Source organism: Platalea leucorodia, assembly GCF_965183815.1.
Source record: "Platalea leucorodia genome assembly, chromosome: 5".
Classification (NCBI taxonomy): Eukaryota; Metazoa; Chordata; class Aves; order Pelecaniformes; family Threskiornithidae; genus Platalea; species Platalea leucorodia.
This window is the reverse complement of record NC_138827.1, coordinates 62,123,998-62,247,534: the sequence shown is the minus strand read 5'-3', so window position 1 is coordinate 62,247,534 and position 123,537 is coordinate 62,123,998. Positions and strand designations below refer to the sequence as shown.

Below are 123,537 nucleotides of genomic sequence, written 5' to 3'. Positions count from 1 at the left end.
CCAGAGCATTACAAGAAAAACTCAGGTTGAAATCTGCAATATTTATTCTATTACAAGGAAATTGTTTCTTTGGCAGGAAAAGCATCAGACGGTGATACCAAAGGCTTGGGAAAACCGACCACTTATGTTGGTGCTTGAACAGGGGACGCAACCTTCAAACCCCAGGTCAAATTGTACACACAAAGCTCTTTGGTGTCTCTGAACCTTAGCTAACAGGCTAGTCATCATCTCTGCAGCTACATGGGACCCTGATCACAGATTTACAAGGACAGCTGACAGACAGCAGGCCAGCCCCACGTATGTGATTTAAATGGGACCTCCAAGGAACACAGTAAAGCAAAAGCTGCTCCAAGCTGATAAGGGTTGAAAAAGAAACTCAAAATGTGCCAGAGCTCTTGAGTCTCTCAGTTACTGTGGAGTACTCCCAGCTAGCCTGTTCATCAGCTCAGCTGCTGGAGCTACCCCAGAGACTTGGTAAGTGATGGCGAGTGGCACGAGCAGTATGGCGCAGCTTTTGAACAAGGTTCAACAGAGCAATACTTAACAGCTCTTTTTCTCCTGGAATACACCAAAAAGACTTCACCCTGCAGTTCTCATGAACCCTTACAGCAAAAGGCAGATAAAACAAAAGACTGGATATAGCACTATCCATTGAGAAATAGCCTGTATTAAATTCCACTCCCTTCTCTACTGTTGTGTAACATTTGAGACAGGGCATTTTGAAGCCTGCTTGAGCATGCACCTTCACAAGTACTCAACTTCGTGGCAAGTAATCCCGTAATACTGAGCGTAGGGGTATATACAAGTGCTTGCAAAACTGTGATCTCTCTGTGAGACTGGAGAAATTGAGGCCCAGTGTCTGGCAAACAGCATCGTGAAGGAAGATACCAGATACCAGAACAGCGCAGATGATAGCAGCGTCCCTTGTGAACGTAACATCTTCCTCACTTATACGTCCTCGCTTCCCATTTAAATAACTGTCCATGAAGAAAACAGGAGTTTGGGTAGGACAGAGGTGTATTTATCTTACATCATGCTAAATACCACCATGCTGAGACATCGCAACCTTTGCTTGAAGGCAGCTCAGAAAGAGCATAAAAAAGGCAAGGGATTGTTTGCACGTGAATATGGCGTGGGGAGGTATATAAATGAAAGCAGGGCCTGGTTAAGGAAAATAAACTTGCTATGATGAAGAATTTCAAAGTTGAAGATTGTTTTTATACAAGCAGAGATGCCCACAATATCATGCTTTTCCAAAGCAGCCTCATGGCAACGAGACACATTTACTGGGGCAGAGCAGATCCAGACCAGACCACTGCTGTAACACTCACCACCACCGACACTTCATTTCTTAAGCCAGGGTTGCCTCAAAACAGACCAACCAGGGACTTGCACTTTGGTCTCCTACATTTTGGCTGGGTCTTCCTTGGTCCACTGCCCAGCCCAGCCCACCCCTCGGTTAGCCCCCAGGCAGCTGCAGTATTAGCTGGAAAATCCTAGCTTGTTTGCTTCCTACCCTAACAAATTACTACACAGCCAAATTAACCTGTTTTCTCTACACTCCTCTTGGTGTGCTACATGGAAAAAAAACCAACAGAGAACAGACTTACAATAGGGACTCAGAGCCAAGCTAAAAAGCATTGCTATTACCCCCTACAGTCTCAAGAGAAGGGAATCTAGGGTATTGTCCTGACAACAGCAAAACCAGGAATGCCATCCCTTTTGTATGTCTCTATTCAGCTTCATCCTCTTTTCACTTCTCTTTATTTAGTACATTGCTAATTAAGCCAAATTTTTCTTTCTTGGATGTACGCCCTGGTATGATTTAAAAATAACCTTAATCTGGTATTTGAAATTCTAGTATTTACCTCTTCCCATAATTTCCAATATGATGTTACTGCATTCTTGGCTCAAGACGAGCTTCTGCAATGGTTTAAAACACCAGGAAAAAACTCCAGTGAGACCTCGTTCCTATTGAATTAATGATGGGACATGAGCAGAGCATGGGATATCCTCTAAACATCACAAAAAGCAGTTAATTAGTTAAGCTCTATAAAGCAAAACTAAACCTTTGGGCAGGCAGACTGTTTGTTTACCCTGTGGGGCCATCCCAAAACCAGGACATTATCTGTCATATCCAAATCCATACACCCCTCTAGCACACAGCCAGAACGCCCCTTCTCGGACTTCAATCCAAGAGAGAACGCGGGGTAAACACAAACTGCCCTCCTGCCACACAAGCCCACGCAAGCAAACAGAAACCTCCTCTCATGCACCAAGGGGCAACAAACTGCTGGAGAAGCTAAAAAAGCAAATGCTTCTATTTACGCTGATAACGTCCCTCTGACTGTTTGTCTGAAAGCAGTAGCGGCCCTGTCCTCTTGTGCATAGGCTGATGTGGCCACCCCCTTGCACACAGCTTCTGTAATATCACAAAACACCCTGCTTCAGAAACAGTATGCACTTAGTTCCTTAGCTTCTCAGGCGCTGCACCAGAATATGCAATTGCTCTCCAACATTGGATAAATATGCAGAGCTGTGTCAAATTTTTCATTTTCACATACATTAATCATCCCCAATGCCCACCTCAGCTGTACAGATCTGTACTCTTTGTACAACTTTTATTCTCTCAAAGGTGTGTATTTTCATAATGATAGTGCTCATGTACCACTTAACAGTATATTTTCATTTGGCCCTAGCCACACTTCTGAACAGTAATTTATTACTGCTTGTCGCTAGCAGCTACTGAGAGTAATACATATACTGGGTTTATTTAGTATGTTTAGTATTTCTTGCTTGACTTTTTCTTACACAGACAATACCACCGAAGCCCAGAGATTCACAAATCAAAACAGCCAAGTTTCTGGGCCTTCCAGTTGCGCTTGTTTTGCACTTCCCAGCTTTTTGTCTGCAAGATCTAGAAACTTTCATTTATTTGTTCCTTTTTAATGGAAGTGGAAAGCCTAGTGCAGTCTGCCTCCTCCGGGAGCTGCAAGTGTACAGTGAACACCTACATGGACGATGAAAACACAAGAAAAGCATGTGGGGACATCTCAGGGGCCTGCCCATGCTGGCTTTATTGCTTAACGACCTGATTCAAAACCCGTATACCAGGCTCCCACCACCCCAGAGGTAACGTGTCAGGGATGTGCATGTTATATGAGGGCAACCAGGTCCCAGCTTGCTGGACCCGATACCTGCACAATGTTTGCCATTTTGCTGGGCAATGCCACCCGCTGGGAATGGCAGCACTGACTGTGTGCTGCTGAAGTGACAGGACAGCCATCGAGAGGCCTCGTGCAAACACCGGCAGGGTGACAGCCAGGGGTTGTGCTGCAAATTAACTGCAGAGCTCTCTACCTGCGAAGTAGCATGGGTTGCTGCTGTCCCACTGCTGCACTTTAACCCTGCTGGGCGTGCAGGGAGGCACAGCGGAGATTTTAACCAGCGATGTTAAAACCAACATGTTCTGCCAGTGCTACCTGTCAACCACAAGCTAGAACAAAAACAAGAGAAACTCTTTTGCAAGGAGTTCCAGGAAATCTGGAGGCCTGTAGGGGACAAAAGCTCCCCCCGTTAATTCCCATTACAAAGAAAAATAGAAAATAAACAAAGGGAAGAAAAGCATCATTTTATTATTTGCAAGCTTAATTTTTTTACCTCAGACTTGGTAAACAAGTGTTTTGTCTTTGCCCCTGCTCGTCAGTAGATTGTAAGCTCTATGAGAGGATTTTCCAAGATGGAACTCCAGTGAGTATTTCTGCGAAAAATTAATTGTCCTTATTGCACCACCTTTCACTGCGATGAGGCATTGCCTCACCTACACCTCATTTTTCACGCGTGTAGTTAAGCTGGGTTTCCCGTCACTGAAGAGGTGCAAGGAGAACCTGTAACGCGGCCCGCGGGTGCCGGGCGGGCCTGCGCCACACGCGGGGCCGCCCACCGCGTCCCCGCTGGGGCCCGGCGAGCGGGGCCGCCACCCGCCGCCGCCCGCAGCGGGCACAGGGCGGGCTGCCCCCCTGCATCTCCCCCCGCGGCGGGCACCCCCTCCCCTCCCCACCCGGCGCCGCTGCCTGTTTGCGTGCCTTCCCCCCGTGCCGGCACCCCGCCGCCTCCCCTCCGTTCCCCGCCCCGTCCGGGCCGGCCCCTCCGGCTCCCGCCCCCCGTGCGGCGGGCGCCCAAATCCCGCCGGGCCGCCGCCGCTCGCCCCTTTCCTCCCCGCCGCCGCCAGCGCGCACCCACCGACGGCGCCATGGCCGCCCGGCAGCAGCTCGGTAACGCGGGGGCGGCGAGGCCCCGGCAGCCCGGCGTGCGCTGCCACCGCCCGCCCGCTGTGGCGGCGGCAGTGACGACCGGCCGCGGCCGTTGGAGCCGCTGGGGGAGGACGGGGGGGTGGAGAGGGGGCTGCCCTCCCGCCGGGCCCCGAAGCGGCCGTAGGGCGGGTGGGCCGGAGCCGCCGGGCCGAGGCGTATTTCCCGGCTGCCGGGCTCAGCGAAACGGGGCGGCCCCGGAAGGCGAGGGGTGGCCGGTGCCGCTCGTCTCGGAGCGGGGCCGCCGCTTCCAAGCCGGCCGTTCCCCTGCCCTGAGGCGGGGCGTGGGGGGGCGTGTGCGCTGCTTTCCCTCCCGGCTGGGTATGCCTCGGCCTCGGTCCGAGTGGTCGGCAGCCGCCGCTGTGCGGGAGAGGGGCTGGAACTCCCGGGGGTCGGGAAGGGAGGCGGGAAGGAGGGTGAGGGGGCGCCCGCCCTTGGGCCCTGAGGCAGGGGCGCGGCAGCGCCCTGCCGCCGAGGCCGGCGAGCGGGGGAAGCTTCTCCGCTGGGGGGGAGGTGGGGAAGCGTGAGGCCCTGGTGGTCAGCTCCTCCCTCCCCTCCCCAGTCACCTCGCATCAGAGAAGATTCATCAAGTCATAGACTTTATAAAGGCTTCCGTCTCTTAATCCTGTTGTTTTCTTTCTCTGTTCCACTTTTAAAACTAAAATATATGTGCTCTTCCCACCTGTTAGCTTTACTCAGTGTCTCTGACAAGACCAGCCTGGTGGAATTTGCAAGGAGTCTGAATGCTCTGGGCCTGGGTTTAATTGCCTCTGGAGGAACAGCCAAATCCCTGAGAGATGCTGGCTTGCCTGTCAGGTACAGACGCTTTCCTACACACCTCCCCCAAAAATGTTCATTTGGGTCCTGAGGTTGCTTAAATTGTTTTGTCCATCTGTGAGCAAAAATGATTGAAAACTGGTCTGAAAGCAAGTCTTCCCTTCCAAAAAAACCCCACCCCAAAAGCCCCAGAGCAAACTTCAGAACCTTGTTGGCTGACTGAGGCCAAAGAACGTTACTCTGCAGGTCAGCACACACAGAGATGTCAGGAGCGTTGTGTTGGAGATGATGACTTGTCTGCCTTCAGCCAGCTTTTTTCCCCGTGAGACAATCAATTGTCTTGAAATTCATAATCTGACCCTGGTGCTGCTCTTCACAGCCAGGCAAAAGCTGATCTTTGCCCAGTCCTGGGACAGGAAGAGTGACGTGTGTCAAGAATATGTTGAAGTTCACTGGAGATCATTTGTCACAAATAATTCTCCCAGCACAGTGGTCAGTTTTTTTCAGACAGAGCCTGTAAATGTTGTGCATCCGCTGTTTGAGAAGGGGCATGTACAGTCACCAGCTATTTTGGCCCAGGATTCTGGGGAAATTTGTTCTAGTTTCTTCCATGCCGTGATTAAAAGAACAGCTCTGGCCAAATAAAGATTGTTTCCAGTACAGTGATGAAAAATCTGTCAATTATTTGGCAGGACAGGTGACTGTCACTCCTTTTTTGCTTCCAGTGAATGCAGTGATAGGCCCCTGGGACACATCAGCATGAATACACACTGCCTCCAGAGCTCCCTGTCCTCACTGTTAGCCAGCACTTGGTCATGTCTCTCCAAGTTCTTTGCTTGGCTGTGCTGTCAGTGAAGCCTGAAGCGAAGGATGGTCACACTTCTCCTTCCCTCTCCAATTTATTTTTTGTTTACCATCATAAACAGTCACAGGGAGTGGTGAAATTTTAATTAAGGTTTTGGCTAAGCTGGGAAGAAGAGTACTGAGGTATTGCTTCTTTTGAGGATGGTCTTCCATTATCTATAAACCATGTTGACTTGGGATTTGCTTATCTTGGTTATTTCAGTGTATTTGAGAAATAACCATACTGCTTAGTTGAGTGTGACCCATGAACTTTGTTTCTTTTCATGGGAAAAGCAGTTGTTGCCTCTTTGGCATAGAGGGGGTTTGTAGTGAAATTCGTACAATTTTTTTTGTTTGGGTCACTTACTAGAAAGCAGTGTCCTTTCTGTCTTCTGTCAGATGTAGCTTTTGCATAAGATATAGAACAACATCTTGTGAAGAGTGAGAGAGCATTAAACCAGCATTTTGGCTGTTTCTACTAATCCTTCTGTACCTAGCAGCGTTTTGCTAATTAGTTGACAGATGCCAACCATAATAAAAACAGTCAGATCTATCTTAATGTAGAATGCCTCATCTCAGAACTGCTTCTCAGCCCTCTGTAAGAAGGATGCATCCTACTCTGTCACTCAGCATAGGTTTTTCCTAGCAGTTTAGTAATACACCTTCCACATGTTATGTTCTTACTGAGATACAAGATATTGAAGTTTAGAGGAATCATGGATGTGTTTTCTCTCTAAACTCCTCCTGTCATTGATGGAAATGTGGGTTTTTTTTTTTTAACAGATGGACCAAAAGAAAGCTAAGTTTATTTCCCCTCCTTTCTGCCTTCAAAACTCCTAGGTTTTAAATCTCCTTCCAGTAAAAACAACATTGCCAGCAGATCTAAATTACTGCCCTGATGTGGATAATAAACATTCAACCTATGGATTAAGTCAGTATGGCACATCTGTTATCATGCTGTGTTTTCTTGTTGAGCAGAGATGTTTCAGACCTGACAGGGTTCCCTGAGATGTTAGGTGGACGTGTGAAAACCCTTCATCCTGCAGTTCATGCTGGTATGTTTCTGCTAATATATTTTCAGTCTAAAAGAGAAATCCATGGGCAGTGAGGGTGGGAAGAAGGGGTCGACAGATGTCTTTTTTAAGCATTGTGTGGATGAACTAGGTGATGAAAATAGATTCGCTATAGCAGCGGAAGAAGTGCAAAGCATGGGGTGGAGAAGTGCATGGTGGCTGAATTACTTCCTCTGTTGCTGTGCTGGCATCTATGCAGTTAGCAGAGCTTTTCTTCCCCAGGGCTACAAGTAACAGGGCTTCTCTGTAAATGCCTTTGCAATTCTTTGCAGAGTCAATTTCAGACCTGTTCAGGCAGAGAGCTCCACTGAATTTAACCTGTGGGTGAATCTGGTGTGCAGCGTAAGGAACGTGACAGCATAGTCTTTAGCGGGTGATTTCTGCATGTCTAATCTTCCCTGTCTTCCCTTCAGCAAGGAAGATGTCTGATAATTGGTTAATCTGCACATTAACCCATCTGCTTTTTCATGTCCTGTTACAGTGCTTGAGGTCCCTCAAATTGAACCTATTGCCCATCATACTTGAGGGCTGGAGACAATCTCCTCTGACAGCCTTGGACCCAGGATTGTGCTGTTGCTTACTCTGTGCCAGCCAGTCACCTGCCTATTTCTCAGAGTTCCTAGCCCCAAGCCAGCCAGCTATGCTGCTCAGCTGGAGGCACAGCTTCTTTTGCTTCGGGTGCTTCGTAGGTTTTGAGTGTTGCTGGCTGATGAGTGGCAGGTACCCTTTTCCTCTCCATGAACTCCTTAATGACAGTTATACTGCTTTAAGGGTAGCAACTGAATGCTTATAAAGTACGTTTTTGAGGTTGCTGTTCAGCACATGGAATGGTCTAGGGTTTAGCATTGGGGAAAAAAAACTTGTTACTATGGAATTTGAACAGCCAAAGAGTCAGTAAACTGGAATAGGGTAGAGGTGTAGGGGCTGAGGACTGTTGTCTGAACTAGAATCAGAAAGTTTATGGCAGAAGCGCAGTCTGAAGAAAGAAGTTGAATTAAAAAAGTGTTTGTTGGCGATTTAGTTCTTTTTTTAATAAAGATGTACTGTTGTTTGTAACTAGGCATCTTGGCTCGCAATATTCCAGAAGATAATGCTGATATGAACAAACAGGATTTCAGCCTTGTAAGGTAAGTGTTGGGGGACATGACGCAACTCATCAGTAATCAAAAATGAACATTGGAGACCAGTCAGTACCAGTGAATGGGAGCAGTAGGGATTGTAACATCTGCACACCAGAAGATCTGCAATCTCCTTCCTTTTCCCTGTCAGGAGATACTGTGTTTTTAAAAATACAGTTCTCTACAGATGCATCTTCATCACTTGTAGTAAGAGAAAACTAAAACAAGAAAGTTACATGGTGGTTTCCACAGGGAAGAGAGGTTTTAATGTCTTCTGGTTATCTGGGAAATTTAGATACTTTACATTGAGTCAATGTTGGACGACATTACACTTCTTGCAAAGTTGAATTCAGTACTTCTGAAGCTGGCGCATTTCCCCTCAACTTGGCTCTGACTGTCTGTTAGATGACGATTCCCAATTTTGAAATACTTGCTTAGTAAATATACCCTTTGATATTTGCATAATGTTTACTGAGTTTCAACACATAAATAAAGAGTAGACATGAAAAGCGGGTCAGGAACACACAGCATTTGTACAGACAGAAAACGTACTTTCTGAGAGCCATCATGGGAGCAAGTGAGCTGCAGACAGAAGTTGAAGTAAAACAGTTTGCGCACTAACATACCAAAGTTTTTTTTCTGTTTTTGTTAGAATGTATTTACTCAGTACATTCAGTTTGGGACTATGTTTAACTAATTGGTTGTAACATCTAACTAGTAATTGTGAGTAACCAATTCTATGTCAGTGGGTAGCTCCCGGTTTAGAAATGAATGGCTGAATTGAACGTACTAAATTGCAGGTATAGCCAGGATAGGAGGTATAGTTTGACTGTGGTGATTGGGCTAGAATGCATCTTAGCTTTTAAAATTGTGTTTAAAAACTGATGTGCCTAGGATGGATGGATTTCCAGGCTGAATTTGAAAACCTGAAATTTAAAACCACAGGAATCCTCATAGACGGCTCAGCAGTGGTGGCTCTTCAGAGTACGCCGCATATTAAAGCAGGCTCTGCTGAATTGCAGGGGCAGTAGCATGCCTTTACATCGGTGACTTATAGTGCACTTGCATCTGGAGTAATAATTTGGATTTGGGTTGTCTTACAAAAAGCAGAAGAAGCTGGCCCTCAGCAGGAGGGTCTTTGCGTAGTTGCGTAAAATTTACATACCCGAGTCAAGGTAGGAAACCTTGATACTGATTATCTTGATTTCCACAGATAAAAGCATTAGCAGTGTTAAAGTCCACAGGCTCCTGATGGTTTGTGACAGGTCAGGAGCATGAATGGATTGGAGGAAAGAGGGGGTATTAGAAACAGAACAGACAATAAAAGTTATCATAGGAAAATTAGAGACATAGAGGGTTCTGAAAACCGTACTGAAAGCTGGTCGTCCCTTCCACTTGAATTTATCACACAGCATGGAAACAAAGGAATATTAAAAGTTGGACGCAAGTGTATGCATCACAGCAATTCACTGCCCATACTGGGCATGCATTGAGGTTTGATACCTTCATACATTCAGTTCAAGAGAATGAATTAATTCTCTTGGATTAAAAACATTGTTTGTGAAGGTCAAAACAGATACCTCCCTTGACTACAGTTCATGTGGCACTGGTAGGATGGGACAGGGCAAGTTATTACTTCATGCTTTCTGGAAGACAGACTGCAGCTTCTTCCAGATCAGATCAAGAAACTAATTCCGGTAAGGTTCAGTCTTACTTTGAGAGGGTAAGTCTATTCTCCTACCTGCTTTCATGTGCCACAGAGGCTTTGTGGGATCCAGGCTGTGCACTCGGGTTTCATATGCTGTTGGTGTTTTAAAAGTCCAGAAGGTGATGTGTAGGTTGTTTTCTGCTCTTGGAAAAGTTGTGGAAAATTAGTGTTTGTTTTGTTTGCAATGGACCTTGCTCTGGGTGTTTACTCTCTTACGAAAGTTGGTAGATGCCTATTTTCAGTACTGCTGAGAGCCCACTTTGAAGTCCTTTGGAATGGCTCAAGTTGTGCACCAAAAATCACTAAGCGTTTAAACACAGGCCCGCTTATTTAAAGAAACTCTTCCTTTTAAGTAGCTTCTGTAAATTGTGGTTCTATCCACTGTAACATTGTTTAATGCACAGAGTTCAGTTAAATTGTATAATGCATGTACTGTTTCACCATTGTAACATCACTTGGCCTTTGGCTGAACACCACTAACAAGTGTTTTGGAGAAAGAAGCCTTGGCTACAGGATTTTATGTTGATCCCTGATCTGAGAGACAAGACCATAAAAACACTGGTAGTACCTTGTGCATTCCAAGCCCAATTTGGCCTTTTTATTTCTCATTGAGTAACCCTGCTTTTCCCCTCAATTCTCAGAGTCGTAGTGTGTAACCTCTACCCCTTTGTGAAGACCGTATCTTCTCCGGATGTAACTGTACAAGAGGCAGTGGAAAAAATTGATATTGGTAAGTTAAAGGGAGAGCAAATCTCTTCTCCAGGCAGACCTGATGGTTCTGGCCTCTAAGTGGTCTCAGGTCTTTTCTTTTTGTTTGGTGGCCTTGCACACCTATAAAGGAAGTCCGCTAAAGAGCGCAAGAGTTCCAAGGAGTAGACTGAAAGCACAGCTGGGTAAACCTCATTGCTTTTAAGCAGACCTACAATTAAAATGGCAAGTGGCTGTTGTAACAGGCTGGCAAGCCATGCTGCATAGGTGGGCAAGCCATGCCCTGCCCAAAGGAAGAAACCTGATGTACTGTAGAAGGCTGTGCTAGGAAAGGGGAGGTGGAGCATGTTTCCTACTGAATCACGGAGAGCAGATTAAACCTCTTTTGCAGCCTCTGGCAGGGTTATAAAAATAAAAAACATGAGCTTTGGAGAGAAAAAGCTGAACCACTGAAGGTGCTCTGGGGATTGCTGAAGACTTCACTGCAGGAAGCTGTTACAAGGAAAGGGGTTGGTCTGCATATGCGGGAGAGTGGTTAGTACCTGAGTTTGGAAGCATGGATGCCTGTATAAGCAGCAATTTTGCCCTTCCTGCTAGTTATTAACCCCAAAAGGCTTGTTGTTCCTTCACTGCAGCATCTCTGCTTGGCAGCTTGTGAACAGCACAGGCACAGTTTTGTGCCATGAGGTTGGATTGGGATTGAATTTTCTTGCAGTAGTTTAGTCCAAATGATGCCCAGCAGAGCTCTCTATTAAATGTTTTATGGAGTAGTACTCACTCTGCATGTAGCAGTGCCAGCCTCTACTTCTCCTTTGCAACAGCCTAGTATCTTGTATGATTTAAAGTGTTGTAATAGCTGTGCAGGGTCAGATTTAAGGGAGAAGCATGGCATTTTACCTTACACAGAGGACCTGGGCAGGATTCATTAATATTTGCAGAGAGATTTGGGAACCTCAGTTGCTTGGCAGTGTAGAAGTAAACCTTCCTGTAGACCCCTCCCCAGCTCAGTGTCGCAGAAGATGGTGCTTAAGCGCTATGTGGAAACAGCCATCCTCTTCAGGATGTGGCTGTGCTGCTTGAAGGCATTCTTGCCCCAGTTGCTCATCGCAGCCTATGCATGACCTATTTTCTTGCCCCTGCAGCTCTGCCTGGATCTGCAAAGGCCTATCAGTGTGCACCCTCATCAGTGGATTGAGTCAAACTCACCAGCCTTGTGTGTTTTGAAGAGCACTCTTACAGTCCCTTCTCCTTGCTGGAGAGAGGGGGGCACATTCATCTGGCACAAATGATTGATTGGTGCATGTCCCCATCTTGGCCTTGGATGTGACTCTCAATTATGCCGTGTCCAGAAGGGAAGTGCTTCCTGCCTCCATCCTTCTCTTGCAGGAGGCGTTGCCTTGCTGCGGGCGGCTGCCAAGAACCATGCTCGCGTGACAGTTGTGTGCGACCCTGCAGACTACTCTGCAGTAGCTAAAGAGATGACAACATCAAGAGACAAAGACACCTCCGTGGAAACCAGGCGTCACCTTGCACTGAAGGTTGGTCGTGTTTCCTTGCAGTGAAGGGCTAGGCCAGACTCGTTTGCCTTTTGTTCTGTTCATTCACTTTAAACACCAAATCCTTTTGTAAGTTGATGTTTGTAAGTTGACAGGTGTCCCCCATTCTGTCCCCAGGCTTTCACCCACACTGCTCAGTACGATGCAGCCATCTCCGATTACTTTAGGAAAGAGTACAGCAAGGGGGTGTCCCAGCTGCCCCTGAGGTACGGCATGAATCCTCACCAGAGTCCTGCGCAGCTCTACACAATGAGATCCAAACTTCCCCTGACAGGTGAGGCCTAGGCTGTGCTGGCCAAAAAGGAGCTCTGGGAAAGGAGGTGGTTGGGTATGTCTGCCAGTTGTCCTTAAAACTGAACTACCATCCTGTATCTTAGTCCAAGGGATGGCCAGCAGTGCCTTAACAACTACTTTATTACTGAGTGGCACTAGCTTTTCAATGAAAAGGTTGAGGTGTGTGAGACAGGAAAGCTTGACTTACTGTAGCTCCATGTTCTCTGTTGGTGTAAGATGGTGTGTCCACACCAAAGACCCTTTGGGCAGATTTAAGTGGTGCACCTTCTGTTTGACATCAGATCCAGATTTTGCAAAGGAAAACCTTGTTATCCTTTTAAGATGCTTTGCTTCTTTCCATTTTCCTTATTTAGTATCTTCCCAATCTTTTTGTGTCACCATTTACTCTGTCTAGAAACCAAGCTGTTTTCTATGTTTGAATGGGTTTTGTTCTTTTTTCTTCCTTTGATGTTTTTGAGCAGAGGTTTATTACCTTAGTTTTCTAGAATGTTGCTTCTGCTAATGGTGGCAGAGGGAAGGGGTTCTAGTCTCACTCACAAGAGTTTGGGGCAGGTCTGGTGTCTCTGCCATTTTACAGGGTGTGCCACTCATCGCAGCATTGCTGCAGTGAAGGAGACCCCTGTTTTGGAGAGAAAGAAAATCTATCTACTCTTGTTCTTGAGATTGCTTTTAATGTTGGTGAAAAACAGCTCTGCCTTGTGTGCAGGCATTGTCCTGTTGAACAGACAATGAAGTTTTGTGTTGCAGAATTTCCTTATTTCAATTCTGGGATCTCACAGAAGCTTTTGCACACCTGCACTGGAAGTTGATTTGCTTGCAAGTCTGCCTCCCAATATGGCAGCAGAACACCACAGTGTTCACTTGTTCTGGCCATGGACTATTGCTAAAATCATCTTTTCCTCCTCTCTCCTGAAAGGCTCACAGTCCTGCCACGTCAGTACGAGCAGTTCTTGCAGGGCCAGGGCAAAAGGTTTGGAGAGCAGACTTTTGAGTGACCTTTACTCTTGGCATGGATTTCTGATGAAAGGACCAGATGAAGCATTTTGCTAAAAGCTTGCCCCAAATTTCATGGCTGTTAGTGGTTCTGTTGACATCAGTTAAGAGACAGCATGTGCTTGAAGTTTGGCTAGTGCCGGAGTACTTAGTTGGATCAGAGCCATAGTCGCTAGGGAGTGGGGGGTGTGCTCGTTGTGTTCTTCCCTGACAGCACTGCCTATACACCTTGGTGAAAGTCAGGCTCTGGTAGGCTCCCTGAGAAAGAGATGGCTGTTGCTCCAAATGGCTGCCAGTTGAAGAACTCAAAGAACGTAAGGGGGAATGTTCTTTTTTTGTTCCCCTTTCACAAGAGGGGAGGTGCACGGGGCCAGTGTGTGTCTTGCTCCAAGGTCATATCAGCAGCTTCTTGTAGGGAGGAGAATTGTATTGGCATCTCCTGAGCCTCAAGCCTGTGCATTCCTCACAAGTCACTGAAGCTTTTCAGGGCACTTAACCTTGCTGAGGAGCCAGGGTCATTTGACAAGAACAATTTGCAGTGATTTCAGTTCTTGGTGGGAGAAATCTGTTCTGCTTGCTGTCCAGACTCTGGGGAGTGGACTGTGCTTGCTTTAATGCATCTATTTGTGTGCTATGTTTGCAGTGGTGAATGGCTCTCCAGGGTTTATCAACCTGTGTGATGCTCTCAACGCGTGGCAGCTGGTGAAGGAACTCAAGCAGGCATTAGGCATTCCTGCTGCGGCCTCCTTCAAACATGTCAGTCCTGCAGGTGGGTGGCTCCTTGTTGCCATGCTTTTCTCTTTGAACAGACTGACTTTTGGCAGGCCCTGCCAGTGGTGTATCTCTGTCCCTTACCCTGGCCGTCTGGGGAGGTCCCAGGGGCAGGGACCAGTGAGAGGTTCTGGTTTGAGTGCCCTGGCTTGTGTTTCCCGCTAGGTGCTGCTGTTGGAATACCTCTCAGCGAAGAAGAGGCACAAGTCTGCATGGTGCATGACTTCCACAAGACCTTGACGCCCTTAGCGTCTGCCTACGCACGAAGCAGAGGTGAGAAGCCCAGGAATAAACTAGCATGTCCAAAGAGATGAGCTTAATTCTCAGGACCTGAGCAGCATGCTTAGCACTTTGCAGGCTCCTTCCCTTTGCAGTGTACTCATCTGTAGGGTTTTTCTCCATAAGGATCTGACTGACTGAGTAAATGAACTGACTGCGTGACTCTCCACGTGAGCAGACCTTGTATATTGTTTCAAAGAGGCTAAAAACATGTTGGATTCTATTTCTTGATGTATATAAAAGGCCTGTAGAGATTTTTTTAATTTAGATCTGTGTGTATATATATACAGACACATATAAATCTATGGGGTTTTGGCTAAAGGATGGATAAACAAATAGCTGTGCTGGTAGCACACTAAGCCTCCCACTGCATATGGGATGCTCAGGAATACTTAACTTGAGTAGAAATGTTTCTGCCTGGTATTTGGTGGGTGGTTTTTTTAATGCTTTTGTACTTCAGAGCTCACAAAAACGATAAAAATAAGTAAATAAAAAGTTTCCTCTGCTTAGCTGAGATACTTTGCTAATTCTCTTATTTTCCATGGCATTCTTAGAAAATCTGCACAGATTATAGAAAACAAAGCAAACTTGATAAGGGTCACATTTGCTTGTGTTCATTTTTCACCACTTCAGGGACCACCTTTGAACATTGCCCTCGGAAAACCATTGCATGATTGGTAGCAAAACAAACCTTTAGAATGGCAGGGACAGAAGCACTGACCTTGCTGAGTACTAGAGCATCTGTGATAGGAGCTGAGTGCCGTTAGTTGTTCACCTTAGCTATGCCATTAAATATAGAGAATATTTATTAAAGAAAAATTGCTCTTGGCTACATTTCTGGGTCTGGTTTCTTGCAGGAAAAGCCAGATGGGAGCATAGGCATCTAAAAGCTTTCCTTTTTTTCCAACTGTCTTCCATCTAAAATCTTTCTGTATGATCCTTGCCTCTCCTTGTCCTCTTGCCACCATGGCTACAGCAGAGCTGCTTGCAGTAATGGAGGTAGTCATTACAGAGTTAGAGTTTTGACAAATGCAGTGAAGAAGGAAGAATATCTGAACTATGGGAATATTTAAAGGTGCATGTGTTTGAGGTAGGATTTTTCATCCTTGTTGCCCTTATATGGCCTTTTTTTTTTTTTTTTGCTGTGGGATTAAATTATTAGATCTCATTGAAATTGACTGGATTGTAGGAGCAAAGACTTTTCTTTGTATTGTGCTATAGTTTAATAAGTTACTAAAAATATGATTTTGCAGGTGCTGATCGGATGTCATCTTTTGGTGACTTCATTGCCCTATCTGATATCTGCGATGCGGCTACTGCCAAGATTATTTCTAGAGAGGTTAGTTAAACAGCAGCAAATCATTTGAGTGCAAAAAGGAGAATCATGCTAGATGGAGTTATTGGTTTGTAACAGCTGTTCTGTTTGAATTTGACCCTTTTTACTGAAGACTATTTATTGGTCCGTTTGTGTAATTCGGTATCTGGAGTGCAGAATTTACACCTATCTTTTGATGCATTTTTCTTCCTACCAGTTAAAACCTGGCTGTGTAGGAGAGCCTGTGAAATAGCAGTGCTTGAAATGCTGCTTTCCAAGAGATGATTGCAAGCCTCTGCCTCTGAGTAGGCCTCCGGAAATGAACCCTGATTACACTGTCGCAAGTACCTGGTTGAATGGCTGTAATCGGAACAATAGCGGACCTCAGAGCTGATGGCCAGCCTCTTGCCCAAGGCAGGAGTGTGGATGTAGATTGCTACTTGCCAGTTGATACAAGCTATGCGTAGGCTCAGCCACTTTCCAGGCTGCACTTTTTACTTTGCTGGATTAAACGTTAACTCCATAGCTGACTGCATTGCACAAGTCACTAGTTTAAATACAGAGTTAAACAGCTGGGAGTTAATGCTTCACCAAACACGTTCTTCCCATTATACGTTGCTTACAATTTTTCTGAGAGGGGGAAGGCACAATGCAAGGGGCTGTCTTGTACATTTGAGACTTCTTTTCAAACAAGTGAAACAGCAGGTTTGACTGATTATGAGGATAACATTTGGTACACTATTACTTAAAAACAAAAAACCACCACCCACATTGTAGGATAAGAATGTGAAAGGTGTATAACGCTTCATGGCGCTGATGAATGTAAACTCTTCTCAGTTTCAATGCTCTTAACAGCTCTTTTGCCAATATTTTTGTCTTATCAGGAGCGTCACTGTTGAAATAAGGGTTTTGTTTTGTTTTGTTTTTCAAGCCATGTTTACCGTTAGGACTGAGAAGTGGGGATGTTGTGCATGAGCTGTTTCCCCCTGGAGGGGGATATTAGTTATTAGTTCCACTCTGCTTAAAGTGATGGTGGGGTATTTTTTACTAACTCCTGCCAAGAGCTTATAGTGCTCTGTTGTTTTCTGTTTCCAGGACTGAAACTGGTATTGTAGTAGTGCCTTTGGTATTGTATGGCACATATAGACCCTGAGAGGTGTGCCTTCAGTGCCTTTCTGGAAATGGCAGGTGGCGCTTTCAGTATTAGCCCCTCTTTTTTTTTTTTTTTTTTTTTCCACGTGGACGCTGAAATTGTGTGTGTTGCAGGTATCTGATGGTGTGGTAGCTCCTGGCTATGAGGAAGAAGCTCTCAAAATCCTTGCCAAAAAGAAGAATGGTGGTTACTGTGTCCTCCAGGTTTGTATTCCTGCTCCAGTGTAACCCTCTACTGCTTTTCCTGTACCTGCTTTTCACAGACATTAGTGTCCAAATAGCTTGGGGGCTGATCCAGGTGCCCCTGCAGCGCATGGAAGCGTTTCCTCTGGGTCTTTGGGGATTCCTGTATGAGCTAGAATTCCACCAGCAGTGTTGTGGTCACGTTTTAGCGTATAGTCCTAGAGCAGAGTATTTTCATAATGCCTGCCTTGGCTTTCAAAGTGATGGGGATTTAAAGTAATTAAATCTATGAACCAGCAAGAGTACTTCAAAGAAAGAGAATTTCTGGGGTCTCTTTCCACTCTCTGCCAGCTTTCCTCTCACTTTTGCTGAATTTGTTTCCTCCCTGAATTCTTTTTATCTAAGATACAGTGCCTCAATGATGATGTGAGTCTTGGCAGTGAGAAGCATGTCTAGTATATCACTGGGGGAAGCATCGTCTGGGCATGTGGTATTTGTAGAGCAGTCTTTAGGACAGTCAGTGATGAAGGTAGCAGCACAGCAGGGTTTCGACCTGGGATGATGCATCTTTACATACTGCAACCAGGATGCTTGTCAAGGAACATTAATATAGTGTGGTCAAGTCAGTGTCAGGTTGCCTTCCTAGTTCCTGCAGTGATTGTTGGGGCTTCAAAATCATCCGGTTTTGGTGAACGTGACTAACGGATTACACAATGCTGTCAGAGCAGCCAAACAGGTCCTATTTCTGCCTGACTCTGAGAGACAAATGAGCAGAGAACTTTACTATAACATTACAAAAAGAAAATCCAAGGCTTAGCTGAAGCTGCAATTGTGGTGTTACTACCAGGGGAGCTGTAGAAGATGGCTCAGGAGCTTCAGGCAAGAAGGAATGAAATTGCAGACAATCTTGGCAGATGATTACCTCCTGAATTCAATTAGCTTTGCAAGGATGAGGTCGTATTGGTTAAGCCTGTATCTTCAGGGTCTGTCTGCAGAGGGATGCTAAGGAAAGTTGCTCTGAACAAATTTAAATGGATTAGGGAAACCACATAAAGCATGCGCACGCTCCTATTTAGAGCTGATAGCCTTAATCCCGTTTACTTCATGTCTCGATAACCTGAACTGGGACTACCAAATTTCTAAATAAGCCCATGCGTGGGGAGACCTGAATGCAGTTTAACAGTTCCGTTTAACTTTACCCCTTACGCTGGTGTAAATTAACTGTGCTGCGTGCTTGTTTGGAGATGTGCCCCAAGAGAGTGCATCTCTGGAAATAATCGTGTTTGATGTTTTCTTTAATGTCAAAGAGGGCTGGGAGTTATACCTTGAGGCATGTATGAAGCAACTCAAAATATTTCTACCTTCCTGTGGAAGACGGGAAGACTCTTTTTGTGCAGATGTTTTTCCCTTTCTGTGAAAGACTAGAAGCAGATTTTTGTGGCTCGGGACTTGGACATTTGTATATAAGCATCTATACTGCATTACCTCTCTTTGCCCTGTAAATGTCACTTCCTGCTGTTGAGACCTTGCTACTCCAGTTAATTCTCATTACTTCTGATGATTAGACATTGTTTTCTATAAGCAGTTAACTTCTTCTAGATTCTATCAGATAATGTGTTTTAACCTATGCTATTACTGGACGTTGGCTTTGAATTGCTCTAAGTGTTTTATTGGCCTATCCTTTGCCTTTTAGATGGATCCCCATTATGAGCCAGATGACAATGAGATTCGAACCCTCTATGGCTTGCATCTCATGCAGAAGAGGAACAATGCAGTCATCGACCGGTCATTGTTCAAGAACATTGTTACAAAGAATAAAAACGTAAGTGTCAGAAGATAAATGGGCTGAAAGACTGGTGGAATGAACTGGTGTGCTTTCATCAAGGAAGTCATCACTGTTCTATTTTAAGAGCTCTTAAAATATTTTAATGAGATATTTTAACTGGCTTTCAACAGAACAATGCAGCAAACTTTCTGGACCAAATGTACTTGGGTAAATCAGGGTAGTTTGCCTTTGTTTTGATTCCTTGCATAAATAAGAGGAGCTAGACCTTGCCCTTTATCTCCCACTACCAAAATATTTGTATTTGTTATAAATAAGAAGCTACCATGTGTAATTTCTTATGGTGAGACAGCAATGTGCTAAGGATCCATCGTGAGCTCATTCTGACTCACTGTTTACTTCTCCCTTTTGTGTACAGCGTGTTGTATAAACTCTGGCCCTGCTGATATTGCTCATCATTTAAAGTTCACATCATCAGAAAGTTATCAGTTATTTCTTTGTCTTGTTCTCATTATAAAACAGATGTTAATGAGCACAAGATTAGTCATGGGCTCAGAAGCAAGTTCAGACATTGAGGTAATAAAAATAATTTTAATAAATTAGTAATGGAACAGACTTAAAAATAATACTTAATGCAGAAATTGGGAGCTATTATTATCATTGTGGTCCTGTGTGTACTTAAGCATGTGCTTAGCTTTTTGCCTATGAGCACATCTGATGACAGTGAGCAAATACAGAAGACACTGCAGGCTTAGGGCCAGTGGTAGGGCCCTCTTGACCTGGTAAGGTTGAGTCTTATCCATATGAGCTATGAGAATAGCTGCCACACCAATCATTTACAGTTTTTAATCTGAACAAAATTTGCTGGTAATTGAACAAAACAGGATATTTTAGTTATCTTGTTTTCCCTCTTTGTGATACAGTACTTGTGATGGCTTTGGGGGTTTGCAGATCCCTAGCTAGTTGGCTAGTCATGGTTGTTAGGATGGGCCATTGACAACCGCGTTTTGTTTCAGCTGCCTGAGTCTGCTGTCCGAGACCTGATTGTTGCCAGCATCGCTGTCAAATACACCCAGTCCAATTCGGTTTGCTACGCCAAGGATGGGCAGGTAACCAAATCAGACAGCTCTGTGGAGCGTGCTTTCACAACCAAGATGGTCAGAGAGTGCTTTTGTCAGGCTTGAGTTTTAAAATCATTTAGCATACAGGAAGCTATTAAACAGGTACAGATGAACTGCACTGAGACAGTGCCATGCAGAACAGTAGTTAAACCGGTTTCTCAAGAGGCTGCTTCAAAACCTCGGTGTAGTTTTGTCATGATAATGACAGGGCTGGCTCTTTCAATGATGGGGTTGGAAAAGCTCTTATGTGCTTCTGCAAGTTTGACCTTGAGTCATTTCTTTCTAACTACTCTGTCCTTTTATATCATTTTTGAGGGCATGTACACATATGTTGTACTCTGTATAGAGCCTTAGGACATGACTAGTTTTCACAGCTGGATTCTGACTGTCCAAATGCTTCTTAGTTTTATTTTCATTTTTTATATATATGCGAGATGGGATGTGCTTTCTTTTTTCCCTTTGGGGCATTCTCCCTGATTTTTTTTAAAAGCTTATGATGGATGTTGGGATTTACAGGGGTGTTATCAAATGTGTAGTTGAGATATGAATCTTGAATTTAAAAAAAAAAAAATCCTTTCTTTCCACACTATCTCTAGGTATTTAGCTTAAATTAGTTATCCAAAAGTTGTTATAAATGTATTAAAAATTGTATTTTTGCCCAGCGGCTCATTCTCATAATGCTGTTGTTTAGCTGGTTCTCTGCGCTCCATAGTAACTTTTCCATAGGCCTGGATTATTTAAAAAAAATACAGAAAAAAAAGACAAAGAATGTTTTTTATCTTGACCTTTGGTACATCATAAATCAGCAAAATGGACCAAACAGTCTACCCTACAGGTACAGACTGTGAACGAACTGCAGTGCTGTCCTTTTTGCATTGGTACTCATCTGCATTTGTTAGATTGTTGTTACAGCCTGAAAACATTGCAGCGTGCTCTCTCAGTACTTTCTGAGGTCATGTGCTGTATGGTTCTTGAAAACATGTCTCTGGAGATGTGGTATTTTTCTTTTATTCAGCTTTGGGGTTTTTTTTTCTTGCTTTTAAATGGTCCTCCGTACTCAAGAGTGTTAGTTCTTGTAGCCCCAGAACAAAGGTGTCACTATCTTTGCTCCTTTTCCCTTATTACCGCAACAATTTCCCCAGTGCTTTTGCAAGTCTGGACTTAATGTGGTGCTGCAGATGTTTCTGAAATGTGTGTGGTAATGCATGTACCATATGGAAGGGAGAAGGCATGAGGGAGGACTGAAAAGCACTGTGGGCAGGCAGGGATTGAACTAGCCTGGCTTCAGTGATGTCTTGCATATTTGCAGGCATATATTTTAATCAAATATAAATGTGCTTTGTCTTGGTTTGTTGTATATGTGACAGGGAAGGCCAAGATCAGAGGTCTGTATACTGCACTAAGAAATAAGTGACTTTTTTAACAGTAAAGATCAGCAGCCATTACAATCACTTACTCAGGGAGGTGGTGAATCTATGTTGGGTTCTTCAAATCAAAGCTTAATGTCTTCCTTAAGAGACTCATCACAGTCCAAATGCAGAAACAGCAGTGCGGCATGCTGTAGGTAGTGATGGAGGAGATCAGATAGGAGCTCCCTTCTGGTTTTAAAATCTCTAAAGGCTTCCTGAGACTGTTAAGTATTGAGACCATTGTTCTTAAGGTACAGATGGGGAAGGAAATAAGGCGCGCTGAAACCCAGCCTTACCAAGATAGTAATCAGCTCAGATACTTCTTGGTGATGCTGTGCAGAACTAACTCTGGTCATATCACCTACCAAGACGTAACATCAGATGTGTACAGGAATATTTGGGTGCAAACCAAAAAATAGCACAAATCAAGAACCAGGGACGGAAGGTAACTTCCAGATTGTTACACTGAAAATGCTTTTCCAGGATCTGACTTGGTTTGGGTTACGTGAGCCAAGCCTGGGAAGCCCAGCTTGCTTTTGGTTCCATTGCTTTTGGTTTTCCCAGGGTTACTTCAGCCTTACAGCATCCCTGATGCCTACAAAGACTCTTGTGTATCAGACATCCAGAACTTTTTGGACAGCTTGGCTTCGTTGGGTTTGTGAGTGGATTGGCCACTCCAGCAAGGGCTGGTGCTTGTGTTAATAAGTTCTAGGAAAGCAGGGAGTGGGAGGAAGCATTTATGGACTTGAGTGTCACTTAATTTGCAGGAAGCCAGCTGCCACTAATTGCAGTAAACACTTTCACTTGTTTTGTCTGACTTTCAGCACCATGGAAGCCAGTCTGTAACATGTTGATTTACACTTTCTTTAATGATACCATCATGTTTTAAATTAGCATTTTAAAATTATTCTCTTTCTTTATTCTCTGCACAGTGGGATAAAACAAACCTGTTGATTTACCTTACTGTTTTCCACTGATGGCGCAGACATTTGTCAGTAACTTCGTTGTTTGCTTGTCTTCCCAATTGTGAAGTCCTTTATTTGATTTTTCTAATTCCAAATATATTTAGGGTTTCTGTTTTCACTCATTATTCAGGGTAAACCTGAGTAAATCCAGGCCAATCTGGATCATTTTGCAAGGATCCTTTGGGCATTACCCATCTCATCTACTCCATGCTTTTGCGCAGTATTCCAGCCATGGGGCATGTTTGGCTCTCCTGCGAGCCAAAGCGTTTTGGTCAAGTAGCTCTCAATTTTCACCCAAGCTTTTTTTTTATTAAGTGATTTTTCTGCTCACCCTGTATTACTGTCTCCTTTCGCTCCTTACACTTAATAGGCTCTGCTTAAGCACTTTTTGATTCCCAGGAGATTAAACTCTGAAAGAAGCGTAATTAATTTTTGTGTAGAAAATAGGCAGAAAATAGAGGGGGAAGGATTCCTTTGTGGAGGATTTTGAGGTTTCAGCTGTGTTTTCGTCTGGGAGAAAGCCAACATTTGAGGAAGGGAGAGATGAAGTGTAGGAAGAAGGATTTTCACTTCACATGAAGTGAAAAAGGCAGAGAATAAGTACATTCAGACAGGCCAGTGTGAAGAGAGATTCAGGAACAAGTCTATAGTTTGCATTAAGCAGAAGCTCAACCTTCTGATTTCTCCTCTTTAGACCAGAAATTCCAGGCTAGACTGAAGAAATCTTCCCCAGCAGTGTTGCATCAAAGCACATTTTTCTACAGAAAAGAATTTCGCTTTCTCTGTTCTGTTCTGTTGCAGAGAATATCTCTGTAGATTTCAGCGTGCCTACAGAGAGTTTACAGGACACATCACTTTGTTTAACTGAAGTACAAGGTTCTTGCCATTTTGAAGTCGTTGAATACAAGCCAAAGTTCAGTTATGCATTTTCTGACGAAATTTAGGTCACAAAAAATGTAAAATACATTGAGTAGCTCATACAGAAAAGGAAAACACTCTTTTTGAGAAGGGTGATTGGGTGCTGCCAGGTAGAGCTTGATTTCTAATGTGTGCCCATGAAGGAGCCGTGTGTGTTTGGGGCTGCATTGGCCTGGAAGCACTTTCTCCGGTACCATTGCCCTTGCCAGCTGAAGGCCGGGGCTTGCAGCAGACTAGCCAGTTCCATCACAGGAGTGCAAGGCTACAGCCCACACGTACGTGATGAAGATGAGGCACCATTCTGGCTGGGAAAGGGTGGAGAGGTCATGGCACTTCTCGCACATGACATCACTTTTTTTTTTTTTTTTTTTTAGAAACTTGGGAATGTTCCATGGTATTTTGGCCCCTGCTACCAACAGTCTGTCCAGTACTCTCTACCATCTGCATCCCCAGCTAAAATTTCTGCCTTAGCCTAGCCTGGCTTGCTAGGGCCGCTCTTAAGGGCTGGGTGACAGTTAATGGCATGCAGCATATGACAGTGTTAAGCCCTCTCCTTTGTCCAGGGAGAGAGGATAAACCTCTGTGGAAGAGATGATATATCTACACGCAGCTGGCATTGAGCTCCCTTAAGATGCAGGGTCCCCTGCAAGTTTGAAGGTTAAACAGGGTGGACGTGAGAGCAGAGGTTGGACATGAGGAGTGTTTGGGGGGGAGGGCGGGTGTCACTAAGCCATGAGAAACTTTGCCTCTATTTAGTATTTATGATAGTATTAATATCCTTGCGGGTTTATTAAGCACTGATGACTTCAGTTATAGCTGAGCAGATGATATTAGATAGCAGCCCAAGTCTTTCATTTGCTCCTTGGGGGAATAGTATCCAGCAGGATGTTTTATGGTTCTGGTAAGAGGTGAAGTCACTGTGTCTTGATGAATGAGAAGACAAATGATTCATTCCTTTGAGGGCAGCCTTTGACTTATAGCTTTACCATCTGTTTCAGTCTGAGCCGGAAACTCTGAGGCATTGGCCAGAACCGCTAGCCTCAAGACAGTGTCCCTGGAGCAGTCCCCCATGCGAACAGTCTGGTGAACAGTTCAGCTGTGGCTTCATAGGAGGAGGAAATTATGGGAGGGAGACTTGTTTTCCATCAGTTCTCTGGTTTGAAATGGCAGGAGCTCTCTTTGGAAAGGAGGACACAGCTCTGAAAGCCATGGAGGAAAGTTACCAGCCCGAGTTTGACAGCCATGGTGGCTAGGTCTGGCCTTTGTGTGCCTGGCATACTGTCATGGCAGAGGCAAAGCTGAGGGACAGCAGACAGTCTGGAGCCCAGGAGACCTCAGCTCAGTCCCTTGCGCTTGCCAGTTGTGACAGCAGGCAGACCATATCCGCAGGGTTTTTTCTGCCAGTGTCCAGTAACCAAGATGTCTCCAGCCACATTCAATTTTCAGTGGTGTCAGCACCTAAGAGTTGCCTTTGTCTCCAGTGCAACTTTGCACCAGCCCAGATGGGATGCAAGAGCTTGTTTGCGTCGTGCATTGAACTGTGACAAATAGCTTCTAGAGTTACCTGACCACCAGACTCCAGAGTCTCTACCTATTTTAATCTATAGTGTACCTGAAAAAATTGACAGAGGTTGAAGGTGTCTGATGAGAACTCCAAAGAAAGTGGTCTGAAAAAAGCAAATGGAAACCATATTTTCATAGAAGCTTCCTTGAGGAAAAAAATCACCTTTTGGACTTTGCTTCCAGAAGCACTAGGTCTGTTTGATATCAAGCACAACTGCTGCTGCCCATATTTAATAGCACTTTTTAAAATCCTGGACTCTCTGGCAGATGGCAGAGAAGGAAATGTGTTGGTAGCTCCAGGGCCTTGATAATTCATGCAATGTAGTGGTCCCACTGGCCAGCCTTCCTGATTGAGCAGTATATTTACTTTCTTATCAGCCTTGACAGACAAACTGCCCTGTAATCCACCACATATCACAGTTGATCTGTTTGAGCTGTGTATGCCTGGCCCACCAGGAAAGATTATGGTGTTTGGATGACCCAGGCTCAGGCTTTAATCCTCTAACCAAAGTGCCCTTTCCAAGAACAGGTAGGCAGCCTACCACCTCTTAGCAGTCACATTTGTTTCTATAACCAACAGGACTTTGGTTTGCCTTAAACAAAAATCATAATTGTATCACTCTCCTGAGGTTAATGGTTTGACTCAGATGACTGGGGTTATTTAGAAAGATGAAAGAATGTAGTGTCCTCAGAGTGACTGACAGCTCAGTGGAGCCACGGAAGTTAGCAGTGCAGAGAACTGTCCCTGTAACCAATTTACAGGATTGGGGATGCAGGTATTTTCAAAGTTTTCCTTGCTAATTACCTAAACTCTTTTTCTGCTTCAGTGAGGAGCAGGTAATTTCTTTCCTAATGGCTTGGCTGGAATGCAGCTCTGATTGTGATCTCTGTGCAGCAAGGCGTGATTGTGCTTTGTATATGTATGCTTCAGGTCATAGGTATTGGAGCCGGCCAGCAGTCCCGGATCCACTGCACGCGTCTGGCTGGTGACAAGGCAAACAACTGGTGGCTCCGGCACCACCCACGCGTGCTCTCCATGAAGTTCAAAGCGGGTGTGAAGAGAGCAGAGATCTCTAACGCCATTGATCAGTATGTCACTGGGACAATTGGTGAGGTAAGGGCTGGCTGAAAGGTTTCCCTGGAGAGTCCAGCTTCTGTGAAAGAAAGCTGGAACTACTGCTTGAAATACCAGCTGTGGGTGCTAGGATCTAGCAAGGCTTCCTGATACCTAGGCCTTTTCTCCTCCACCTCAGTTTTTCTTCCAGTCCCAGAAAAAACAAGTCCTTTCATAGGTCACTTCTGAGTTGGTCAGACGGTTTCCTCTGGCATAAAATGATGCCCTTACCATTTCCACCTTCTGCCTATACTGAGCTCTTCCTGTGCTGGCTCCATGCTGAGGAGACATTTGTAAGGATTCAGGCAAGTCCTTACACAGGACAAAGTCTTAAATTTGTAAGGACTTCAGGCAAGAGAGGGCTTGGTTGGTTACCACTTTTGGAACTGGTCAGCCTTTATAAAGGTAGTGATCTCTGTAAGGACAACGGATGCCAGCCACCTTTGACTCTGTGAGAGTCACTGAGTTCCCTTGGTGCCTCTGAAGGTCCGTAGCCAGCCAACAGGAAGCTATAGATACTAGGCTTTGGGTGTTTTGACTATGGCTTGAAACGTCCACAGATACGCTCTACAAGAAGCCTCCATGCTGGCTGTTGAACTGTCAGAGCCAGAGGTGATGGGTGCACTTGCAGGATTTGGTCTTTACGTAGTACTTAAGCCCGGCTTGAGCTTTGTGCCTGGGTGTCAGTAATAGATGATCCCAAAGAGCTGGGGGATCAAGAGGCCAGGGCCCAGTATGGTGACTTCCCCAAGGTCATTTAACGGCCCAGTGGCAAAGTGTCCCGATTCGCCCCTCTGGTACTGCACCTGCTGCCCCAGGTGCTGGAACCTGCCCTGCGCTTTGGTGTGCAGCTTGGTTTCATCTGATAGTTCCCCCCAGCAGTAAGGAAGGATTAAAGCTACAGTTAATGTTTCAACTCTCACTGCCCTGTCAGGGCAGCTATCCTTCCCTTCTCACATGGTGCTGTTTGCTTGTGTGGCATTTTGGATTCTCAGAATCCCTCTGCCCTCCCTGTTGCAAGCAATGGTGAGACAAGAAAATAGTATGTCCTTTTTAAGCGTCGAAAGCCAAGAGCTGGACTGGGGACCTCATGAATCATCTCTGTGAGCGGTTGCTTGTTTAAGGGGGTAAGAACTGGAGCAGTTGCTCTTTCAGAACGTGAATCATAAACCAAGCTGCTGTTTGTCATGTGTTAGGTCATCTACCAGATCCTGTTTGCGTGTGCTGGCATTTACACAGAGCAGCATACCGCAGGCAGGCCAGGCAGAGCATCTTGGAATTAAAGGGGGGGAGAAGGAATCCCTCAAGCCCTGGGGTGAGGAGGAAGAAGGAAAAGAGTTAAAAGGATGCAAAAAGAGCCGATGGCGGTAATGTGTTCTCGCCATCGCTTGGGATTTAAAAATCCCTGGTGTGAAGCTCCCAGCAGCAGAGCTGTGGGAGCAGAAAGCACGGCTGAGCTGGGTGTCAGAGGGATGCCGTCATCACTCATCCTTATGTGCTCCTGGCGGGGCGCTGCCAAGAGCCCGTGCTTTGGGGCTGAGCTGGCGCTTTTTGTTTTCGCAGGATGAAGACCTGGTGAAATGGCAGGCGATGTTTGAAGAGGTGCCTGCGCAGTTAACGGAAGCGGAGAAGAAGCAGTGGATTGCCAAGCTGACTGCTGTCTCTCTTAGCTCCGATGCGTTCTTCCCTTTTAGGGATAACGTTGACAGAGCTAAACGGGTAAGCTCATGGCAGGGCCAGGATGTCAGGGTGACTCCAAGGAAACGTTTGCTCGCCTGGGCTTTTTGTTTGAATTTTGTGCAGACTGCTGAGGAATATCTCTGCTCTGCACTGTTGGCTAGAAGAGCGCATCCTGGGAAGGATGTTTCTCGTGGTTACTGGTCTCACGTGGATAGTAACTATCCAGCCATTGCTCAGTTTGTTGATTTGGGCTGAATAGAGGATTAAAGTTTATTAAACTGTTTAAGAATATCAAGACAAGGCCTATTGCTTCCAGAGGGACCATTTTACACTTATTTCTGACCTGTGGAGGGAACTGACTGCTCACAGGAGGAATTCCCCTGTGAATGGCTTTGGGTGATGGAAGCCTTTGTTTGTTCAACACAGTATCGTGGGATGTGGATGAAGGACTGGGGCTGCCAGCTCCTTTTCAGGGGGATTTTGGTTTTCCGTCCTCTAATCCTTCCACTTACCTCTGTCTTTGTTCAGAGCGGAGTACAGTTCATCGCTGCCCCATCTGGTTCGGCTGCCGACGAGGTTGTGATCGAAGCTTGCAATGAGCTGGGGATAACTCTCATTCACACCAATCTTCGGCTGTTTCATCACTGAGTTTGCCGTGGGCTGTTGTGGTCCCTCTTTGGTCACAGTCTCACCAGCAGCAGTGTCTGGAATATCACCAGCTTAATTGGGAGGCACCTGCAGTCTGTGCTTAGTAATGTTTGTAACATCTGTAAATGCGATCTTTCCCTGTGTTAACCGAGATTGAAGGTGCAAGAAGTTGGCCTCCAATGTAGAAAATACGTCTCTCTTGCAAATAAACATATGATTCTTAGCTATATGGAGTCTGTAGTCTTGTGTCATTCAAATATGGTGTCCTCAGGAAAAAGGTTTATTTTTGAGGTAAATTTTATGGTCCAGAATTTACTAATTCATTACAAGGCCTATGGAATGGTCTGAAAGCCTGGCTTGTGCCCAGCTTCTCAATGAACTGGTAAAAATCTGTGTTGTAAACTGAACTGAGCTGCTTTGGGTTTTGTTGGGGTTTTTGGTGTGTGGGTTTTTTGGTTTGGTGGGTGTTTTGGTGTGGTGGGGTTTTTTTTGTTTTGTTTTTGTTTTTTTGTTTGAATCAGCGGGTAGTTTTCTCCGGGCACTTCTAATTCATTATCCCCTTCCCCTGTGAGGAGAGGGGAGCGGGTCCTTTGTGCAAGGCAATCTCGGGTTCCCTGCTCTGAATCCTGCCCTAGACAGCAGTGTCGGATTGCTTTCTCCAAGGTAAAAGACTCATTCCTGCGAGTTTGACGTGCTTCTTCTCACACCGGGGAGTTCAATTCAGAGTTCATAGGCAGGCATCTGGGAAGCATCTTGCCTGAAGCCACTTCCCTTCTCCATTGTGCACAATTTGCATTAAGCACATTTGGACTCTGATTAGAAAAACAAAGTGAAAATCTGGAGCACAGTGAGATGAATAAAGCAACAGCCCAGACACGTTTTTGCTGGCAATCACTATGACCATTTCAAAGGACTTTTGTTTTTGTTGTTGTTGTTGTTCTATTTTATAAAATCTGTTCAGTTTTGGCAAGGAACAGTCCACAGTTTTGCAATAAACACTTCTGTCGCGGCTCTGATCTCAGCTGGTACAGAGCAGAAAGCCTGCATGTGTTCCCCTTGCTCCAGCGACAGCAGGGGCTCATAGGTAGGAAATGGACCTGGAAGAGGGGAAATTCAGCAGCACAACCTGACTTGCCGTGACTGGGCATGTATTTTATTTTACCTGGCTGCCCGCTTGATGCAGGCTGGTTTGAACTGAGGAAGGCGCAGACACTTCCTGGGGGATGTGAGTTGTTTCAGAGATGAGAATCCACACCCTGGTTTTACCGTAATGCATTCATTCCATCCGCTCTGCCTACGTGTGCTGCCCGTCCCCTCCTTGCGTCTTCGGCCCGGGGCGCTGCCCAGGAGTTCTGTGTGCCCAGCGCTACCCTTGCTCTGGCCTGAAAGGGAGCAATCTATCTCCTCTCTTTTCTGATCTCTACAGTGGATTATTTTTTCTTTTCTGGTCTCTACAGTGGATTATTTCCAAGCAGCTGGATTAAGCATTGACAGGGTAGAGAGAATTGTACCTTTTGGGCCCAGATTAAGACAGTAGTCCAAAATAAAAATGGTGCATTGCTTAATGGCTTGCCTGTTGGCTCTGCTGGCCCCAGCCCTGGTCCATCTGACTGCTTTCTGTGCCGTTGCTTCCTATGGAGCGTTACTGCTTGGAGTCTTTCCTGTTTTTACAAGCTTATACTTTAAAAGTTTGGTTTTGGACTCTCTTTCTTCCACTGTTCTTCTGTTCCTTACATGTCTTTCCTGTCATGCTGTTCTGACCATAGCTGGTACCTACCATGCTGTGATGTTCTCTCAGGAATCTGTTAGCCTGTTCTTTACCGGCATCTTCTAAAGTGCTGGCTGAAATAGAGGCTGGTAGTAAGCACCTGGCACCTCCTGTTCTCATCTATTCCCGCTTATCATTTACCCTTTGTTTGCCATCCTTGGGGCACTGTTTCATCTACTGATGGGAGTTAATAGGTACTGATCTTCCAGGTGGGATTTCTGCATGAGATGCTAGGAAGTGTGTAACAACTAAGGTGATATCTTGTGCTTTGTAAGTTGCAATTGTTTATGCAATTTTCTCACAGCATCCGTAGAGGGATGGCTTGTCACCTGGGCTGCAGTGACAATTTCCACTAGCCTGAAGCCTTCCCCTTGAAGGAAATTGGCAGTTCGTGAAGCCTGGCACTTGACTGGCTCCTGCCTCAGGCACAGAGCCACGGATGCCCTTCTGGAAGAAGTGTGCAGGTCTGGAAGCAACAGCTCCAACCGCCGCTCTGCGAGGTCAGGTCGGGAGCTGCTGTTCTTAAGCTGCGGAGAGATGCCCTAAAGGGGGGATCCAGTCCTTGCTGGTGGCAAGTCCCTGCTGACAACTGGGCTTAAGAGCTGCGAGCCTTCCCCCGGCGCAGCCGGCCAGATGAATGGATCTTTGTAAGAAAGGGCTGTGTTGGCCCGTAACGGTTCCTTATGAGGTACGCTGATCTCCTGCTAGTTGAATGAATTACTTCTCCCTTTGATATTTACAATGATTAAAAGCGAACCGTGTGGCTTTGCTTAGTATCTGTTTCCCATAGGAAAGGGCATGTCTCTTCTCATGGGGGGATAGGTCTGCTCCCCTCGGTTGATGCTTTTTGAAGAGCGGGCTGCTGACAGGCTGTTTTGCACCATCACCATCTGGTGCCTTGCCCCTGGCAGGTCCTGTGCTGGCAGAACGAGAACAGCTCCCAAAAGCGTGGAAGTAAACAGAGGGCAGGGAGGAATCGTTCTCGGCCTTCGCTCTCAGTAGCAGCAGATTTTTTTTCTTTTTTTTTTTTTCTTTTTTTTTCCTTCAGCCTCTCTGTTCCTTGCTGGAATGGAGTCCTGACTCTGGTTGTTCCTGTGCTCTAACTGAAGCTCTGCGTTAGCTGAGAAGACAAACCGTGGGGAGATGCGGCTCCGCTTCTGGAAAAGAACAGCCAAGGGCTTAAATGCCACTGGGCTCGGCGTAGCTGTGAGCACCCTGTTCGGGAGCCCGGGGCATCTGAAAGCTCCCTGCTAAACAGGGGCAGCTGCCCCTGCTGCGAAGGTAACTTGGGTTGGACAACATATTAGCTGATCTTAGCGCTCAAGGGGACCATGGATATATATCGAGCCCGTGTTTTAAGGTTCGGCAGCTGTCCTGTTGTCACTTTATGTGCTACGGCCTGGGTAAAGCATGGGAACCTTCAAAAACCTTGGTTCCTTTTGTTGCTGATTGATTGATTGTTTCTAGAAGGAAAGACTTGTGATTGATACTTTAGATGTCACAAGTTTCTACTGCTTCTGTGCTGCGCTCTGCTAGTGGTTTTCAAATGTAACCGAAAAGAAAAGCTCTAGCTGAATGAAAAATACCCAGCATTACACTGGGAAATAATAAACAGAAATTGCCAGCAATGATGTGAACACTTATGTTTTAAGGCATGGACAAGCCTCGACAGAGAGCTTAGGCGAATGCATTGTTTAAATCATTTTATCCCGTAACGCTTACTGCGGGGAGGGGGAGGTGTTGGACACGGAGATGAGGTGAACTGCAATTGCCCGGTCAGCTGGGCAATTCCTGTGTCTGTGAAGTGAATTGCTTAGCGGCAAAGTGACTAAGGAGGGATCTTTGCAATTGGTCTCTGGTCCAAAATATATAACCCTCACTTGGGAAGGACAAATCAATAGAAATCATCTAGTCTAAAAGGAAAGTATTTTTCTGTGTGTCTGTCTATGCCATTTTTAGTTCTCATGTATTTTACTCACTTGGCTTTTGAACGTTGGTGGGATAGAAGCGATTTCTGCTGCAATCATTTTACTATTTGCAAATGTTTTGGTTGCTCTATAGACAGCAATCTGTGAAAACAACTGCCATGTGTGTTTCTCATGTCAAGAAGCCAAATTCTGTTTTCATGCTATACTTTATTCAATCCAGAGAAATCCATTGACTTCAGTAATACAGTGCTTTTGTAGCCAAGAGGGGAATGCAGCCTGAGGAATCATGACAGAACCTTTCATGTTCTGTATTTGCAAATGCTGTACAGGTTTTTGCAGCGTTAGCAGCGCAAGCTAAAGGGACTTATTGCTAACTTTCTTCATTGTAATCAAGACTGGCTTTGTTTCAAAAAAGGTTTTGAGGAGAATTTAATTTACCTCCCTCCGCACCCCACAAGGCAGAAGCACAGTAGACTTGAAAGCGGCCTTGGCCTGTAACACACAGGCATAGACCCAGGTGCTGTCTGTCCCGCTCTGTTTTTTGAGGCTTTCTGCAGAGGTAACGGAAGGATTTCTATGACGTTGTTGCAGCAGTGCCTGAGGGCATGCTCACTAGTACCTAAACAACCTCAGTTCTGGATTTTGTAATTTGAATTTGCCACATTGCAAATGGAGATGGAATAGCCAAAAGAAGGATGTGATAGCCCCTCTAGAAACCCTTTAGATGGCCACAGGTGAGTTATGCCCCATTGCAGAGAGGGGTGAACTGTGGTCTTCCCCAGGGGCAAGGCATGGAGCAGGGTCTCAGAGACCCAGCATCCATCTGGACCTGTGGGGGAGTCCCTGGGTCCAAGTACAGTTAAGCTTTGAACACATCCAACTTCAAGGGTGTGGATGGCCTCACTAATTTTGGCAACTCAAACACTGAGAGCATATTTGATTCTAGGTTGGACTGAGGACCACCTCTACCTCAGTTCATGTCCAAAGCAGGGAATATTTTCCTTTCCCTCCCCTTTCTCGCCGTTTCCCACAAAGCAAGCCTCTGCCTCCTGCAGCATGGCATACATACTCAGAGTGTCTCTGTGCTCTACGGGGGCAGGGGGTGCAGCTGGAAGTCTTAATTAACAAACTGCTCTACAAAGGTTCTCTTGAGGTGTACTTCAGGCGTCATTGAGATGTTTGTTCCATCTTGTTTCAAGGGAATGTTACTCCAGCTCAGAATAACAATCATCTTCATCCTAGATTCCATGGTAGCAAAGAGAGTCACTTAACCTACATGTCTGGTTTGTAAATCTTTTTATTAAAAGAGTTGTTTTTTCTTTTCCACAGTAGTAAAGCTTTGGCACTTACAGTATAAAAATAATCACTGATCATAATTACACCAAATTCCTCTTTGTCAACTGCATACTAAGTGTCTTCAATACATTTTATTCCCATATAAAAACACTTGAAGGTCAGGGGAACAAAACTGATAAATAACAGTATGAGATATAAAGATACAGCTAGAAAAATACTAGGATCATTGAGAAAGAATTAGGACTGTGCATATTTTAAATATCACAGTGATTGGATTTGCTGTTCCTATCTTATTGCTGGCTGCACGCTTATGTGAAAGCAGAAGTGTTTGGTGGACTTTCCTATCGCTAAACTTCAGTAATGTTGTACTCAAATGTTCTTTGCATAGTATGGGAACCTTGAATTTCTACACCCCCCCTCCCCCTTAACATTTTGATCCCCCACCAATTTTTGATTTAGCATCTCCCCCCTTTTTTCTTTAATTTTGAAAATACTGACTGGTATTCAACACTTTGAGCAAAAACAAGACAATCGCTATCAATCATGAGAAAAGTCTGAAACACTCCAAGAGTGGCGCTTGGAGAAGCTGTGAGTTGAGCTTAAGCTGGGAAAATGGCTCCAGAGCAGAGGGCCATTCTCAAAAGATGCGGTTTTGCTAGCATCACTCCAGTTTGGATGGTAATCGTGGCAGATGGGGATTTATACTTTGGTTTGTCTGTTGCCATTGCCGCAAGAAGTCTTGCTGGATGTTACTTTCCCCGCGGATGTTGTGTGTCTGCCTGTACATCTAGGGGCATGAAACACTCAATTGGGCAGTTGACGTTCTGTTAGGAGGGAAGGAAATCAGTTAGCGCTCTGTCCTGTAAGGACGGACAGTTCTGTGCTGTGGTTTGGGCTGAGAATTGTTGCCAGCCTGTGTAGCCGTTCAGTTTTCTCAGCACAAAGCACACAGCTGGTTTACAGCAGCAAGTGAAGACGAGGTACATGCACTACCGCCAGAGCATGCAGGCGCATCCCAGCGCTAGCAAACGAGAAGCCCCGCTGATGTGAGTGTGGCACTGAACGCTGTGTGTGGAAGTGTGAGCCTGTGCTGTGCAGAGTGATGGTTTGCTGGATCAGCAGCTACCATGCACTTCTGACCGAGCAGAAAGCTGCACGCTGCTTTTATCCCTCGAACCCTGTACAGACCCCACGCATCTGTGCTATACACCAGACTCACAGTAAGGGAGGGCAGAGAAGGAAAGTGTACTCACGGTGTTTGTGGCCTGGTGGTATCTCTGTGTAAACTGTGTGTACGTATGGCCAGCAGAGCCTTCAGGAGCCACCTCCACGCTGGGTCTGCGGCAGTTGTCACAACGCCAGCCCTAGAGAAACAGAACGTGCGTGCGCTGGTCAGACCACACTGATGTGGATGGCCAAGGAGCTGCCAGTATTCACGCGTGTGGGTACAGCTCCACCAACACCAGGGAGGTTGCTCGCATTTTATACCACGCAGGCCCTGACTCCAAGTCCCTGCAAGTACTTATGCTCTCCTACTAATTATTTTTCTTCTTATATGGGCCTGTTTTGGCCAGGCATTAGACACCATCTGACCTGAAACCCAGCAGTCTTAGGACTGCACTCCAGCAGCGCCTCCTTTCCTCATTCCCTGTGTTCAGCATGCCAAGTCCCTCCTGCTTACCTGCTGTCCTCCATAACAAGTGCAGGAGCAGATGGCCCCAAAGTACTCCTTCTGCCACTGCTCTCCGACTTGGTACATTTTCCCATCATCGTAGCACGTAGTCTCATCTGGGGAGGGACAGGCAGAGCTCAGTTGCATGGCCTGTGCTTGGCTTTAAGCATTCTCAGAGCAGCTTGGTGATCAGAACAGGAGCCTCTGGCCACCGCACTCTCCCTGTTTGACTGGAGGCTCACTGACTCGCAGGGGGAACATCAGTCATTTTTATAGCTCTCCAGACACTTTAAACTGGAACATGAGGGTATTTGCCTGACAAGAGCAATGCAGTTTAATTCCTAGTGTGAAGTCTAGAGGATCTTCAGGGGACAGACCCTGCAGAAAAGTCCTGTGTTACTGATCAGGGTAATCTACACCACTTAGTGCAGTGACGTGTCCCTCTTGTGTGGCTCCAGGGCCAAGCGCAGACAGATGCTGAGTGTGCTGCGATCTTAGCTAACAAAAGAGGGTTTTCTTCTTTTCAAACTTGGGAATGTGAGTTTTATGCCTTTAGCTCTTGTGAGAACAGATTCAATCTGTCACTGAATCAGACATACTGATACTCTACCTGCCCCCATGGCAGGACCTTAATGGGAACAGCCCTGAGATGCTGAAACTTCCTGAATGGGACCTCAATTAAATTAACATCAGAAGGAGACTTACGAGGTTCACACTTGAATTCTCCTTTTCCATTTCCAAGGCAGGTGCAGCTCATCATCTGGCCATTCTCCCCCTGCCGGTCCCACTTCTCCCCGATCTTGTAGTTTACACCATTATCATGGCACCACTCTGGAGAAGGCAGAGGAACGAGAGAAGCAGGAGTTATCCCCCACACTGCAGTGACGTAGTGGGAGGAGAACAGCTTGATGTTGTCTCAGGAACCAACAGAGGGGCAGGAGAAAGAATCTTTTCAGCTCATGTAAGTCCCAAGGAAGAAATGGGTTCCTGCTGGAAATGGGTTCAGCTCCTGCAGCTTTTAACTGGCGAGGACCGTTACAGCTCTGGAAGTGGCTAGAGGCTCTTAGGAAAAGAGCAAGTAGGCTGTGACAAAGATTGGGGAGGTGGAGGAGGGTTGGCTAATAGGAGGAGAGGTGAAATGAAAGGGAATTTAATAGACATGGGGCAGACACGGGGAGAAAAATATTTTAAATGCTCTTTTTGAGCAAATACCCAGTAAAACTGTATCACAGAGACTACAAAACACAACAGGTAAGCCATGCATATGAAATGATGAAATACAAATATTAATGCTTTAAAATAAGTGTCTTCCCTGCAGTCACTCCTCTGAATCTATGCAAATTGCAGAAATACCCTCTTTGCTTAGCTTACTTCGCAATTTAAAAGCATAATTTAAATTAGTTGGATATGTGTTGTGTTAAACCCCTCAATCACAGACTTTTGTTCCATTCCCTTACAGGAAGTTTGATACTCTTCCATGTAAACCACAGTCCTGCAAAGAATAAAACTTAGTGCCCCGGCAGAGGTGTTGCCTGCTTGACAGAGCTTCAAAGAACAGCTGAGAAAATGAGAAAACTCATTCTGCAAGATGCTTTGCAAAGGCTGGCTGTAATGCAAAACAGACTCAGTACTTGCTGTAATACCACTGAAATCCACGTAAGTTCTGTCTGGCCCACTGCAATGATGTATATAATTAGGAGATGAAGATTCAACCATAATTTAATACTCAAAGCTGTCTTCTTAAATAGCTACTCAGATAGTATCATTTAGGCATCTTGCCTGTCTCACTTTTACACATTACCTAGACGTGCCTGGCAAGGGTACGGAAAATAAAACAAACAGTTAACTTTGGTGAAAAAGTCATTACGTATCAATACAATATCGATTGTTGCTGATGCAGTGAATGGCAATACTAGATAAGCTGCACAGCTCAGAAGTAACCAAAGTTTTCCATCAGTTCTCATGATGCAAAACACCAATTTGGTTTAAAAACTTGAGAGCCTGCATTCATTTGCATCGTGTTTGGATCAGTTTGGTTCTGTCAAACATGCCATTAGTGCTCAGGGAGCTGAGAGACAGGGATGGTCAAAAGCAAGCTACTCACTAGAAGAATCGCATCTGAAATGACCACTGCCAAAGCCTAAACACTGGCACCAGAGTTTAAAGCCAGTTTCAGATAATCGCTCCCATTCCTCGCCAATGGAATAGAAGGAGCCAGTGTAAGTATCAAAGCAGGTATCGTCAGCTGGCTGGTTTAGTCCTTCAGACACTGCAACGAAAAAAAAAAAAAAGAAACAGGCATCACACACAGCAATAGGAACTACTGAAAGACAGAATGATTTTCACTGAATACATGCTTTTTTTTTTTTTTTTCTTCCCACAATATCCTGGCAGTAATGGAGCTACCCCATGGGCATATACTTGATGGCTCTGTCAGCAGTCCAGGCTCCCTGTGATTTATTTTCCATTTGCATGTGTCAGAGCAGTGGAATGATAAAAAAAACCTGACATGAAGGCTATTTTCATTTTGATTTGCCAAGTTTCAAGCAAGTGTGAGTTTCTGCATTTGCTGCTGGAGAGCAACAACCTGACTTAGCCTGTTTTTAAGAGAAACATGCTGTGAGATGCTGGAGAACAGCAGGAGGTTGGTAGCTGCATGTGTACTTTTTTGGGGGCACTTCAGACTAGCTCATGGCAGGGGGATTGAAGGAGACGACCAGACCTTATAGCCATGCTGTTGTATACAGATGTCAACCTGAGGTGCATGCCTTGATTGAAAAGTCGGTGTTTTACAACCACCAGTTCAGTGTGTGATGATCAGGGTCAAGAGTTAATGCTCTCAGTTCAGTCTGTGACAGACATAAGGCAAATGGGATGCTGGAAGGGGAGAAACAGCTTTATTTCCCAGGGAGGTGCGGGCAGTAGGGGCCTGCATGGAAAAGCTCAATGGGTGGACAACATAAATCCCTAACTCTTCATCTCCTCTTCTCCCATCCTGTCCTCCTCTTCTTTTTCACCTCCAAATACACGCAGGAGGAGATGGAAAGAGAGAAAATGAGTTGTTGACCAGCCCCCTGTGCTGGTAAAAGCAAAGCCCAGGTCCCACAGGGTGTGTGTGGGCTCTGGGCTTTCCAGCTGTGGCAAGTGCTGTCTCTGACCACAAGTACTTGTGGTTGGTCACATGGCTTCTAAGTGCTGCCTGTTTGCGCTTAATTAGCATCTCTGCAGGCAGCCTGCCCTGCTGCCAGACCTTCGGGATGGTCTAGGACCTTCGGGATGGTCTAGCGGTGCTGCTAGATAAGCAACACAGAAGCAGTGGCAAATGACTGACAGAGCAGTTAAGCTGGCCACTGGCACCTTCCCATAAGCATGATCTGTTATTGTGACAGCAGATCTTTGCTGCTGGGCAGGAATCTGTCACACCAGCGTGACCCCCGACTTCTTTTGAGAGTGGCAAATACTGCATCTCTTGCTCTGTCCTGGGCACTGACCCTAGAAGAGTGTATGGAGCCTCAAACCACATTCTTCATGATTAGACATCAGATCAGAATAGCTCTAGTCACACCGTCAGTGTGTCAGTTATCCAAAACCAGTAGACTTCACAAATCACTTGTCCCAGCGCCCTGCTACGAACTCTCCATGTCTGCAGAAGTTTCCTTTCTGAACTATTCTCAAGCCCGGGCACCAGGTAGGTTGCCTCGAGTACGGGAAATGAGGCAGGAACAGCACAGGTTCACTTAGACTCCATAAAGCTGTGACTTACCAGTATTGCCAACTGTGACCACCTCCTCCAGCACCTTTTGTCTCCGGTGATCTTTCAGGGCTTCCACTATGATGTTGTAGGTGGCCCCTCTTGTAAGGCCAGTGAGCGTAGCACTGGAGGAAGTTCCGGGAACCCTGAACTGCAACAGGAGGCAATGCCACGTCACCGGAAAGGGAAGAGCGATTACTCTTTAGGTGTCACCCCACTCATAGGAAAGACAGGGTCTTTAGGTTGCCTTCTGTGCTCTATACCTTAATGGAGCCAGCCCGTTCCCCTTAGACGTTCTGAGAATTTCAAACAATACCAAGTTAAACTTGACTACTCTGGACTATGATTCATGAGGGATATGTTATTACTGCCACTTCAGGGAAACAGAAACCAAGGGAGACAAAGGAGAAGGGCTAAGGGAGTCTTTGGCTTGGAGAAGCAGCACCTCAGTCTTTGAAACTCCCAATTGTCTCCCTGACTGCCCCCTTCCCTGGTGAAATGTTGATACTGACAGCATTTCAAGGGCTTTCTGTTTTAGCAGTTTTATCCTCTCCTTCATGGAGAAGGCTACAGAAGGGAGGCATTTATCTTGCTCTCAGCTACACGTTAGTAAGACTCTTGAAGCCAACTCTGACTGCCACCCCCTTAATACAGTAAAGGGCCGGACTCCCACGAGACATCTGCTGCCACAGGTGAGGCTAACACCGTTCCTATAGCTAAGACAGTTCAGTTACCTGCAGAGTATCTTCATCCTGGCTAACTGGCTGACATGAGATGATGTATTCAGAGCTCTCCAGCAATGGCCTCCAAGAGATGGTTGTCTGAGAAAGAGCTTCTTGTCCTGTGGTGTCGTTGCGCCTGGGCCCACGGGAGTGCGGGTATGAAGGTTCAACTATGATAGGCACTTGGTACCCAGGGATTTCAATCGCTTCATCTACATTTGGTGGTGGCCGTCTTGACCCCGGCCTAAGGGGAGTTGCTGTAGTGGGTACAGGCCGTCTGTAGCCGTGCTCTTCAAAGAAGACTTGTTGACCCTGGTGTCCTATTGTCTGTGGGTGCCCAGAGGTGCCTGGAAGTTGGATACCGTTTCCATTGTCATACCTATTGTTTGTGAGGTAAGGGGTCCCCTCGTCAATGGAAGGTACGTCGAGAATGTCGGGTTGGTTGGGGTGCGGTCTGGTAATCAACGTGGGAAGCTCATCTAGCCAAAGAAAGGTTAGAAGCCGTAAAGCAAAGTGTGGCAAATTAACAATGGTAAATTCAGCAGCTAGAGTAGATGCTGTGCACTGCTCCAAGCATCAAAGATTAGCAATCATCTCAAGATGCAACACACTTTTTATGACGTCATTGTGATTGTGAAGGTAATTTCTATCTCTCTATATATTTATATAGTATATAAATATATCTTTCATACATAGGCATAAGAAGTGTGTTGGTATGAAATTTTCATACAGCTGAGCAACAGTTTTGAACACTGCAACCCAAAGAAGTCACCACTGCTCAAATTGAGAAGAAGAAATGATTACAAGAACTTATCAGTTTAAGAAAAAAATCACCGGTGTGCAGTACGAAACCAGCTCCTTTATCACATTCGGATATACAGCTGGTATTTTGCTTGCTACAGGTACCTCAATCTCACACTGCCAAGGGTGTAAAGTAAGAGAAATGCAATGGGCAAGAAATGAACAGATACTGCCTTTGATGCCATCATGTGCTAGGTGGAGATGTGAGTGTCAACCCTAATTTAATTATGAATTAGGTACACAGGCAATAATCAAGCACCAAGCATGTTGTTCTGTTCTTAGTGTTCAAATGCAGCTAAATGTGATTCGTATAACTTCAGAATCTTACCTCCTGCATCCCAGAAAGGAAAACCTCCTTACAAAGCCTATTTGACTCATAAACAGGTGTGGCTGAACAGGGTATTTTAAATAACATTATTATTTCAGTCCTGAGATTGTATTCCCCAAGTGGAAGACATCATCTCCTGTTGGCACACAACAATCCACAGCTTTGTTTTACCTGTCCTTTTTCTGCCAACCAGTGGTTCGCTCTTTTGATTGTTCTTCACAGCAATGATGTAGATGATGTATTCAGTTCCTGGTTCCAAACCTAGGGCAGGAGGAAGGACATAAGCAATCTTAAGAGTTGCTTTTCTTTTATGATTATGTGTGGGATCTAAGGCAGAATGAGAGGTGGGTATGGCTATAGTATGGGTATGTGCATTTTGGATCTGAGCTTTTCAGGACGGTACATAGAGTCCAGCCTCCTGCTGCTCAGAGCAAGTTTGAAATCTGACCATGTCAGCTGGGATCATGGATGCTGCAGACACAAAACATAATGAATCTTCAGAACATGTGACTGATGACGGGGTGCCAGAGTCATGGGCTTTTTTCCTTGAACAGATGACAGTTGTGGTGGCAGTGGAAACAAACATCTGTGGATTGTTCAAATCTGATGGTTGATCTGATTAGAGAAGTGTATTGTGTTTGTAGGACAGGTGTGCTTGTAAAACCGCTGTCTGTCATTAGAAACCACAATAAAGGAACAAAACTTGGTCTTTCTCTTAGCTGAACATCAACACATTTTATAATTAGGCCCTCCCCGCTCTCTTCAAATATAAGTGTTTCAGGCAAAATGCTCCCGAACAAAACAGAGACAGGTACCAGTAATAGTAGCCTCGGTGGTCCCGGGCCGAGGGCGAGGCAGAACCTCCTTGGCTGGTGAGCCAGGTTTCTCATATCTGATGATGTAGCCTGTGATCTTGGCTCGTGGAGGCTGCCAGGTAGCCAGGAGGGAGTTGCTTGTGGTTGTAAGGAAGCGCAGGTTAGAAGGAGCATCAATAGCTAGGTGAAAACAAAAGGAAACAAGTCAAATGCTGTAAAGGCAAGCATATTCTTCATCTGAACTGTATCTTCTGACACCCTTCTCAAACTCAGGAGTAAAACCTATTGCTGTAAATCACAGTAAATATTATACGTGATCAGATATAGACAACTTCTGCCTGACCATATGTGATTACTATGTGTTAGCACGATCAGAAAAGTCAGACAAGATCATTACCAGTGGAGGCATCAATCACTACTGGGGAACTGCGTGCATTCTCGTTCAGAGTGTAAAGGTAGATCTTGTAGTCATTGCCAGGTTGCAAGCCTAAAATGAAGTTGAAACACAAATGTTAGCTAATCTGAGGAAGCCATCTAAAAGGGACATCAGAATGTCTTTCAACAACTTCTTCTTGGAGACTAGTCTTTATGACTCAGATATTTTTTCTTTCTTTTTGTTCCTATATTATTCCTCATCAAGGAAATTCACCTACTAAACAAGAACCCAGTGTACCTTCCAATATGACCCTGGAAGCTCCTGTACCTGCAGACGCCCCTCACTTACCAGTGATAGTGTAAGTCCTAACATCAGGGCTGATGGTCCTTTGAATGGGGTTCTGGCCACTTGCTGGGACAGCATCAACTTGGAAGCCAGTGATGGTCTCAGTCTTGGTTCTCCAGGTAATGGTGATGGTTGTCTCAGTGGCATCTGTCACACGGGCCCTGCGAGGGGGACTAACATCTGCACCAGAAGGAAAAGGTCTCCTGTCAGTACTGTGGGGACTGTCAATTTTACCAGCTAAGTGTTTGCGAAGGCCTTTGCTGGAGCTTTGCATAGAGCCCTGCTTTTGACACAGAGTAGGATCTCGGCCTCTGCACCCAGCACAGTACTAACTGGTCATTTGTGGAGGATCACTACTTACTTTCAAGGGTGGTGACCACCCCCTGGGCTGGTCGGCTGGTCAGAGAGTCCTTCAGGGCATATACGCTCACTTCATACTTGGTTGCTACCTAGAATGGACAAAGTTATAGCATGTTATGAGAAGGACCTGGCACAGTGGGAAATACTCCTGCCCTCATTCAGTGTTTGGTGGAGCCATGTTTCTTAGTCACCAGTTACTGAAGTATGAAACCTTAAAATAAATCAGTGAAGGACTGACACGATAATTCTAATTATTTCCAGCTGTAATAAAAGAGTAGACATAGACCCTGATAAAAGTGCTGTTGATAATACTAGTAGTGCACATGTGCACACCCAGGAGCAGAGGAAATCCTGGAAAAAGCTTATTTATCATCCCTCATTTTGGAATCTGTGCTTCAAAGCTGATTCTTCAGAAAAACCTAATTTACATCCTGTTTTTCCTGGGGTTAATGGATGCCATTTGCTATGATAAGGTGCTCTTGCTGTGAAGAGAAAAGAATGGTGGAAGTTACAGCATGGTCTTTCATCCTTGACTGCATCAGACCAGGAGTCCACTTAGACTAGAATGTTTTTTTAAGGCTCATTTTTGAAAATGATTCATAAAACTCCTTAAAAACAGATCAGTAGCTTTTTAAGATAGCAGGAACCATAAAAGCAGTGATTTTCAGCCTCTTCCAGTTCAGGCACTCCTGAAATGTTTCCAGTGGAGAAAATGGCAATATAGCAAATTTAAGCCTACTCACAGAAGACTTGCATTTTTTACTTACATTTTGTAGATGTCTTAAAAATAGGCAATAGACTGCCAGAGCTCCCACATCACAGCTTGAAAACCTTCGCATTAGGTCATTTTATCTGACCTCTTTTTGCGAGAGATGAGTAAAAGCATTTTACTGGGTTACTGCTGATTGTGAACCTGACAATTCGTATTTGATTAAGGCACCCAGTCTCTCCATGCTAAATGAGGAAGAGGAAAGACTGCAGATTCAGCAGGCCAGTTCCTTGCCTTTTAAAAACTTCAGTAACGAGTAGTTACAGCTGATGGCTAGTCAGACTTCAAACAGAGTCAGGCCCTTAGGAGCTGTAATGATCTACTCCAGCTGAGGTTCCTGACCCAGGAATTTGAAGTTGCTTCAAGTTCTCCTAACATCTCCTTCCCACAACACAGTCTGAATTACCCAAAGAAAAGAGTTACCATTAATCCAGACACGACAGCGGAGGTACTGTCCGGAGAAAGGTTGATTTCTTTCATAGGACCAGTCTTTTCTTTGGGGTTCACTCTGACTCTGTAGCCAGTGAGGCGAACGTTTGGTGCATTCCAGTTGATGGTAAGACTGGTGGGAGTTACCTGAGTAAACCTCAGGTTTGTTGGAGGTGGAATTGCTGCAAAAATCCGGATTGGCACATGGTTAGTTTAAAGAAGACAATCTTGGATAAAACAATATTCTCTCCTGAACATGAAACAGGTTTAGGCCTGAAATACATGGGCAGGAAAGTGGTGTGCCTTCTGCAAATACAGGCATAAAGCACTCTGGAAGAGGACAAGGTATTCAGGAGGAGATTCTCAAATCTACAGTAACGCTTTTCAACAGAAATAAGGAGATTTCAATGCTTTAACCCTGAAGTTAGGTGAGTTACAACACTTGGCTGTGATAAAAGGTGAAGGCTTTGGGAGGTGCTTAAATCTGTAGTAGGCCAGTCTGTTTTAATTCTTCTGCCTGTCTCTGCTTTTCATCACACAGCTAATAGTTTAGTCCTGCTTCACTTGCCTATCTCTGTTCATTTCTAAAATATGATGGATGATTTACAAAAGTAAGTAGGAAGCAGGCTCAGGAATTGCAAAGAGGATATAAAAATACTGCAAATGCAGAGGGGAAGCATTTTACAGCCACTTACACAAGTGTAAATTACTACACAGAGAGCAAGGCAACGGAAAAGCAGAGCTGTGGTGGCCATAAGGCTCATCACGCAGGAGTCTGTTCATGAGCTAACACATCTGATACCTTTAAAAACAAATGTTTGCATAAAAAAAAAAAAGAGCATCCATTGAAAAATTTTCTTGCCTTACTGTTGGTAAGCCTTGGGCGGTATACAGGGGAACAATATACCTTACCATAGTGCCCGCTATTAGCATGTTGCTGTGAAGTTTTCTAATTTTATAGAGTGGAAATAGAAGATAATTCTCCCTTGTTGCTTTGCTCAGAGCTCAATCTAAAGCCCATGAAAACCAATGGAAAGTCTTGAATGACTTGAAATACGCTTTTGAACAGCCTACAAAGGGTAAACCCCAGAAAGTGAGTTTCAAAAATTACTATATTTGCATTTCTGGCAAGTAGTCAGCCAGCTGTTTCAATCATTACAGCACTTTGCTTCAGTTTAGTACAGCAATCTACACTAGGAACCAGTGTCTTCATTACACCCCTGGAATTATAGTGCCAACTTTTCATCCACAAATGAATGGCAGACCTTTATTGCAAAGGTGTTACCTTTGTAATAAAGACACGTCTGGTAATGCTGGAAGCTTTTTGCTGGAGTAATTTTATCTCAAGCAATAGGTTCCTTTTCCTTTTTCACAAAGGAATTTTAAATGTATTCTACATGAAGTTGGATCAGACTGGCACATAAGGGACTCTCCTGAATGGAGCACGTCCTCTTCTTGTGGAGGTGATGTGAGCGCAGGGTGTGGGTGTGCACATGGGCTGTGGTCCTTAGGGCAGTGCCAGTGAAGGATCCAGAGGCTCTGTGAGACCTGAGGGTTAAGCAACCTCCTAGCCCTTCATGCTGATCTTTTGCTCCATCCAACGGTGAAGACCCTGGGGGATGAAAGCTGCCCTAATCTCTCTGTTGTTGGTAACTGCCTCTGCTTGGAGGTGCCCCATATCCTAAAGACAAGACCAGAACATTGTGAGAGGTTGGTTCACCATGAATGAGGCTCCATGACTAGGGACCGGACATTACTGATCCACTTGAGAACTGAGAGAAGGCTGTAAGGTAACATCCCTCTTTTCCCTAGAATCTGCTCTTCAATGCTGCTGATCTTTCCTGCATTCCCTGCCCTCCCTAATGTGTATGTAGGCTGACTCCGCTGGCAGCCAGCTCTCCAGCACCAACTAAGCCATCTCTCCAGAGCAGTCACATCCCCTTGGCTGCCCCTGGGGCTTCCCCAGCACGGAGCACCAGTTGCGCATGGAAGCACAGTTTACCCAACAGGGCAGAAGCCACTGCTGCCATGGCCTGCTGGGTGGTGTAGTTAAAGGTGTACCTGTGGACTGGGTCCCAGTGAGGGGCAGGCTCTCCATGTCATCGTATATGGCAACGATATTGATAGTGTACTCAGAACCTGGCCTGAGGCCATGCAGCTCAGCAGTGTCTTCTTCGCCACCTGGGGCCGGCAATAGCTCATGGATTCCATCCTCAGGGCTTGAGTAGGTCACCCTGTACCTGGTGACTTGCCCCTGCGGGCTTTCCCAAGCAATTTTGATGGAATCAACATCCACCTCAGTGAATGTTAGTCCTTTAGGGCGGTCAATGTCTGTTAGGCAAATTAACGGTAAGAGGTTATGTGATAAAAAGCAAGTTGTGGGTGAGGAAAACAAAAAGCATTTCTACTACATGCAAAGCAGTTTTCGGTTTTGTGCGGGAGACGGGGTACTCGATTCTCCTCTGTGCTGTACCTTGCACTCATGCTTACAGCTGTGCAGAGTAAGGCTGCGAGTTTGCAGGTGCCAGACAGCACAAAGGCAATCTTGGCTTTCTTGAAACCAAAAAGGACTGGCATTACCACCTTCAAAGCAGCCAGGACACCAACTCTTAGCTATATTTGAGTCCCCTTGGCACTGAAACCCCTTTTACACAACTCTAGCAGCATTAAGCTACCTAGCAGTGGTCAAGAGGAAAAAAGAAACGACAATTTTAAGACCCACTTCTACCACCAGAGCCAGTAACTGGTTCCTAGTGCTAAAGGCAGCCAGACAGCCCACCTGACTCGGTAAGTTTGGATTCGTGCTGCATTTGGTTTTTGCTATTGTAAGCTTCTGTGCAAAGCGCCAGTCCAAGGAGAATCAGTCCCGCTATTTTCTTTCATAAATTAATATCCAATTAACACATTTATCAAGAAAGCAAATTACTCAGTATATTATATTTTAAAATCGGTTAGAAACAAACTTTTCAGCTTTGTATCGAGTGCACAGGGAATGTCCACAGGTGCAACTGGGTGATACGCACGCTTCCTAATGACACCAATTCACTGGATTTTCCTAGCAAGGTGGGAGCTCAGTGCTAGACAGCAAGGTAAGTGAGCTTTGCTCCACAGAAGTCTAATGTGGCTACCACAGAGCTATATTTGTTTGTTACACAAAATGGGAGGATCCGGCATATCACCTTCGTATTGGATCCAAATTATGCTTTTCTAAAAGATTTCAACTTCTTTTATTTGCCATGTTATATTAGTCCTGAATTTTCTACATTTTCTAGTTGGCAAAGGTGATTTTTGTCCAGGAATTTGTTGGCTTGAAACTGAGATGCACTCTTTCCCCACCTCTGCAAAGCTTCAGAGGAGCTCCTGTTGACTTTAGGACAATTCTGTAAGTATTTGGGGCTAAGTTGTGGTTTTGAATACAAGCCTGAGCAAGGCAATAATATGCATAAAAATCCCTACCCCAGAGGTGTCCCCGAAAAAGGCACTTTACATCACAGATATTCCCTCCTCTTTGTTTCCAGAGCAGTACTGCTGTTTTGTACAGGCAGATAGAGCAATTTGAGGGCTGAGTTGTCCTTTCTTTTGCAGTGCTTCATCCCAAGTTCTGATAACTCATGTGGTTTCCTTTACTCCCTTGCACAGGGCAAGTGCTCCCAAGCCAAGTCCAGTCCCTTAACAGTAATCACTTTTGCCACCTAGCTCCAGAAAGGAGATCTTTGCACATTTTTTCCACTGATTGGCTGAAGGCAAACAAAACCCAAAAAGATTTTGCAGCTTTAGTGAAAGAAAATCAGAAGCGCAGCATTTTGATGGGGTGGGGAATTGCATTTTGCCAGTGTTTGAGGGAGAGGGACTGCATTTTTGCCAGCATCTGCAATTTAGGTGCACGGTACTTATCACAGGGCAGACCACCTTGCATTCTCCTGGAGACTAGGCACCTGCCACTTGCTTTCCCTGGGGATGTGATACTGCATGGTAGATTCAGACATCAATAGATAACATCTGTTTTGTTACCGTGAGGTGAAATACATACTGGTGACAGCTGTCTCAACCAAGGGGAGGCTCTCTCCATTCTGATTCTGAGCGTAGACACTGACCATGTACTCAACTGTGGGCTGCAGACCTTCAATAGTGACTTGTGTTTGATCTGGCAGGAAAGAACAACATTAGTCCATCTGCAGCTGCACAAAGCTGCCGAGCATTGGCCTCTAAGCAGCCTTGAATGAAGGACCTATATTAGCCATATGTCATTAAAACGAGATAGGATTGACACATCAGGTTTACCTTTTGCTCGCACTATGCCTCTCTGGCAGTGCAGGACAAGGCATCTGCTATGTGTACCTGCTCAAAGGCCCCACAGCTAAAAGGGCAGGTTAGCACAGCAAAAAAAGTGAAGCAAGAGCAGACCAGCTTTTACCATCTTCTGGGATAGGATTGACCACTAACCCAACTGCATCACAAGCATCCCTGAGTGCTAATCTCTGCAGATCCCACAAAACCCACTGTGTTCCTGAGAGCTAACTTGGCAGATTCTGTGGTAACAAGGTCAAACCTGTAGCATGTGACTGAGTCCATGCTATGACCAAGGGTTATGTGACTTTCAGAAGGATTTCAGAGGAAGTTTTGCTGGATGCTAGAAAATCCAGTGGCATTTCTTTGAAATCCAGGTGCCTTTCAGAAACACTGAGGTTGCCAAGAACAAACCTTTGCGGCACAGTGGTGTCAAAAGAAATGCGAAGCTTTCAGGGCAAAAATCTGCCCTAGCTTCTCCTGGATGAGACCCAACTGAAGTCAGCAGGATGGCAAAAAAGGTACAAGCAGGAGAAAGTTTGGCTTCGAGCATATGCCTAGTGCCTGATAGTGTTGATTCTAGTGGTCACGTCTTGCATTCTTTACAGGTCTGGTGAAGGATGTCATGTACTCTTACCTGCAGGGACATTTTTAGTTTTTGTGGGCCCATGTCCTTTCTTGGGGACAGCTGTCACCCGATACCCTGTGACTGGGGATGTTGAAGGGAGCCATCTGATGCTGATACTGTTGTCCTGGACATCGGTAACTTGCATCTGGGATGGTGTGTCTATTTCTGGACAACAAAAATAGTTTTTTCTGAGTATGTTGGTACAGGAAACCCTCCCTCCATTGTTACCTCCTAGATGATGAGTTTTATTCTGCTCTTTCTTTTCTAGGCTGTGCTTCTTAGAACAGAGAACACATGTTGCTATTTATTTGTCCCTCATGCTAGCCCAGAGCAAAAAAGCCTTAACCTTGATGTGCAGGTGACTGACCTCATATCAATGTTAGTTGAGGATTTTTGTTGTTTTAAAGGCTACTAAATGCCTTTATCTGCAGCTACAGTAGGAGTAGGATTAGGCTATATCCAGATCAGGAGAGAGACAACAGTCCTGGAGTTAGAAAGTCAGGTCTCATCAGGATCACATAACATGACAGAGCACCAGAAGCACCAGAGTTAAGCTAACAGTGACCCCATGATATGAGAGCCCAACAGGATTTCCACTCTGCAATAAACAGCCAACTATTGCTTCTATCCCCATCTGGACTCCACAGGGTCTCCCTCCTTCAAAAGTTCAAGTCCACGATCCCCTTCTGTGTCATGTCATTATCATGCTGGGCCACCACGATATGCAGCTCCACTGAAAATGATGGGCTTAGAACATAGCCCATGACTTCTAAAAGAAACCAGGGATCAGTGATACAAATTTATGAGGATAAGCCAACACAAAGCTGTAGGGTTTTTCTGTGGGTTTTTTGTTTTGTTTAAACAGGTCTCACCTGTTTTGTAGGTGACAGTGACTGGCTTGCTACTGGCAGGGCTGTCTCCACGGCCAGTTACAGCATACACGGTGATGGTGTAGTCTACACCAGGTTTGAGGCCAGTGATAGTAGCAGTAGACATGGTGCCAGGCACTGTAAACTCCTGCACAGGACTGCTTCCACCTAAGGAGGGTAGGGTGGAAAAAGAAATGTAATGGATCTCTAAATTATACATTTTAAATCATGACAAAAAACAGGACAATCGTATGTGCATCAAGTTGAAGACAGGACCCTGTTGTTTTCAATGGTTCTTGGGTCAAAGTCTTTTTCAGACCAACCCAAGGAAAAGAATGAAATATGTACACAGAACCACCTCTAAAATGACTGGAGTGCTCCAGATGCTCTTTCCTCTTGGTAGACAAAAAATTATTTGCTCTCCTTTTAAAAAAAAAAAAAATTTTTTTTACTATCATCTTCTCTAAATATGCTGCAAGAACCTCAGAGATAACAAGAGTTTTCCGTCTGCTACAGTCCAACTTGCCTTTGCTATTTGCTGTGGCTTTCTAATGGCCTCAGAATAGAGCTTCTGGTCTGTGACTGGCCATGGCAGCCTGCCCTCACCTGTTTCACCGTAAGTGATCCGGTAGTATCTGACTGTCACTGCAGGAGCATCCCAGGAAATCACAAGGCTGGTCGGGCTGGTGGGGGTGACTTCTAGGTCCCTTGGAACATCAGACACTAGAAAAACAGAGAATTGAGAGACACTTTAAATGCAGTTAATGTACATCAGCTACATATTCCACCTGTCATACCATGCTCCTCTGCTACTCATCTGCCTTTTAGCCCAATGCACACACCTCTACAGGTGAGGTATCTGGTTAAAAACAATCCGGCATTGGACTAGGTTTAATGAAAAAAAGTTCTGCTGGCCCTAAAGACATCTGACTTGACCTGAAAGTAGCATAGGTGGTCCCACCTTTTTCTAAATCAGGCCCCACCTCAGTATCACAGGCACCTCCTCAGGAGCAGAGTTTCACCAGCTGGTAGGGAAGATCTGGTTTAACAGCAACTACTTTGCAAGAGGACACCCAAAATCCTTGCGGTAACTTTTAGCCAGTGTTCTCTCCAGGCTTACCCGTTGTTTGTTGGCCGACCAAGGGCACACTCTCCTCCCTGCCATTGACGGCGATGATGCTGACCACGTACTCAGTCCCTGGAAGCAGGTTGGTAAGGGTGATGGAGTTCCGTGAGGGGGGCACGCGATCCTCCTTGGGCCTGCTAGCAGCGTGCTCTCGGTGATGCCGGATTTTGTAACCCGTAATGGTGGCACGAGGAGCAATCCAGTGGACAGTGAAAGAGTTAGCAGTTATATCCGAGAAGTCAAGGCCAGTGGGGGAATCAAGACCTGGGTATTTCAAAGAGACAAGAGAGTGAGCTCAACTGAACTACTGGTCATGGTTCATTAAGCTCAGTACCACGATGCTGCCAGATCCTAAGCCAAATCCTGTTCAGCACTGGAACTTAACACGTGCGTTCAGGATCAAAGCAAGATAAACAAGCACTGGAATGCAACTGTAGATAAAGAGCGTATGGCACACACAGATAACACAATATAAAACAACATACATGACTGGCAAGCTCTGTTACACAGTTACGAAAGAAGGAAGACTCAGTGATAGATATGATTGATTGATAGTCTCTGCCTAGGCTTGTTCTCAGGCAGACACTGTCAGTATATGCACACCAGGGTCTACAATGCTCTATTTAAAACCAACAGAAGTTCTGGCTCTCAGATGTAATGAGATGTGAGATTTCCTAGCATTTCCCAAGATGTGCATCTGCATTGCTCTTTGGTATCTAGCTGATGACCCATCAACGAGGTGACAATACACAAGAAAGAGCAATGAAGTCCCATTAATGAATCTTAATGGATGGCATTAATCACACACGTGTCTTAGGCTGTACCTGTTTTCTGGATTCCAGACAAAGGTGCACTCTCATGTTGCTCAGAAACACTGTAGACTCTCACCAGATATTCAGTACCAGGGAGCAGATCTGTGGAGTTTAAGTACAGCAATTTAAACGTATTTCTTTATTAATAGCTAGAAGTCACTCAACCTACACAATTTGAACTGTGTTTCTTAAGGGAGGTAATTAGATTTTGCTTGATGGAAGATCTGAGCCTCCAGGACAGTCAAAAATTTACATCACTTCTTTTTGTGGCATTATGGTTGCTTGCAATGTTTTAGCCTGAAGGAGCATGGTATCCTGTATCATTGCTTCATTAGTTTGTCGAGACTCGCTAGAAGCAATTAGTTTTCTACAAGGTCCCTTCTAGTTACCTAGTAGTTTCATTATGCACTGTGTCAAGGCTTTAGCTCTTATAAACTGGAATAGGGCCAAGGATTTCCAACACAGCTATTCTAACTCAGATGAGCTCCAGATCTGGTCTCTTATTCTGAAAGTGGATATTGTCTCTCACTCAACCAACCTGATTCTAGGACAGAGAAAAAAAACCTTTAAATATAACACAGCTCTTGCCCCAGCAAAAATTAACGTCAGCTTTTTGAAAACACCCACGTTTTGTTGCCACGTCCTGTAAGCTACAGTATTTATTTTCAGGTCCTGAGCATACAAAGCCAAAGGAGTAATGACCTTTTGCACATTCTGATCCCCTCCCTGAACCTCTGCACTGCAAGTGCTTGACATTTTTGGCAAACCAGGTGAGTAATACGTATTTACTCTTAATACCTAACCAAGGTGCAAATCAAAGCAGTTGCTCCATAGTCTGATTCATCACTGTTCTTGGATTGATAGGAAAAAAACTTTCCTGTGGTTTGGCTTCAACTTGGGTAAAGCAAGTGGCCAAACCCCATTTAATGCGAGTTTGTACGTGGCTACTTCGACACCAGCTTAGATCAGCTGAGAATTTGGCCAGTTACACTTACAGTAAGCACTTTTTCTTTTGCCTCATCTTATGTCATATATAAGGGGCCTCATATTTGTTTGACTTACGTAGGTAACCCACTTACTTGTTAAGATCACCATGTTGTCTGAGGGTGAAATTGTCAGCTCTGCAACATCTTCCTCCTTCTTCACAGGTGAGTAGCGCACCAAGAAACTGCTCAGCACAATGGAAGTTGGTGCAGTCCAAGTCACTCTCATAGTATCAGGCCCCACATTAGTGAAGCGGAGATCAGTGGGAGGAGGCACAGCTACACAGCAAAGAGCAAATATATCTTATTTCTCCAATTCATTAAAAAGTTGATCAAGAAGTATGTTCAGGGAATCACCAGAGAAAGTTATCTCATGCATAACGGACTACTGTGTCAGACCCATGCAAACAGACTTCTAAACTACATTCGGTTCTACTATAGTTAAGAGAAAAATATGTCTGTACTACTGTCAGGCTCCTTTAACCTCTTGGCAATTCCCAATGCTTTAAATATACCCTGTGGGGCTAATTTGAAAACAAGGTAGCAAGTTTCAATAACGTGCTTCTTGCAGCTGGATTTCATATTACAGATGTGGAGCCAAGAGAGGTTTAAAGTTGCCATACAGCAGCTTACAGATGGAAAAGTAATCTCATCTAGAGTTCATACATGCACACACAGGAGAGGAGAGGGTATATCACTAATTTCCTATGACTCTACTTCTACTCGTGTCGAAGGATTTACAGCCTCAGGATTTTCAAACACAATAGGATTTCATGCAAGAACCAGTTTTCAGCTCGCCTCCTGCTCATGCACTATATAGAGACCCTTGACGGTGTGGCATGGCTGTCAATGGCATGTAGTTAGGGAGTGGCGTTTCATCTGCATCCTTTGGGGCATTGTGGAAAGAGTGGGGCCACCACTGAAACAGACTGCTGGAAGCTCAAAGTGTTATCAAGGCTGGAGGGTGTCTGCTGAACTGCTCTGCCCTTTGGCACTCTTATTTTGGGGAATCACAGTGTAAAAGTCCAGTGAATATACAGCTCATGTTTCAGGCTCTTGATTCCAGCTGGATCCTGGAAATCTGAATAGCAGAAGGTGAATGAGCCTGGCAAGTCTGCAGCCATTCACAGTATTAAAATGCCTCAAATTAGAAAACTGAGCAGCGCATATCCATCCCCAGCTGCCGTTTAGAAAAATGAGCAAGCTGGGTCTGTCTGGCTTCCCCGCAGGGAGCGGCTCAATTCCTCTTTGGACAAAGCCCCATCATCCCGACAGCCAGTGACAGCATGAAACACCGTTCATGTCACAAAACACAGAAGTTTTCAAAATTCACCCGTTTGCTGTGTCAGAGTGGTAGGGGCGCTCTCTCCGCCATTAATGAGTGTGATTACACTGATGTCGTAATCAATGCCCGGCTCCAAGCCTGTGACTGTGTAGTATCCTACTGAGGAGTCCACAAAATCTTCAAAAATAGGGACACTTTCTCCTGCCGCAACTACTGTGATGCGGTAACCAATAATGGTGGAGGCATTTAACGGGGTCCACCTCAGGCCGATGCTTGAGTCAGTTATGTCAACAAAGCTTAGGTCAGTGAGTTGGGGCACCTCTAATGAGTTAAAGAGCAAACGGGAAAGGCAAGGACATACAGAGGCAAAAGAAAGACAAGGGAGAAAAAAGCAGTGTTCATCACTCTTAACATTGACAGAACTTTAGAAGCAATTGCGGTGATATGCAGAATTTCTCTTGAGGTTTGGGGGAAAAGGAGGTTTTTCAGTGGTTTGTCTGTTTTTGTTTTTTTTTTACATTGTACCCTTCAATGCAGTCTCCAGCTGCCTCCCTGGGCAGACAGAAGCTGAAACCCCGATCCCTTGAGACAATGCACTTCCACTTTAGACATACAATTTTCAAGAAGGCCTACAAGAGGCACTTAACTTGCAAAAAATTTACTTTGAGCAATGATGAGCCATGAAGACCCATCATTTCCTGATGAAAACAGAAACAGAACAAACATACCACTTTTTTTTTTTATTTTTTTTCAGGTAGAAAAGAGGAGATCAAAGTCTATTAACAAATAATTAAAACTACTCTTCTGAAATATTAGTTGATTGACCCTCTAGAATTTTTGTCTTGTTCAAATGGTAAGTCTAACTTTTATCATTGGGATCATAAAAATATCAACCTCTTTAAAGGGGCTAAATCAGCCTACACCCTCAGCTGGTGAGAACCATCACAAAGCTTCAGGGTAGATCATCCACTACCTGAACTATTTACACTGGACTTGGCCAAGTCTCAAATCCCTATAATGGCTTGAGGATCTGGCTCAGAATTCCTCAAGTTCTACTTACCACTAACTGCTGCAATGTATGTGCTAAAAACAGACGATACGGAACAGTGAGTAATAAAACACTTTCACGGAAAGATGGCAAATGGTTAAAAATGACCTTTAGATGGTTCTGTAAGAGCAACAATGTCCCCATATTCAGAGGTTAGGCCCAGCACATGATGTGGCTAAGAGGCTGACTTGATTTGTTGGCTAAATTGTTCAAAAATCTCAGAACTGAGCCACCAAATAAAGATGATCTTCTAGATATTGCCTAAGTTTCTGTACGGCAAACAAGCACAGCTGCAATGGATATTATTCCTATAGCAAAGTTGTTCTTTTCCTGTATGTTAGGACCAACAGAATTGGGCAAGGGGTGGGGAATGTTAGATGCATCTTTAATTGACAATGGCCAAACCCTCAGCTGCTCAAGTCAATAGATTGGTATTGATTTAAGCCACAAGATTTGGCTATGTAACTTTAGCAGGGTGATCCTGAAAACAGTGGGAGCTAACGGATGCTCTTCCTCCCTCAGGATCAGACACCAGTAGGTAAGTCAAAGATGCAGGACTCTGTATCCATTCTGTTGGATCATTACAAGTTAGCTTCAAAAGGAATTATGAGACAGTAATACTGCAAAAGACTGGCTTTAATAACAGTGGTTATGTTCTATTTTAATGTCTTTCTAGGAAAAGACTTATTTTACAGAATAGATGCAAAAAATGCCAGTTTTCTGCAAAATCATTGTTTACCCACATGGAATGCATGTACCATATCACCTTTAAAGAGTGCTAAAAGCCAGAGACATACATTCTTAGCTTTCCCTCACCAGAAGATGGTAAAAGGCTAAAGCTATTACTGCTTTAATTATGCAGTATCACAGTATTAGTTCACCCCCAGGGAGCATACAGCACTTCAGTGAAGCACGGAAATTTTAAAGCAGCGTTATAAGAGCAAGCAAACACAGTAGCTGGCATCATTTCAGGGCTGAGCAGAAACAAAAACAAACAAAGCAAGCCCTCACAAAGGAAAATGAAATGAAACCATTTGGGGAGATGCATATTAATTTTGCTACTGTGGCTACAAAGGTAGTTTCTGCAGTCATCTCAGCATGTAATGTGAGGTGGCACACACCATTTCGTGTCCCAGAAGTGTTACAGTGATGGACCTTTCAGTCTTGGCTTTCCTCTCCATTGTGCTGAAGCGATCTTCTGCCACTATTGCTGCCAAAATTTCTCGTGTTCGCTTCCCACTCATACCTCTCTTCACCTACTTCCCATTCCCACCAGCTGTGCTCCAGATGCCGGGGCACTGCAGGGCTAAGTTAAATCTCTCTTGCTCTTCCGCTTCGTGTACTGATACAACAGTTCCATCTCTTTACCACCACCCTGTTGACAGACAATGTAGGCTGCCCATGCAGATTAGTACACGGGTATAAAAACTGCTGTCACATGGCTCTTCTGCTTCTAAGTCTGAGCCCTCTGCCATCAGACTAATAGGAGTTCTGCAATGTAGAGCTCTTAGGCTCAGCAATTTGACTTTAAGTAGCTAAAACTGCTGCTCATCTTTTCATTACCTTGTGTGATGGTTTCAGAGATGGGGATACTCTCCTGGTCGTCCTTGACCGAGTAAACGCTGACGTTGTACTCCACACCAGGGTTTAGGTTTTCAAAGGTGCAAGTGGTCTGATCTGCACCTACTACTTCCTCCAAGGTAGAGCCCTGCTGCCCATTGGTAGGAGCAGTGGTCACTCGGTACCCACTGATGCCTGAAATACAGATATACCAGTATGCAGTAATCTCATGCTGTATTGATTTACATCAGGACTCAGTATAAACAACTGAAGCAAACACGTTCCATTTTACAAGTGATTTTGCCACCCTGAGCCCAGCAGGCAAGAGGTTGCTCTGTCAAGTGCCCCAAAACGAGCTTCCCAGGAGGCAGCCTCTCACAGCATAGTTTCAGTTCCCTTTGAGACCTTACCAAACTGAAAATCTCATAACACATCAAGAAAAGATCCATCTACTGACTGAGAGTGGGGTTTTCAAAAGCTTTCAATCCTTGTTTTACAGAAGTCAATTATATAGCTCCCATCAGCTGTTGTTGGAGAAGAGTTCATCTTGAACACTTTCAGATCTTCCCCCTTACTCTCAATGACATGAACGTTTTAGTCCATTTTGCTTTCCTTCCCTTGGACTTTTTTTAAACCACTGGGGATATCTGAAGAAATCCTTCAAATACCTAAACTAGCTGAAATATTTAAACACATTCATACTCCAAAATAGCATATTACATGGAATGTAAATCATAGAGAGTCCTATGGCAACCTATACTTAGCTGTGAATTATATCCTTGAATATATCTAGAAACATGTTCATTTTTCCTTAAATGACTCAACAGCAAGCTTCCTGTCAAGCTCCTAATGAACTGCAAGGCACCACAGAACAAACATTAGCATTCTGATACAGCAGGAGGTTCGAGCATAAGAGTGAGCTCCTATAGTTACCTGGAGTTGTGCTTCTATCCCAAGAGACTACCAGGATTCCAGTATCGGGATTGGGCTCCAGGCGCAGGTTGGTTGGTGGAGACAATGCTGCAAGCATTCAGACAGATGGGTCATTTACAGCACTGAGAATCACGCTAGCTCCCTCAGCATCCCTTCTCCCCACATTATATCCTCACCCTTCAGAATCAGCTAAAAGTATTCTCCTGAAGTTGTGACCCTGCATTGCATGAGCTAGTGCTACTGTCACCTATGCATCAAAAAGAAAAACCCCTTCCAGACCACAACAGGAGGAAAAGACTAGAACCAACTCCCAGAAGACAGTGATTGATCTGGGGAGCACAGGGGAAGCAAGTGGAAGAAAGAATGATTGTGGAAAAGCAAATGTGTCGTACGTGTAATCACTCTCCTGATGATTGGAGTCTCTCTCTCCTGGCCGTCCATCAGGACTGTGAGGCTGTAGGTGTACTCCACTCCAGGGGTCAGGCCAGATATCACGATGCTGCCAGAATCAGAGATGACCTCCCGAGGAGCCTCTCCACCTTGGCTTGGGCGCACGCCCAACTGCAGAGAAGCAGCAAAGTTTGCTTTATCATCTCAAATACTCCTATCTCAGCTACCAGCATCCTGACTTATCATCCAACATGAGTATCATGGGCCCTTATGCTGAATGCCAACCGTTAATCCTGTAACTTGCGTTTTAGATGTCGCACTGATGAACTTGACCTGAAGCCTAGAGGACATGCTTGCATTGACCTCTGTGACCTAGACCTGCACCCTGTAAGCAGCATGTCTTTTGCACCTCTTTCCTTTGTGCTACTATCTTCACTGCAGTCCACAGTAAACAGCTTTAATCTGTCCTCCCTATCACAATGATACAAGAGGAAAAAGAAATATGGGACTTCAGTTTCCCCTACCTTGAAACCAATCCTTGGGGCAGGTGTCCAGGTGATGACAATAGAAGTCTCAGTCACTTCTGTGTTAAAAGGAGGAACAGAGCCAACAGGCTGATCTGTGAAGTGAATTGACAGAGTTGAAGTCTAGCTGCTGTGATGGCATCAAGCAGTTCGAAAACCAGACCTACAGCAGTCCAAATAGCAAGAGGTATGTAATAAGATGCTGAACTATATTACTTTTGAAAATCCAGTGATTTGGGAGTGATCCGACAGATTACTTCTGTCTGCTGCTGGGCTTGATAGACACAATATGCAAGTGGTCTAATCATAGCCAGCGTTTTTGTTGTTCCCGAGGAAAATGAAAATATTGAACTGGGCCTCCTAAGTTGTCTATGCATTCAACCCCAAGAATTTGGGGAATATTGTTTTCGGCATGATATCTAAGGTGTTCCTCAAAAAGCAGCTTTTTTTCCTTCACCCACCAAACGCCATTCAATCAGCAGAACACTACACCCTTGTCTGTCATCCAGCTGTCCCAGCTAGGACTATCTCATCCCTCACCAACATCTTCAACTCTTTTGAAATCAGCAGAGTTAAAGGGAGCTCAAAGTCAATCTGAGGAATCTGTGGTCTCATTGATATCTGTCAGGAGCATCACACAGAAGCCAAAGCCTTTGTGTACCCTAAGAATCAGTACAAATAACTCCACTGCGTTTAACCTGAATTGGCATCGTTATTAATGAAGAGACTTGGTTTATTAACCTATAGTCTTAAAATGAACTGGTTTCATTCAGATAAGCCAGAATTTGAAGGCAATATTCATCTAAGATATCCAGTCATATTCTAATTGAGAAATATTCGTAGATAAGGCTGTCTGTCAGCAAAAAGCACCTTGCCAAGGTCAACAGTGTTACTCTGATTAGAAGTTTAAACTCTTATTTTAATTTCACATTGTTCTAAAAGAAACCACATTCTCTTTTGAAAAGAGGATGTGGTTCTGGGCTCGGACAACTTCGAGTTTTGCTAGTTTATGTGACTGCTTCATCATTATTTAAACAGTGAATCTATTTGTTCTTTCTAGAAGTATGTGTGGGTTCTTACAGAACTCTCCTCCCAAAATCTGCTTAGTATTTCTTCCAAGCCAGCAGCACAAGTACAGATGACTGAAATTTAAAAAAAAAAAAAAAAAAAGAAAAAAAAAGGATAGAATGCAATGCAATGTTTGTGTCAGTTTCTGTAACTGCAGTTCAGCTGCCTTAGATGGTATGGTTGGGCTTGAGAAATGACTGCCTTCAGCTTTATACAAATAACGGACTAATTATTTGTTGCCCATTTTAAGGAAGCTGTTTGCTTTCCTTGATTTGACATGCCAAAACCAAACAATTGGAAAGATCAAGTAAAATTAAATGTCTTTTTCATGCAGTTAAACAAAAACTGAGGTACCAGTAGTAAGTTTTCCCTTTTGTTTTGAATCACCAAAAAGCTGAAATGTATTTTACTAAAAGCTTTTTGATGCAAATAGCTCTCTTTCTCCTGCCAAATAGTTCAGAAAGAAGAACAAGGAATATTTCCCAAGCAGTTCTGCTGGAATGCTACTTCAAAAGGCTTTTTCTGTAAACCAATTCACAATAGCCACTTTCAGCACAAGTTTTGAAGAAAGGCCAGGGCATTAGGGAAGAGGAATATGTGCCTATTATACTTACAAGTCGTGAAGACTCCAGTCTCTCTGGTGCTTTGCAAGTCGTCTTTAACTGCCACAAGATACACGGTGTACTCAGTGCCAGGCTGCAAGTTCCTGAGAAGGTACTTGGTGGCAGAAGGTCCCACATTGTAGGTCCTTGGTTGACCTCCTCTTGTAGGACCTGCAGTCAGCCGGTATCCTGTGATCACAGCACGGGGCCGTGTCCACAACACTAACACTGAATGCTCCGTGGTATTGAGAAATCTCAGGTTGGTGGGGGCATCGAGCTCTGGGGAAGAAAAAGCATAACATGTATCAATTTTCCAGCTGAATCTCTACTTCACCCCTACTTCCAAAGCACATCCATTACCATGCAAAACACATGGACGTACAATGAGGTTGTTGAGCCTGTATTTTTCACTTAAGGCACAAGTGTAACAGTACGGAAGAGAGAAGGTGGGGACTAAGAGAGAGTTGGAAATAGAAGTGAAATAACTATATCCATGCCTCAGTGCCATCCGATAATATGCTGGGCCAGGCAGACCTGCGCATTCTGGGCTGCGCCGATTTGGGTCACTGCCACACGTGCCATCCCATGGGGAAGTCAGACTAACGGCTGAGGCGAGACAGATGAACCCAACCGCACTCAGGAATTTCAACAGTTTCTCATGAATGCTGAGCATTTTTTAAAAATCAGATCAGTTTAGACTTGTCAGCATAAGCACGGAGACCTAACTTTATCCCTTTTTCGTTAAAAAGATTTATTCTTTTAAACTTTTGCCCAGTCCTACTCCCTGCCCTCTCAAAATCCCTTCCCAAAACAAAACACCCCCAACTTCGTCATTTTAATGTAAAAATAAACAACAGTCAGCAACTTTCTGCAGAAAACCAGTTCCTAGATCTACTTAAAAATAATCACACCATGGAACTGACTATACAACAATTCTAAGCATGCTCATCTCTCCCATGGGACTCACACAATGGCTTTTATCAGGCTTCCTCCCCTTTTTATCACTACCTCTGGGAAGCTGCTGAAACTGATAACCCAGAAAACTACATAAACAAGAGGCTGAAGCAACACAGCTTCTTCAGCACTGCACTGGAGTCCAGTGAATAGCAGAGATGTCACTACCTTTGGCTGAGACAAGATGAGGCTCAGAGGGGGAAAGACACTTAAGTAATTTGCCCACACAGCAGGCAGGGTAGCATTGGCTACAGCAAAGAGTTTATAGTGTCTGCATGGCAAGTTTCCCCACCTTTTCTAGGCCCCAATTATATGTTGAAATTAAGAGCAGTTCCATCAATGCTCTTTTTTGATGGCGAATGCTTTTTTCTCCCCTTGAGTAAATAACATTTTTGTGATCAAAGTAAATGTTTTCATCGCTCTCTCAGTGATTCAGTGGGAAGTGCTTTTTGTCCTTTTTTGTTTTCTCCCCAATTGAGGAGGGAGGGAAAAGGAAGTCAAGACTTCCATCTTCCACCATCTCCAAAGACGGGGGAGACCTAAAAGACAAAGAATGAGTGTGACCCTTCTTAGGCCCATCTCCAACCCATGGGCTGAGAGTCAGCTTTATCTCTTCTTGGTACTTAGATCTGTGCTAAGTCTCATCTGACAAGGATTGTCTCTTCCTCCGATTTGTAGCCTACAGTCAGTTCCTTTCTGCACAATTTAATTTGCCAGCTCTGTTAGGCTTTTATCACTTCCTCTCCCCATACTAAAGGAAAAAGGGGAAGATTAAAAAGCCACACACACACTCAGAGGTTATTTGTAGACTGCTTTTTAACGGAAGGCCAAAAAGAGAATCACATTTACACCGTGGGAAGAGACTTTTGCTGCAGGGTTTTCCTTGGGAACGCTGAATGATTTCTGTTTCCCAGGACTTTCGATTACAGTATGCAATTTACGTGAATACTTTCTGAAATGTGGCTTAGGCAAACCAGTTAAGCGGATGATCATAGCCTATGGAAAATGATTCCAGACATTTGTAACTAGCCCTGTGCTGTCTGAATCACATGCCTATGCTCCAATATACACACCTTTGTGTGTGGACTTTCAGACAGGCTCTACGCCTAGCCAAAGCTTCTGAAAACAACCACAAAAAATTACAGATCTAACTGGGAACTGAGCCCTTGATCTAAATGCTTCTAAGGGAGTTCAGACTCCTAAGTCGCATCCTTGCTTTTGAAAGCCTCACTTGAAAGAGGAGGGAGGGTGTTCACATCATGTATGTTACACTCAAATCCTATGACACCTATGTCAAAGGACAAACATAAGGATTCAATCCTCCCTGCATAAAGGGAGACAGTAGGAGGGAGAGGCACTATTCACGACTCCTAACTTCATGGATGTAAGTAAATACTATTTTCTCAAACAGCATGGCTATATTCACAGATTATCCCATTTTCTTTCCTTTCCTCTCATCTTTATAAGAGTTGGGCTGGATTCTCAAAAGTTGCTCTCATTTATTGAAAAGTGTCAGAACAGCAGCAGATGCGCATAGCTGAATTTTGGTCCCTTGAATAATGTGACCCAGTCAAAGAACACCACAAACACCGAGTCACCCTTCTATGTCCCAATAAACAGGATCTGTTCAAATGAACCACATCGCAGGTTCTGTCTGATCTGCTTCTCTCGGATCAAAAATGGAGTTAACCACTTGAACCCATGCTAAACTCCTCCTCTTCCATCTGAAAGCCTACAACTTGCCCAGCCACTGCTCCTCTCTTCTCCGCACTTCTGCAAAGCAAAAAGCAATGCCTGGCAGACTGTGTACTTTGCTTGTCATCTTGCCTCATAGTGGTGATGTGTTGCACTGCTTCTAGATCATTAGCAATCAGGTTCTGAGAGATCCTGCATGACCCTTTCTGAAAAATATATGCTCCCCATGGCTCTTGTCAACAACCCATTGAGGTCGCTGCAAACCAGTTCCCCAGGTTTCACTGGGATGACAGTGAAATTTCTGGGGTGGTGAGACAGCCTGTGGAAAGCCAGGCCTGACCTGGCAAAGCTGAAATGCAGTCCTTTTAATGACAAGGCCTGTCCTTACATGTGCATGCAGAACTCCTGCTGCTGACAGTGGAGCCAAATAGGTATGTAGCTGTCAGAAAGGAGATAGGGATTTTCAGAACAATCTCAGCAACGCTCCTAAGTCATGCTGAAATCTGTCCTATGGTATCCTCAAAAAAAAAAAAAAAAAAAAAAAAAAAATCACAGGCTGCAATCTGTGCTGTAAAAGAACTGCAGGGCCCATCAATTCTCAGTCAGTAATAAAAAAGTTGAATTCCAGCCATACGAAATTGTTTTAAAGTGCCATGAGAGTTAAACTCCCACTGGAAAGCCCTAGAGGAGGATAAATCTGCTGAAGAGATCATTGTCTGAGTGAATGAATTCCCAGCCCTGTCATCCTAGTTATGGGATACCTCCTGGGCTATAACTGTTGCACTTTAAGTGCTCCGTTCATATATTTCTCTAAGCGACAGAGAAATATGCACTTCAAAAGGCTGAAAAAAGCATAAAGGAAAGACACTTACTGGTGGTTTGCTCTCCAGTCAAAGGTTTGCTCTCCCTGCCGTGGCTCACAGCAAAGATCTTAAAGAGATAGGTTGTTCCTGGGAGCAGGTCAACAACTTCAGCAAAAGAGCTCCTGGTGATAGGCAGTCTCTGACCATGTTGGCCAGGGCGATTAACAGGGATCACTTCCACTCGATAGCCAGAAACTTGGCTCTGTGGTGGGGTCCACATGATGGTGATCTTGATATCAGAAACCTCCACAAACTGCAGATCTTTGGGTGAAGGAACTTCATCTGAAAGCAGAGCAACGAAACAGTGTTAGAGGGAGTCCTTAGCAATCAGCAGGAGAAGCTACAGGTTTACATGGAAGAAAAAAGTGAATTTTGATTGAACAGTGGATAGCCCAAGAATATTTACCAAATTAAAAATGTCATGGTAACCTTACCTTACACACACATTCCCAGACAATATTCAAGCAGACTACAATTCAAAGTGTAACAACATAGTTTTAAATATTTTATGCCTTCAGTCATAGAAGGTATCTTGCTGTCACAGAAAGCAAACTGAAAGACCAGATGTAATATGCTACAGAATTTCAAGTATATGCAGAACCAAAAGCTTGGGGGACAAAGAAATACTCCAGGGGTTGGAAAAAGGAACCTCCTTTTAAAATTAAAAGAGAGGGTTTTAAAAACCCATGGCATGTTCTGAATGTCTATAATTAACTTAAAATCCATCTTTTATAATTAAACAAGTACAGGGGCTGATCTGGCCTTACTGTAGTCAAAGACAAAATCCAGTTCCCTCTGTGTTGGTCCACAGTACTGCAGCCTTGAATTACTACGTTCAAATTAAGTTTCTTCAGATTAGGACTGATACTGCCCTAAGGTTAACCAATGCACATTTTTGGAAGATACAGATGCCAAACCATAAAATCATTGAGCTGAGTTCATTCCTGGTAAATTCCCATATGCAAACACGTGCTTCCAACTTGCAGCACCATCAAATTCCACTGCTACCACATCAGATCACAATTCTTTCACTATCCTTTCTTTTGGTTTGGCTATTCAGCCCAGTTAGATACTCAAAGAACCCTGAAACCAGTAGGGTTTTTTTTTAAATTGTGGGTGCCTCAAGTTTAGATCGTATGGTGTTATTCTGGCACATCAGTTAATGCTGAGCAATCTCCCATCCCCACCAACCACAATGGAAAATAATGGTTAGGACTGGAAGGGGGAGGGAGAAGTCAGGTGAACAGTTTGGATTTGTGTTCTGGTGTCTGAGTACACAACCTTAAACATCTGCAGGTCAACTACTGAGGTAAAATGATTTACCAGGCTCTTAAGAAGATCTCTTAGCAGAATCCCCTTAAGACAACTTAGGAAACTCTGATCTCTCTTTTCCATAGACACAATGCAAGACCAACATTTTGACCTGCCTGCAGTCTGATCCATAGGAATTACAACCCTATTTATGCAGAGTGGTGGCTCGACTCTGTCAATTCATAAGTGAGTATGACTTTACTATGGAACTTCAATACCAATGACATTTACATTTAAAAAACACAACAACGATGACAAAAACCAGAATGGAGTCCATGTAAGGATTCATTTAGTTAAGAGTGACATAAGCCTGCATTGTCATTTGGCTCTATGTACCAACAGAAAACTCAGTGACTGATATCCAGAACATGCTGACCATTACCTCTGTGTGGGACGCCTGTGGTTTCCTGTTGGATGAAGACAGGAGTACTCTCCTGATTTTCTTCCACTGCGTAAATGCTGATGTTGTACTGAACACCCGGCATCAAGTCACTGAGTGTTACAGATGTTGCAGTGTCAGGCAGGTTAAGCTCTGTGCTGCTGCCTTCCACAGAGGGTGTGTAGATAATTCTGTAGCCTAAAGCAAGACAGAGAGGTATATAGTCCTTAGCCATGATCAGTAAGCCAGCACAAGGAATGCTATAAATGAGAACTTAACTGATCTCCCTACTGAGGTTTCATAAAAACAGTCCTGAACTTCAGTAGGACCCATGGCTTGCCTTTGCTCATATCCCATCTACAGATTTCACGCTCATAATGCCTTACAAAGCATAATCTGGCTCGGATTAGGGTATTTCTGAGCTTTGACATGTGGATTTAGGGTCTATACCGTTCTTATGCTTGTTATCGGATGGTCTGGATGACAGATACAAAGAGAAAGTCACACGGCCTGTTTTTATTTAACCAAATTCAGAAGGAATTGTTTTGCATCCAGCCTCCTGAATTGCTTGGTTCAGACAGTGAAACAAAGCAAATGCTAAACTGCCCATGTGCTTTCCAGCTGGTCTCTCAGACTGGGCAGAATTATGCACTAGCCCCCTCTGTCCCAGAGTTATACTTCATTTTCTTTTTTACCTAGATTTCAGATTCTACCAATAGGGCAAAATAGGTGCACTCCAATTAGACAAACCTGTGATTGGAGCCTGTGGCCTGCTCCAGCTAATAACAATTGATGTGTCATCTACACTTTCCACGGTGTGATCAGGAGGTGCATCAGGAGCTGTTTGAGGGAATAAACAGAGGAGGACAGCAAGTGTGAGGCTAGAAGGTAACAAAAATTTATTGACCAAACAATAAAAACAGGTTTCGAAGTGCAGCAACACCCACCCACACATACCTGTAGTCTGTGAAGTAGACAGGATCAGATTCTGCTCTCCTTCTTCAGAGATCTGATAGACATTAACAATATACTTGCGACCAGGAAGCAAGTCAGGGATGTTGACAGAAGTGGCTGTGCTTGGAAGATCTAAGGAAGGCAGGAAAGAAAAAATTGCCTTAGCAATTCTATCTTCTTGCTTTCTCTTCAAATGAAATAATTGAGACCTCTGTTCTAATCTGGGCTGAATCATGGTCTTCCTGCAATAAAACAGCAATTGCTCTGCACTGCGTCTTTAGTGCACATCAGAAAAGTTGTGTGGAGAGTTGGGACAGGTCTCCACACTCAGGAAGCAGACGACAACACCTAGGACAGCAAGGCTTGATGTGTGATATGGTGGGGCAATCTGAGCAGCAGACCCCTGCGCACTGCTGGCATTCAGCCACTGCAGCTAGCTGAGTACTCATTTCATACCCTGACTGTTGTATTTTCAATACAGAAATATATGGAAAAATTTTCGCATGAATAGGTTATGTGGAAAGACTGACTCATGAGGGGAGAAGAATGACATTATGAGGGCTGATGAACTTCTCTCCCCCGTCCCTTCCCCCAGATGTCCACCTACATGCCAGATGTAGGAAATTCCCCATGAAGCAGCTCCTTACTGGCCAGACTGAAGCCAAACATCTTAAGGGAAACTGGGAATTGCCTTTCAATTTGCCTGTAAACCTCTGTCTGTAGACAGATGAGCTCAGGAGCTGCTTCACAACACAGCTCAGCTGTCTGGGCAGCCAGTGTGCAGACAAGAAAGGTGGCGACAGTGCTGGCAGTCCCAGCGTAAGCTACTTCTGCTCGTCAGTCCAAGTCTGTGAGTTCAGGGGAGCAACAGTCCAGGGAGAATTATAGGTCAGAGGATTACTGTTCTTTTTCTCATGTTGTTCTTCTGTTGCACTCATGTCCAAATAGCTATTATAACCTCAAATCCTTGTGAGATATTGCTATTACCATTGTTAAGACAGGAAATTAGGAGAAAGACATTAAGATGAAATTATGTGTGGTGACACAGGCTCTACAGTAGATGTTGGAAAAGTGGATTCAATTCCTAGGTCTGAGTCCAGTGCCTTTAACCAGCTTTCTGATTTAGCTAAGTTGTCACATTATCAAAGATGAACAAGATCCAATCCAAAAACAACAACTGACAGATCAGACTGGAACAGACATCCATGAGATTAAAAGTAGCCAAGAGAGGGCATTTGGGAAAGATTTCTCTCTGTCCGTTCTGACAGAAGGACAAAAGTACAGCAAAGGAAATTAGCTAGGAGGCAGGTTTGAAAAACAGATTTGGTTCTCTTCTCACCTGCACTGCTGCTCACTTCAGGATGCTGTGGAAGCTAGTAAATTTACATGATTTTAAAAGGAAAAAAAGACTGGACAAATTCATGGAGCTGAAAACAATAAATATATCTATCCACAGTTATTACAAATCCACCACCTCTGGCTCAGGGAGTTTTCCTCTGCAGGATCCTGGGACAGTATTCTGAGGTGGTATTGCTATAGACTTGCCTTGTTCTCATACTTTTCCTTGAACACGAACTTACGGCCATTGATGGAGAAAGGACAATGAACTAAGTGAGCTTTTAACCTGAGCGAGTCCTGCCACTCATATCCTAATTGAATCATACCGACAGACAGTGAGATCCTCACTATTTACACTAGCTATACTGATTGTCACAGAAAACAGCAATGTACTGTTAGCAATGCTTTGATCTAGTAGACTTAAATATTGTCTCACCAAGATACTGTGGCTCATCGCCCTCCTCACTCAGCTCATACTCAACACGGAATCCAGAAACTGTGTCAGAAGCAGAAACCCAGGAGACAACAAAGCTGTTGGCTGTGATTTCAGTGACTGACTCTGAAGTAGCAACCACTGGAGGAAGAAGAGTCGTCTCTCCTGAAACAGTGTTGCCTACAAGAGTGGAGAAAAATAGGTTTAATTAACGATCGCTACTTTTGTGTTAACTGTTAAACAAAGACTTAGGTGAAGAAGATTAGGTTTTTCTGGATGCCCCGCTGTTCAACTTACTTGTCACTGCTGTGGTGCTGGTTGTGGTAAAATCAAAGCGGGTGACTTCTTTGTGGCCATACCGCTGAACACTGATGAGCTGTCCTTCATATATCACACCAGGCTTCAGGCCTGAGATGGTGTAGGAGTTCTGGTAGCCGGGGATGGTGGCTTCCTTCCACTGCCTTCCAGAGTTTTTCTGCAAGAACAAGGACACCCAAATAGCATGAGAGTCCCTAGCCTGCAAGCAGAGGTATCTAGTGGCCTAATCTGCTACATGGTTACCAAGCACAGTGACATTCAAACACTGGTGTGACTTGAATGGCTAACGCACAGAGTCAAGCCAAAGGAGATAAGAAAGGCCTGCCAGGAAGCAGGGCTAAGGACATTTTGGGTGATTAAGTTTTACTGAGATAAACTGATAAACAATCTAGCTTTGAACTTTTTCCTTTAAAAGAAGCATTATTTGTAATATATATACTAAACTCATTCCTTTATCAAAAATGCATTAAGGCATGAAGGAATGGCTGGAAAATGCATATTTGAAGGCTGTTCACAATAACACTTTAAGCCATCATCTGAAAACAATATACAGAAAAGTGCTTCCCTTCTACCCTGCGTTTGAACTCTATGGGAAGCTCTAAAATCATGCTCCATCCTCTGAGGTTTGTACTCCAATGCTTTAAAGTCCGTTTCATTCAGGCCTTGATCCAAGATACACTGAAGTCAGTAAAAAGACTTGAGTGCGTTTAACGGCTTTGGACCAGGGCCTTTATTGTTCTTTTAATAACAGGCAGCACCAAGGTACTAATGTTCTTAAGCATTAAGTGGTCTTTTGTGAAGCTGTACTCAGGGGAACTGTAACACAACTCATCTACGTTGGTTAAAATGAATCATTCCTCAAATATGAGGGAGCCAACAAGCAGTGGTTAACCAGTTTTGGTTTAGACTTTACAGAAGATGGAAGATGACTGTTTATTTAATCCTATGCTAGTTGTTTATATCTTCATATCCTACTCGTTTCTACCTCCTCATTAATAGGATAAAATCTATCCCAGTTGTCTCTGGATATGCACACGATACTAAAACAATGTTTCTTAGGATGAGGAAGCTTTCACAAGGGTTTAGATTACTTCAAGTGAAGAAGGATATAAACTTGTCTGCTTACTGTGCTAGTGCTTTGGTTAATAAGATACTTCATGAACACAGTGACCAGTAAAGTTTGGGCAGGAAAACATCAAGTGTTTATACAGCACTGGTTGTCTTTGATCCCCAGGGTAACTGTTGACCTCAACAGGACAAGGACACTGAATTAGCAACTAAAGTTTGCTGAAATTGTGTCAGCTGCTTCTTTCAGACACAGAAAAAGCCAAATAAAGTATTTTTGATGAATGAATGGTGACGAATGTGGCACTCACCGGTCTCCAGCGCAAAATATACTTGGTGATGTGAGATCGTTCAGGAGCGTTCCACTGGATGGGGTGGGAGTTTGGCTGATTTGTACTCTCTGTGATGATCACCTGAACAGGCCCAGCTGACCCTGAAAAAAAGAATTGTCATTTTTTACGTACTGGGGATACTTTTCTTCTGCCTTTGTTGTGGAGTCATCAAAAAGCAAGAAAATTGTGTGGCTCAAATACTATTTCTATACATAGAAAATAAGTCGTATTGTCTTTCTATCTGTAATGCTTCATTGCTCCTTAGAAAACTGATGAATTAGAATGTATTCTGTGGGGGAGTTAACATGCTGTTTGGGTTAATTTCCTGTGAGTTATCAATGATATAAAAAACTGGAGCGGTGTAGTATAGAAAAAGTCTGCAAAGCAAAGTTATATTGTTCAAAGAGAGGGAGCTTCTCAGCAACAAACTGCTTTCATTAGTTAATATCTTCTTCACTGGGAGCAGGGAAACAGATGAGAAATGTCTACGCAATCCAGGTCTAATCTTGCAGCACGGTGAGGGCAAATTCCTAATCTGATATTAAATACACCCTGCAAAGAGACACTAATATTTTACTGTTTTACTAAATTTCTTCATCAGTTGATTTGAAACACTGAATTTTCATGACTCTGGAGCACTCCACAGGCAGTGAGGCATGTCTTCCGCACACAAACCGCACCAGAAGGGCTGGTGGAAGTCTTGAGACAAATCAGGCCCGTAAACTCATGAAAATACAAGTTCAGCAGTGGTCTAATGCTTAAGACTACCAATTGCTTTTAGCTAGATCAGGCTCAGGTGTATTTTCTCCACAAAGCCCTCTAATAGAGAAGGGAAGGTTTTATGATCCCATAGTTCTCCTTTCAGTCCCTCCCAGCCCTGCTAGGGAGGTTTCACTAACACTCAGCAGCCCTGTGCCCATGTTAGTTCTCAGAAAATCCAAGCAAAGAGCAGCCTGGAATCTGCAGGGAAGTGTCTTGTTTTAGCCATTAAATACCTTCACCCCGCCCCCCGCAACATTTCTAATTATAATTTATTTGGACAACCGCGTAACATATATACCTGCTCCATATTTAACAGGACTTCCAGGCAAACAAACCTGTGCCCACAGGCAGAAAATTTCAAAGCTCACCTAACCCCAAACCTACATTCAGAAACATTAGATTTGGTTTATTTACACATTTTCAGTCACTCTTGTGTCTAAAGAAGCCCCAAGTCCTGGTCTCCAGTCTGGAGGCATGCATATTTCACATAGCTCAGGGATATGTTTGTTTAAGCAGTCTGACAGGAGTCAATGAAGCTCAGCAAGCCCCAGTAAGAAACTCAGGGGGAAAAAACAGTCCATAGAAGGCCTGCTTCCTATTTTTGCCCTCCTTAGTTTGCTGCCTCAAAGAAAGGTAGTCTCTAGTTCTGTCTGCCAAGTGTCCTGTTCCCTCATCCCTGGCTCACTAGCCGTAAGGCCATGGATAGAAATGCAGTCAGTTCATTGACAACACTGCTGGATATAGGACAGGTTCAATAGGGTGCTGCCGCAAAGACCTTCTCTATGATGTGTGTGAAGCAAGTCACAGAGAAGAGATACCTTATTTATGTGAAGCATTTAGTTGCAACGGACTTCAAAGGGCCTAGTCCCCTTCTACAGCAGGGTCACCTGTATTAAAACACTCTTTCTGAATAAGCCTTACATTCCATTTCTTACCTTGCAGGGCATTGCAGGGATAAATACATTGCAGCTACTAAGTGGACAGATGCTTCTTAACATAAAAGCAGAGAATCAACTCAGCATTGAAGATGCTACATCCAATCTTTACGCAGTTCCTCCACATTTATGCTCAGAGATGGACTAGGGAACCAATGACTCGAGCAAAGTCTTCTCCTCCCAACAGGGAAGACACAACACAGCCTTAATATTTCATCTTATTCAGATTAAGACAGTGGTAGTTGCAACCTTAAACAGGAAAGTAGAGTTGTTCCCCGTATCATGTTCTGTTCAGGGAACAGAAACAGAACAAGCCAACAAACAGGCATTGCCTGTCCCTATAAAGATTTCCTGGAACTGACTGAGCAAACAAAACTTCAAATAGGGCACTGATCAGGAAAAATGCTTCATTCCATGGTGGATTTTGCTTCTGTAGCGAGTGGAAAAGGAAAGACTACATAAGTAAGAGTTTAAGCAATAGAAACCAGAGGTTGCAGGTGTGGTATCACTAAATACCAAGAGGAAATGTAAACCCAAGTTGTTGTGTGAACTGATAATCATTCTCTAAACTAACCCTGGCCTCAGGAACAGCTGTTAACAGCCTGGCCCCCTCTTTATAATCATGACACCTGTTTGTGTCCACCAAGGGTGGGGAGGGGAAATGGTTCTGTTTAAAAAAGACCAAAAGGAATAATGTACAGAAATCGGAACAGGTGAGGGGTGGAAAGATTGCTTTCCTCCTGTCTTACTTGGCAGATGCTGTGTTTCTTACCAGGATAGGTCTGCAGAGGCTGGCAATGCCATTCTCCAATACCACGACCATAGCAATAGCACTGGTATCTGACACCATGGACGTACTTCTCCCATGAATCTCCGATTTGGTAAAAGGTACGGGTTTCTGAATCCTGGCACTGATCTAAAGGCAAAAAAGAGACACTTAATCACTGCACGTCACCGAAACTATAGTGAAAAATCTATGCCAAACATAGAAGAGTAAGTCACAAGAGACTTTTACACAAAGAAATGTAACACCAATGTTTATTTGCAAATATAATTACGTAAAGAGAAAGTGGCAATCTCAAATCAAGATTCTTGACATATCACTGCATGTGTTAAGTTAGATACTGGGGGGCTAATTCAGCTGTGATGCATTTTTTAAGATACTGTTAATTACAGGCCATCCACCTGGCAAGCTTCCCACTGAAGTCAATGGGGTGTTCCTTCAAGAAAGGATTTATTTTGAACTATCTATTGTGGAGCCCAATTCTGCTCCAGTCACCTGAGTTCATCTCTCATCCAAAGCTAAACCATCCTGCTCTCAAGGAAATCAATGGCAAAATTCCTACTGGCTCCAGCAGAATTCAGTTATACTTCATAAGTCCAAAGTGACCCATTAATTTTCAGCAGAGTCTTTCCAGATTTACCATTGTATAAACCAAAGGAGGACAGATCAAATCCCGAAATCAGCTTAGCTAGTGTAAATACAACACAACTTCCGTACACTTTCTAGTCTGACCTATGCCTGTGTTTCTGGCTCAATGGAAATTTTTAGTGAGAACCAGCATTATGCTCACTTGGATTAACAGGAGCCTTGTTTAGAGAGAGCCAACAAAATTAAACCGATTGCACCTTTACAGATAAGGCTGAAATCATCTCCCCTCCCCTTCTTTCAAAGTAGTAATTTTCAGGAGCTTTACAATCCAAGTTCTTCCAGTAAACCTGTACAGATATTACTGTAAATAAAGCAGAACTTAACCACTAGTACTTGCTAATAGATTTTCTTGGCAATAGTTTGAAGTTCTCTTTGATTTAGTAATTTGAAACCAAACAGCCAGGTCTTATCTTCCAATCAAGCTACCCTACGGAAGGCGGGGAAGCAAGAGAGATGAAATCTCCTCATTCCTGCAGAGAACCATGATGGTTTTAGCTAACCTCCAGAGTGCTATTAACACATGTACTCATACTGAGCTTTCTCTCTTTGCCAGAACAAAGGGCAGCCAAAAAAATCAATTTAGTCCAAGGTAAGTTAATATACGCTGGTGCTCCTTTCTCAGTTCAATGAGGAGACCTAAAGATTTTAGGATAGAGAAAGGAAAGAAAAGTGATCCTACCATCAGTACCTAGCTGCATATTATCAGTGTTCAGTCTGAGCGCCCTGCCTCCTAGGCTGACAGCTCAGGTACCAGAATTCAGCCAAACCACCCCAGCCTGGGGCTAACATGCCCTGCTACCATAACCTGCTATGTTTTCAGAGCTACGTTGCCACAATCCATCACTACTGCACCATCATGAGCTGCTTCTGTGGCATATCTGATAACCCAAGCTTATTTCCTTAAAACTAGGAATCCCCTTTCACTCACCCTCCAGCAAATGCAGCGTTACTTATGCTTTTGCAGTTGTGCAATTCAGGGCAGAAAGCAGGCAAAGACTGGGTCCAAATTCACACACCAGTTTCACCATACCATAACCAGTTCCTACACAGCCACAGTCTGCGTTTAGCAAGTGGGAACAGATGGTGACTTACCAACAGGATCGCACTTCCATCTCCCACGGCCCTGGCCAAAGCATGTGCAGTTCAGCATGTGCCCCTCATCGTGACGCTTGTGGAAGGTCTGGTTCACATCATAGGTGATACCGTCCACAATGCACTGGTCTGTTTGAGAAAGAGCAGAGACGCTTTTGTCAGCAATAGCTCCAAGCGTTAGGACAAAATCCTTCTGCTTGGCACATTGTTCCCTCCGCTTGATCAGCTTACAGAGACTGACCATGACAAGCCCCATTCATGCAAAAGGGAACCCTCCTGGTATCCGTGATCATCACAGATTAGTGCTCTATATGTACCACTGCTTCCCAGTTCATTTATCAACAGTGTCTAAATAAGCAACACTTGCAGAAAAGAGGTCTATAAGATGCAGTCCAAAGTACTATGCATTACTCAAACTATAGAACTGCCTGGTTCTTCCTGGTGACATATATTCCACATGTGAAAGAAAATCTAAAATGGCACACTAACTCTGTCACTACTCCTCTTAGGAAGATCTAGACTGGAATACCTCAGTCAGTACTGTCTGAAATCATTAGAACTACTCAAGGAGAAAAGGGCTAATCCAAATTCATAAAGATACCACGAAGAGGTACAAACATCCTCATGATGTTATTCTGCCAGGTATCTTTCTTTGCTACACTTTGTAGTAATCTGCAGACAGGAGCAAATATATTACACATCCAAGATGTCACTAATAATACCTACTAATCTACTATTCCCTCAAAACACAGTAACCAGATCCCATGCTTAAGTACAATGGTATCATTCTATTAGGTTCAATGGCAATGTGTCAATCTGTGATCTGGCCCAGAATTCCTAACGCCAGTCTAATCACAGTGAGGAGCAGAAAGAAAAAACAAACAAGAAAACCACCCCAGAAGCATGTTGTTTTGTTAACTAGGACCCAAGAGACCCAAGTTCAGTTCTGGAGTCAATCACAGACCCTCTGCCCTTGCGGAAGTGACTCAGTTAATCCCAGGCCTTCATTCCCCATCATACTTTCCCACACCATGGGCATGGCGTCAGGATAAACCAAGCAGTGCTCAGACCCTCCTATGGGTGCCAAGAACCTTCTCTGGCTGCTACATTTAAACAAATCTACTTAGATAACCATTGCCTTTTGAAAAAGCAAAGTATCTCTACCCTCCTCCATCCAGAAAGACCACTTTAACTCCAGAATGAAACTGCAGAGAACTAGCTGTGTGTGTGGAAAAAGGAGTTTCACAGACCAGAACTTTTAGCAGTGCATTTCTCACTGTTCTGAAGTAAATGCATTAAAAACACCCCTCCCAAAGCCTTTGAGTGAGCCTTTCCCTATAAATTATATCCCATTTCAGAAGTGGTGTTAAGAGTCCTTTCTTGGCTGCTTGACAGCAACCCCCTGCCTTTTCCAGACATGAAGCCAATGCTGTGAGCTAGCTGTAGGATGATTGAATGTCTGTGCTTTTAAGTCTTCTTTTTTTGGTATTGCTTAAGCACTTCTCCACTTGGACCACTCATATAAATAAGTAAATAAATAAAGAGTAATCTCAGTGCTGTTCTGCCAACTTTTCATATAGATTAGCCAACAAAGGGCTAATCCAGCACAGAGGAATTGAAAATTTCACTGCAGAACAATAAAACAGGACGGCTCTGCATTCAAACTTCAGACTAGTCTAGAGTTTTGTCTGTTCTTGAGAGGGGGAGGTGCCTCTGCTGAGCTCACTGTAAAGTCCCAGTGGCACTGATCCTAAATGTAGACAAAAGGAGGCAGGGATACCTCCTGATTAAGCTCATCAAGTTTTGCCCTGCTTGCTAGCCTGCAAAGGCTGAAACTGTACTTTTCCAGCATGTAAACAAGACAGGAACTTCACGTAGTCCCTTGGATTCCCTTTCTACTCCAAAGAAAAGCTTGATAATGTACAGTTCTTGAGCCTGGGCTCGAACACACAATGATGGAAAAGAAAACCAATTTCTCCCACCCCTCAAACACTTTGACTAAAGTGGCAATATCAACATGAAAATCAGTACCTCTGAGCTGGGAATAGGCAATGCAAGTCCATTCTCCGCGGCCATTTCCTACACAAGTACATCTCATCATATGGCCCATGTCATGTTGTTTATCCCACTGGTCCCCAACACGGTACATGACACCATCATTGGTTGTGCAGATTTCTTCATGGGCTGGTTGAGAAGAAAGCAAGAGGATACTTTATGTGGCTGGAATTAACAAGATCTTGAGGGCTTAGGCTATTTGCCATGCCCCTTCATACTGTGTAGTGGTTTCTGCATCTGCAGCTTTAGGCACCCACTCAATTTCGAATAGCGTTTTTGTTGGGTGATGCCATTCTCTAAGTGCAGATCCCCTCTAGGGGTTCATTCATTTTAATTTTCATTTGAAAACTACTAGAAATGGCTTCTGCACAATGTCCAAGAGGTGCTGCATGAGAGAATCAGTTCTCATTACATACATGCCTTTATATGAATGTAGCCATTTGAAGACCCGCGTGTTCCACAAGCTGTTTAAGGGCTCAGATGCTACATTGTCATAAGTTACAAAAGGCCTTTCATTTAAGAATTAGTAGTCACATTTCCTCGCACATGTCCCCTCCTGACATCATGGAGGCGTGCATGGGCTGTAGGAATGGACCACGATATTGATTTTGACATTACTGCCATTTTCAGGGTAACACACTGAAGTATGGACTTACTCCTAACCACAGATCAGGGAAGAGGAAGTGATGAGCCATGAGGGAGAAGCTTTGGCAGATGCAAGATACAAACACCACTTGCTATAAAGCACTACAGTCCAATGCTCTCTAATGGATCTACACCAGTTTGCATCAGCTGAGAAGCATGCCTACCACTGGCTTGTAGCAAAGGAGTAACGAAAATTTCCTTCTGCTGGCATTGCCTAAGTCTCTGCTAGAGGTGATCAGTGGGGAAAAAAGGACAAAAAACTTCAGAAATGCCTTAAACGGTTTGGGACTGGGATGCAGCTCATTGGAAGTCATCAATAGCTGACCAACGACAGACAGCTCTTTACTTTCCAGCTCAAAGAATCACTTACAGGTATTCCATAATCCCCTTATGGTTCTCAGCCTTACCAGCCATAGGGCAGAAACCAAATTTCTGGTCAGCGTCATAGTTCTCAGTGGTTCCACACCACTTCATGTTGTCTCTCCGTCCCTCAGAAGTGCAGTCAGTGTAGTTGCGGTTGTTGTACAGGAAGGGGAAGTGGCACAGAGCACCATTGGAATTGCCACCACGTGTCTGGACCAAAACTGTACAAAAGTGAAAAGAAAACAGATGCAAATCAAGGCTGCGCTCTCCCTTAGCATGCAGGGAAGAGCTTGAAAAACAAACCACTAGCACTATTTTTTCCCACGTGTACCCTGTATATTATCCACAGGCTTCTTTTCTTCGCTTTAATTATTTCAGATCTAGAAACATAAGCCTTGCACAAGGTCAATTCAGTTCAAACACTACTTTGGAAGGAGTTGTGGAGCCAGCCGTGGGAATTCCTGAGGAACAGGGAAACCAAAGCTTACTGTGTTTGGGAAGTCGCTTTGTAGACCCTTTGTGCCAAGGCCCAGGGAATCAAATAAACTCACAGTTCTCAGCATACCTGTATTATCCCCCTGAGGCTATTACCCAATCATGCCCTTTGGCTTAAAGTAGTCCTCAGGAAAGGGTTACAGTTCAGTTATGCACAACAGGACAAGTCAAAACCTCCCTGCAGGTTGGAAGCTTCATGTTTTGCAAGCAGCAGTGGAAAGAGGGCTGTAATCTTCCTGAACTACTCACCTCTTGAGCAACTCTGCTTTACAAATAATGGAGAACAAGGAGGCATTTGTTGAGGTTTTCTATATTGGTATTTCTCATTCCCCAAAGTATATCACAAGAAGCCTCACTAAAACAAGAATGTGTGTGTGGACAGGGACAGTGGTTTTTTTTTGTTTTTGATTGTTTTTTTTTTTAAAAGAAAGAATATCGTATGCACTGCAGAGAAAGGCTTGACTTTTATCAGAAAAAACAACTGAAGTAGAACAGAGTTTTAAAACAAAAAAAAATCTACGCAGATTAAGAAGTATTTTTGTGTGGGAATGTGAAAAATTCTCTCCAAGGTCAGGTCCCAGAGAAGCTGCCTGGATACTGTTCCATAGACATCTGATGGGCTTTCCAGGAAGTGCAACCACACAGGTAGATCTGTGCTGTGAAGAGAACACTGACCATCCACAGACAAGAGGGAATGCTGCTGCATTAGTCATGCACCAGCTCTTGATCAGTGATCACAAATCACATTAAGATTACTGCTATATATGGCAACCTGGCTAGATAGTCAGGACGGAGGGAGTGACAGAGGACTGCACGAATTGTTCTCCATGGATATCCTCTTCGCAGCCTAATATGGGCATTGATCTAGCAATTAAGCCAAGCAAAGGCAAAGTCTAAGTATCCTTTGGGCCAAAGCTGTATCCTGATGAGGTACTCCTGTTCTAAGGTCAGCTCAGAGGAGACAGAACAGGACTCAAAGGCCCTGAGCACCCTCCAAAGATGCCAAGATCACGCAAGCACCCTGACTCCAGGCAGCCCTCCCAGCACAGGACTGCCTTGCTGTTGAGGCATGCCTAGAGTTCCTCCAGACCACAGGAATTGTTCAGGCAGCCTGTCCCTATGTTCTCTGCTCCTTCCCCCATCTGTGCATGTGAAGATCCTCTGAGAAGAACTTACCGTTCTGCTCAGTACAGAAGGAGTATCTCCTGTCCTGTTCAAAGTTGGAAGTGGTGCTGCACCAGAGGTGCCCATCTGTGCGGCCTTCAGTGGTGCAGGAGTAGAAAGTCCTCCCGTCATAGGTGAAAGGCAGAACACAAGCTTCTCCATCAGAATTGCCACCATATGTCTGGGTCACAGCTTTAAAACAAGCGAATCATAGCATTAGACTCTGGCTTAAAGCAATCCCCAAATCTTAGGGCTCTAGAACAGCAATAGAGTCTCTGGGCCAAGTCGCTGGCTGATGTGAACCCACACTGACAGCCATGGATCTGGGCCAATACACACCAACATATGACTTAGCCCTGCAGCTGTGTCATTCTTTTACATTCTTTTCCAAACATATATTATTGCAGCTCGGTTTGAATAAAGTTATTAATGCTGCTCCCCAAGGGCTCTGTTTTCCCTCAGCAGGTTATATATAACTCACTGGGAAATGTTTCTGCCCTACAGAACCAGGCTTCAAATAACCAAAACAATTATTTCTTCACCCCTTGCACCTTTCTCCCATGCGTCTTCTTCAGAAGACATTTCTGATACACACACACACAAAAGTATTCTACTTCAAAATTAAACTGCAGGGCATTGCCAAAGATTTCACTGGACTGAACAGGCACTAAACACAAACTCATACCTATTTCCTGGCAGCTGACTCCATTACCCAGGCAGGTACAAAGCATTTGCTGGCTACCCTGTGTCTTGAGCCACTGCATACCCACAGAGTACACCACTCCGTTATCAGTTATGCACTGGCCATACGGCTGAGGCTGGGGCTGTTGAGGCTGGGGCTGGTACAATGCAGTCTGCACATTTGTGAAGCTGGGAGAGCCAGATCCTGCAGCAGAACATGGGAGAGAAGTGAGATGTTACATGCAAAGCTAAAGAACAGAATGCTTCAATTAAACGTTGAGATAATAAAACCTTAGGCACTCCATCAGATCGAAGGCACAACGCTCTTTGCTTCCCTAGACATACTTTAACTATTCCACTTAGCAAACTTCAAAATTAAAAGAACAACTCCTAGTTCTGCTAACAATAGCCCCTGGTTTCTACTGCCATAAAGTAGCTTTAGAAAGGATTAAAAGCATCAACCGCTTTTCACAGGAATTGTTTAAGAACAATTTTTTTGGAAAAAAATTCTTTAGTTGAAGGAAATCTAGAATAGAAAAATCAAGATCAGTGACAAGACAATAAAAAGCTACCAAGGAAGTTGGAAGATAAGGCAAAAAGGATTCATTTTGAATTTTTCATTGCAAACAAAGAATAAACCACAAATGTATTCATTTACTCTGGAATTTTTAAACTTTGATTCAAAGTATTTGGTCTATTATCACTTGGAATAATACTGAAAGACAAAGAAAGAGGCTTGTTGTGTACATTACAGAAATTTTTGCTAATGATTCCCACAGGAATCTCCACAAATTCAGCTCTGCTGAAATAGGGGAAATATTAACGGAAACAAAATACTGGCACCCTTGAAGCTTTGTGCATTTTGAAGTTTAGACCTTCTGAGAGTTTGAAGTTAACCTGCTGGTACTGAACAGTCATTTACCAAGAAAAATTTAGTGTAGGTACTACAGGGAAACAGAGCAGTTTTACATTGCATTTACTAAAAGGAAACCTAGATCCTTGAAACAGCAAAAAAGAATTTAGAAACTGAAGACATTAACAAACCTTGGGCAAAAAACATATGCTACCTATAAACTAGGTAATATTTCATACCAAAATTACAAACTACCTAATGTACATGTATTAAACAGCATTGTATACATTCCTTGACATTTCTGTTTTTAAAGCTCAACCATTAGTAGGTGTATTTATCTTGTCAAAGAAACCAGATGGTCTCAGTGGAGTTTAAATGAAGGACATTTCAACAAAGTTACCCTGAGGCGAATACATAAAGTTCAAATATTAACTTGAAGTGCCATGCTTCCATGACAAAGCTAGCAGATAGTTCCTGTGGATACACAGCTCTAGATGTGATTTACTGCACTGTGATTGTGCAGGCAATCACATCTGTATGTGCAAGCCTCATTTCTGCACAGAAACAAGGTATAAATTAATCTTATCTGCACATGCACAAACAAAGAGCATCTCCTGAACTCTGACCCTCTTTGTTGACAATCTATCTTTCCTGGACAAGACTCCTAGATGCCTAAATTAGGGTGGCACAATTCAGCACCAAGTCCTAACCATTCAAAATGTGCCGTTCCTTGTCCCTTCCCCTACCTTACACACTATGATGCCCCACTTACCAGTGCTAGTCGTATGCAGGGATGTGTGTCTTTCGCATTTCCATTCACCTCTGCCATTACCGGTACAGACGCACTGAAGCAAGTTTCCACGGTTATCCTTCTTGCTCCAGGTGTCTCCAATTCTGTAGGAAGTCTTGGTGTCATGGTCATTGCACCTGTCTGTATAAGGAACATGACTGTTAGCTATTTCTGCATTGGATGGCTTCACTGTGCAATTTATAGTACTGAACCACCAACACTATCAAGCCAGTTGATAGTTCAAAGCCTTTAGTAAGAGCCCACCTCATTTTCTGCAGCCCACTATTACAAGTCCTATATGCACTAAAGCCTGCATTAAACTGTGTAGGCTGAGAGCATCTGAAAATCCTGATGCTTTAGTCTAAGGAAAAATTCACATGTATTTCCAGAACCGTGATTTCACTTTGTAGCCATTGTCAAAATTAGCATCATAACATTCCCAGTGTGAACATGGTAAGCTATGTTCAAAATCAATGTGAAAAAGCACATTCTGGATTGAAAACATTCCTGCTAGTTACTTTTAAAGCTATTTTAAGCCCATTCTGTCTAGTATACACCTTTAAACCTGAAACTTGTTTTAATGTCTTCTTTTTTTTTTTTTTTAAAGCGGAAGTCTTTGTAGCTGGGTCATTTCATACTATACACAGGGAACAGTTCAAGTTCGGCGCTCTACTTCAGCTGGAAGAAACTAAAACTTATTTGAGGGCAATATGTTAAATTCCATTTCTTCCAAAAGAAGTGTGCATGAAGCTCCAGTAAAGTTAATATAGGTTGCTCATGTCATACCAGGAATATGAGACTTTCTAAATCTCCCCGTTGTCTTTAATAACCCACAGCCCCTGATGAACTGAGTAAATGGGTTCAAAGGACAGCATAACAAACTACTTTTGTCTGGATGCCAGATCCACATGGATTAGCTAGTTCTTCTTCCATTACAACATTTTACCTTCTCATTCAAGGGCAACTTGATACAGTGGCTCAAATATAATCACGGATCAATGAATATGGATTTATTAGGAACTGTGGAAGGACATATGCATCATGCCAGATTGCCACTGAAAGAGCACGTGGGATAGAATATGAATGTGGAAAACACATTACTAATTCACAGTAGTTAAAATGACCAAAAACTGAGTATTTGCCAGAAGAGTGGTAAATTGGTGAAGTATTCATAATGTAATTTGGCAAATGTGAAAAAACCTGTCTTACAGACACTCAGATTCTCAAGTTATACAATGAAAAGCTGAAACGTCCCCCAGGAAATCAGCTGTGATTCTGGAAAATGCTGCCCATAAAAGACACATAACAGTAGCAGGCACTGAAGCATAATGCCACTTTGTGGGCTACGGCTATTGTTTTACATACATAAATTTGAATTTCTCTGTTTGATTACGTTTGAAAAACAAAATGAAAAATGAACAGGTCACTTTATTGCAATTTCCCCTACTACAACACAGACCTGAGTTATGGGAGGAAAGATACTGCAAAATAGTTTTTATTAGTAATAATAACTCCTCCAAAATTCACAAACAACACATTCTGGTTTATTCATTCCTATTTGACAGTTAATGATTTTTCCCAATGTGTTTTTAACAGACTTAATATTGTCAAGGCTGGTTTGATTTTTACAGCTTATTTGTTGACCAAGTCTCTACAGATCTTCAGTTTTAATCACAATCCTCCTTAGTGTTTTAGTTCTTTACAGGTCTGCTGTTTATATCAGCAGAAAGCCATTACCCGTGTGCCCCGAGGCAACTGCGTATGAGGCAATTTAAAGGCTACAGAAGAGTTTCTCAAACCTTGCATAACAAAGGTGTAAGGTACAAAGTTAAATTTTCTTGAGTCAACTGGTGTAAACCGTGATAGCTCCACAATGGAGCTTGCTCCTAACAAAATTGGAACAGAAGGTAGATAAACAAGTGAGATTTTGAATTTTAAAAGCCCTGTTTGCTTTGTAAATACAAATAAAATGGATTATTTACAGTAATGTCCTTCAATGATGTAAAAACTAAAAAAGTCACCTGCGGCATGTTTACACTGAAGACAAAATGGTGGGAAAAACTAACAAGCGAGATGGGAGAGCAGACAAAACAAACCCTGGTTTAGCTAACATATATATTAAGCAGTAATAAAGAGAAAAAATAAGAAGACATTTTCGTCTGGCAGATCCTGCTGTTAAAGCAGCTAACTATTTCTCTTTAAAAGCTCCTAATTTTCCCTCAGGAGGCTACTTTAAAAAACAGAAATGGAGATATTAGACCAAACTGTCCACCATTTTGCAGACCAAGCAACTCCCCCGAGTTCCTGGGGGATGCCCAACTATGACTCAGCTGGCCTGTGGATTTCTTAAGCCTTTCTCTCTAAAGCAGGTTAAACCCCCAAATAATCCAGCCATTCTGTCACCAGCACGGATCACCAGCTCCCCTGCTGGTCCCCAGATCGCAAATGGCAACCGGGATGCGCAAACACTCCCCTCTCACCTCAGAGGGGTCTGTTTCCCACCCCTTCTCAAGCGACAGCCATCCCTCTAGAACCACTGCCAGTTGCAACAGGGCGAAAAAAGGAATACCTTTTCGTTTTGACACAGTACAGGTTTGAAAAATAAATAAGATGAATAAAATGGCGCAGCTGGCGGGTGCCAGGCCAACACTTACTTCTGGAGGTGCAGGTGATGCGGCCGCTGCCCTCCCCCAGGCAGGTGCAGTCCACCATCATCCAGCCCTGGTAGGGCTTCTCCCACGTCTCGCCAACCACATAGGACGTCCCGGCCGCGTTGTCGTAGCATCGCTCGGCTGTGAGAGGGAAGGGGATAAGAGTCCACCCAGGGCTACCCCCCATGGGGATGCCTCTGGGAAGACAAGGAGGAAGAGGCCATACACACTGACCACGCTGGGGGAGAAGAAGGGAGCGGCCACCTACCCACAGGCTTGCAGGTCCACTCGCCCTTCCCGTTGCCCAGGCACACGCACTCCAGCATGTAGCCGCCAGTCTCATGGGGCCGGCGCCAGGTATCGCCGATCTTGTAGGACTGGCCACCCTCGTGGCAGCGATCTGCAAGCGGGAGAGAGGGGAGCTGAGGTGAGGGACCACACCAGGGACAGCATCACGGGGGTAAGGTAAGGGCCACCCAGCCAGGGGCAAGGGGATAACAGCTGGGGGGCAGTGAGGAGAAGGAGTGGGGCAGGCCATGGCCTCCTCCTCCAGCTTGCAAAATGGCACCTGCCCTTTTCCGCTGGCACCCACTGTTTTCTGAGCCTCCCAGGCCCTGTCCTCTCTCCTCAGTGAACCCCCTCCAGGTTTCAAACCAGAGCTGAGACCTGGCTGGTGAAAGGGGAACACCAGGGCTTGAGGAGGTGCTGTTTCTCCCTCAGGCCCCACTCACATCCTGAGGGCAGCTGAGGGAGGGTTTGCCTCCATCTTGTTCCGAGGTGGTACTGCTTGGGCCTCTCTGTGGCCATCCCTATAAAGCGTGAGGGACATGGTGGCCAGGCCAGCATGTGGAGAATAAGGAGATGCTTGGTGTGACACCCCAATGGGACATTGGTCCTCTTGGGTTTGGAAACCCTGCCCTGGGAAGGCAGATTCCTAGCCTGCTGGTGCCCCACAGCCCTGAGGCAGTCCCAGCCCACCACTTGGCCCAGGGAGGGAAGCGTGGTGAAGGGCAGTTTGCAAACACAGGGTCTTCTTCCAAGGAAAGAGGAGAAACATGTATCTGGTCATTTATTAGGAGCCACTAAAATGTTTCATTGGCTCATTTATGAAAGCAAGGAATCCAAGAGTTATGAACATTGATTCAAAGCCAGTTGCAGTCAGTGAGACTCTCCAGTGAGCTCTAAACCAGGCTGATGATGAGGAAATGAGACCACTCTTATGCTTGCAATTTCCTTACTGACTCTTTCTTTTCTTACAACACTTATCATCCCTGCCCAATAAAATACCATTAAATTCAGAAGGACTTCAGCTCTACTTGTTAGATTAAAGGCATTTTTTTTTTTCCATGCTATAATGATGGCTGGCTTCTGAGTCCTCCGTGGCAATGCTACTAGGATCAGCATGTGTCTTAAACAAGAAACTGGATACTTTTAAGAACAAGACTTTTCTCAAAAGGTGCCTCGGGGACTTTGAAATCTCAGTCCAAAAGTCCTGACACACAAGAGCACACACTTCGTCTGTGCTCACAGAAAGTCTAATTCTGAACTGAAAGGAAATTGTGAACAATTCAGTGACTCAATAAGGAAAGGATTTCCAGACAGAGAGACGTGAAAGGGAGAGCTGGGGAGAAAGGACCAAGGGAAGAGAGGGAGAAACAAGAGGAAAGTATGGGTCAGGCTGGTGAAAAAGGAGTTGCAGAAACACATTGAGCTGGTGTCTGGATATCAAATCCCAGCTCCCTCAAAGACAAGCGTGGCATGCCATTTTTGGAGGACAGGGGGATGGGCTCTCAGGTGGTATTTATTATTTATTCAGAGTAGTCCCATTAATGCCAGTGGTGTTATTCTAACTCACCAGCTGCAGAGCAGACCCTCACTCTTTTTTCCAGTCAGAAAACTACTTTCATAAATGTACCTGTGAAGATGTAACACACTCTTGTATATAGTAAATGTACTAACCTGTATGGCTGGACACTAACAGTAATTTTTGGCCTACGTTTTTACACATAGCACTTTACCTCTTAAATAAAAGAGGAGTTTGGTTGTACAAATGTATGTACATGGGGCAAGGACTTCCAGTTCCAAGATTTTAACAGGCTCTGGATTAAACCCCCCCAACTTGAGCTAATCGGCATTGGGAATATTTTGTAAGTTGCCCTGGAAATTATGACACTAAGGAACAATAGCTGTAGTAATAGGCTCGTAGTTACATACTGGCAATGGTGCAGCTGATTCTCCCACGTCCAGCTCCAATGCAAGTACAGTCCCAGATCATGGAGTCCTTGGGACGCTCATATGTCTCCCCTACTCGGTAAGTGGATCCAGTGTATTTGTCAAAGCAAGTCTCTTCAGCTATGAGGGGAGAAAAAAAATCAACTTCATGTAACCATGGCAGTAACATGTACGGTCAACAGAAACACACATTCCTCGCCTCCTCAGACGGACGCTCTTTTTTTCTGGGGAAAAATGCTACCAGTCTCCTCTTCCTTCCTGGGATGGAAAATTGGCCCCCCTCAAGCTCCCTATGATGCTGAATAACTTGGCTTCCCTCCCACAGTTAGCCAGAAGTTGAGCATGGCACATGGACATGTGTGCCCTGAAAGGATCAATCCCAGCTGTTTGAAGTGCAACAGCACAGAAGACAGGAGGGAGCAAACATCCCCTAGACGCTGTGCGCTTTGTCATGCTAATCCTCCTCATTCTGATCTTGCAAAAAATTGAGATATTAATCCCAAATTCTACAGCAAGTCCCACCGAAGTCAGCAGCACTACTTGTGAATTGTTCACACTCGTGTATGAGTAACAGAATGGTTATGTCAGTGCTGCCACCAGACCTGAGGTCTGCAACAGAACAACCTTCTTCACTCCTGGACAGATAAAGTTAACTGTGCCATAAGGGAAACTTGCTATTGGACTTCCAAACTGTAAAACTTGGGAATCCCTGCAGGGGAAGGAAAGCTAGATTAAACCCCCTTTTATGGAGGAGTAAGGGGACTGAGTACTCCTTAAAATACTCTAGCTGTGAGGCAGGCAGCACACAAGCGTTGCAAAACAGACTGCTGGGTTGCTCCCATCTGTCTTACATGAACACTGTCAGCCAGGAACCAGTTTTTCTCTCTTCTATCTCCAGAGCAACATAAAGGAGTTAAGGCAAACCAGTGGCTTCAGACCAATAAATATGGATAGATCACATCTGATCATCTAAACTACATTGTATCCCAGAGAGATGCATCTTCCAGCAGATATTGCTTTCAAAGTTCTTTCTGTTACCTAAACTTTTTCTGCAGAAGACTAAACAATCTCACTTTACACTCAATTATAGAAAGCTCACAGCATGGCTGGGGGGCTGTGGAAAGTTGTAAGTTGAAATATTTTTAAACAAGCTGACGACACAGCACAGCTACAAAAAGTTGGGGTGAAGCAATCAAACAGCACAGAGCCAGAGCTGCAAAGTGACTCCAGATTTGGACTTCCCATGCGAATCCAGGAGTCAGTTCAGTTCATTATAAAGAAGAGGTTGGCTCCAAAATTAATGTTTAGATCCAATCCTCCAGAGAGATGAGTGATGTTTGGCTCAGGGTTCTGGTAGCCGGCCCATCGCTAATGAAAAGCATTTCTTAAAATCCCAAGCCAGATCTTCAATGTAATTGAGTGTAGATCCATTACTGACCCCAAGTACCGAACTTCAGCTGAAAACCCGGTCTGCCAGTTACACCTCGGTACGAGGCTCAGCTTACTCGGCATCAAAAGCCATTCTGGGGTCTTGATGCAGACACAAAAGACCACCGACTTACGTTCGGGCTTGCTTTCGCAGTTAAACCCTCTGCTTCCACCGTAGCAGGTACAGACCAGCGTGTTTCCCAGGTAAGTGCGCTCCCATTGCTGGTTTATCTGATAGTATCTTCCATTGTCAAAACAGGTCTCTGGGGGGAGAGGGGGAGGAGGGAGGGAGCAGAGGGGGAAGAGAAAGAAAAGTTTGGAGTCCCCGAGGGCAGAGGCCGGGAGGGCAGGGCCGCGGCCCGGGCAAACCGCGCCGGCAGCGGGCACCGGCTGCCGCGCCGCAGCCTCGCAGCGTGCGGGCCCCGCCGAGCCCCGCGGGCAGCCGAGGGCCCAGCTGCGGAGCCCCAGGCAGAGAAAAAGGCACCCGGGGGCACTCAGCGGGGCCGGGCTCCGGCTCCCGCCGCGCTCCGCGGGCACCGCTCGCGTCCCGTCCGCGCTGCGGCGGGGCCGGGCCGAGCCCTCCGCCGCCCTGCGCGGCCCTGCCCTGCCCGCGGGACCCCGTCCCGGCGCGGTACTCACGCTTGCTCTGCGCGGGGGTGCCCTGAGGTACCGAGGTGGTCTGCGCCTGCCGCCGGCTCTTGCCGCCGCCTTCGCGGCGCTGTCCGCCGCCGCCACCCCCCGCCGCCGCTGCAGCCCCCAGGCAGAGGGCGAGCAGCGCCAGCCGCCACACGGTGCGGCCCGGCATCCTGGCACGGCACGGCACGGCACGGCACGGCACGGCACGGCACGGCACGGCACGGCACGGCAGGGACAGCGGCGCCGCTCGCAGGCAGCCCGACAGACGGGACAGCGGCGCCGCCCGGGCGCTATATAGGGCGGGCGGCGCGGGGAGGGGGGCCACCGCCGCCGCCCCGGCGCCCATTGGCCTCGGCGCCGCCGGGGGCCGGGCGGGGGCCGCCGACGCCCCGCCGAGCACCGCCGGCCCGGCCCGGCCCCCGGCCCGGCCCGGCCCGGCCGCCACAAAGGGCCGAGCCCAACCGAGCCGAACTGAACCGAGGCGGGCGGGACGGGACGGGGGCTGCGAAGGGTCGGCAGCGCGGTGAGCCCGGCGGCGAGTCCGGCCCGGGGGAGAGGCCCGTCCCCGCAAGGAGAGCGGGCTGGAAGGCTGTTGTGCCATTTTGTGGAACATTTGGCTTAACAAAATGGCTTTTTTGGGGAGAGACAAACTTTTCTTTTTCCTTTAAGCAACGCTGCCTGTAAGCTGATACTGCTCCACTCGGGAGAAATAATGTTCTGCACAGGGGAGAAGGTGAGGCGTAACATACATGTACAGGTTGGAAACAGGAAACCCTAAGTGATGTTTTATCTACTGCTGGTGACTCAAGGTTAAAATCTTTCACACCTCACTTGGAAAAAACGGTGTGGTTACATTCCGTTCAAAATAAATGTAATAGCTTCTTTCTCTGACTTTATTTCTTGCTGTCCAAAATCAATTTTGAGAACAAAAGAAAAGTGAAGGTGCCCCCTTCTAAGTATGTGGGATCTGCAGTGTGATGATCAAATGTAACCCTGCTGTATACAAATTTTGTCATCTTCTTTCCCCTGTCTTCTTCCCATAGCCATCTCTGCTGCTTTGGGATGTGTGTGTGTGTGTGTGTCTCTTTTCTCTAGCTTGAAGGAATACTGTAAAGCAGAGAGCATGCACTGTAATTGTGGCTCTCAAGCAGGAAGCTGCTAGTGAGCAAAGCACAGTGTGCCCCATTCTAGTGCAGCACCTGGACCAGCACTCAAGTTCAGATAGTGCAGCAAGGTTGTGTTGCTGACCATTTTCGTGCCTCTCACGCATACTCTGTCTTGGCAAAGGGATTATTAATCTAAAAGTCTGCTGCGGTTCCTGATCTATTCAAGCAACTCTTCAGACAATGTGAGTGTGAAGTAGTCTACAGTGTTTCCCAACATCTTAAGCTGAACATCCGCAGGTCTCCGTAAGAGTTCTTCAGCAAGTTGAGCACCAAGCTCTAGTTCCACTTACTGCAAACCAATTGTATTATCTTTACTGAAATGCAAGCAGTAGTATCTCACTTGGGATGAAGACTCTTTCAGTAGGCAGTGTACAGTTCCAGGGCATGCTTTGTTCCAGGAAAGCACGTAGCTGTGATGTCAGGTATCTGTTTTCAAAGAAATTTCTATTCCTCCGTATGAGGAATGCCCACAGACACATTAACACAACCTTCCCTGCTGAAAACTTACTGGAAATTGAAACCTGACCTGGTAATTGAGGTGAGCTGTGGCCAGCTAATTCCCATCTTTCCTAATTTTTATTTTTAGATCTACTGCGCTGCATTTTTTTTGAGTTACCGGACACACATTATCCCTCAAAATAATCACAGAACTAAGGTGGCCGTATCAAGGGAGAGCGTTAGCTTTTGAAGTGGGACTCATCATTATAAACTAGCAAATATCCAGTTCCTTAAAATGAGAACGTGCTTTCAGAAAGTGTTCCTGCTTTTCTGAGATGTAAGAAATGAAGTGTCATCCTCAAATTCCAGCTTACAACATACCTGGAACTCTCTGATAAAAGCAAGGTGAAAAGCACATTGTCAGAAAATGATGCTGTATGACCATTTGTAACTGGGATGTACTTTACCCAGCCTGCTCCAAAGGAAGCATTACTGAGTGGAAATCAGTGGAAAAGAAGAGTTTTCCTTCTAGGAAGCACATATGTGCAATGAAGAGGCAACTTTAGGCCATTTTTCCAGTTACTGCATATAAGTCTTGGCCAAATTTTCAATTATTTCCTTTGTGCAGTATGCAGTGTAGCGCTGCTTCTGCACAGTGCTTGCTTCTGCATACCCTTCCAGGGAGCGTGTGAACAGGTCCTGCTGCTGCTACAAGCTGCTAGTTAACCTCAGTTTACATGGGAAAGGAAAGGGTAATGAGGAGTCTTCAAGTACAGGAGGATTATGATAAATAAAAATTGCTAGGGGAAACCTGCTTAAAATGTAAGAGCTAAGTACAGGTAATCCATAAGGAACAGGCTATGGTGGAATAAGCAAACATGAGGAAGCAACCAGCAGTCCTCACTGTGGAGCAAGAGCCCGTGGGTGCTAGATGCTGTGCAAGCATAGCCGAAGAGTGCTCCAGGGAGTTTATAACCTCTCTAGGTCTAGGTACATAGTACCTACCAGCTCTCTGCAGGCATTAGAGGAGGAGAGTCCCTGCTCCCAAGAAATAAGACTTCTAGTTGCATTTCCAGGATGCCGCTTTTAGTGACCCCCATTTCCAGCATGCTGCTTTTAGCAACTATTTTAATATGGCATTTAAAAGGTTCATATACTGGATATACTCCCTGTGAAGGCTAAATGATTGACATTGACCTCATTTATGTCTGCTTTAAGTCCAGTTCATGTAATTTTGCATTGCACTTACGTCTTCAAGGACAGTGTAAGTATTTACACAAAACTGAAAATGGAATTCAGTCTGAAAATTGAATGAGAAATACAGTGTTAGCAAGTGTGTGACTGTGTCTAGTGCTTTCCACAGCATTAGTTACACAAATACAGGGACAAATGTAAGATTCTTGTTTAAGAAAACATTACTGGAAGCACACAAAGCAAAATGATAATTTTCAACGATGCTCAAATTTGTTTCTTGCATAGCCATCATTTATTAGCAGCCAGAAATAATCTTACGAGTCATATTTCACCACAATTTGAAACAGACTGGTTTCACTTCTAAAGGAATCTCTGACAGTAATTGTGACACAAACATGTAGTAATTATTGTATTGCATGCTGTTAGACTTTCTAAGATGTCTCTTACTTATTTTGGGAAATGCATGCAACACTTTTGTCTGTCCTGCTGGCAGTTCATCCCTCGAGCTAACAGGAAATGAAAGGAAGATTCACCTGAAGGCTTTCTTAGGATGAGATCAGTTTGAATTTATAACCACCCTTCCATGGTTTTTGCATCCGAATAAGGATTAAGAATGTCCTAAACCTCTGCTTTAGCCATGGGTATTCTGATTCATGTTCTTGGTCTTTTCGAAATTTTTTTCTGCTGAAATCCTAACTTTTCAACTCTTGGTTAGAAAAGGCACATGCCCTTATAAGGTTCTCCTGACTTTTGTTGCTCCATTGTATTGCTCTGCAGATAAGCCTCTCCGCTGGTTCGACTTGATTTCCTTTACTGCGCACGCTCGTGGGGGGCTACACATATGACGGGGAGCACGGTCTGTCCCTGTAACCATTCTTCTGCAAATTCCGATAGCAAAGAGGGAAGATGAATCAGTCCAGAAAGGACGAAGCCAGGTCACTTGTTATTCTTTTAGCAACCTTAGAAGAAAGGCCACATGGGCTTAATCATCTCCTTCTAAAATTATCACTCATAGGAACAAGAACCATAAAGACAAGAGGTCAGGATTCCTCTCCTTGACATAGGGAGACCATTAAACGCTTCCTGCAGTTCCCAAATATTTTGCAAGAACTCCTGTTGCGAGCTGAAAATTTCTGAATCATCACAATTTCAAGTCTGTGGTTTTTGTTAGGTCACAGCAAAATTCATTTCACAGCTGCTGAGGCTCTACTGCACAGTGCTTCATTCACTCCTGAGTGTCTCGTCCAGGAATCTGGAACATTGCTCTTTAAATGAAATTCATTCCTTCTGCTGGTTAACTGCAACTTCAGCGGTACGTAACTTTATGCCGGCTCTCAGTGTAGGAATGAATTTCATCATGTATAAATGGTCCCTAACAGGGCATTAATTAGATTTTTGGCACTCTCAGTGGAAATTCCCTTCTCCTCTCCCTCCTCCCCAGTCTCTCCTAAAGAAATGTTCAGTGTCATCAATGCAGAAAAATGCATTTCCTTTCTCTAGCTGTCCATGGATTATGTTATTTAGTTTGGTCTACTCGAACTGTTGTAGTTTGCCAATGGTGAGAAGTTCATAGCCACGGCTCTTGTTTAGCAGTTGGGTCTGCAGTACCGTCAGCCCCAGGCATTTAACATTTGTGAGTCACACCCTGCAAAATCAGGGGAACAGCTTTGGAGGGCAGGGGGGAAGAGATTTTAATTCTTTTCCAGGTAGAGGGGTTCTTTGGGGGTTTCAGTTTGTTTGTTTGCTTGTTTGTTTGTTTTCCTGATTCTTTAAGGAGTTGTTTACATCACATACAAACTGATTTAAGAATGGAAACTGAGATTCTGACATGCTTCCTGATGCCAGAACTTCAAGAAAAATGAGAACTCTCGTGAGACCCATGACAATGTGAATTGGCAGGCAAGTAGCATGTGATAGACCCTCGTTCACAGAAGAAGTTTTTGGAAGGGCAATACCACCTTGAAAGAGCTGAAAACATGTTTTTCATCACATTTTGAGATGTTTGGTCAAGATTTTCACAGATGCCCAAATCCTGTTCATGTTGCCTGAATCCTTTGGAAATCCCAGCCTGACACCCTGCCGGGGATGTTCTGCAGCACTTCTGGGAACTTGTCAGGGCAGCGCTGGAAATCTGCATTGGCATTTCGGAATGTCTCATGAGCACTGTTGAACAGGGCTGTAGGACCTGGCTTGGGACACCAAGCACGGTGTTGCCGGCTCTTGAAAGAGATGTTATTTTAGGCAGGGTTGGAACTATTTTGTCTTAATGAGGAATGTTCCATCTCCTCAGTTAATGTCTGCCCTGCTCAAAGGAAATCCCCCTCTAACTGGCTGCTTGTGCCACTTATTTTCCTCCTTTCAGAGGTTAAGCAGCCCCCAAGGACCACTGCAGGGAATGAGCGAGCCATCTCCTCCTCCAGCTCACGGCCCAGTACTCGTTGCATGGAAGGAAATGGAATCCTGCAGCTTCTCCCCAAAGCAAAGATGACAGAGCTCCAAAAGGCCCTGAAGCAGGGCTACTGGGACAAAATGCGCTAGAGAGGATTGCTGTGAGGAGCCTGGGCAGCACGGGGGTTTGCATTGAGGAGCACAGGGGTGACAGATCACCCGTCAGGAGCCAGAACCCCCTCCACAATTAACAGGGGAGAATTAGCAATGCCTGCGATTGTGTGCAAACCTGTACACATTAAGCATTGACAAAGGAAGGAAAAAAGTTATGACAGCTGGAAAAGCGTAGTTTCTTATGACTGTTATTTTCTTTTAATTTTTGCATTTTGGCCAAAATCCCACCCAGTGGTGGTAATGGGGGAAGGCTCCTAATTCTAGTGGCTGTTTTTATTTAGTCATTATGGGTTTCTAACAATAATTTGACTTTTGAGTAATAGAGGGTTTTTTCTTTTAATGGAAGGACAACAGTTAGTTATGTCCATGTTGTTAGCATAACTTGCGTCTCCCTCAAAGCCCAGAAACAGAATTGAAACCCTCCCGTTTTCCACAGCAGTCTTAAAAGTACTAAAGCAAGTTAAATAACAGTGATATCACCACCAGCAGCATGAGGTGAACTTGGCCACAAATCCTGGTGTTTGAGTGCGATTGCTTTTATTCTCTCCCAGTGAATATGGCAAATCGCACCGAGTCTTGTTTGGTTTTAGGCAGGCCTGGTCAAAATCCAGAAATAAATGCTAGTGCTGGGTTGAGCTTGGCTTGCTGCGAGGAAGTTGAATACACCGAGCAAGCAAACAGCTATTTATTATGATGATTATGGGGGAGTGCGTAACGGGTTGAAATTGAGAGTCACAAAGGGCTGAACAGAGCCAGGAGCATCCAGAAGGAAAATATTTTGGCTCCAAGCTGCAGTTTGTCCCCTGTTTCCTTCTTACCCCTTCCACCCAGCCTTACATGGAGCCAAGGAGTGTGGATAGTTCTTTGCTGCCAATTTTGAAGGGTTTGCCTTTTTTTTTTCCCCCTTCGCTTACTGTTGGTAACCTGATTTTTTGGCTGCACTCTCAGAGATGAGAGAAGCTCTCACTTTCACTTGTTTTTCAGCCCTGCCCAAAAGTTCTCGTTGGCCGCCTTTTATACTTTCCAGCTTCTGTGGAAGAACTTGGGTCTTCTCCCTGTCTTTATTCTCACTTTCTTTTCCCTGCTCTTCTACCCTCTCCCTTCCGGTAGTCCAGGTCTCCTGGCCAGCAAGATGTTCCTTGGTTTCTGATGAATTTATTTTAACTTGGTTATTTCTGTGGCCCAGCAATAGTGTCACTTCTCCTGTGGGACTTGCACAACTATTTCTCTTCTGTGGGTGGGAATCCAGCCCAGAGAGGGGCCTAGAATAAGGCATAAGGGCTGCTTCTGACATTTTCAAACCCTTTGTGAAAGATGAGCTTCTAGCAAGAAATTTTAGTAAAAAGTGGGCTGGAGTTTCACTCTGTGTCAATCAGTCAACTCATGATTAGTCTGAAGTCAGGGTCTCTTACAGGTATGATTCTTACTTAGGGAGCTTTGCTAGTGGGGAGCTTTGGTCCTATATAGGCATAGGTATTAATAAGATTTTTTTCCTCCCAAGTCACTTCTGTTGGAAACCTCTAACTGCGGAGTCAGGCTGAGAAATGGAGCTACCTCAGTCCTTCATCTCATTGCTTAACTGTTTCTGGTGTTGCTTTATGTTAAAATCTAGATGTGCTTTGATTCATTTTTGGTTGAAAGCTGGACCTCATGGCAAAGGACTTTCTATACTGACTCAGAAAATTTTTGCTCTGTCATAACTCCTTTGAATTAATTCCTTACTTTCAAATGTTGATTATAGTGGGCTAGACCTTTGGTTTTTTTTCCTGGCACTCAAAACTGATAATAGTCTGCATATGTTTTTTGATTATAGTTCTTGTTCTGGTTTTGGGGTTGCTTTGCAGCTTGGACTGGCTTGGAGTTCATATTTTCAGTCTGTACTGAACTGCCTATCCATGAAATCATACAGATTTGGAGCTGATGCTTTCCAACAGTCATCACTTACTTCTTTTACCTTTCTGACAGTATTTATGGAATTTGTAGTGTTCCTCGTTCCTGAGATGATGAATTATTGTGGTAACAATAAATATACACTGTTTTCATGGGCCATTTTACATAATTATTTCTGCCATCCATATGGATACAGTCACACCAAAGGTGTTTCTATGTGCAAATGAAAGATTTATCACTGATAGTATTTAGCCATTGACATATGTACGGTACACTGCAAGAGGTTTTCCGCTGGGATGTCACAAGTGAAAACAAGTCAGTTTGCCCAGAACAAGGATCCGTGCCCATGTTCCAGGAATCCATTTCACTACTTCCAAGCGCTTACACACCAATCTAAAGCTTCAAAGTGTTTTGCAGGGAAGCTGGTGATTCAGACGCTTTTCTTCTCTTGCAGAGTTCTCCTCTCAAGACCAGCAAGTGCCTTTGACTGGTGTGTGGGGAAGGGATGGCATCATAATTTAACCTACACTTTCTTGTCTATACCTCTCCTGCAAAGGCATAGGAGCAGTTGCCAGGCAGGCACTTAGGCATGTAATGGATGGAAAACTAAATCCCTTGCCTGATTCCAATGAGGTGATTGCAGTCCAGCCTGTTGAACTGAACAGTGAAATTCATATTTTTCATAAAAGCAGCAGGATTTGGGCCTATTAGCAGGTTGATCTAAGGACCTTCCAAACTGGGTAGCTATCAGCATTTCTCTTTCATAGATATGGAAACAGAGGAAAAAAGGGGGGCTTCAAAGGAAAGAAAACCCTAAATATTTGACTTAGTCTGGAGAGGAAAGCTTCTCATTATGTTGTCCAGGATAGCTTCTGGCAACACCAGAAAAGCTGAGCATAATTCTTAAGTGAAGTAGGAAGTTTTGCAAAGATGCATCATATCTTGTGGTCATATGCTAAAAACAAATATCCCAAAGCTCTTGATGATGCATTTGATGTTTGTACTCATTGAATATGTCCCAAGCCAGCCATATTTATTGCAGGCACATTTTTGCTTGGCTGGGTCATGCAGAAACTAAAACAAACATTACTTAAATACGTATCATCAAATCGGGGTATTAATCTGGCTAGATTAGTATAAGCCCACTTGCTGTCCATTCCATAGCTGAAAGATTTATAGGGGCAGGTAGAAGCTTCAGAGTCTGGAGATATACATTGCTTCTGCATTTGATTATACTCTCCAGATTTATATACAATGTGGAAAGAGATCATAGCTTACTTTCCAGGAACAGCATTCATATTTTCCATACAGTGCAATAGTATAAAATGCAGATTACATACACATTAAATGAAGGGAAAGTTTTTGACAGTATGTCTCTTCAATTAATTTATAATCAGAATGTGATGTGTAATATTGAAAATAAGTGCTACACATGGCATTTATCTCCTGACTGACACTTCCTTCTCACTGTTTTCAGGTTCTGTTTCAGTGGTGTGCAGGGACATTGAAATGGGAGGCTGTAAAGGGCCTGTATAAAACTCCTGTCTTTAGAGAATACTTTGCTGAAACATAGCTTCTAAAAATGACTCTTTTTTCCTCTGACAAATAAGACAGCCTGAGACATTTCTTATACGGAAAGTCTTGAAGGAGAAAACAAAAAGGGCAAGAGAGAAACGTACCTTTGATTGATAGGAGTTTTTTTATAGAAGATGGAGCATCTGTGCATGGGAAAGAAATATTTAAGACAACAAAATTCTAAGCATCACAGGAAAATCAGTAGTATTTTACCAATGTTGTTGTAAGATTACTATGTGGTAGAGCTTTGGGCTCTGGAGTACTGGTGTTTAAGCACCTCTGAATGCCTGGGGCTCAGGTCAACATACGGACATCAACCTGCTATGTGTTTGAGACCTAAGATTGTTTGACAGGCCAGGTCCAAGAGACTTGTGCGCCTAAGTCTCATTGAAAGACAGCACAATTTAGGTTTCTTAGTACCTGAGTCTATATAGACATGTCATTTAGGCCCCAGGCTCCCGTAGGCACAGTGTCTGGTAGAAACATTGCCAAGGGGAAGGCGGGTCAGCTGGGGGAAGCAGCGTTAGGCTAGAGGCAACCCAATGCACTGAATTTGTTGCTGTTGTTGGCTCACAGCTTAGAGATCTGCAAGGGACTTTTTGTACCCGAAAGGCTCAGATCCTGACCCTGCAAAGATTAATTAAAGTGTCTAGCTTTACCTGTTGCAGTAATTTCACTATTTGATTTACCTTGGCTGTCACCTGAATAAAGCTAGGCATGTGCTTTGTCTCTTTGGAGCCCGCTCCCCGCACCTCTGTGAGCAGCATTTAAGTACATCAGTATCCTCAGCCTTGCCACTGGGAAAGTGTGTATGAATAAGCTGCATGACAGGGTCATAAATTACATGGAGAGTAGAACAAATCTTGGCAGCAGATCATAGCTGCTGGAGAGATGAGAGCTATGGCAGACACATGAGCAGAAAAGGAAAGGAAGACTAATATTTAAGAGGAAGGCAGAAATTTTACTAGAGACTGTTCCATTGAAATGAGGCCATTTCTGACCTTGGCTTCTTTGGGAACAGGCTTGGTCTCCCATTCTGTTTAATATTTTTCTTTTTGTCTAACCTCTCAGGGAAGGACTGATGCTTTAAGACCATTAGAAATTCTGCCTTCTTTATAGAAAAGCCAAAATCAAAACCATAAAGTGCAACCAATTTTTAAGCAGGCTGGAGAAATCCCACAAAAACATATATACTGTGCGTCCCTATCTCTAAATCCATGGACTGCAGCTATATCCTTATTTGTGTGTCAGCCTTCATGGGATATGGGCCTAAATATTCTTTCCGCATCTCGTGTCCATCACAAAGTCTAAACAACTTTTACTGTGTAAAATTAATTTTTTTCTTTGAAGTTTCATAACCTTATAACATTCTTATAAATGTGTTTGAAAACTGTAGTGTGACTTTAAGACATGCTTGGAAAACCTTCAAACAATTACAAATATGCACACAAAAAAATCTGTGCCTAGATGAGGTAATCCACAAGAGGGTTTCCAGTTGGCCTTTTGAAAACCAACTATTTTATATATAAAAGTCAACGTTAATTAAAAATCAACACAAAACAGGAAGTAAAAAACCATAATGCTCTATTGGTTATGATCTGAATATACTGATTAAGTCCTACCCCATTACTAAGAGTTTATTCCAGTTCTTGGAGGCAGTGAAGTTTTTTTAAAACAAAGAAACAGATACGCACCCACTGGAGGATGCAGCCCATCGGATGATTTCATATTGAAACGAACACATGTGGAGTAATTTTTCAAAGACATTTTGGGTCCTTGCATGATTCCTGATTAATAGTGAAAATGGAGCATCTTAATCCCTTTGGCATCTGTAAAAATCACTCCCATGATTTAAGCATATTGGCCAAAGTCCCCTCCCTGGAGAGCCGCTGTTGTCTGCGTAGGCTTATACCATGAATCAGTGAGACCTCATGAGCACACATTTGTGTGCTTATGCTCTTAGCTGGCTTTTATGAGTGGTACTAAATGGCTTTTTAGATCCGGTCCTCAGATACACAAAATGTGCCTTCCAACACTGCTGCTTGTATCCAAGCTGCTGGAGGGAATACAAAATGGCCTGAGCTTAATCCATCCTCAAGACAATCTTAAAATGATTAATTTGTGGTTGTCCTCGAGTGCCACACAGCAGGTTACACTACTACTGAGTTTTTCGAGGAATCTGCTTATTTATTACTGGTACATACATTACTGCACTTTTTTAAGGATGGAGGAATATGCCAGTGCATTCAGGGCACGCTTCACTGCCTCGCTAGTGGGGTACACACTTGAAAAAGTTCCCAAATCACAGCACTTTAAATCAGAAATCATATGCAGACAAAATTAATTTCAAAAACATGCCCCATAGTGTGTCCAGTGCTATGCACACCGTTTCTTTTTATGAATGCACAGAGACACTGCAAACATGCCTCAGCTAAGGCTAACTGCTTACATCTTTAAGTCCTGTTAGGTCAAATTGTCTCCTAAATAGTAGACAGAACATAAATAAAATGGTGAACTACGCCCACCTCCTTCCCCAGATAAATTATCTGCACTGGGGACAAGGTGGGATCAGAATGGTGTGTTCACATTTGGAAGTGATGGGGGTGTGTTAGGTGAATGGGAGCCCCAGAGTAGGGAGCTGGCTGGCAGAATGAGGTCCCCCAGGACTGGAGGGGTGCTCAGTGTTCCCCTCATGGGTGCTGCAATACATGTTACTGAAATTTGCATTGCTTGCCGTGCGAGGTTTAGAAAGTGGAAAAGAGACTGTTATATCTCAAACAAGCTAGTTGCCGTGATGCTACTAATTGATTATTGTCCTTTTATCCTTTCTTCTACTATAGGGTTTAAGGCAAGGAGGAGCTTTGTAAACTGTCAATCCACACACCTTCCTGATCAGAAAAGTTTCCAAGTATAAGAAGGAGAAATTTAGACCTGCTGTGGGCTGCTGTAATGAATGTGACTTTCCCGATGTTGCTTTCTTGCCCATTTGACATGCTGCCTGGACTAGTGACCACAGGCAGATTGAACAGGGCTGAGAAAGCAGCCCTGTGCACCTCCTGCCCCATAAAAATTATCCACTAGATCTCTGAGGATCCTTTTTAGCCCCTGCGTATGAATGTAGCCAGCCATAGCAGCTGATCAGCATCTAACCCTCCTGCTATGCAGCTCATGTCATTGCCAGTGCAAGTTATGTCATAGTGTATGTGACTATGGGCTGTGATTATGTAGTTCTTAGACAAGCATGTTCCAGTGAGTTATGTGTTTAAAGAGGAGATTCATCTCCAGGGAAGGTAACACTTTCTGACATTCAGATGCCACACTAGATATCGGTCACTGATTTGTTTTGCCTCATTGAAAGAAGAGACTTCATTTATAAAACTGAAGTTTTGATGTTGATTTTAAATCCAAGCATAGCTTCAGGGTGTTTTGATCTGGGACTTTAAATTTAGATTCATATTCAAATTTACATTCATATGTCTGCTAGATATTAATGTTGTATAAACTTTGTATAAATGAACAAATTATATAATGTTCATTGAGTGGGAACTAGAAGACATGACCTTGTTAAACTGGTGCAGGAAGAGCCAACAGGAGGGACAGCATCACAAGCATCACCTGTGAGTGATGGCCTCCCAAAAGTAAAGTTTTTATGTAGGTAAAAGGCTCAGCAAATTCCCATAACTCTCTGGAAATGACTAGAAATCAGTCTTCAGTCTTTCCTGCTGTGAGGGAATCTGAGCGAGGCTGCAAGCAACTGCTGAATCCCACAAAGAAGAAAGGAAACTTTTCACCTGTCACCATTTGTAAGTTGCCAGAGGCAATGAAAATATAAATACAATAACTCACTGCAGTAGCAATAGTTTTGCAGTGAACTGCACAGTCGCCCTAAACCCCTCTGTTATATTATAAGGTTATGCTGAGCATGATGAATGCTTCTGGTTTAAAATATTCCGGAGAGAACATTTTTTTTCTCTCTCCTCTTCCAGACTTCTACCAACTGTGTTTGCATCTGATAAAATCCAGATGCTTCTCAAAATAAAATTGCTGCTATATTGGATTGCAAAACTTCTTTTAATATTAAGGTTGTGACATTTTTAGCACATGTTGCCTTTCGCTGCAGTGGACTCAGAGCAGTAAGCGGTAGTTTTTATGACAGTGAAACACAGACAGAAGGTGTTTATTCTTATCTGCTAACAGTGGTATTATTGTTCTGTGGTACTCTGGTGGACACTTTCTAACATGGCTTGTATCTTCCCTAGTCTAGGGAAGGCGCCCCGCTGGACCTCCTGTTTGTGAACAGAGAAGGCCTGGTGGGTGATGTGACAGTTGGAGGCTGTCTTGGTCATAGCGATCATGAAATGATAGAGTTTTCAATTCTTGGAGAAGTAAGGAGGGGGGTCAGCAGAACTGCTACCTTGGACTTTTGGAGGGCAGACTTTGTCCTGTTCAGGAGGGCCAGAAGGAGGATCTGGGGAGCTACAGGCCTGTCAGCCTGACCTCGGTGCCAGGGAAGGTTATGGAGCAGATCATCCTGAGTGCCATCACATGGCACGTATGGCACAACCAGGGGATCGGGCCCAGTCAGCATGGGTTCATGGAAGGCAAGTCCTGCTTGACTAACCTGATCTCCTTCTATGACAAGGTGACCCGCTTAGTGGATGAGGGAAAGGCTGTGGATGTTGTCTGCCTAGAGTTTAGTAAGGCCTTTGACACCATTTCCCACAGCATTCTCCTGGAGAAACTGGCTGCTCATGGCTTGGACAAGTGTACTCTTCGCTGGGTAAAAAAACAGCTGGGTGGCCAGGCTCAAAGAGTTGTGGTAAACAGAGTTGAATCCAGTTGGCGGCCGGTCACAAGTGGTGTTCCCCAGGGCTCAGCACTGGGGCTAGTTCTGTTTAATATCTTTATCAACGATCTGGACGGGGGGATCGAGTGCACCCTCAGTAAGTTTGCAGATGACACCAAGTTGGGCGGGAGTGTTGATCTGCTGGAGGGTAGGAAGGCCCTACAGAGGGACCTGGACAGGCTGGATCGATGGGCCGAGGCCAACTGTATGAGATTCAACAAGGCTCAGTGCTGGGTCCTGCACTTGGGTCACAACAACCCCATGCAACGCTACAGGCTTGGGGAAGAATGGCTGGAATGCTGCCCATTGGAAACGGACCTGGGTGTGTTGATCAACAGCCAACTGAATATGAGCCAGCAGTGTGCCCAGGTGGCCAAGGCGGCCAATGGCATCCTGGCTTGCATCAGAAATAGCACGGAAGCAGGACTAGGGAAGTGATAGTGCCCCTGTACTCAGCACTGGTGAGGCCGCACCTCAAGTACTGTGCTCAGTGTTGGGCCCCTCACTACAAGAAGGACATCGAGATGCTGGAGCGTGTCCAAAGGAGGGCAACGAAGCTGGTGAAGGGTCTGGAGCACAAGTGTTATGAGGAGCGGCTGAGGGAGCTGGGGTTGTTTAGCCTGGAGAAGAGGAGGCTGAGGGGAGACCTTATCGCTCTCTACATCTACCTGAAAGGAGGTTGTAGCGAGGTGGGGGTTGGTCTCTTCTCCCAGGTAACAAGCAATAAGAGAAGAGGAAATGGCCTCAAGCTGCGCCCAGGGAGGTTTAGGTTGGATATTAGGAAAAACTTCACTGAAAGGGTAGTCAGGCACTGGAACAGGCTGCCCAGGGAAGTGGTTGAGTCTCCATCGCTGGAGGTATTTAAAAGACAGGTAGATGTAGTGCTTAGGGACATGGTTTAGTGGTGGACTTGGCAGTGCTAGGTTAACGGTTGGACTTGATGATCTTAAGGGTCTTTTCCAACCTAAATGATTCTGATTCTATTCTATGATTCTAATATTTGTAGACAGCTAGATCTTTGCAAAACCTATTTCCTGAGAACAAGTCTGATTTCTCCTAACATAGTGTATACTTACCTATACGCAGCTACCTGACATCTGAAAAATACTATAGGGTGTCAAGATGAGCTGAGGAATTAAAATAACAGTATACACAAGGAAATTTGGAGGCATACTTCCAAAGGAAGACATTTTTGGATGCTATGTCAAAGAAGGCTGTGGGGCATTGTTATGATGGTTTGTGACACATTATGGCAGAGGACCAAGCTAGACAAAAAGTGAATTTATAGCGGGTCTGTTATGACTACAGTAATCACCGTCTTTTATGCTGGTATCGCAGCCTGTTTTCATTTTGTTTAAAAGACCAAAGGCCTTTATGTGCAAACCTTGGCTTGCACATATCTGTCTTAAATCATCTCCACCACCACTACAGTAAAATGCCTTGACTCCTTGTGTATTTTGTATTGTCAGTCATTCCTGTGCAGAAATACCTCTTCCAGGAATCCTCCCTTAACCACATCTCTGGTACAGGCAGATTGTCCCCAATCCAACTGCAATACTAAGAAATATGTTTCATTTTTCTTTAAAGAACTGAAATATTCTGATTGCAAGAACTAGTCCTTCTGTGTTCAAAAGGAATTCACATGTGGCCAGATGCTTCTGAAAGCCTGTTTCCCTTCCTGGAACAAATGCATCTCAAATAATCACTGACTGCTTTTCCCTAGGATTTCCTCAGGTCAGGTGCTACATGGAATAGCATGATGCTAACTGTGCTCTTTTTTTATTCTCAAATTCTTTTCAAGTCAGAAAACTTTGGGAGACCTCCCCTTCGAAGAACTGAAAGTTTACAGGGCGAAAATCTGTTTTCAAGTTCATCTTTGTAGGGAAAAAAGTCTTTATTTTGAACAAACTAAATGTGTCGTTTATGTAAAGAAAAAAGTCAGAGAAATGTTTCAACTTATATGTCATGGCAAATTCTAATAATAAATGAAAAAATAAACCAGTTTGATGTCCTTGAAAGTTTCTAGTTTGTATACTGATACCGGTACTGTCTTGAAAAACAATACTGAGGGAATTCAGGAAAGAAAGATGTCAATGCAAGGATTGTTTCCTGCAAAGTATATTAAAAGACCATAAAACCAGCTTTCTGTTTTGGATGTCGTAAGTGGAAATGACAGAAGGTACAATAAATGAAAGAAAAGATGGAGATCTCCGCTCTGCAGATCCTAATGTCAACCACTTAGTCTGCTAATGTGTCTGTGTGTATGCAAATGCATGCTAGTTTGTTTTGAAGCCATTACTGTACAGAAGATAAAGAACATGCAGCATCTCTAGTGTATTTAGATTTATAAAAAACTTACTGTGAGAACAAACACAGAAGATGAATTGAGTCTTCAAAATAACTCACTGCATTTCCAAAAAAAATATACTATTTTTCAAGAACTGTCATTTCTGTCTCCAGTTAAACATATGCTGGGCTCCACTGGTGAAACGCAAGCATGTATAGGTGGACAAGAGTCACGGCTTGTATTTCATGTATACTGGTGAATTATATCTGAGAAGTATAACTGACCTGCAATGTGATGGACCTAAGTACTTTGCGAGGCTGTAGCAGAGAAAACTTAAGCCCATGAATTTCACTGGTTATTGTCCTTCAACTTCACGTTGAAGATGTTGGCATTCAAAGTTTGAGATCTGGACTACTTTCAAGTCCACAGCAGAACTCCATCAGTTCTAAGAAGTTCAACACTTCAGCTATTAATCATCTTCACTGCAGAGAGAAATTGGACGTAGACTTGTTTACTATGGGCACTTGTAATCATTGGAAAGTAACCTTATAGGACGCAAAAGATTGCATGCTCCGATCCTGGGCTTGAATATGCCCGAGGTGTAGACTATTCCAGCAGATGTTGGCCTGACCTTGACTCTAGCCCCTCCTGTGAAGGAGATTGCTTCAATAACCCTTCTTGGGGCTGCACCTTCCTAGTTCAGAAAGTTTTTCTTAAACCACCATAGCTGAAAACTACTAAATTCTTCTCCTTGTTGATGTTCCCCAGCAACCTTTTCTTAAAGATGTCTTTGTACATGCTTTAGGGCACTGGCTTGGTGATTCTCTCTCTCTCTCTTTCTCTTTTCCATTCCTTCCTCCCTTCCTCCCTTCCTTCCTTCCTTCCTTCCTCCCTCCCTCCCTCCCTCCCTCCCTCCCTTCCTTCCTTCCTTCCTTCCTTCCTTCCTTCCTTCCTTCCTTCCTTCCTTCCTCCTTTCCTTCCTCCCTTCCTTCCTTCCTCCCTTCCTTTCTTCCTTCCCTCCTTCCTTCCTTCCTTCCTTCCTCCCCCAGGTAAAACCTGGTTCATAGTTCATGTCTGATCACCTTTTATATCTTTCCAACTGCTCCCTTCTAGACTCTTTCCCATTTGTCCCTAGCCAACTTGTCAAAAGGAGTGTTGAAAGAATAACAGGAGCAGCATCACAGCTGAGCAGGCAGAGCATAGGAATCACCCTCTGAGTCTCACCTACACTATTCTGCTGCCGTTCTCCATTCCTACAGCCCAAAATGAGAATTGTAATTTTTGGCAACAGCATCTCACTGATTTTTTTATAATCTGAAGTTTTCCTTATCCCTTAATTCTCTGCTAGAGTTCTGCTGCTGAACCACATAAGCTCCCTTTATCACTGGGCAATCTCCACTTGTCTCTATCAGATTTCATGCTATTGATTTCAGAGGTGATGTCAAGGTCATTTTGTATTCTGACAGTCCTTGAAATTCTTGGAAGTTTTGGTGACTTTTGGCCACACGCAAATGTCCTAGTTACGTTCTATTTATTCTTGACAGCTGTACTAGGGAACTGTGTTTTAATTGGAATAATTTGAATATTTAGCTTAAAGTCAGTCCCTGAAAAAAGAGCATTCAGGACTGCGGAAATTCTAAACATAATCGTATTTAATGCGATCCTTATCCTACCTTATCTCTTCTTTCTTTTGATTTTTGAAAGAGATCAGAGAAGTGATTTATTCATAGTCTTTATAAGTGAGTGCTAGCAGTTATGTTCAATGTGCTAATAACATGCAGCAGCAAAAGAGACATGGAAACTGGATTATGTGGCAAATGTTTCTTTTTTCCATGCATTCTGATTACTTGCTGTGGATGTAGCATCCCAAGAAATATGTAAAGTTTACATACAGAGTAACAGACGGAACAACTTTTGACAAAAATTCCTTTCTTTCTGGCTGAGCTGTATAAAAACAGCTATTCTGCTCCTAACGCAAACTGCAGTTTACGTGCCTCACGTACATGTGTTTGTGTATATGTGTGTGTTTTGAAAACAAACTGGGGTGAATCATATTGGAAGAGCTTCACAGACTCACATTGTTGGCAGAGCCTAGAATAGCAGTCTCATGGAAAAATCCGTTGTCGGCAGGCAGGTAGGGAAGGCAATTGTTTTCTCACTTTCATGAATCAGAAGGAGTTTTTTTTTCCCTTCGCTTTATATTCTTAACTAGTTGTGTCTATTTCTGCATTCCCATAAGTGTACTGAGGACTGATGTTCTTCTGTCAACCAGCTTTTAAACGTAGACCCAGCCACGCTGCTGGTTTAACCACACTCTCTATATTGCAGCCCATGAAAAATGAGAGATTATTTGGTAGGTATTCAGTGGGGTAACTACATTCACTTGCAAGAGTTTGTACCAGTCTCCTCCATTATAGAAACTAGACTTCCCCAGTACCCACAGCCATCCATAGCGCTGAGTGTGTGATTTCTTCTAACGACTTTGCAGGGAATTAATGTCAGCAAAAATCAAGATATTGTCAAGAAAGTTGCACTCACTGGGAAGGAGACTGCGGCAAGAGAAACACTCAGGCCTGCCTTTGGTAGAAAAGCTGACTCAGAGAGGGTTTGCGTGGAGTGAAGCTACTGCCTCATTTGCTCAGTTTTTTGCTGCCGTGGTAGGATAGAAATTGCAGGTTTTGTGGTAGTGGTGCTTTTTCTGGTGAGCATGCTCAGCTTCTAGGAACCCCATGGGTTCTTCTCGTGCAGCCAGGCTTCCTCGGGGGATACGTCCTCGTCTTCTGACCAGCCACTTTGAGCATGAGAACATCCTTGTTCCCGTTCCCTTCTCTGGAGCCACACTCATCCTGCCTATCACACCGTCCCACACTCTCTCCTAATTTTGTATCCTGACTTTCAATTTTGGAGGATGTGCCAGAGGTTATACTGAGCTCTGAGAGACAAAGAAAGTATGTCTCACTCCTACAGTCGGCTGAAGGATTTGCGAAAGCTTAAGGTGACTGACAGCATTTTGAGCTGCACAGAGGTGTTGGTGGAGGAATTACAGCATGTAAAACGATGCACAATTAAACGCCTAGGGTATTTATTGGATCTAAGCTTATACAGCTGATTGTCCTCTACATTTTTACTTTTTTTTACTAAACCATTACTTACTGGCCTAAACCCAGTCTCTGGAGGAGCAGATTAGCAGGACTATTATGCCATCTTGCCTAATACCCCTCAAGATTTATTCCTGCTGGGAGCTATAAAAAAATACCGTATAATCTCCCCCAGGTTACAGAATACACTGGACACATTGGCAGTCATACCTCCTTGATATCAGGATCTTCACTGATTCCAGGGCTGATGGATGATACTGTAAGAACATAGATAAACTTGGCCCTTGGTGTATCATGAGTCTGATTTCAAAAGCAGCAATTTTTCCAAAGAGATTAAAGCTTGCAATTTTAGAAGACATTTATTCAGGGAATCCATGCTTTGGCTGTCCTGAGCATGTGAAACCCCTCAAGAGAGGCTCTACAGCCAGGCTGCTGTTGCCCTAATTAATTCTCTTGCGCATTGGCATTTACAAGCAAATAATTTGACTCTCTCTGTTTTATTAAAACACATATTGTAAAGTGCTCAGCTAAAGAGGAAATTAAAATTTCCTTTCTTACCCAAGACTTTTCCTGGTAATACAAATACCTTAATATTACAACAGCCAGCATGTTGTGTAGACAAAGCAGGGCAAAACAGTCAGAGACATACTTTGCGGAGAGTGTGATGAAGAACATTTGTGGAGGCATGAACTCCTTTTGCTGCAGAGCTGGGGTGAGACGAAGGAATGAGAACAACCCAAGTAGGTCTTTAGCTGGTGCAGTTTGGTGTAATTTAATTGATTCCAGAGGAGACACTCTCCCTGACACAGTGTGGGTGGAGATCCTCAGAAAGGCTTGTGCTGAGGACCTAGCTATTCATAAGCTGTTAGAGAGCTTTATTTTTACCATAGGCAACACTGAAACACGCTCAAAATGAAGGGTTCAGGAGAGACGCCAAGGGTACAGCTCTTGCAGCTGTTCCACAGTTGGGATAGGAGATGTGCTCCCCAATATGTTTTGAGACAGCTCCATCCTGTAAGATCCGGAAGTGCTTTTAATTATTCACTAGAATAATTATGCAGCGGAAATGCTTATTCAAGGGAAATAATGACTCAGGAGAAAGTAGCCATGATCGGGAGGAATGAAGCAGCATATCCACACCATCCACACACCATCCATAACAGCATTTACGAAAACAAGAGGGAAACAGCAACTTTCCTGGTTGAAACCACAAGTGAAATTATAAGCAGGCGAAATCCCATTTGAAACTGAGCCAGGGCTGTGGGCTATCACTCCTACTCTTGTGGCAAGTGCGATGGGGTTTTTAATGATGAGATACAGTCAATGCTGTAGAGTCATGCCTCCTGTGAGAACCAGGAGGATCCCCTTCCATTGAGACTTTCTGCCTCCTCGGTGGACTTTATCCTATGTCCCTGTCACTAGGTGACAATCATCCAAAGTTCTGTGCAATGGCTTGTATATCTCTTAGGTATCTGCTTCTTTATTTTTCTTTAATTTTATAGTTATTACTTTTAATTCTTTCACAATCCAAGTGTGCTTGGGTGTTGAGTGCACTCCTGGGTGAGAATCTGTGGGACTCAAATGCCCTGATGGAACGTTTTTCTGTTGGAAGGTACTGTATCCTCAAAGCCAAAGCTTCATAAATGTAAACAAAATGTCCACAAAATTGATAGACAATCAGATCCAGCATTTATGATAATATCAAATACCCCATGAAACATGGGTCAGATTACTTCTGGTTTTTTTCAGAATCTTGAAAAGTAAATTCCTGTTTAATTTGGGATGAAAATAAATGCTGAAATTGCAGGACTTTGGAAAAGCCTTGGACTCAAGTCTGCTCTGATCAGAAAGTCAGATCGCTGGTTTATTAGCTCAAACACAGGTCTGACCTAAACCTCACTGATATGCAAAAAATTCCAACAAGTTAGGGCTCACTTTACCTTTCTGCACAGGTGTGTCCCTGATGTCTGTTAAAAGTTTCTTCTGCGTTACAGTTTTGGGGGAGGCCACCAAATAAAAGCAACTGCCTCTTTCCTCTGTTTTTTTAGGATCTTTGGATCGGCACAAACAAAAAATCCTCTGGGATTTTTTTCCCTGCTCTGATAAATAGGAGTAGGATGTACATGTACATCTAGGATGGGGCTGCTTCCCTTGAAACATTTTATTGTAAATACCTGTATGGGGTTTATCAGCTCCTGATGTATTTCATGCATGGTTGGACTTCTGTCCCACTCGCCTGCAAAACCTGCTATGTTCCCCACTTAGGGAAGCAGCTGGCAGTTCAGGAGTGGGCTGATTTGAAAAATAAGGATGGAATGTGCTCTGAGCTGGGGTGGTGGTAATGGTGGTTTGGATTGAAGGGAGAGCAACTTTACCTTCTTAATCATCCTGTGTTTGCTTAATTATCCCAAAGTATGTCTTTCATTCCTCTACCCCCTCTGAGAATGTGAGACGGGCTTGTTATAAGTATTAGGAAGTATGAAAGGTGAATTTCCCCTTAATTTAACATATTTGCGAGTTGTGCGCTCTCCCTTCAGAACACAGCTGCTTTGACTGCTGTTTTTTGTTTGCTTTTCTTCCAGCAGTCCTGCCTGCCTTTGGCCTGTTTTTCCATCTTCTACTCCTCCTCGTCTGAGTCATATGTTGACACGACTCAGTGTTGGCCCTGGTTGTTAAGAGTGGGGCATTGTTGCTGCGTATAGGTACGAAGAGGGGTTATTTTCATGCTTGGCATGTGAATACCAAAATTCCCTTCACTTCTATTTCTTCGAAGTCAGGTATTTAGCGTCAAGATGTTCAGCTGGTGCCAGTCACTTTCACAGATCTATTCTGGTGGGCACCAGCTGGAGTTGATGGAGGCGACCGACACTGTATGAATTAATTTTTCCTGTTTTCAGCCAGGACCTGCCTTCTCTGAAGTGATCTTTGTTCACCCCCTAGACTGACCCTGGTGAAAGCTGGCATCATAACTTTGAAAGGTTCCTTTTACACAGGTGTCTTATTGCCCAACACGTATCACAACAACGTGACGCAGTGCTGCAACAGCTCACTATTTGTATCCTCTGGTTGGGATAGGGAAGAGGACCGTTTGTGTATCTTATGTTGAGGCATATATCATGTCCTGGAACTTGATTTATTTTTTCCAGAATGTCCTCGCTCTCCTCCATAGCCCTGTTTTGAGTGCTGCATGAATGCAAAGTGCTTCCAGTAACATGCAGGTATGGAAAGCCCTGCCCTGATGTCAGGCCGTAAATGGTGATGAAAGATAGCTGAGAACTGCAACTATGTTGTGTCATTTCATCGTGACACTGATTCCCATCTCAGGATAGCTCAGCTGGCGATCTTGTCCTGATCCGTGGACCTGATCATTTTGGAAGACCTTAGTCCCTGTGACCACAGGAGTGCAGCTTTATCAGGCCACTCCTGATAACCTCTCTTTACTTCTTTCCTGCTACCTTTCTTACTGTCCTTATTGATACAAAGACATCGCTGGTGAGAGACTGGGCTGATGGTTTTACAAAATAGCACTTCAGACTTTGTAGTGAAAGTAGTTTTAAATTATGAACACTTCTTAAATGACAGAGATCTATTCTTCCCTCAGGAAAACAATAGACTAGGGAGTTGTTGCACTGAACATTTAGCTGGTGTCAGGGGAATCAGTGTGCTGTTCCTGTTCCCTCTGCTACAACTCTTTAGTGCCTTGATTTTCTTTTCCTCTGCCTCTTGCCTTCCATGCTGAAGCAGTAAGTACTTCAAGGCAAAGACTCTCCTATGGTTTGTTTTAAAAAACATGATGCATTAGAGTTCTTGATCATCATTTTAGGCCTCGTGATGCTAGCATAAGATAAAAGTGAAGATTGCTGTCTCAGATATTAGAGAATGTATGTTTAATGGGACTTTTTTCTCCTTTAATGATGTGCTTTGTTTTTGGAAGGATTTCTGGCCTTTCTATTCTAGTGTTATTCTTTTCTCTATATTCTTCCTTCTCTGGGTGATGGCTCGGTGTTGCATGGTTATTATGTCGGTCTTCACTCTGCTTGGAAGACAGTGTACAATGAACATGGGTTGTGACTCGCTGATAAAGATGGATGAATCTGCGTTTATTTTTTAAAAGCAACTGTGAGCCATTTCTCCAGCTCAAAACAGGGCTGATTTTGCTTTGATGGGTTTTGTGACCCCTTTTCTTTGTTTTCTGCAAACATCTGTCCAACCATTTTTATTTACAACAGGATATTCATGGAAAAAAAACATGTCTTAAATATGGAAAGGAAAAAGTGTGACACCCTCTGAAAGCATTTGCTCAGCTGTTTTGGAGGTTCTTTGTGGGTGTTGGAGTGTTTTAATCATTCAGTAAAAACAATGCTGTGTAATTCAGCAGTTCAGAGGCCATTTACACAGCATACTCACTATTCTAAGGCTGGAATACATTCAGCTGGTCTTGACCACCAAAGATCTACTTAATTCCTCAAAAACTGGCTTTATGAAGTTGGGTGGTTTCATTAACATGATTTCTAAATGGAGCCCTTGCTGAATAGGTCACAAGCTACTCACATTCAGAAATACTGTCATACAACAATTTTTTCCCCTGTGGGTCTTTTTAAGAGCATGTTGTAAAGTGCTTTACCATCAGTTCTTACACAGCCTAATATAAAAAAAGAGTTTGTTGTAGAGGAAGTGATTCAATAACAGGAGAAAGAATCCTGAAGTGGTGGACCCACACAAATGAAATAACAATCCTCCACTGGGGTGAATTAGGCAGAGCAGAAGTACAAATGAAAGTAATAAGATGAGTCTCTTGGGGGCCAAGTTAACATGAGATCAGAGCGGTAGGATGAGATGAGTACATTGGAGATCTTTAAAATCCAGGGAGTGACTCTTAATTGGATTAAACGCTGGATGAATTGTGAGAAGTATAAAACCAGTCAATGTGTCTGAAAATGGGGAGATTTACTTGCATTCCTTGCAGCAAGAGATTGTTCTGTTCACGGATTTGGGATCCTTACAAGTTTCTGAGAGCAAGGATTTGGGAATTTGTCTTTTACAAGGCAGAAATAATTTCAAAAGGCAGGGTCAAGATAAGGACAAATGCTGAACACTTTCCATAGGTGAAGATGGGCAAAATTGCTGGAAGGGAAAAAACCCCAGGCAATAATATCTTGCTTTCCAACCACAGGACATTAAACAGAGTGCTTAATTAGGTAGCTGGTGATTAATAGAAGCAAGTAGGGCTTTATTTGAAAAAGAGTAAGGTGATCAGAGAAAATACTGGGTTTATCATTCTTTGTAGAGAAACATCATTCAGACACAAAGAGCAGAATTGGTAGCAGAAAGACCAAGGGGGAAAGATCTGTAGGGAATTTTGTTGAGACAAATGGGTGGTGAGCCCAATGCTCTGAAAAAGGTATTGTTTTAAAACATGACACACCAGATAGAATTAGATAGCCGCTTGTGAAATGCTGCTTCCTTGGAAAGCTAGTCGCAAGAGTCTCTTCAGCAGCAGGAAACCAGTATATAAATCATTGCAATATTTATTTTTTAATTCAATAATACATGGGGTGATCTGCTTTTATAGTATGTCTGTACTTAATGTATTGAACAAGTGGTCATGCTCTCAGGAGCTGTTTTCCATGCCTCCCACTTCCTAGGAGAAAACGTGATATTATCTGCCTATATACCCATACCATAATACTAAACCATAACACGTTCCATGTTTGAGCCTCCTTGTGATAAATTCTTCTCTCAGCTTTAGCCTTGCTTTGAGTCTTCCTACCTTGCAAGGACAGGCATTTAAAGAGGGAGTCATATCCCTGAGAGAGACGAGGTTGGTTTACAAATTGTGAGATCGTTTCAGCCGTGTTGCCTATGCCTTGTTTCCTTACAGAATCATACTCCTCTCCCCTCAACTTCTGAACCCACTGACTAATGTCAACCAACTTCACCAGAAGGGTAGAAATGTCAAAGATAATTTTGGTTCTGTAAGTGTCAGCAATAAATTGTTGAGTAGGAGAGAGAGAGATCTTGTGACTGAAAGGAAAGATTGAAGTGTGAGTTCAGGCGTGAGTAGGTCTGAATGTGCCCAGGAGAGATGTTATGAAAGCTCCACTAATGGGGAAATGATTGAGAATCCACACATCCGATGTGGCTCGGTAGCAAACCAGCTTTCACTGCGTGTTGAACTAGTAAAATTAATTGGGGCTGCTTTTGACTTGTGGCCTTTGAATTTGTAAGGTTCTCTGTTCTGCTTTCCTCTACAATCTAGCGGGGTTTTTTTCACCATGAAAGTCGACATTGTTCTACTGCTCTATGTCTTTAGAAGCTGAGCTGTTAAGAAAAATGCCAAATAAATTGAGATTAATGGTAAAATTAAAGGTGTTGATGGCACAGCAGAGGTCTTTGGAGAATCTTGGATTATAATGCTATGGAGGCCCAGACGTGATGTGCCACAGGAACTCCATGAATTTATGAACTCGCAGGAAACGATTTCATGGCCATTATGCTGGGTAGGATTGATAGAAAAAAATATGTTTCCCTATATACACTTCACTCCATTTCCCTCTACCTTCCCATCAACTGACTTATTCTGCTGCCTCCCTGGATTAACTCTGAGGTCTCTTTGTGCTTCTTGAAATAGCTCAAGTGGCTTTAGAGATATTAAAAACTTGCCTAGACAAGGTCTTGATCAAAACTGTCCCCCCTCTGAAGAGGAAGCAGGTTGTACCAGGTGACCTCCAGAAGTTTCTTCGAACCCATCTTGGCCTGTGACCCTGATGCTATGACTTGTGACATTGCTGGCTCATTGTGGAACACCCTTTGAAGATGTTTGCAAGCCATCCAGTCATCAAAGGGAAAGTCAGCTACTACTGGTGAAGCAGTCCAGTATTGAGGATCCTCTTTTTTCCGCTCTGTATCAATCTGTTGAAAGATAAGCAGAAATAAGGCTGAAGAACTGAGCTGATATATGCAATCTGACTTGCAGGCACCTGATGCCCTGTGGCTAGAAGACTTGGACAGCTTGAGGGAAATTGAGGCCAACAAGTTCCTCCAGATCTAGGTCTGGGTGCAGGCAAAGATGCCTAAGGCAGAAGCCTGCTGGAGGTGCCAAAAAAAGATCGTAGTTCTGCTTCTCAGTTCCTTATGCCAGAGTCCTGAAAAGTGAATAGCTGAGTCTGTTATTTCTGCTGAAGAGGAGATGGGGATTCATAGAGTTTGCCTTTTGCAGGAGGCAAGAATCTGTAATAACGAGCTGGACTCTATGATCTTAAAGGTCTTTTCCAACCTAAATGATTCTATGCTTCTATGGAGTAGCCATTTTGCCTTGCACCAGATGAGTCACTGGCCTGCGTCCTCTCTCTGGTGAGGATTTCCTACGTCCTTCTGGAAACAATCATTACTGCAGATCTGCAGATCTACATTTTTCTTTCAAAGCCCTTTCGTACATGCAGGCATGGGATGGGCGTTGTGTGCAACCTTCGTTTGGCCATTCTTATAGCATTATTTTTGTCCGTAGATTAAAACCAAAAAAAACCCCTCTGTAGCTTCCATCATCTATTGACCCTGGAAAATCTACAGATACTTAGGCTTTACCTGCTCTCTGCCCCACCATCTGATCCTTTCCTTATGGGAATGGGATACTTTGTTGGTTACATGAGAAAGAGGTGAGGCATTGATACCTTCACTGCCAAGGCCACAGTCATGAATTGTGTGGGTTCTCTTGAGCTGTTGTTCTTCAGAGGTAGCAGCTGCTTTGGTCAAAACGCTAACGCTTCCCTCTGAGGCTGTGCAAAAAACCATCATGATATAGCTGCTAATGGAGGAGAGAGTGGTCCTTGTTTGGTGTTCCCAACCTCAGGAGCTAGGGTCTGCTGCCATACCCTGCCCTGCCTGGGAGCCGTCGTTGTGTAAGATGTGACTGCCCTTGAGCAGGAGGCTGTCACCCCCACATCTGGACACATCTGTGTAGCAGATGATGTGGGACGCTCCTGGACCAGTAACCTGGAAATATCATCTGCCATTCCCTTCCAGCCATGTAATCACCCTCCGCTCCACTGAACCAGGGCGAGTTTTGCCATTCAACTCCCTGGGAGCAGGGCCGGCTGCTTAAAGAGTGATGGTTGGAAGTATGCAAGAGAACTAATAAAGCTGTTTGTCGTACATTTTCCTGGTGAATTTCTCTTTTCCAGCTTTTCTTAGTGGGGGGGTAGTGAAAAAGATGGCTGTATGGCTGTTTTCTTGCATAAATGAGGGATGTGAGTTCATAAATTAGAATTTAATTTGGCCACACCCTTCCCGTAACTGAGTAGTAATTAAAATCAGATTAAAAATGGCTTATAATAGAAATAAGAGAAACACTGATGTTTCTAAAGGATTGGATTAGAAATAAATAAATAAATTGGATTAAAAATAAATAGGATAGCTTGGCAAACATAATTGTTGAATTGGATGAGGAGTGTGATTTGAAACTGAAAGCCCCTTCCTGTTATGATCATTTGCTTCTAATATATTCAGGGTACAGGAAAACTGGCTGGAAATTTCTGGTCAAAGCAGAGTTTTGATGGAAAATGCTGATTTTTGTCAAGCCCACACTATACAATTTAGGTGGACAAAGCCCTGTGCAGCAGTGACGCAGGGCTCTGTGCGTGGCAGGGGGCTTAGGGAGCACAGCCAAAGGGAGGGCTGTACAAGAAGGACTGACTTCTTTCCTCTGGAATACATAATTATAGCATGTGCTGAGCAAAATTTGAACCAAATTAAGCTTTGAATTTACAGGATCTTTTTAGTTGTTTGAAAAGGAAGGGAAAAAAAAAAAAAACCTCAGCTCCTATCTGCCAGGAGCCTAGCATTTGTGACTAGCTGCAGCAGAAAGCTGATGCTCATTAGCAGAGCAAGTTCATTACTGGGATAGTAACTGGAGGGGAGGAAGAGGGCTGCAGGGGGTTCCATGGCATGCACCAAGTGATTACTGCTTGTACCCCTTTAAATGGAGCAGAAGCTCTTTGGGTGGTGCTTTATAAGGGATAGTCTCTACTAGGTATCTCTGGAGGAGGAAAGCTTGTAGTGGGTGTTGGCTCTCTGCTGCTTGGAAGGGATATTTCTGGGTTATGCTGTGTTGTCCCTTCTACTTGGTTTTCTATTGCTTGACTGAACTTTGCATGAAGCTTCCTCCAAGCTCAAAAGTGGGAAAATTTGTTATATAGGGCTGTCCATTTCTGAAGAAGAAATCTGCTGTTAGAAGGGTGGTGTGCCTGTGTGTGAAGGGGGGGTTCTAGATGCTAATAATTTTGCTCCATTCTAATTAGGCCCCACTACCCTTAAAAGCTAAAAGGCCTCATGGATAGTTGAGCTGACTTCCTTTTGCACAGGAGGATGTTTAAAATGAGCAGTAGTCAATCTCTTGCAGCTTTCAGTGCTGCTTGTGCTTTCTGCTCCTACTAACCACCGGTGACTGGAAAAAACCCTTGTACTCCTTTTGTCCCTGCTTGCTCTGAGTAGCTCTGAAGTGTGAGACTGGCTAGAAAACCCTATGAAAGACCAGGCATGAAGATGACTTAACATGTTTTTTTGTGTGTGTGTGTGTGCTCTCTTTCAGCATTGTGCTTTTCTGTGCATGAACTTACACTTAATGCCAGCAAGTGGTCTGTTGCAGCTCTGTGACTGAGTGGAGAGAACAGCTGCAATGTGTGCGGCAGGTAATGCCTTTCATTTACCAAATTTTGGGTATTCTTTGTGGTTTTTTTCAGTCTGGTTCACTGAGTTTTACAGGTAAGACAACTATTCTTGATGCTGATGTGCAAATAAGTGAAAAAGAAGATGTAGCAGTAGAAATACAGGTATTCTGAAATAGTTCTCCATGTTGTCATGTGGAGAAATTGAGGCTATTCATAGTAAAGAAGCTTAACAACAGCATGTCTTCATGTGTGGGGGAAATAAGCAAATGGACAGTGAATGATTGATCATGATGAAGAGATACTGATTCACCTGAGGCATTGCCCATGATGTTCTTGAGAAACAGCATCACAAATACTGGTTTTTTTCTTGTTTTTTCCCTGGCTAAGGTAAATACTCCATTGAGTAGTTTTCTCTGCACACTTCAGACAGTGTTTGAAAACTTCCTATTAGCAAACAAAAGAAAAATAAAATATACTCTCTGTCCTGAAAAATAAGTTTTGCTTCAGTTTTGTGGCCTTTATGACAAGGAAACAAATTTAAGAATGAAATGTGTAGGGTGTAAATAGGAGTTTACTGTATTTGGTCAATTATCCCAATTCTAGTGGCTTTTTCATTTTAAAACCACTTCTTTGTTCTCATGAAAATGGTAAAAGTCTTGTTTTCTTATTTGGGGAAGTGTTAATATTTCTTCAGAAAACACTGAAAGTGCTTTTGTAAGGAGGTCTAGACAGAGTGATATTTCCCTCTTTGCTGAGCAATGCACAGAAACACAGCCTGAGACAAAGCCTGGCTTGTTTATGGAGTATGGCACAGATAGCAGCTGCAAGCAGTTACGGGTTAGAGGAATCCTTTCATAGCTGCTGTCTTCCCCACACAGACCCACCCATTTCTTACACTCCTAGTCCCAGGGGAACAGGCAGAGTAAGGTATTAATATAAAACATTATTACTTCTTATTCCTGTTGTTAACAACAGTCCGTTTTGGGAATGGTATATGTTAAACTTAAATAGATAATGGTCTGGGAAGGCAACACTTGTGAATACTCTCTTAAAAATTTAGATAATGGTGGTACTACTAATTCCCGTAAAGCCCTTAAAAAGTTCCTGTCTTTGTTTCAATAGTTTTACAACCAAGGAAAGCAGGAGGGTTTTCTGGTGCTCTTGGTGTTCCATATAAAATGTTTTTCCTTCTGCATGCCAGTTTCTAAAAGCCAGGTACTACTTTGGTCTTGAGGGTGCTTGGATTTCTGTCGGCTTTTGTTAGAAACAGATGTTCATTTGAGGCAAGCTTGCTCCTTAGCCTTTTGCTGATGCCTTTGAAACAGATGGTGGTTGGCCAATTGTCAGAAACAGCCATTCTCCTTTAAGTGTGAGAGAAGAGTGCAAAGGCAATGTATCCTTTCTCCATGCATCTGGTGCTCCCACCCCTTGTCCATCCCACTGGTCCCGGTGAAAGAACAGCATTGGTCCTCTAAGGTATGTTGTCAGCCTACAAGGCCTGTTTTAAGTGTGGGATGAACTGGATAATCTCTGTCTGGAGTATCTGTGAACAAGGAGCTGTGGTGCAAAGTCTTGTCTAAGTTAATGTCCAATTTGCCTATGGTTGTGGTCATATAAGCTGATGGGAAGTTTACCCCAGAATTAATAGATTTTGGGGAAGTGTTATAGTGCAACCTAAAACACCAGCTCATACCTCCCGTCTGCCACAAAGGTGTAGGATCCCTCCTGGAGACTTCTCGCCTCCCCCTGCCTTGTTCCTGGCTTCTCCAATTCTGGCGAGGCTGGCTGGCTGAGGGCTCAAGAAGTGAAGTGTGAACCCTTGTCATGTTGAGTGTCATCTATTTAAACTGAAATATCATATTGGTACTTTTATTACAGCATGTGCAAATCCAAATTCTTGCACTTCAGTCAGCTGCAACCACCAATGCCTTTGGGCTTCACCCTGCATTTCTCTCCTGTGGAAAAGTGAATCCTTTGACCTGCTGCTAGGATGGTGGTGGTGGGTTATCAGCTTTATGCTATCTAAAGCAGTATTCAGCTCACAACTTGGGGAGGTTACAAGCTTGATATAACTAAGTACTACCTTTTTTTTTTAACTAGCTGAGAGCCCAGTCTGTGTTGAGAGTCAGAGTATTTTGAGTACAGGCAGTATTTGGAATGGAATAACAGACAGAATTAGAGCTTGCACTATTTCTGCAGTGATGGCAAACTGTAAAATCTTCCTACCAGTAGGTAACGGGAAGATTGGGCCATCGTGATCCACCCTATTATCCCCTCTCCCTATTATTGCCTCGGGCTTTACACCCAGACAGTGGATATTTCATTTTCCAAACAGTGGCTGAAATCCATCATCTTTGCACCACATCAACAGCACAGGCAGAAAAGACTGGAGACTGTGGTCCAATAATCCTCATTTTCCTTCCACTTTTTGGATTATCCCAATCTTAACATTACTGTCGCTAAATCTGTGCATTTCTTTTTTCCTAGCCAACCCTTTGTTTTTTTCCTTTGACATTCTTTCTGGCTCATTTGCTGATTATGCAAGTAAAATATCAAGGCTAGATTTTCTCCACTGGATTGCTACTTTTGAACAAACATAACAAATTCCACTCACTGGGAAGTTACCAGTGCAATTAATTTCCTTGGTGCATGTGTCTGAAATCTACCTCTTGGAAGTATTTCATTCTCTATAAATACAGGAGAGTAGAACAGTGGTATCTGCCATAACTTCTTTGAACATAGTTATTTTAAGGACTTGTCCCAGGGTGTGGGTTTTGTGCCTGCTCTCATGCAAATACATTTTACCACCAATTCCCTGGTTCCATGTGGAAGAGCATTGGTCACAGGAGCTGTTGTTATTCATGTGCATAGTGCCAATTGTTTACTAAGTGAGAACTGCTTGTATGAGTGAAGCTTTTGCTGGTTCTCGTCCTAAGTTACAAAAAGTCAAGCATTTATTAAATGTTAAGTATCTCTCTCAAAAGGCTGGGTGGAAATATGACATAGAGTACTCCTCACCTGGCTGAAACCCCCAGGGCAGCAAATTGGTGGCTTCAGTGGAAGTGTTGCCTGGATAATTACCACCCTGAAGTATGGCTAGTAGAAACTGAGATTGGAAGCTTTATAAATGATGTATATACAGTCTTAAGGTTTTTTTCCTTCATTGGTTGATCTAAAATCATTATGAAGTAGGGAAATGGTGCAAAAATGGGGCTGAAGCAATAGGCAAGGATAAGAAGCTGGAGTCAGTTTTAAGGCATATAAAGCATGTATTGCTGAACGTTTGTTGACACGTAAACAATGCTCTCTTAGCAGTACGAAGATGTTGATCACTAGTAATTGTGTCTGCAATCTACTGACTCCTCTTCACAGGGTGCATTGCTCAACAGAGGCTTGTGATGACAGCTAGGGAGGCAGGCAGGCTCTTGAGAGCAGATGTGGTAGGAAGCCTTCTGACAGAAAGTTTCCACACAAAGAAAATCTGTTTTAACAAATTTGAAACCTTTATGGTAAAATGCTGGCATTGGTGTAGCTGTCATATAAGCAAATGAAGATGAAGGATTTCCTTTCAGAATAATACTTTCACTAGTATTATCAAACTTCAAAACACCATTGTTTGAACAAGTCTTCTCAATTTTATTGAAATAGAATGATTTTTTGACTCCAACAGACATTTTCCTGAGATGGTAATTTAATTGTTGAAACATGAAACTTCTCCAAGTCAGTTTTCATCCCAAATTAGAGGTTTTCAGTAAAATTGAAATGTTAGTTCCTATGTCTCTAATTGGGAGTTCTGAGTATGTCCAATATGTGGAAGATATGGAAGGAAACTCTGAATGGCAGGGTGGAGGAAATGGCAAACCCTCTCCTAAATGTATACTTCCAAGAATGTGACTTTCATAATTAATTCCTGTGTAATCAATGACTATGTAACATGATGCTGGGAATAGTTCACAGAACCTTGTTAGAAAGTGGTTCTGGGAGAGGAACTGTAGTCTGCTCGCTTTGGAGATCCTCGGGTCCATACCTGAAAAGGTGACATACTGATTTGAGTCTTTAAAGCACATTTGAACTTATTTAGCCATCTCCAGGCTACCTTTCCAAACTGCAACAGAGAATTAAGAGGCTATGAAAATGAGAGGGAGAAAGTTGTTCGCTTACTGCAGAGGTGGGCTGGGGACTCACTGTGCTAGGGAAGGCAGTGTGGAGACTAGCTCAAGCACTCACCAAAATACTGAGTGTCAATGCTATGGACATGAGTTAGCCTTTCAGTTGAGCTCCTCTGTGGCTGAAGCTGGGGGTGTATTTAAGTATTGAATGGAGACTGTGAAGAAAACCTCTATAGAAGGAAACAGTTTAAGATACTGCTGGCATGGAGTTATGAAGGTAGGAAGTCCCATGGGGATGACCTTTTTTTAGCTGAGTCTGCCTCTGTGGAAGCTATGAGGGAGGCCACAAAGGTGAACAAAAAGGACAGACACCTGAAGTGAGAAACCTCTAGGCTGGAAACCTCTGTTGCTGTGAAGGATTACTGAGTACTGCTCCATATGGCCCTCTCCCCATCTACATTTGTGTCCACAGCCAGTTGCCCCGAGAGCTGTGCTATCAAACCAGTCCTCCCTGAGGCATGGCCAAACCTGCCTGTTAGGAATGCCACTAACTGAAGCTGATGCTGTGTGACTTCTTCCTTCTCCAGCTGTAGGATGAATGTGCTGGCTGTTGCCTCGTCCCAGAGCAGCTGACTCTGACTCTGTTCCAGAGCATCATGGGGGGCAGCAAAGAAGAAACACTTCAGCTGTGTTGACTGAAAATCAGACTGCTGACTCATCATAAGAGCATGGAAGGAGAGATGGAAGCCTGGTATTGCAAACCAGCCTCTTGCTGCCCTCTAAGTGTTGTGAGTCAGTGCTAAGGAGATAATTCCCTTCTTACTTAAAATATTCTGTCTCCTTGGCCAGCTGTCTGCCCTGGTCTCTGCTTGTCTCAAGTGGAAAGACTTATTCCCCTTTGGAGAGCTTTCTCCAAGAGGTCAGCTGTAGGGTTTGATAGTTAGGGGAGCAAGGGCCTTTGCTGGTTCCCAAAAAATGACTATTTGCTTTGAGGGAATAAAGCCTATTTAGGCAGGGTGCTTTTGCAGCAGAGTGGATCTTTCAGCTACCCCCAGACAAGAAACAGTTGCATAATAGCAGTGACAGAAAAATGTGAACCGATTGAAAAAGTAAAGGCAGAAGAGAATTTCTGTGTTTGTTGAATAAAAGGGTCTCTGCCCTCTGGGTTATGATGTCCTTATGTCAGACTTATCACAGAAGAGGCAGTAGTAGATGAAGTAGTTTAGTTGCTAGCACAAATTAGAGGAGTTCTGGGACTGTTCTTGCTCTTTGCTGTAGTCCCCAGAAAGCCAAGTTATTATCAGAGCTCTGTGATGCACAGAGAGTGGCATATTTTGAGAGGAGTATTTGTTACCTGGGAAGTCTATCACCTAAAGCAGGAGGTGAGTATTGCTTTCTTGCTGATGCCTGGCTTTTCAAACATAACTGGTAAGCAACACTAATACATCTTACTGATGTTTTGTCAGTCACAATGTGGGAGGAATCTTGTACCTCTGGATCACACGAATAAACCATGAGCTCTATCCTCCCTTCCCTGTCCTTGGCTTCTCCAAAGGAGCTTGAAATAGATAAGAAACCTTTTGAGGCAGAGAGAGAAAAGATAATTTGTCCTAGATCACAAGATAGGTGACAGACCAGGAACAGACCTCAGAAATCTTGCTTTACAAGGCAGTGTTCTCTCTATCTGCCATAGAGCTTTGTGCTGGTTTTGGGCTAAGAAAAGATCTGGGTGCCCCCCAATACTCCTAGTGATACTCGCCTAGAAACAGCATTTTCTGCTTCATTTTGCCCTGGCTATGCCCTGTACTCTGAGCATTGTGAAAAGGGTGGAGTAGGTACTGATGCCAGTCCTGCAATAAAATGTTTCCCCACATCCGAAGTTTGGCACTTGGCTCGCTCTGGGTGGAGTTTAGGTCACCAAAACAAATCAGTCCTCCTGGGACCAGGGCTGATGGGACCACTCTTGCAAGACTAGATGTGAATGTCTAAGTGTACTGAATGGAGTCAATAAATGGCAAAAGTTTGGAAGCATTTGGACCAAGCCTTAAATGGTCACATCAGCCACAATCCACTCTATGCCAGGATCATAAAACCATGTTAGTTCCTCATTTGACAGCTCTTGATAAAAGACCAAAACTGTCATGCAAATTCCTTGCAGATAAAGCTGTGTGTTTAAGCACTTCCACTCTATAATTTAGTGCTTTTTTTAAACTGCTCAAAATTGATGACTTTGTTGCAGCAGACACAACTTCAGTAGATAAATATTATTTCTAAGTGGTGTAATGGTATTCTTTTTAACCTAACATTCAGGCATCTCACACTGGTCTACTAGCTAAAATAGTGGAAAGTCACTTCTTCCTACTTCCTTTTACGTTTCTGAAACTTTCAGGATTGTATTTTCAAGCGTGTGTGGAGCTGGTTGCTGAAAGTGTAGAATAACTCATTGAGCAAAACTCAATTGTGCTAATGATTGAGGATGGACCCCTTTTTGAAAACTTGGAGTTTGATCCTGCTTGTAGGAGAGCTAATCCTCATCCAGTTTTTCACAGTCTCTACAAACTATTCCTGTAATGTTCTGGAAACAGATATTTTTGAATGAAGGTGATTTTTGCTCCTATGCTTTTTTGGAAAAGCTTTGAGAAGGAAATTTCTCACACTCTACAAGCCAAAAGTAATCTTGCCTATTCCAAATAGGCAAATGGAAAAAAATGTTCAAATTCAGTGCTTTTGAACCTCCAAATGGTTTGGCTCATGGTCTGCTCTAGTCGTGGCTAATATTTGAGTTGAGAAAGCTATCTGACGACAATTACAAGTGTGTGTTGTTCCTTGTCACTACAGTATTCATCCTAAAGTGATTTCTCTTGACCACTTCTGGGGGGAAAAAAAAAATCTATTGCTATTGTACTTGTAAATGGGTTTTCACCTCTCACTTTAGTGCAGTTAATTCTGAGTTTGAACATGCAGTGAGCCACAAGACGTGGTGCAAGCCTGACAGTGAAAGTAAATGGTAGGTACAACGCTAGGCAGAAATGTGCAAAAGGGGTTAAACAGCACTGGAAAATGTTCAATGGGATGAATACAAAAAGCTTCAGTGG

The 123,537-nt window shown here is 44.0% G+C and overlaps 2 protein-coding genes across 3 annotated transcripts; one reads left to right on the top strand and one right to left on the bottom strand.

The window, feature by feature from the left end:
• The first annotated feature begins 4,142 nt into the window (after positions 1-4,142).
• Positions 4,143-28,433, top strand: ATIC (5-aminoimidazole-4-carboxamide ribonucleotide formyltransferase/IMP cyclohydrolase). The gene is made up of 16 exons (XM_082313235.1): positions 4,143-4,274; positions 5,000-5,126; positions 6,909-6,985; positions 8,064-8,130; positions 10,471-10,559; positions 11,924-12,075; positions 12,211-12,367; positions 14,024-14,149; positions 14,317-14,424; positions 15,684-15,769; positions 17,012-17,101; positions 18,774-18,902; positions 19,880-19,972; positions 25,771-25,953; positions 27,517-27,672; positions 28,162-28,433. The coding sequence occupies exons 1-16, from the start codon at positions 4,253-4,255 to the stop codon at positions 28,279-28,281; spliced, it is 1,782 nt and encodes a 593-aa protein (XP_082169361.1). The 5' UTR covers positions 4,143-4,252; the 3' UTR covers positions 28,282-28,433.
• A 5,310-nt stretch (positions 28,434-33,743) lies between these two features.
• FN1 (fibronectin 1) lies at positions 33,744-87,846 on the bottom strand. 2 transcript variants are annotated; one of them, XM_082313429.1, is made up of 45 exons: positions 87,616-87,846; positions 87,111-87,239; positions 85,531-85,668; positions 83,585-83,716; positions 83,320-83,457; positions 80,648-80,806; positions 79,027-79,227; positions 78,354-78,533; positions 76,727-76,903; positions 75,651-75,803; positions 73,620-73,748; positions 71,868-72,011; positions 69,378-69,499; positions 67,981-68,158; positions 67,687-67,863; positions 65,916-66,044; positions 65,709-65,798; positions 64,962-65,156; positions 63,278-63,550; positions 59,769-60,035; positions 58,087-58,181; positions 57,565-57,733; positions 57,173-57,259; positions 56,243-56,434; positions 52,443-52,625; positions 51,376-51,465; positions 50,546-50,815; positions 50,032-50,148; positions 49,429-49,593; positions 48,566-48,721; positions 47,672-47,785; positions 45,703-45,972; positions 43,636-43,823; positions 42,445-42,532; positions 42,087-42,263; positions 41,760-41,849; positions 41,363-41,542; positions 40,719-40,808; positions 39,431-39,897; positions 38,709-38,847; positions 37,050-37,214; positions 35,651-35,776; positions 34,955-35,061; positions 34,527-34,637; positions 33,744-34,097 (listed from the first exon to the last, which is right to left on the bottom strand). In XM_082313429.1, the coding sequence occupies exons 1-45, from the start codon at positions 87,779-87,781 to the stop codon at positions 34,023-34,025; spliced, it is 7,188 nt and encodes a 2,395-aa protein (XP_082169555.1). In that variant the 5' UTR covers positions 87,782-87,846; the 3' UTR covers positions 33,744-34,022. The 2 variants fall into 2 exon arrangements, with proteins under 2 accessions (XP_082169555.1, XP_082169554.1); XM_082313428.1 differs by lacking the exon at positions 45,703-45,972 and having other exon boundaries at positions 87,616-87,834.
• Between the last annotated feature and the right edge of the window lie 35,691 nt (positions 87,847-123,537).

Excerpts from the sequence above, each read along its gene's own strand:
- ATIC (XM_082313235.1), top strand. The coding sequence starts at position 4,253 with ATGGCCGCCCGGCAGCAGCTCG. Across the intron at positions 8,131-10,470 it reads CAGGATTTCAGCCTTGTAAG|AGTCGTAGTGTGTAACCTCT; the intron begins GTAAGTGTTGGG and ends CTCAATTCTCAG. Across the intron at positions 14,425-15,683 it reads TGCCTACGCACGAAGCAGAG|GTGCTGATCGGATGTCATCT; the intron begins GTGAGAAGCCCA and ends ATGATTTTGCAG.
- FN1 (XM_082313429.1), bottom strand. The coding sequence starts at position 87,781 with ATGCCGGGCCGCACCGTGTGGCGGCTGGCGCTGCTCGCCCTCTGCCTG. Across the intron at positions 75,804-76,726 it reads TGGTTTCTGCCCTATGGCTG|CCCATGAAGAAATCTGCACA; the intron begins GTAAGGCTGAGA and ends CTTCTCAACCAG. Across the intron at positions 51,466-52,442 it reads CAACATGGTGATCTTAACAA|ATCTGCTCCCTGGTACTGAA; the intron begins GTAAGTGGGTTA and ends TAAACTCCACAG.